Genomic DNA, 123,322 nt, shown 5'->3' with positions numbered 1-123,322 from the left:
CAAGGCGTTACAATTGGTGCACAAAGCACCTAGAATAAACATCTAAAACACTGAGAGTACTTGTTATTTCCTGCAAACTTAATAACATATGATTAGAGAGGTATGCCTTTAGTATATGTTTCAATATGAAATTTTAAAATATAAGATAGGTTCAAAAATTTCTGTCTTCATTGACCAATCACATATTTATTCATCATGGCTATTATTGTAGGAGGTAACGCGGAGCTTACCATATAATTTAGGTGGCAGCACCGGACTTGCCTTGCAATATAGTTGGTAACACCGAGCTTACCATACCATATTATGTAAGTGGCCGTGTGGTGCTTGCCATATTATGCAATTATTCGAATAAATTAACAGTTAGATACATCAACTAGTTAAAATTAATAATACTATAAAAAATATAAAAAAAAAATACTAATACAACGATACTTATCTTCTAGTGCCAGTTAGGATTAACCTACTATGAGGGCAAGGACAACATATAAATGATCAATGACACAAATGGTACATAGAAAATACTACAAAGATTGAATCCCATGACACGAAGGTGAGGTGGTAATCACTATTCATCTTCTCCTCCTCGTATGCGTATGTGTATATATATATATATATACATATATATATATATATAAAGGGAAAATAGGAGTAACTTAACAATGACAATAGCACGGTATTATACATAGGAGATAAAGATGCTACAATATGATCAAAGTTGGCTACGAGATTAAAGATGGAAGAATTGTGTTTCAATGTAATAAATTGAAAAGAGGTTTATGGAAATAATTAATGTATTTTGTTGTTGTGAGATATGAGATGAAGAGCAAATTAAACTTGAGTGTTTAATCAGCTCTCAACAAGAGCACCATTAATGAAAAATTTGATTTCTTCATAGATTAAAAAAATGAATGATATAGAGTGTTTGTTAAGTATGTCACAAAAATATAACGTAGAAATCATAATGGTAAAAATCACAGATGCCAAGATCCACTACGCACATATATATAACGTATAATACATGTAAATAGGTAGCCATTGTCCTGAAGCGGATAGGAAAGAAAAATACTTAAAATAAAAATTATTTGGGACTAAAATGATCGAGTCTCTCATCCTTTGTTTGATTCCTAATCTTTATATAAGGTCATCTCCTTATACTTATTAACTTCTCCTGACCTAACACTAGAATCTTCATATTTTTTGTTGGCTCCATCTTCTTTGACTATCCCATTCTTAATAAATAATGATATATAATATAATGAAATATTATTCCATCAAAACCTATGACCAAACTTTATATTTGAACATATGTATCTTCCTAACTAAATCATAAATTAAATACAATTATCTTACTGTCTATGTGCATGCACATTTGCTCACTCAATTCGATCTACACATGCATTTTTCCGATCCGTACACATATTAATTGAGAAAACCATCATTATTCAATTATTGTACTGTCATACAAATTAGCATGAGGTACAATTATCTACACAACACCATCACGCATGTAAAACTTGTGCATTCTACTAAATTACCAATTACTCCCATTTAACTCATGCCCATTCAAACCTTTAAAAAAAAAAAAAAAAAAAAAAAAAAAAAACACTTGGGACGACTTTCCCATTAATGAGTTTGTTCCCATTTTTAATTTTTAATTTTTTTGCTTCTCTCATGCTCAGCACATTAACCTAACAAAAAATTTAAAATTGAGTTTGAATCATTGTAGTTGCTCTAACTGTGCAGTCGACATGTGAAATATGTAGGGGCATTTACCTTAAGAGTACTTCAATTCATTAATTGTCAATGAAGAAACTTTTAAATTTCTGTACATATTGTGAAAGAAGTGCTGAATCATATCGATCTCTACTTTAAAATCTCGTCAAATATTTGTATAACGAGTTCACAACAAAATTAATTTCATATCTGATAGATATGAATCAAACCTTAATTACATCCTAGGCTAATAATATAATGGTTGAAAGAACGTGATGAAGTGTGTAGGGCATCTACAGCATATAATGCAGGTGTACTAGTTGATTGTCATGGGAAAAAGGTTTTGAAATTGGTATTGTATTGTCAACCCCTGGGTGATGGGTATCCCTTTGAATTTGAGTAATAATTGGCCTGGCCTGGGGCGGGCGTGTCATTATACGCGACAACGTCTCATGATGTCGTGGTCCACAGCTTCTGTTCACCGCCATTCTGCGTACGCCATTGTTTCAGATTAGACCAGCCCACGTTTCAAAACTTATACTGTTTCCGGTCAATTTTCACTCTTCACGGAGCACTGTATATCCTAATTTCGGTATATATATGCAATGCTCTACCACTACCTGAATGCACATTCTTATCATTGTTTTTGGAAGCATTACCAAGCTTGGTTAGCGTGAGTGACTATATATTCCGATTCTTTAAGACAGGTCGGGGGTGGTTAGCCAAAAACCTTATGGTCTAGTGGCACCCAGTGTCCCAGTTTACACTCCCACATGAATGATGAGAGTGGGTTTGAGCCTCAGTGGAGGCAACTGTTGACTCTTTGTGCTTCAGTAGGTTGAGAAAGTAAATTATTATTTTTGTTCATTCATTTTTCTTTACCTAATAAAATGTGTACACGTAGCGGAAGTTATACTATATGGGATGATAGGGATACTAAATAGGGTATAAAAGATATTGAGTAGGGGTATTAGAAAATTGAGCATCATAGGCTTGGCGGTCTAGCAAGGACGGGCGTGGACATGACATGCTAATGGAGTTGTCCAAGTCATATTGGATCACGAGTAAATTTTGGATATAGAGAAATAGAAAAATACTACTTGGACTTTTCAAATTTACTCCTACTTTTTATTTCTTTACAAATTTTTTATTTAGACATCTTTATTGGGACCCACAAGATATAATGAAAATAACATATATATTAATATTTGTCACGTCAAAAAATAAATATGATGAAGTAGAATTTAAGAGTCCATGTAGTAGAGCTCAAGCAAGTAATAGCAGTATCATAAGATTGCATTTTTTGTGATGACGAAATGCATAACTATTATGCAATGATATGCACAGAGTGAACCTGGCTCCAATAGATTATGTTTGATTTCTGTTGTAAACTTGTAATATTATCGGTTTAGGATAAGTTGCATTATTATTATATTATAACAAAATGAGCGATATTAGTTTTACAAAAATTTGCACTATTTAAAAAAAAAATTAGTACTAAAATAATTTTATTTAATTAAGTTGCGATGAAATTAACACATTTGTAAGTAACAAATAAATTTAATTTTATATCTTTTACAGTTCATATCATATGTTCAAATTTTATGTACAAATAAATTCTTTATCATATTGTATAAAGAGAAGATGATATTTAATTTACATTTTATTTTATATATAATTTTATAAATACAATTTTATTTTAGAATCTCTAGAAATATTAACACATAACCTCATATTGTCATTTATTTGTTTTTTTTTTAATCTTTGATATTTCTGAAAATTACTTTAATTTTATTTTGTTTAATTTTTAGTGTGATGAATCGGACCACGTTGTCATGAAATGAATGATAATAAGCGTATCACTTAATCCGAATATGGGCCTAGATCGAATCCCATTTGAACATTTGGGAATGGCCCAATTTGTGAATCTATCATTCTAAATATTAAATTCACCTGAGTGCACACCTAAGGGCAAATTATGCTATGGACTCGGGTTTACCTTGCAAGGTGAACCCGTGTCTATGTTTATAATTTTATCTTTATGTTCACAATTTATATATGTAATTTTGAACTCTATGTTCACACTATAGAGTTATGAAATTGTGAACATGGAGCTATAAAATTGTGAACGTGAAGTTATGAAATTGTGAACATAAAATTATGAAATTGTGAACAGAGAGTTATAAAACTATGAACATGGAGTTATGAAAATGTGAACATAGAGTTATAAATTTATGATCATGGAGTTATGAAATTGTGAACATAGACCCGGTCCACCTTGCAAGGTGGACCCGGATCCATGGCATAACAACTGACACCTAAGTTTTATTAAAAATAAATAAATTATAGCGGCAACTTCATTTAAGTTGGTCAAATTATTTTTTTATTAGAGTCAATCAATTATTAATAACTTAGGCTGATTTACATCTTTATGAATCTTTACTGGCTAGGGCCACACTCTCAGATAATGGTTTTAGATTTCCCTCGTTACTTGAGCGAGTGAGCTATTAATAAGTTTACACGTTCTCATATAGTAACTAGTTCTCATCTAATTTCGATTATATATATAGGGGATGATTCACGTGCGAAGAGTCTCTCAGGTGAAAGATGGGGTGAGATATGAGCAGTTGATCTAATTTAGATCAACGGCTCAAATTAATGAAAAAAAAAAACGCTTCCTTGGAACTGAATGTGAATGATCTCCTCCTACTATTGTTGAACTGATGCATCTTAAGTTTCAAATTGACGTACCTTAAGTGTCGTATTGACGCACCTTAAGTGTCAAAGTGACGCACCTTAAGTGCATAACTTATGCATTTAAGTGTAGAACTGGGTCACCTTAAGTATCAAACTGATGCACCTTAAGTGTCCAATTGATGCACCATAAGTGTCAAATTGACGTACTTTAAGTTTTAAACATACGCACCTTAAGTTATAGATTTACGCACCTTAAGTTATAGATTTACGCACCTTAAGCTATAAACCTACGCACCTTACGCTTTAAACTTAAGCACCTTAAACTTTAAACTTAAACACCTAACACTATAAACTTACGTACCTTAAACTTTGAACTTACGCACCTTAAGCTTTGAACTTAAACACCTTAAACTTTGAATCTACGTAAAATTACCATAATGTCACTGTATTTTTTTAATTTATTTTCATTCTTGACTATCGATTTTATCAAGATCAATTGTTGAGATTTCATCCTATTTTTTACTTGAGATATTTTTTACTTGAGACATATAATCACACCTGGTCTCCTGTCTATATCTATATATATATATAAGTGGATAGAACCGTAATATTCAATATCTTGATTCTTGTATGCGAACAAAGGTATGGGAAGAGCTGCAGTATGGCCATTCTGCTATCTTGCTCGATGTTACCCATTCCATGCCTTATTTTTAGAAAAAAAAAAAAAAAAGAGGAGATGTATTTGCTTTATTAAATTAGTGCACTGTTTAAAATATATTATTATTTTGGTTGTATTCAATTTAATATTAAAATAGTAATTTTGTATACAATGGGTTCTAAAACATCAACGTTATATATGCGTACACGTCTAAATCCATACGAGGAAGAATCGTTCTATTATCCCTCTGTTATCACTGGTTAATTATGACAATGGCTCAATTCTTCTTTATTTTTGGACGAATTGCATTTTTACAAAAAGATGATGTGTATTATTAAAACAACGTTATAAATTCAAACCAAAAATGATTTATTAGTCTCTTTGATTTGAGCTAATCAATAGCTTTCTTATTTTGAACCGATAAGTTATAAATAATCTAAATTAATTTACCTTGTGATCTTTTTGTGATTACAATGTGGAGTTATCATTTACATACTCACACGTATTGGTTACTCGTTTCTTTTGGAACTCAAAAGAAAAATTACTACAAAAAGAATTCAAAAACAAATCATAGTTTTTTTAGTATTATTAACTCTGTTATAATGCAGTATCTGTTCATAACAATCGTAGTTTAATTTAATGTTATATGGTTAAAAAAATTATTATTAATTGGTATGAAAGTCGAATGTTAATATTGTCTTTTAAACAAAATCGTAATTTAATTTTTTATTTTTTAGAGTACTATTAACTCTATTATAGAGGCCAAAGACCTTGTGGTCTAGTAGTACCCGGTGTCCCAGATTACACTTCCACATGGATGATGGGATCGAGTGGGTTCGAGCCTCAATGGAGGTAAATGTTGACTCTTTGGGCTTCAGAAAAAGTAACTATGAACAGATACTACACAAATACTACATTGTAGCAGAGTCAGTAGGACTCAAAAAAAAAAAAAAACTCCATTATAGAAGGGTATTTAATTATTTTAATTCTATAACCTTTTAGAAGAGAGTTATAAAAGTGTCATATCATAAAGGTGTTAGGCCATCGTGATTTAAGTATTCTTAATTGATCAAAAAAAAATCTTGAACTTTTTCTCCAATCTCCGCGCTCCTCTAGTCTTCTGGTACAATATGGTTCACACAAATATTTCGCAGAGTCTTCTGGTGAAGCATTTGAAAGCTATTACACTAACCAGCAGTCTTCTGGTGAAGCCTTTACAAGAAATCAATGGGTTTCATTGTGGGAGTGGGAAATAACTGAAGAAGAGAGAAGTTCAGAGAAAGAAGAAGGCTCACACTCTCTCTCTGTCTCTCTGTCTCTCTTTGTTTCTTCTTTCTCTGCTTTTTCTTCTCTGTTCCATGGCTGATGCACTTGGATTTTCTTTCAAAACCTCATTTTGTTCTGCTGCGAGAATCGCCAAATCGAGGCTTGCTTTTTTATCCAACAGGAGTTTTCGGAAAAGGGTTGGCTTTGCTGCGGATTCTCCTCGTGCTTCCGTTGATTTTGTTTCCAGAATATCCTTCAGACCCACCAAGAAAGTTCCTTCGTTTAAGGTAAAGACTTCAACTTTATTGTGGTTGTTTTCCAATTTTGTAACGGATGCAAATATATTCCATGTTGGCTGATGGAGAATTCATAGGAAGGAGGAAAAAAAAACTTTTTTCCCTTTATTTTTCACTTCAATTTGCTGTGTTCCTTTTTCTTGAAAAAATTGAATAATTATCTCTAGAGTTCTTAGAGCAGGTGATTTCTTATGTATGTTGGTGTTCTTCAATTTCCTGTTTGATTCAATGTTCTATGGACTGAGGTATCTTTTCAGTGTGGATTTTGCCCTTATAGCCTTATAGAATCATTACTTATGATTGGTATGCATGCCCTTGCCCTTTTAGGTGGTCTGTAACTCTTATAAAGCATGAAATCTTTGTGGGGGAAAAAGTATTTTAGATAATGTTTTGTTCCTACTATTAGTATACTACTATGTAAAACTGATATCATAGTTCTAATGAACTTTGCCATTCAATCTCACTTTAAATTTGACTTCTGTAAAGCAAAGGTCTGAAATTTATATAATTTTTCGTTATATGGATTGAACAACAAGTTGTCACCTCTCAGGCTCAGATTTTAGGGAAACGAATGAGTGTTTGATTTATGCTAAATGCATTAACCTATGCATGTTTCATGTCTATGTATTTCCTGAGAAGTACTTACGCATGTTCCGTATCTATGTATTTGCTGAAGATCAATGATCTTCATTGTTTCTTATGACTTTTTTCTGCATATTGCTCAGGTTCACGCAACCATTGATCAAACTGAGGCTCCAAAGTGGTGGGAGAAAAATGCAGGGCCGAACATGATTGATATTCATTCTACAAAAGAATTGTTGGATGCATTAAGTCAAGCTGGAGATACACTAGTTATTGTTGAATTTTATGGAACGTGGTGTGCTTCTTGTAGAGCGTTATTTCCCAAGGTAACTTTTGTCTCTCTGCCAAATATTGAACTTCTTATACTGCTTTCTTTAAAATTTATGTTGGTAAAGTTCATAAAAGGGTATCAAGTCAACGTCCAATGGTTTTGTTTTATTGCGTTTCTTGACATTTAATTTGATATTGGTTTTGTCAGCTTTGTAGAACTGCCACGGAGCACCCTGAAATTTTGTTCCTAAAAGTCAATTTTGATGAAAACAAGCCTATGTGCAAAAGTTTGAATGTAAAAGTCCTCCCGTATTTCCATTTCTATCGCGGAGCTGATGGACAACTGGAGTCCTTCTCTTGCTCACTTGCCAAAGTAAGTAAAAGATCTCAAAATCATAATTCGTTTATCTTTCATTATTGCTGGTGTGAATTGGTTGCTTGCTTGCACCTTTAAAATCCCTCTTAGACCTGAATTGGTAGGAAATGTGTGGTTATAACTTGGGACAGAACTTGTGGAAACTTTTTCTATTGTTCCATTTTGGCATCTAAGAGAAACCTCCCTTCTTCATCAAGAGGTTGCTCGCCATCCTCTACAGGAGGCTGTGCCAGTAGCTCCACAGGCAACTTTGGCTTCAGACAGATATTTCCCCAACATTTTATCCTCATTTAGAACAGTCCTGTATGCCTGTACAATAGTTAGAATATTTCCAAAATTTCGGAAAATCAGAAAACAAAAATAGAAAAATGAAGTTTGTATCCAAGTTCTTTTCTTGTTCTAAACTGAAAAGGGAAAACTATTTTCCAATTTTCTGACTTTCTTTAATAAATTTGGGAAACACAGGTAATAGCCGTGTTTTTCTCTTTAGCTATTTTCTTTTTGGGAAAAGGGTCAAATGGGCCCTTGAACATTGCCTAAGAAGTCAATTAGGCTCCTAAACTTTTTAAAGTTGCAATTAAACTCATTAGCATTGTATTTTGGTGCAATGAAGTCCAAAAACTGGTTAGTGACCTGCTATCACAGGTCACTTGGGTTTTGACGACAAAAACGACCGGCAATTGCCGAACCAACACAACCTTAAAAAAGTTTTTGGGCTTCATTGCACCAAAATGAGATGTTGAAGTTCAGTGCAACCTTAAAAAGTTTAAGTTCCTAATTGACTTTTTAGGTAAAATTCAAAGGCCTATTTGACCATTTTCCCCTTTCTCTTTTATCCCTTTATTTCAATTCTCCAACTTTGGCCTACTTTTTGCTTTCTATTTGGAGAACATAAAAAAGAAAAATGGAAATAGAAAATGTAAAATAATTTTCCCTACAAAACAATCATCGCGCCATCTTAATTTTCTTCCTTATTTTGTGCATGGAGTGCGCATAAGTGGAACTGTCCTGTACAGCAACATCTTACCTACCTAAGATAACACTTGTTCTAGTTGTGACCTTCATAGTCTCTGATGATACTAAGTTGATAATGGCCACTTGTCTTGCTTAACCAATTGCAGTTCCAGAAAATTAAGGATGCTATTGAATTACACAACACGGCTCGTTGCAGCATTGGTCCTCCTAGAGGTTTGGGAGATATCAAACTCGAAACGCTTTTGACTGCCAAGGATGTAGCGGCAGGATCTTCTTCCCCATCGTAGTTTCTTGGTTCAATGATCTCTGCAGCGCGTTTTCGCCCTATCTGAAACCATAATGGTAACCTACCTATTTGTGATGTTTTCAGGGGTAATGAGGCATTAGGAACATTATATGAGCACATTTTTTATTTTCTGTATTATAGAATCAATCATTGAGTGTATAGTTCACTTGAGATGCACATGGTTCAAATTAGTCTATTCTTCTGTAGTTTATTGTTCTTTTGTGTCAGTAATAATTTACATGCACTAAATTAAACAAAATCCTTTCATAGTCACTGGTAGTCCTTTGTCTTTTGCTAGGGTAAACTGGTATCAGAATTTGTCTATTTTAACTTACTATGGAGCAAACCGATTAGATCAGCTCCTGGGCACAATTCAACTGATTGATCAATTTAAAGCAAAGTTATCAGTTTTTAAATCCTATCAAGGATAGAAGGTTTCACATTGTGGTGTACAAGCAAGCAGCCTGAGATGTTGATATTGCAATTTATTCTTCCGCCAAGGTTCCAAGTCGAGGGCCGGTGAGGACTCTTGTCGAATCTTATCAGGGGCAATGGTATGGATATGTCACATTGTTAATACTAGTGTACAAATATTTGTAGATTCCATAAAAAAAAATATAATTTTTTTTATTGAAAAAAATGAGGATCGTTGAAAGTGTGAACACGAAAACACGAGTTTACACATTCTACACGTTGCGAGGAAGAAAGATGAGATCTGATCTGAAAGTGAAAGTTTGGTGGGACCTTAAATAATTTTACCAAACAATGAAAGCAACTCACTTTGACAGCATAAGGAAATGACAGTGGGAGGGACAAAATGCATGAAATTGAAGGGTTAAAACTTAGAACCTGTAGATGGTGTACAGATCATGCATCAAGATTCCATGTCTCTTTCTTTCACCAAATACCCTTAACCAATTGGACCCAAAGTTACTCAAATTAAAAAGGTTAAGTAAATAGCCCTCAAAGAAAGGTAGCCAAGAATATATATATTTATTTATTTATTTAGGTTGATGGTTCGGGTTAAGGAATTGAATTTCAACCATAGATTGGACCATGTAGAGTCAAATCAAGAATCTTGAACCTCGGGTGTAGACCTGTAGTTGATTGAAAGGGACTAATCAAAGGTCAATGGTTTAATATTTGGCTTTGGATATGGAGTAGTCTTAAATTTTCAGGTCACCCGTCCCACCCAATATAGGTACTTACAAATTACAATTCAGTGAGAGAATTAGTCACGGTGTTTGACGATGAAAATCTTGAGCTACACCGCAAAAAAAAAAATTTACAATTCAGTGAGATAATTAGTCACGGTGTCCGACGGTGAAAATCTTGAGCTACACCGCAAAAAAAAAATACAATTCAGTGAGAGAATTAGTCACTGTGTTCGACGGTGAAAATCTTGAGCTACACCGCAAAAAAAAAAAAAAAAAAAAAAAAATCTTGAAGGGCTAATGGATTATTTTAATTGAAGGTTGAGAGAATTGCACGCAACAGAGGAAGTTCCGTAGGATCAATACATTGCATACAAAGTCTATCATGAAGTTCCATGTATCTTCCATTGCTTTTAAGATTCATTAGCATTTAGACGCGATTTTATTAACTATTTTTATGTGATTGGTTCTCTAAGGTGCCAAGGTGTCATTTATAACCCGCAAAATCACTCATGAGCTATGATATCACAATATTATCGTTTTGCACCGTGTATTGTAGAGAGTAGAGACAAGTACTGACGGTTGACGATTAAGGCTGTTAACGAACCGAACATAAACGAACAGAGGTTGTTCGTGTTCGTTTGTTAAGGATTTTGGGGTGTTCGTGTTCGTTTGTTAAGATTTTTGAAAACCCTATTCGTGTTCGTTTGTTAAGCGTTTGTTAACGTTCGCGAACACGTTAATGAACGTGTTTGTTAGCGAACACGTTCACGAACGTATTCGCAAACGTTAACAAACACGTTCACAAACATGTTCATTTACGTTCATGAACACGTTTGTGAACACTTAATAACCAAACACCTGCAGATGTTCGTGAACACAATTTGTTCGTGAACAAGAAATAATCTACTTTCACGAACAATTATATATATATATATATATATATATATATATATATATATATATATATATATATATATATATATGTTTGTAAACACACTACTAAACCAACACAAATAAGCTTGTTCACGAACACTACCAAACAAACACAAACGAGCTTGTTCGCGAACACTTAATAAACGAGCTTACCACTATTCATACTCTGTTCGTTTATTAACCGAGCTCTAAATTTTGTTTGTTAATGTTCGTTTACCTTAATAAACGAACATAAACGAACGCTTACCGAGCTCGAACACGAGTAGTTTGTCGAAAGCTCTGTTCGCTAACAGCCCTATTGACAATACTTGGTGCAATACAAGTAGTATACATGATATAAAAAGACGTTGTGAGAGTAATCCTAGCCAAATTGACTAAAGGTCACGAGTTCGAATCCAAACTTTTTTGGTTTAAGCCAATTAGCTATAGAAAATCTAGGTTAGTTTACATCCTTGTGGTCCTTTACCGACTAGGCTCACAAGACAAGATTTACCCAATGCACACCCTTGGGTAGTGACTGCTGGTTTCCCTAGTCAGAGATTCCCGTTCTACATATTCAAATGTTGATAACGAATTGTTAATTTTATCAAGCATATATGTACAAACAACTTTATAATCAGCTAATAAAAGAAGCTTAGGAGATAATCACCAAACAAGCTCAAAGATATCTTCACACACATTGGCTAAAGCTGAAAAGCAGGATGCAGAAAAGATAAAGCCCCTCAAGCCACAATTTATTTAAAGTTTAACCTCAAATGAGCAATTATTAGCCATATGAAACATTAAAGTACTCAAAAGAGCCACAAAGTAAAGGCAAACCTAAACAGCCATGTGTAAATTGTAATAAACTTAAAAGAGAGGTAATAGGGCAAAGCACTGGGCATTGGTGGAGTAGTGCTTTAGTGGTCCATGAGATTCATAAGACAACAGCTTCTGCAACTCAAGAAAAGCAAAAATGATGGGACTGTCTTTTATAAAGTCTTGATAAGAATTGGAGTTCCATCTCAGAGTGCTCCATCCTTGACCATTTATAGCACAGAAATGCATGAATGCTGTATCAAGAAAGGTGATTATGCTTTTTTCCTCTGCCTTTCTGACTCAAAAAGGTTAGCTATGGAAGACAACAGGAGGAAGAAATGCCAAAAATGAAAAGGAAAAGAAGAATCCAGCAAGTATAACAAAGTAGCAATAGTTGCCCACACGGACAGCTCAGTTGATTCTTGGGTCGTAGATTGTGGGCAAGGAACACATGATCGAACCTTGACAACCTCAGTGTAGGAGTTACGCCCAATGTGGTGAGCTTCTTGTGGGCACGAGTCACTGGTCCTCCCACCTAATGGGCCACTGAAATGAGCAACTAAATCATTATGATTTACCCATCCATTATCATGTTAGACTAGGATGTGGGGCCTTGGGAACGAAGAAATTTCACCTTTGTGAGCAAAGTAACAATAGTTATCCAATTCACATGTGGGCATCAGATACTGGTCCTCCCACCTAATGGAGGACTGTAATGAGCCATTGAGTCACTATGGATTTACCTCTTCATTATCCTGTCAGTCTGAAGTGTGAGAGCCTTGAAGGCAAGGAAATTTCGCCTTTATAGGCAAAGTAGCAGTAGTTATCCAATCCACATCACCCAAAGTGCATGTGCCAACTACAACTCTACAGGCAATAAACTACAAAAGGATGCACAATAAATGTACCTTTCATTCTGAATATAAATTTGGTTCATCCAGAAGATGGCAGAGATCTTAATTAAACAACAAATTAACAGCATGCTTCTTTTCTCCCATACCTTGTTCAACAGCCAGTATGCATGGCCCTGGGAATTTTATATTCATGAATTAGGTGTTGACTCTAATTTAAAACACCATTGCTATTCCAATTCATAGAATCTAATTGATGAAGTGTACCCTATTCTCTTACTAAGGACAACTCAATTCTGAACCGCTTAATCCCAATCTACCTCTTGTCGGCCATATGCCTTATGCAGTACATTTCTCTGTTCAGCTCCTGTCCAGATTCTTGAGCTGGTAAAATATGCACCATATATAAGTGTCAATATAGGACAAAAGTTTAGATATTCACAAGCTTAAATATGGGAAACTTGCCAGTACTGTCAGCTTGCCTATAAAAGACGAAATCCCTAACCTCAGTTGTTCCACAAAATTTGTGAAGGTGATAAATCACGGTGGCTCAGTAATTCATTAGGTGGGAAGATTGGTGCCCAAAAAGAACTCAACCATGAACCACCACATTGAGTGTAACCCCCAATGGTCTCAATCATGAGTTTTTGCACACAATCTGTCACTCAAGAACCAATTGCACTACTGATTTGCATAGGACAGTTGAAATGATTCACATGATTTACCAGACCAATAATTAAGGTCATGCAAATGCAATTATTTAGTGGAATGTAAGACAAACAAAGAGAAACCCAAAGAACAAACTGGATTTATTTGTTTCTTTTAGTCATTGATTCACAATTCTGATTGGTACTTGTACAATGTGAAGTCTAGAATACCAGAACATTGAACAGAGGAAGCTAGTGGCAATCAAACTCACATCAATTTGTAGCCTTTTTACAGAAATTCGCAGTAGAAGAGCAATGAAACACCTTGAGTTCACACTTTGGGGAAACAGCCTTCAACAGCAGCCTGGCAGTGTCTTCTTGCTTCACCTTTGCCTCTTCCTTCTCCACCAGAGCCGCCGCCACAATCTGGTCATAACCCCCTCCCCCTCCGGCCACAAAGGCTATCAATGCCGCCTGAAATGGGCCCAGTGTCGGATTATACGCCGCGGATTCAGCATAAGAGCCCTTGTACACTTTCCCTTCACAGTCCATCAATGCCACCCCTGAAGGGCAATTAGTGTACGGCGCGTGCGATTCATTGGCAGCCTCCATAGCCGCGGCCTTCAAAAGGGCTGAATTGTACACAGAATTGTTGATAACCCCATTGCATAGGTTATGATCGGAGAATCCATTACTCAGATTTTGACGATTCTCTCGATTATCATCGGAAATGGGGCCAGTTAACGACAAGCCATTGTGGTGAGGCTCGAGGAGGAGAGGGGTTTGGTCGTCGAGGAGATCATAGGGCCCGAACTGATTAGGGAGGAATTGAGATAAGGGTTTGAAAGTGACGTCAGAGATTATTTTTTTGTTTTGGGACGCGACGAGGATTTGGATTTCGGATGAGTTCCGGAGCTCTTGGAAGAACTGGCGGCAGTGGCCGCAGGGGGCGGCGGAGACGGCGAGCGCGACGAGGCGGGGACAGCCGTGGGCTTTGAGGCTCGTCACGAGGAACTGCTCGGCGTGGACGGAGTGGTGGAGAGGGAGGCCGGGGAACTCGAGGTTGACGCCGACGAATACGCGGCCGTCGGAGCCCAATCCCACGGCCGCCACGTGGTAATTGGAGATTGGCGGCCGAGCTAGGGCCTGGGCCGGCCCCACCAGGGCCGGGAGGAGGTGGCGCACGGAGGAGAGGGATAGTGATTGGGCCATGGACTCAGCCTCAGCTGCTTCGATCACAAATCTGGGCTCATCCATTTTCGCCTTATCACACAAACTATCAAAGATTGATGTGATTATGAATATATTATTGTAGTGATTAAGATTTAAGAAGAAGAAGAGAATTTCTCAAGAAAAGGAGAAGAAGAAATGAAATGAAGATGGAGCAATGGAGGGAGGTTGCATACATGGAGGGACTGGAGAATATATAGAGTTGGTTGGACATAAAGGAAGCTACTTTTAATTTTCCTGTTACATTATTTAATAATTTTTATTCAATAGGTATTCCTTATTGGATCGGATATTATCTAGTATAATAAAAGATACTGTATATATATAATTAGAAAAATGATTAAACATGTTTTAAAAAAATCTGGTTAGATCTAAGAATCTAACTGTTTTTGTTATGATAGAAAAATGCAGTAATATTTTGATTTATTTCTTCAATTTTAAAAGTAGTATTTTGATTAATTTGAAAAGAGTTTATACGATATGAGTAGTATAGAAGTTTTGCCACGTTTAATTCTAAATTTTTAAATTGATCACTTGGTCGTTTGACTTTCAAGCTGTTATCATCCATGATCCAAGTTAATCACTTATTATCTTTCAACTGTCAAATTTTAATCTTTCCAAAAAGACCATGCCTACACATATATTATTAAAGGGTCACACTTGTGTGAGACCATCTCACGGATCCTTATTCGTGAGACGGGTCGGGTCATGTCAAAGCACCATGCAAATGTCATACTTATATGTGCAAATCTCACACTTATATGCTCAAATATAACACTAATCAAAAATACAATTTTTGTTACTTATAAGAGAAAAAGTAATACATTTTTCATAATAAGTAATGTTGATAAGTGTCTCTCACTTATAAGGGCAAATATAATACTTTTGAAGAAAAATGTAATACTTTTAAATTGAAATGTAAAAGTATTGTATTTTCCCTTAAAAGTATTACATTTACCCTAATAAGTAACAAAAATTGTATTCCTGATTAGTATTACATCTGAGCATATAAGTATGACATTTGTGCATATAAGTGTTACATTTGCATCTTGACCCGATCCGACCCGACTCGTCTCATGGTAAGACGGTGTCACAAGTTTTTGCCATTATTAAAAGTTCTTATTTTATTGGTTTATCAAACAAATTTTAATGTTTTTTTTATTAGGAGTACAATGTACTTGTACTTCTCCAATAATGATGGAAAAATAATAATTGCCTTGTCCTCTAGGCTCCTTCTGAAGCATAATTCTAATTATAGAAATATATCATACAAATTTTCCAGGCTGTCATACATTTTTTATTCTCATTTAAAAATAATGTAAATAAAATAATTTAAAATAAGTTTTTAAAAAAACAATTGAAGTACAACATGACACCATAAAAATGGTGTGTGTATTATACTATTAGTTTTATGTTAACGTGAATTGAATACTTGAATTCCAATATTAGGAGAAACTTTTCTTCTAAACCGTCCAGTGGGATTGCCTTTTTTTTTTTAGTACTATTGATCATGTTATATGTAGTATCTGTCCATATATACTTTCTTAACTTACTAAGTTTAACGAATCAATATCGCCGCACTAAGATGCCCATGACCTCCCATTTGTGAGAATCACTTCATGACACTTGACCACAAGGTCTTTGACATCCAATGGGATTGATTAGATTGAAAGCATATGCATATTTAATAAATTTATCTTTCTTCGCCACAAGTTAATGATTTTCATATGATTTTTTTTAATTAAATAATAACAATATGTTATATAATGAGTAACCATTTTAATTCGAGTTGATGGTTATGAATATTTTTTGAATACATAAAGAAGACTAAAAACTAAAAGTTAAAAATAAATAAAACGATACTTGTAACTTGTCATACCAAGTTGCTGGTAGAACCAATCAAAATTTGACCAAAGGCTAAGAATTCATTGATGGTAATGATAATTTATAATTCAACAACGTGATACAAATAAAATACAAAATCTCGTTCAAACTGTCATATTTGATAAAGGATATAATTTCAAGTATCTTGCCATTCTACTACTCATCACTGCTGGTCAAGGTGCAGGTGTTTAATTAGACTATTAACTTGTCAAATGCTGCCAAGGACCTTGTGGTCCAGTGAAATCAAATCATTCCCTTTATACGGGAGGTGGTGGGTTCGAGGTGGTGGGTTCGAGCTTCAATGGAGGCAATACTGACTCTTGTGCTTCAATTGGTTGAGAAAATAGTTATGGACAGATACTTCATTGTAATAGAGTTAGTAGTATTCAAAAAAAAAAAAAAAAACTTGTCAAATGCTTTAAGGTGGAATGTAATGCTAGGATTGAGAACATTAATAATTTTTAGAATCTCATGTTTTTAACCGTCAACTCAAAGTTATTATTTGAGAATGTATATTATATTAGGTAGATTCACACTATTGTGTAACAATCACGGTTGCAAAAATTCTCCACCTAGGCGCTAGGCGCCCCTAGACCGAGGCGAATTAATCTCTAGGCGTCCGCCTAGCGCTTAACTCGGCCGATTGAGCCGTATTGGCGATCGACTCGGCCGAGTTAACTCGCCCAACTCGACAGAGTTAGTCAAGTTAACCCTAGCGAGTCAGCCTTGTTAATTTTTTATTATATTTATATATATTTAAGTTTATTTATTTATATAAATAAGAGAAGTAAGATATATATATATATATATATATATATATATATATATAATATGACATATACTCACACATATGCATTTTTTTTAGTTCGCCGCCTAGGTACTGCTTAGGTGCTATGCGCTAGTCTACCGCCCGACTAGCGCCTAGCGCCTACTGCAACCATGGTAACAATTAGCTAATAAAAAAAAAGATAAACAACACTAAAAAGACCTCGTGGGACAGACTTTAATTCTAATATTTATATTGTTAGAATTATTTTAGAATAAAAACAAAATGGCGACGTCGCATTGGGCATTGATAAAACGATATAACTAATTTACAATATATATTCAACATAGATGAAAATATTATGCCTATTATCATTGTCTTTTTGGGAATGATGATTTGATTTTGTTTTTGAATGTGCACTGCACTAAAGCACTAAAATTGCAGTGAAGCAGACCAGGAGACTATTCAAATCAAAAATTCATTTCTAGCGAAAGTGAGACAACAAGAGAAAGCATGTATTCAATTAATAGGGTTTTGTGTTGCTTTTTTCTAAAACTATTATTGTACCCGTTAATCTACATTCCTGCCACAAATCATTGTTATGTATTTTTCAAATATTAATTTTTATGAAAAATTTGAAAATCTTGATATATGTAGGATGTTGAATGATATGATAAATTCTAAAACATTAATTTAAAAATATATACACTGGGATTGGACTATTCCTGCGAGGGTGTGGTAACTAGGTTTAGAATAAACAAACAAAATGCCGACGTCGCTCTGCAATGTTTGATGGGAATGAATACTATTACTCGATCTTTCTAGTTCTACTACTCACATTCATTGATTCCCTTTTCACACAGCTGTCCATCGTCTTGTCGATCTATCAATGTTTCTGCGTTTTTTATCGCAATATTTTCTTTCAAACATTTGCACTAAACGACAATCAATTCAGTTTGTAATACACTCAGACAATAGGTTCATCTATGGTGGCAGCCAAGGCAGGTGAATTTGACAAAGATTTTGCCACGTAACGTAAACGCACACCACAAATGAAATGACCCAAAACGGCACACAAGAAATGTTGGCATAAAATCCATATGAATATATTTTCAAAAATAAGAAAATGGCCAACCGATTTGGTCTCAGATTACAAAGCAAGATACCGGATTTGGGCGGCGTTTACCCTTCTTTACCTGCGACAACTGCCATATCAGTTAATTTCGCTTCTGAGAATCATGTTCCTCGGGCATCAGGAGTAGTTGTCGGGAAAAGAAGAGTCTTTGGGTACAAGACTACTCGCAGGGTGGTTTTAGGAACCGGGTTGTCGTTTTGGTCTCAGCTCATGGCTGGAAATCTTGGAGGGAAATCTTTCATGGCTTATGCTAGACAGAACGGCGCAATTGAGCAGGTAAATGGAGCTCTTATTTCTTACACCTTAGGATTGAAAGGGTAGAATTGATTTGCATTGGGTAAACCCCACGCCCTAACGGATAAAGAATCACAACAATAAGGTAAATCAGTCTAGATTGCTTGTAGTTTACCGGCTCAAATTAAGAAGGCTAATAGGCCATTGTTGCTGAGAGTTGAACTTGTAATCTTGTGGTTATTAAGTCATCAGCTTGACTAACTTGGCTGGATTGTCCCGTTCCATCTTCTATTTGTTCAAGCATTGATTTTAACCTTGTTACTTTATAGGTGCTGAAGAATGTGGATTGGCCTGAGCAATTCCCTTTCAAGGAAGAGGATTTCCAGAGATTTGATGAGTAAAGTCCCTCAAAATTTCTTATCTGCAATGCAATTTTTGTCAGTTTGTCTAAAACAAAACCATTGATCAGAAATGTTTGAGTAACAGTGCCTCAAAACCATGTCTTTGATTACAACTTTAGATTAAGAATACCACCCTGAAGTTTGGAGAAGTAATTATGTTAGTTGGGTTAAATTGAAACTTCCAGGTCATCGGATTCGTTATTCTATGAAACGCCACGTTTTGTGACACACATTGATGATCCTGCCATTGCTGCACTTACTAGATATTACTCAGAGGCTTTGCCTCCTGCTAATACCCCAGGAGTAGCCATCCTTGATATTTGTAGCAGTTGGGTAAGATTTTTGTTTTTCTCGCTTGGAGATTGTCTTCGTTAAAACACTCATTTGATCTCAACCTGTTCCGGTTCTTTCGTTTTATCTAGGTCAGTCACTACCCCTGCAGGGTATAAGCAAGAAAAAATAGTTGGAATGGGCATGAATGAAGATGAGCTAAAGCGAAATCCAGTAAGATTATACTTAATTTTTGAAATGGGCGCTGTTTCTTTTCTGGCTAGTAATGTTGTTTAAACTTTTGTTGTTTATGAGTATTGTTTGAAAGATTTATCCCTGGAATATCTTTTTCATAAGATAAAGAGAGTTATCACTTCCATTTGTCAACTCTGCAGGTACTAACAGAATACGTCGTGCAAGATTTGAATGTCAATCCTAAGCTCCCGTTTGAAGATAACACTTTTGATGCCATTACCAATGTGGTATGTTCGTTTGACAAAATATCTATTCAGCTTCAAGTGCATATTTTCCTCTCTGCTATGGAGGGTTTCAAGACGAGACCTCGTTGATTTACATGGCACAAATGAAATAGGATAGTTTTCTCCTTCTGATCTTTCGGTTTTGAGATTGTGCTATTGGGAATTGTATTGCCTAAAATGACTGTTACAGATAATGTTGGTTCATTTTGAAGATAACTGCACATGGATACCTTGCAGGTTAGCGTCGATTATCTAACAAAGCCTATTGATATTTTCAAAGAGATGTCTCGGGTTCTTAAACCTGGAGGAGTTGCGATTATGAGGTAGCAATTTCCCACCTTGTCAGTAGTTCACAAAGAATATATTTTCTCTTTAGACGTAAATTTCAATATACACTTTACCTTGCATTACACTCTAGTGGAAACCCCGTATTTACTTCTGGAAATGTGTACTAGTTTCTCAAACCGATGCTTTTGGACTAAGGCAATATCAATATGGACATCAACCGGAGATGCTGATCATGTTTTGATAGTAGGGTCATATTTCCATTATGCTGGAGGGTTTGAACCTCCCGAGGTAACTACTTCTCATCTTCTCTAATATTTTCACAAAGTTTCACGGTTTGATTAGCATTCTTTGCCTTTAAATGGCTTTTGCAAAATGCCAGTCATCAAGGATGGCCTGATATAGGACAAATTTGAGGTAAAAATAGTCTATACGATTCAGAAGGACGATTTTAGGATTTGTATAAAGCTCCTGAGTCTATAAAGAATCAAAGAACAAAGCAATCCTATCCAGAGGTTAGGTATAGAAATAACAATCTTTTGGGTTTTACGGAAATGATTAGCCTGTTGTTTTTCTGTTAGGCTGTGGATATATCTCCGAACCCCGGGCGTTCAGACCCCATGTACATTGTCTATTCGAGAAAGCTAGCAACAGCCTGAAAAAAACATTAAAAGCCGGCATTCTCCCCGGATGAAGCTGGATCCATTCCGTCTCAGCATTGAGGAGTTTGCCCAGTTGAACAAATGTGCAATTGCGTCTTTTAGTGTCGGAAGTTGATGTTCAATAGTGAGTTTTTGTTCCTGGAGACATGTTTATGTGGTCTATGCATCTGTACAGAGACTGTTTCTGTATTCTTTTTTGTAATGAATTGCCTACAAAAAGAAAATGACATCCTTTTTGACCAAGATGAATAGCTTATTAGCTTCTGTTCTGAAAACCATTCATCTAGAGCAACCTGGTTGAGTTTTTGTTTTTGTTTTTTTTTTTTCCTGCAAGTTTTCGTGGGACCATTTTGCCGAGTTGAATTGTTGCAAACTTTAATAAGAAAAACAATGAAAAGTTGTCGCCAATTGGCAATCAACCCTTTTCGCATGCATTTACTGGGCTATCTTTTACATGTATGCATGAGCTTTTTTTTTTTTTTTTTTTTGGGTTGGTTATATCATATTCTCTTTCTTTTATCACAATATGAAAAATTAAGAATATGAATCAAATAAATTATCAAATTATAGCTAAAAATGCAATTAATTATTCAACTAAAAATTACAATTGCCTCTCAAACAACTCAATTTCCTACCATTCTATCAATTTGTCAGTTTTTTTTTTTTTTTAAATAAATTTCCAGCCATTTACCATTCCAGCTAGTCAGCTAGATGCGCTAGGTGTCATTTTAAAATTGATTTCTTTGTTATTTAACCATCTTCAACACCTCACAACTTTACGTGTGATTTAGCTTTATCAATGGAGTTTTTTTTGCGATTTTTAAGAAAATTTTGTAAATGTAATTAGGAAAGAGAAAATGAGAGCAGATAAAAGAAATTAAAACAAATTAAATTTAAAAATAAATAAATAAATAAAGTGGCCAGGGCGCCTGCATGAGCTCTTGCTATGCGCAAAACGCGCACAGCAACACATGGGTATTCAATAATTTTGTCAGAAATTACTGTTCCATGGACCTTCACTTGCAGATAAACTCTTTTCACTCTCTCTCTTGCTATGGTGGCAACTCACCTTACATAAACCACCAAATATCTATTGGTGGTGATGCTCTAATGCTCTAGCCTAGAGATAGAAGAACATATATTAAATAAATTGTATTTTAAAAAAGTTGACAAAATGTAACGAAATTAAAGGTTGAGGGCATGAAAGTTGGAACTTAACTGTCACATTTACAATCCTTGATTTGAATGGGATTTTTCTAATGGTTGGGTGGATCTCAACTACCACACAAAGTACACAAACAATAGAAAAATTTTCAATAGAAAACTACTTGCAGTCAGAGTCTCCTTGCCCGCACCCCTTTGACCAGACTACCTAATTGATAATCTAACTACCTCAAACCTCCGTATTCCGTACACTTATAGCTGACCATACTTTTTTTTTTTTTTTTTTTTTTGAAAGCAACGTTAATACTAAGTATAGCTGACCATTCTTAGACAGCAACATTAATACACCGTAATACCGTAAAACTCTGTTGCGTGTATCGCGTGGTCGCATCGTTTTCATTATCAATCAATTTATGCGAATCAAAATTTGTTATTAAAGATAAATACTTTTATAAATATAATATTTTCGATTTCACTATCTATTTTATTTTAAAGTGATGATAATAAAATATTATCATCACTTTTTATTTATAAGATTTTTTTTTTTGTAAATTTATATATGATATGATTTTAGGATTTATTTACCCTTTCGGCCATTTATAAGTTAATTGATACATACATAAATACATGTGTGTAATTTTGTATGCATTTAAAATTATTGGTCTCAAATAAAAATAATTATTGTTGTACATATGATAGTACCTTTTTTGACACATGGTTAGTATAATGTAAACGGACATAAAAAGAGATGAATGATTAATCAAGTGGAATGCAAGATGGATAAAAACATGGTGTTAAACTATAAATTATATATACAAATTTTTGTAATAATGTTATAATGAGAGTGTTAATCGGGACACCGGGTGCCACTAGACTACAAGATATTTATTCAATATATTTTCTCTATCCGTTGTAGTTCAAAAAGTCAATACCTTATTACTGTGGGTTTGATCATGTGACATTCCTTCTCCTACAGAGGTGTCAAATGAGTACAAGACGTAACATAAAGATACTTATTTTGTATAGTTGCATTAAATTTTATTTATTTCATAATTAGATATTTATTACAAGTGGTTTCATTTAATTATTTAATAAACATGTGAGAATGCATTTTTTTGATTAAAATCGCTCTATTCATTTAATATGGCATGCCATTTACAAAATTTTATTATAGAAAAAAGTATGATAGACTTATAATAGTGAAATATATATATATATATAAAAACAATAATATAATGAATATTAAGTGTGGCTTTACCCGTTACTCTTCATTTTATAATAATGCTTTTTAATTTTATGTAATTAATGCTGAGTATTAATGTTGTGATTAAATAAAATAATTGCATGAGGGTGAGGCGGTGTTGGACACCACACAAAAGTCGCGCGTTTTGCTTTTGGAGCAACCTGACTGAGATCGCAAGTAGCGTATCGAAATTGGACTTTTTTGTCATTTTACTCAACAACCTGGCACCACCGTCATGCTCCTCCTCCGTCTCTCCGTAAAATCGTGAAGCGTAAAGCCCTCCACGGCGGTTGCTTCGCTGCCTTTAACCGGCTGCTGCACTACGCACACCGCGCACCTACTCCAGGCCAATAACGAATCTCTCCTTTTCTCTCTCTCTCTCTCTCTTAAGCCCTGAAGGCCACAAAATTATTATCCCTCTAAAATATCGCAATGCGAATGCGGAGAGCGCTCCTCGTGCTCCTCACACTCCTTTGCTCTCTCGCTCTCGTCTTCTCCGCCGCAGATTCTGAGTTCCGAGGAGGAAACGACGGCTTTGATGGAAGAGCGGGGTTGAACACTTCGCTGGCAGCGAGATCTAAGGAGGATAGCTTCGCCGACATGCTTGATCGAGCTCTGGAGAAGGAATTCAACGAGACAAATGACCAGACCGATGGTTAGTGAAATTTCCGAAGCTTAATTTTTCTGCATTTCCGTGATCTCTGCGTTTTCCTTGCTTGGGGCTTGTTCAATTCGTATCATTTGCATGCAATGCTCGTTCTCGAATTGCTGAAAATTGGTAATTTGGGTGAACTGCTTTGTTTCGAAAATTCGTCAAATTTAACCTTTTGCTTTGCTGTCGCTGGCTGAGAATGTTCGCAAAAAGTCCTTCATACTTTAGTTGTAGTGTTTAATTTAATTCTGATATGAACTGAAATGTTTCCATAAATAGTTGAACAATTTGTGCCCACAATGTATCTATCTTCTACTTCTTGTTTCTAGTACTTTATTATTGTTATTATTTTAATTTTTTGATTTAAGTCATTTACTCACAGTTCTTTTGATTCAGTAACTGATCATGGGAGTTTCAACAATAGTGTGGCAGAGCAGCAGGTCTGTCGGTTCACTTCATACATTTTTAGCAAATTAGGCTCACTTTATTTTTTTTCTTGAACAAAAGTTTAAGCTTAAAGAATTATATTTATGATTCTTTTGCCTTTTAGTCTGCTGTGTTCAGTAAAATAGGTGTTTCTGAAATGCTCTATCTTTTCAGGCAGTTCTGGAAACCGTTGCTAGGGTCAAGTCCAAAAAGAATGATACAAAAGAAGAAAAGTGTGCACTACTATCCTGCCATTAATCTTTGGATATTACAACTTTCCCTTACTAGAGCATAATTCTGGTTTACTACTATGCTACTATAGAAAATTTGAAGTTCTTGTCTTCTAAGTAAGATAAAAGATAAAAGATCCAACTATCCAAGTATAGCTGATGCCTTTGGAATCTTGTATTAGGTCCTTTCAGTTTCATGATGTTTTCATCTTGGAGGATACTGGAGCAGAAGATACACCTACATTGATAGATCAAAAGGTACTTCCATATTCATTTATATAACATAATTAACATTGTTACTTGTGTTTTTTAATTTTTAATTTTGTGGTTTTTGCTTGTGCAATTGTTCCTGGCAGTAGTGGGTAGAGATGATTATGTACTCTAATATTTTTAAAAGGCATCAAACATGAATCAGTGTTGAAATTTGTTTTCAGGACAATGTCTTTATCATGTCCAATCCGAAGTCAAAATTTCCTGTTTTGCAGCTAGATCTAAGGTTAGTTTCCTCACTTAGCCCTTTTAACCTATCTTGCTGAGGAGTCAAAAGAGGAATGATAACAGTTACTTATTGTATGTAGTAACTTATCTGCTAATCTGTTTTTTTTTTGGTTGCTATTAACAGATTAATATCAGATCTTGTTGTTGTGATTGTTTCTGCAACTTGTGGTGGCATTGCCTTTGCTTGTGCTGGACAACCGGTCTGATCTCTATTATTCTGTGTTATCCAGACCTTTCTTGTTCAATTTTCATTTATGATTTCTTTTTGCATGTTGATGATTGGCTACCTTTTTCAAAAAAAAATCAATAATTACCATCTTAAGTCTAAGAAGTGTGCTTTATGTGCTTTCCTGCAGGTAATCACTGGGTATTTGCTGGCTGGATCCATTATTGGACCTGGAGGGTTTAACTTTGTTAGTGAAATCGTTCAAGTATGTTTTTCGTTTGTTATTTTCTTTTTAACAATTGGTAGAAAAATTTTCTGCAAAACATGATCAATCACATAAAATCATGATATTTTTTGGGTGAATTTGTGAGAATTGAATAAGTACTTTGAATTGAGTTCTCCATTGTCAGATTTTTCTGTGAACCACTTTGCAATATTTGTTTCTTCTTTGGGGTCTATTAGATAGGTATTGTGGTCTGCAAGGACATATAAAACTTCTCTAATGTCTAACTTTTTTCAACTTATCTCCTAATATTCTCTGTTTAAGTTGTTTGCTTCAGTGTGTGTATTACAATATGCTTTACATCCTAGTTCTGTTTCTAGTGCCTAATAGTTTTGTCATTCAGGTAGAAACGGTTGCCCAGTTTGGTGTTATTTTCCTTCTTTTTGCACTGGGATTAGAGTTTTCCACAGCAAAGGTTGGATTTGCTTTTCAAACTGTTAGATTTTGTTGTTATTATACAAATTGAGATAGAATATTAATTTATTGAATTTTGTAAGTGCAGCTTCGTGTTGTTCGAGCTGTTGCTTTGTTAGGTGGCTTACTCCAGATATGTCTCTTCATGTGTTTGTGCGGGATAACGGCCTTGGTATATGCCTTCTTTTTGTCCTGATATCTGTTTGTGCTGAATCTTCATAGTTTCAAATGATGCTAAAATACTATTACTGGTGTTCATCTGTGCTGTTTTACATTCCTGAAAACATTGTTTGAATATTGTTGCTATATTTTGGTTCCTAATTCGTTCAGATATCCTAATGATGTTTTCTGATACTTGCAGTTATGTGGTGGAGAAGCATCTGAGGGTGTTTTTGTTGGTGTCTTCCTGTCAATGTCTTCAACAGCAGTGGCAAGTTCATTGACTTACTATATTTCTTTTCTATTGCCTTTATAAATCTATAGAAGCTTGTAATATCAAATATGGTTTGGTATAATGACCTTGAATGTGGTTTGATAAAAGGAGAGGGCTCAATTTTATTGTGACATAGTGAACCTTTAATTATTGACGATTTTTGAAAAAGATGTATGGCATGTATGATAGTTTTGTTTCAGTGGATTTAGATGTCTGGTATATATTTACAATTTTAACATTTGTTTGAGTCTAAAAGAAACATTAAGATACTTCTGTTTTAAATGCCTCTATGCTTCTTAATTTTCTCAAAGATTCTCAGCTTTGAGACATCTACAAAAGGAAAAAATTTCTCAGCTTTATGATCCCTATAACATTAATACCTGTCTTTGTACAAGTCTGCATGTATTCTTTCTCTTGTTATGCTATAGTTGCTTTTGTTATTAACCTATTGAGGCATTATGTGTCTTTTAATTATAGGTATTGAAATTTTTGATGGAAAGAAAAAATATCGGTACGCTTTACGGACAAGTTACCATTGGAACCCTTGTTCTACAGGTTTGCATCAACCATCATCTTTCCTTATTACTTTTGCTTCTTTATAAGTTACCATTGGAACCCTTATTCTACAGGTTTGCATCAATCATCATCTTTCCTTGCTACTTTTGCTTCTATCTCATTTATTATTATTATTTTTATTTTTTTAACAACTGTTTGTATCTAAAGTTTTACCAACATATACACTAAATTTGAAATGTTTTAGTTATTTTACATTTTACATGCTGACATTTCATTGCTTATAAAAAGTTAAAGTGGATTCTTTCTGTCAGGATTGTACGGTAGGTTTGCTATTTGCACTGCTTCCAATTCTGGGTGGTACTTCTGGTGTTCTTCCTGGATTGGTGTCCATGGGAAAAATGTAAGAACTAAGAAATAGTTGTTGAAGGTTGACTTTGAAAAAAAAAAAACACAGTGAAAACATTAGGTGTTTTGCTGCTCTCAAATTATTTAGGCCTATGATGTCCTTGACTTGACCAATGTCTTTTTGGTTACAGATTGGTCACTTTGGCTGCATTTTTTAGCGTTTTGTCAATATTCTGCCGGACATTTGTACCTAGGTTTCTTAAGCTGATGATAGGCCTATCATCACAGGTAATTCATTATCTACCTAATAATCCTTGGGCTGCAACTACTAGTTTACTTGACCCTTTTACTTAAATATTTGCAGACTCATGAACTATATCAGTTGGCATCTGTTGCTTTCTGCTTGCTTGTTGCCTGGGTTTGTCTCTTTTCCTACTTCTAATCAGTTCATCATCAGATTTTACATCCTCTACATTCTTTTTGTGATTGCCTGTCTCTTTTCACTATTATGTTTAACTTTTAATCCTATTCATCAACATTGTTTGCACATGCTGCTTGAACAGTATGCTGAGCTAGACCTAAATGCTCTTCAATGAATGGTTTTACTCAGATTTCATATGGAATTTCGTAGTGTCTTAAATGGACATGGGTTACATATGTATAAAATGGATTTGTTTATCATGTCAGTGTAGTGATAAGCTGGGTCTTAGCCTTGAATTGGGTTCTTTTGCTGCTGGAGTGATGATATCAACGACGGAACTTGCTCAACATACACTTGATCAGGTGTTGCCTTTATTTTCCAGTTTTTGCTGTTCATTTCTTTATTCAACAACCCATGGAATGGTCAAACTTTTCCAGTGATGACCAAACAGGAAGAGAAAGAGAGATGCAATTCACACAAATATTGTCCAATAGCCCATTCAAAACACTACATTTATTGAAAAGATTCCTGCATTAATACCAAGTCTATATATTTATCTAAGAGCTTCCTGCTACCCTTTTATCTTAATTATGCCATCATTTTGTTGTAGGTTGAGCCAATTCGGAATTTCTTTGCTGCTCTTTTCCTATCCAGTATTGGAATGCTTATCCATGTTCATTTTCTGTGGAATCACATTGATATTTTACTGGCTTCTGTTATTTTGGTAATCGTCTTTAAAACGATTGTGGTTGCACTAGTAGTCAAATGTTTTGGTTACAACAACAAGACTTCACTTCTTGTAAGTGTTTTTATTGACTACTTGATGCCTTATTTTCTTGATCCTCACTAAATATGAAAGCTAAAGTGTTTAAGTGTTTTAGGTGTGTTAAAGAGTATGTTGCTTGACTTATAGGTTGGAATGTCTCTGGCTCAAATTGGGGAGTTTGCATTTGTTCTTCTGAGCCGTGCTTCCAATTGTCATCTGGTTGAGGTACTTCTTTTGGCTGACCTCCTCCAGTCTGTTTGTGGGCTCAAACTAAAGTTTTAAAAAAATGTATGTAATATTGTTGCTATTATTCCTAAGCAGTATCAGGGAGGAATATTCTATGTTAGGCTTGTGCATATTCTGCTAAAATGAACTTTAGATGTGTGGTTAAATTTGGTTACGGTTGCAGGGTAAATTGTACATGCTGCTTCTAGGCACAACAGCACTTAGCCTGGTATATAAACTGTTTTCCTTTCTATTCTTTTATGCATGTTATGAGAATATGAGATATTATGATGTGTAGCTCACAAAACAATTATACAGGTGACAACTCCATTACTGTTCAAACTGATTCCTGCTATTGTGCATCTTGGAGTTCAGCTACGGTGGTTTTCAGCTGATACCCCAAATGAGGTAAAATCTGTTTTAAAGTACCGATTCTCAGTGTTTTCATTATTGTCCCAGAATCATTTGGGTGAGTAAAACGATTTTGGTATCTTGGATATGATTTTTCCATCCAGATTGGATCAAAAGGAGATCTCCTGCATGCTGACAGTGCTAAGCGTATCACAGTCTTGGTCCAAGGCTACCATGATTCGTGATATAATTCAAGTAATAAGAAATAAAAAAAATACTACTGAGTGTAAGCAAATCTCAGATTTTGGCTGATGGCATTGGCATTGTTATGCAATGGTGGGCGTGAGGTGCCCAAGAGTGAACCACACTTTTGTGAATATACGAGCTCCGGAGCTGAGGACACAGTTGACACATCTAAATTCGAACTTAGAAGTGCATAGAAATTGTATACATCTCTAACTCTCTTAGTGTATGCGGTTTGTAGGATTTTGTTTCAGGTGATAGCCTTTATTGACAATGGACAAACTCACTAATCCTCCCTACCCTACCCCATCTAAGTTGCAATTGTCAATATTTTTCCCATTTTCCTTCACTTTGTTTCATTAGTTTCTCCTCTATATCTCTGCGTCTCAAACCTATTGTCAACAATTCCCTATTGATGTAAATAACTGGTGTTTTGTTTTACCATTATGTGGATTCAATTAGTTTCATACGATGAAGACCCCTATCAATTTTTTTTTAATCTTATTTTTGTTTAAAGCTCTATTAATGAAAATTGAAGTTTTTAATTTTTAGTTAGGAGCCTGTGGTGAACAACTTTCATACTTTGTTGACTGCAACACGTGACCTTACAAGAATAATACACAAGTGTACTATTTTCTCCGGACACAATGATTATTCTTTTAATACAGCTCATTGATGGTCACAGTTATTAAACGAGAATTGGAAGTTTGCTGATTCATTAGTCACCATCTCTTGAATACTGTACCATCTAAAAAGGCATCTCTCTCAGAAGGTTGAAAGAAACAAGTGATATTTTAAATTGATTCTCTTCTCCATCAAAATTCAACTCATTAAAAATTAAATACACTGTAATTTGTAAAGGAATAAGGTTCAAATATATCATTGAATTACACGCAAAATTGAATTTTTGTAATTCAACTAAAATAAATTGTTGTAATTGAGTCACAATTCAAAATCACACAATTAAACTAAAATTGATCTGTTATACCAGTTATTGTTGATGTGTCAGTTAATTTATTAAAAACTTAATTTTTAATTTATTTTAATAAATTTAAATAAAATAATAGTATTTAAAAAAAAAAAAATCTCAACCCACTTCCTGAAATCTTTATCTCCAACCTAGAGATGAAGAAATGGCCGTTGTCTTAGTTTTAATCATAATTTTGGATTGTTCAACAAACCAATTGTTTTTTTTTTTTTTTGTATTAGATGATCAAATTATAATTTTGCGTGTAATTCAATAGTCTATTTGAATCTTATTCCAATGGTAAAATATAAGTAAATGCATCAATTCGATCTACACACCAAAAAAAATTCACATTAAACTAATGTAAGTTCAACACCTCTAACCATATACTAAGTACTAACATATACTACACTTCACCGCTGCATGAAAATACCGGATTAACATTTTCTACCAAGAATAAAACAAAAATTAAAGAGCTAGAATAACCTCCATACTAGAATTTACACAACTATACATCAAAGGTATTTGCAAGGAGTGAAATGGATTAAGATTGTTTTTATCCATTCCATTGTCTCATAGGAGAATATTCCTGGCAGGGACATCTTTTGCAGCATAGACAGTGGAGCATCCTGAGTAAAGGTGCTCTTCCTAGCATCCACTTCTTCTTGAATGCCACTAAACGTCACACTCCAGCATCCGAAGTACCTAAATGCGCAAAGGTTAAATGCATCTATCCATCGCTTATTATGTCTTCTGAATGTAAAGTTTAGTTAATGTTCCCTACCTGAGACATCCGAGGCCTTGAAAGAGGGTCTCGTTGAATGCACAATGCTGCACACCGCATCATGGAATAAACCTGTTTCTCTAAATAGCGGTTCCTTAAGAATGGGTCTAGAAGATCAGCAATGGCATGCTTTTCCAGTAAAGGCCGTGCCTGGGTTGGTTCAGGTCGTGCAACAAGTAAAGACGGAATCAATGCTTAATTGCTTTAACAAAAGAATCAGATATGTATGAACATAGCAGAGCTAAGACCATAGCTTTTTCTTACCCACTCGGTCAGGCACTGTTGGCCCTTGGGACGGTTAATATCCATAGCTTTTCTTCCTGTGATGAGTTCCACCAACACCACGCCAAAGGAGTACACATCCGCCTTTTCAGTTATTTGGCCGCTTTGAGCATACTCTGGAGCTAAGTACCTATAAAATGGGGATATTATTGGTAATAGTTTTAACGCGGAGGCTGATTATAGGAATATTATTTATCTTACCCGAATGTTCCAATTATTCTTGTTTCCACGCCCAAGTCTCCATCTGGTTGCCATCGCGCTAGTCCAAAGTCTCCAACCTGCTCATATTTCATAGGAAGAAAATTAACAGCGACACCAAGAATTGATGGGATGAAAGCAAAGATTTATACAAATAGTATTTTCAAGTCACTTTTCACTTTATCAATCTTGATTCAGAATAACTGTAAAAAATGGTCCAACACACAAGAAAAAACGTATAGAAAGAGGAAGAGATACCAATGGCTCAAAATCATGAGTAAGAAGAATGTTGTTAGGCCGCATGTCACGATGAACAATACAGCCCACTCTGCACTCCTCATGAAGGTATCTCAGTCCTCGAGCAGCTCCAACTGCAATTTTTTGTCTTGCGGACCAGCTTAATGGATCTTTGTTACGCCCTGATGGATGCAGAAAATTTATGTATAAATAATCAAAACAACGTGCATTAGAGAAAATGATTGATCCATACTTTACGATTCAACTATTGCTAGTTTCCCAAACTAAATCATAAACTTCACGAAAATTTTAACCTATAGAAGACAGTTTACTTTAGATAGGAGCTATTGGCAGTAAAAATCCCTAGTCATGCATATAGCGTCCCCCAATGACGTATGGAGAAGTACTAGGAACATAACAAATGTTACTCTGTAATTATCAGTAGAAAATGTTCAAGTAGAGAAGGACGTACCATAAAGATGAGAATCCAGGGATCCGTTACAAATGTACTCATAAACAAGCAACCTTCTTCCGTCCTCTATACAAAATCCAATCAACAACACAACATTCCGGTGCTGAGCACAACTCAGGACTTCCACTTCTGAGCAAAATTCTTGGTCACCCTGAGAACTAGCAGATTTGTATTGCTTGACAGCTACAACTTGGCCATCTGGTAAGACTCCACGATGTACAGAACCGTATCCACCTTCAGCCAAAAAATTAGTTCGAGAAAACCCACGGGTAGCAGTTTCAAGCTCAGCAAATGTAAACCACCTTGGGGGCTTTCCAAATACAGGTGCCTTGTGCTGGCATATTGAACATAGTGGAGGAGGCTCTGGAGGAGCATTTTTTGATAACGATACCAGTTTTCTCACATTCTTGCTTAGTTCCATGGCGAGTCTGCCTTTTGCTCCTACTTCAAATTCTTGATCAAGTTTAAAGAATTTCTCTTGTAAATCCTCTTCAACTGTAAAATTTAGAATATTATTTTTGGATCTTTGTGAACCTTTCTTCAAGGACTTTGAATGTTCACTGGGTGAACTGAAAGTATCTGCCGTCCATTGCTTCGAAGATATACTTGTCGAAGGAGAACTCAGATTTTCACTGTCTGTGTCGGAGTCAGATTCATCAAAGAGATAACTAACTCCACAAGGAGAAAAGCCCTCTTTCTTTAGACCCCAATTGATTTCGGAGATAGCAAGTGGAGAGGCTCCCAGGTCTGCACTTGAAATTGAGGATGTCCTAGCATCACTCGTTGTAAACGATATATGCTCCGGGCTGCTAGCTGGAGTCACATTTGGTACCCGAATATCATTGCAGGTACCAGAGCTTTCTGCCAGACTTTTCCTGGATATTTGTGATCCAGGGATAATCTCAGCGTCAGTGCTCGGTGATCCAATGAAATTCAATCGAAGCACCTTTGGACGAGACTTTTTCATCATAACTACATTGCATTCCAGTTCCTGCATACAACTTTTCGCCTCTTTTTTCATTCTCCTGCCAAATCATTTTGGAATATGAAGAGATAAGCTATTAGCTGTCATGATCTAGCATCATTTTCATTCCAGATGCATCAAATAATCAAAATGGTACGAGTATGAAATTAAAAATAAATAGATAAATTCTCGGTATTACTTGTCCAACACCACCCAATGAACTTGAGTTTTTTTGGCTTCAGCAGCTACTACCCCATAGTCTAATCCAGAAACGACTTTAATCTTCATTCGTATCTGTAAATAAAATTGAAGATATGAGTACTCTATGCACTCAAATGCAAGATAAAGTAGAAATTAGGCTGGAAGTACGCACTTTATCTGGATCAAAAAGATTACTAAGTTGAAGCATTATTTGGGTGCACGAATCTGTAATGTAATCCTTCTGATCTAGACGTGTTCCAGAGAATGATTTCCAGTGAGCAGCCGTGCAATCACTTCCAAATCTTTGAAAACCCCAGAGTCTTTTACCTGCAAAGTGTAAATTCTGGAAATCATGAATGCCATCACAGGCACAGTAACTAGACAAATACACATATCAACTTCAATTTAACTCTACATTACTATATTTCAAGCAAGGATATACCCACAACATGTGGGGAACAACCACATCTGTGGAAAAAGAAACAAATAACTATGTTCTTCTGTAAACACAGGAACACTTGAATAGGAAGGCATTTATTGCTACCCAATTTACAACAGAACCTCTAATGATTGTTTCCCAGTAACAGTTCAAATCTAGAAACACTGAAACAGTAATCAAATAGTTTCTCATATGGAGGGATACTGAACAGCTTTAACAGGATTGCTATTAAAAACCATTATGTGTATGATGGTGTTGCATCCACCTTTAAATTTCAAGAACCACTGGGGGAACACACAAGCATTCATTTAATATGGTAACAGATTTTTAGCAAAAGCTAACAACTATATGGGTATAAACATCACAGCCAAGAAAAATATAGCAGTTCTAAGGGCAAGAAAGGATACTTGAACTATGATTTGGAATGACCACCAATAGCTTAACACAATCTCCAGGCTGAACAACATGAGTGAGAGCCCAAATCAGAGCAGCTCTTGGGATATCTTTGGAAACTTTAACAGCAACAAGCACAAGCCTCTTTCCCACATCCAAACTCCTATCTTTCCCACTCTTTTGTCTCATATTCATCTCAACCCACCCAAAGGACAATCTTCCACCTCTCAAATCAGCACTGTGAATTCATCAAACACCTTGTACCCATTTCGCCAAACTTCATTTTATCAACAACAACAACAAAAAAAGTCTTCACCTTTTGACCTCGTTGAAGAAAAACTCAGAAATGTCCAAACAGCTTCAGTGATTGAGAACTAACCATTGATTTCAAAGTAATTTCCACTAAAGGCAGACCAAAAGTCTAAAACATTGCGATCAAGATTGGGATTTGCACAGTTCATAACTGAAAGCTGTTTCCAGGCAAGAAAAACAGTGTGGGAAGTGTGACCCAAACCTGAAAGTGAAGGGACGTGATTTTTTGGCTAAAGGGAAGGACAAATGTCAGCAATGCCTGCAAATTTACAGTCCTTACTCCTGATTGAATTTCAGCTCAGTTTTTTGTTTTGCTTTTATCTTCTTCTGAGGTGTGGGGTTCAGTAAATAGTAATAATTCAAACACATCAACAATCAATAGAGAGGTGCAGTGCCAAACATTGAAAAAGTTACAAGAAATGAGAATAAAGATCGTAACGCCCGGAGGGAATTTTACTTTGGATCGATCTAGTAGCAAAATAATATTTCCACTAATTAACCTGTTTAGTTAACATGAGTGGCCGTACACTCTCGTCCCTTAAGAGATGTTGAGAGTTCGAATCCACTATCTTATGAAAAAATCAATCTGGGCAACACTTTGCCCATTAATTAGATTGATCCGGTGCGAAAGATGATTAATCTGAGTATAGTACACGGGCTTAAAAGTAGCCTGTAAATCAATTTGAGTATAGTACACGGGCTTAAAAGTAGCCTGTAAATCAGTTTGAGTATAGTACACGGGCTTAAAAGTATCTCGCAAATCACACTGGAAATGTTAATCGCACTTAAAAAACCTATACAGTAAGATCGGCTAAGATGATGTTAGCAACAATCATAAGAATCAAATTTGTGACCTGATCTCACATACGAGAATCATCTTTCATCAACTTCACCACTCATTTTTTGTTACTATTTACAACTCTTGAGGGTGGGTCTAAGTGGTATGAAGATAACCTTCTTGTTGGTACTTGGTAGCCTCAAATTTCACTTCAAGAATATACAGACAGTAACTTTTTTTTTTTTAACCTACAGATTTTGTACATATTAGTTTTGAGTTAATTATAGATTGTGCAGTTTATATATACATTCAGTATGATGCTCAATAAGTGAACAGATAAATACTCTAGACATTGACATTTTTAAAAGAAAAAACAAATTAAACAATAACAATCAAATTAAAATATTCCAAGTGAGAAACAACAAAAGTGAGTGTTAACAGAATATATTCCTACAATAACACACACACACACACACACACACACACCAACCAAATCGAATACCAACATATTTTTGGACACTAGTGAGGTTTTTTGTACGATAAAGTTTTTTTTTTTTCTAGTACTCTGTATTTTATTAATTAGTAGTTTATTTTCATACTTCTACCGTGTTTAATTTGCAGAATGTAAAATTACCTAAGCTAATAAGAGTACCTCCTGAGAGGTGATGTAAGATAACGAAGATGTAAGATTACTTCGTGTGTTTAGTTAATATGAGTAATATTATTTTTTTGAAGTTATATAATTACTCAAATTTGTCCAATATATAAACAAGTGTCCATATTTCCCCCCCTGTAGTATCTAATATTTTCATTGTTATAAGATTAATTTGAATTCAACTCAAGTCACGCTCAAAAGATTTGACTTGACTTATATATCTTTAATAATATGCCACACCTGAAATTAGCGAATGATTTCTAAAGAGGTCAAGAATAAAAAGTTTATACCATTTAGCGTACTATCTGATGATCTTTTTAGAATGTTCTGGCTAATACTCGTATGATGTCGAGAATGCGGGTGCAATTTACTCCCCAAAGGTTTTTTTTAGGATAACAAAGAAAATTCATAACTACTATTTAAAAATGTGTATTGAGTAAATTTAAATTTCACTCCTATATAATAGTTCGTGAATTACACATTTAAAAAAAAAAAAAAAAATCAAATTAGGAATACTGGAGATTTTTTAATCATCAAAAGTATAATAAAAAAAAAACGTGTTAATAAAGACATGCTAAGTTAGCTAGGGCCTAGGGGGTGCATTTTCCCTATTAAGATAAGGGCAAGCACTTTAGTAATAATTGAAGAGAGTTTAAATGTTTTACAACCAACAAAAACAAAAAGGGTAACCCACAATTTGGCTTGATCGGACCATGTATGTCGTTTAATTTGTACTTCAAAAAGGAGTTGCCTTTAAGTTGCTTAAATCCACCCAAAGCAAACACACAAAAGGCAACCCCTATCAAACAAGCTTCTACTTTGTGGGACCCTGCCTAAACAATATGTATATATATATTTGTGTGTATGAAAACAATGCATGCATTTGGACTTTAGTAAAAGCTATGAATCATGCAAAACTATGGCCATCTTTGGTAAAGACATGAATTATATAATTTTTCTTTTGGTCCCTTCTTTAGCTTTATGTCATTCATACAAAAAAGTCGAGTGTTTTATATGATCTTCAGCATCTCGGATAATCATATCCTTTACGTGTTATTGCACACGCACTAAAATGTTATATATATATATATATATATATATATATATATATAAAATATTTTTACTTTCTCAATTAAACTTTAATTTTCCATGATATAAAAACTTTGTTCAATAGATTGATGAAGACGTAATAATTCAATTAAAATACAAAAAAACTAACCTAAAACAAAACAATCTCGACTTCAAAATGAGCATATAGTTTGATCGAAATTACAATATAATGCAACACAAAAGAACATGAACTTCATTTTTAAAAAAAAAAAATTTATAAACATTGCAATTTGGGTAATCAGGTATTTTTAGGAACTGGTTCAGTAATCATTGAGTCATTGTTATTTACATCCTTTCAAATGCTCCGTCTAATCAGAGTATGGGGAGCCATTGGGTTAGGAATTTAATCTTTTGGAAGAAAATATACTTAGGAACAATTTATATCTTGGACTAAGGTCCACAATGCAGGTCCACAATATAACAATTGATACTTAGGTGCTCATTGGATATTTTTGGACATGTTCTTGAGGATCAATTTATTTTGGGCCAGTGGCCCGGTATGTAACCCAAGTTGAAATTGCCTGGTCTCAAAATTACAATTTCAGACGGATATTCTTACTTTTACCCCAAGAATTACTGTAGTACGTATCAATATGAAGCCCTATTGCTTTAAAAGGAGTGTGCAAACATTTTAAGAACTTGTAGGTTAAAAATAATCCACATTTTTAAATCTTTTTATTTTTTTGAAAATAAAAAAATCGGTATATTAAATCAAAACAGAAATAGCATTAGGCGGGATAGAGCCCAAAACATAGCGTTAACCTAGGAAAAAGCTAAAGTAACCAGGGTATCAGCTCCTAGATTAGCTGCTTTGGAAACTAGATTGACCGAACAACTATTAAAAATGACATAACAGACCTACATGAATCAATAGGGTAAGCAATATAAGAAAAGAGATGAACATGAGTTGAAGCTAACAGGTACTGCAGATTCGAGCAATCAGTGTGGAGAATCGCAGATAAAACACTACGGTCCTTAACCCACGAGAGCGCCTCCTTGCAAGCCAAAACCTCGGCCATCAGCGGGGATGAACATTCTGGTAGCCTCGCACTGAAAGCTGCCGCAAAATCAGAGTCCGGGCTATTGCGCCTTTGGTGTCGGTGGAGCATAAGTGAATGATAGTTAGGGTGGCCTCTCAAAGAATTTGTCGATCTGTTGGTGATCCAGTCTCCGGATGGAAAATTTATCGATCGTTTCAATTTTATCCGATCCATGCGGGATTTGTCTTGGGGTGTCGGTGCCGGTGTATGTTGGGGTGGCCGGGGACCGGGGTGGATCCAGAATACATGGGTAAAAACGCAAAGAGATTAAAAAAAAACTATTTACACACATATATGTATTTATATTTATTAATTATTGTCAAGCACCTTGTGCTCAGATGGCAGAGTAGTGGCTCTTGAGTTCGAGTCTCAGTAGAGGTGATATTGTAATAGAATTACAAATTAATAATTTAAATCTGAAAGTGTGTACAAATTAAATTTATGTGTTTCTAGTATTTCCTTAATACAAAATATATTCTTCTTTTATTTGTTTAGGTATTGAAGATCTTTCTTTGAAATAATGATTTTGCCCTTAAAATATAAAATCCGGAAACATTTCGCTGTCAATTTGGTCGGAAGGACCAAAATTGATAAAAATAACAAAGTTAGGCACCAAAATTGAAAAAATTTAAAATTGTGCACCAAAATTGATAAAATTCAAAAATCAAGGGACCAAAAGTGATATTAATTCAAAATACAATTAGGCCCTTAAACTTTAAAAAAGTACAATTAAACACTTGAACTCGTTAAATAAGTCTGATTTACGGGTAACTAGCAAGTTATAAGTAAAATTATTGCCGTTGACCATCGTTGACCGTCGCTAACCACTGTTCACCACTATTAAAAAAATAAAATTTCCACCTTTTTCCGATGGAGAAGACGATTGGTCTGATCGCCTTCTCTAATGGAGAAGACCACTTGTTAGTTGCCTTTTCCACTGGAGAAAAGACGATCGGCTAGTTGTCTTCTTCGGTGGAGAACGTTACCTGATTTTTGAAAAAACACAACTTTAGGGTTGCCTGAATTTTTATTTGCCGGAATTATTATTGGGAATGTCGTCAGAATTTTAATTATTGGTTATTCTAGGTGGATGACCGATTATTGGGTTTAGATTTACCAAAATGACAAGTTTAAGTGTTTAATTGCACTTTTTAAAAATTCAATGGCCTGATTACATTTTTGAGTAAAGTTCAAGAGTTTATTTGACGTTTTTTTCTAAAAAAATTAGCAGGTAGAAAGTATTATTGCTTAAGAATAATATAAAAATTTAAATTCTCAAAAAAAAAAAGTTTAAAAAGTAAAATTTCTTCAATTTTAATTTACAAAAGGGAGCCTAAATTCCCAAATAATTTTTACAATGTGTAATCATGTAAACGGGTTCGATTCATAAACGGCGCTTGCAACGGCCAAACGCTCAACAGCTCCCAGGGTCCGCCACGCCAAACCAGATCCACTTCGGCGCGAGAGCGCAGAGCTCCGCTCAATGCCGGTGGACGCCGCCTCTTCCCCCGCACCGGCAGCTGCCCGCTCCGCCGGGGATAGGCTGAAGAGAGAAGACTGCAAACGCACCAAGCATGACTCTGTTTTCTCCGAGTGGAAGGTCCAATCCACCCCCCTGCTAAGAATTTTAGTCTCTTGTTGATTACCCACACTTTGTTTTGGGGTAAAGATTGAATCTTTGGGTGAAAAACAACTGAGAATTCCTAAACAGAACTCTGCATAAACACTGTTTCATTGCTTCTTTTGATCTCTTTGAAAGTTTTCATATTACTGTGTGCTCAGACTAGTTTTCTGTTCTTATTGACAAGTAATTACAACAATTTGTAACTGTTTCTTGCCAGATTTTGGTCGGGCCTTCTGATTGGCAAGACTATATGTTAGGGAATGATGGGGCTGAGAGATACAGAACTCAGAACCTTCCAAATTGTGCTTCTTGCCCTGGAATTTATGAGCTTGGCATTGCAGTATCAAATCCCAGATCCAGGCTAGATACTAACAAAATTGATACTGCTAAGATTGTTCCAGTTTATGTTGGACAAGCTGACAATGTTAGGACTAGATTGCAGCAGTATGGCCGTGATGGATCTCATTTAGAGAATGGTTGCTCAAAAAGTGAATTTTCCTGGGACAAAAATGGCTGTTGCCAGAAGGGACTTGCATTCTTTACAAGTGCATTCTCAAGAGGCTTCTCCATTGTTTATAGATGGGCTCCTGTAAGTATAAATTGCTTCTAATTCTTTGATTTACGGAAAAATCTGCAGCCAAGGAGAAGCCTGCCTTGTGACCGTTAAGGACCACAAGGAGGTAAACCAGCCTAGGTTGTCCAGGACTGACCGACTCAAATTAAGAACGTCAATAGACAGCTTCCACGAGAAGTGGAACTTGGAACCTAGTGGTTATCGAGCTAATGGTCCAACCAACTTGGCCTTCAACTCTGAACTGCATGATTATGCCTGTATTACTCTCTGTATATGAGTCCTAATGCAATTTAACATTTTCCATCGATTTCTTAATTTTTCAACAGATGAAAAGCAAGAAAGATGCTGAGAAGGCTGAAGCTCAGCTGCTTGGTAAATTTGATTATGCTTGGAACACAGATAGTAATGGTGCAAGGCGCCATAATGATGTCTTTTGCAAACTTGAGAGGATCTCAAGAGCTTCCCTTCTTCCTGCTATTATCAGGAGGTTTAAGTTAAAACTTCAAAAACCAAGGGGTGTCAAAATCGAAGTTTGCGAGCCACTGCCCTTGGAGAATGGATCTTATTTCTATGGTAACACCAAGAGAACTCATTCCCTTCCCCAGATTTTTAAATTTGGGAGATCCCAGCCAAGAGTAGTTTCAGTTAACTTTGGCGTAAATGAGAATCCCGGGACTATATGTGGAGTTGCCCTTGGCCATGGATCAGTCTGTATAAGGTCACCAGTTATGGGAAATAAAAGATGTTTTGAACACAGGGGGATGAAGGTTAATGGATTGACTTCAAAGATGATTGCAGAGGGAAATTCACATCTGCCTGCTGAGAGTTTATCTGGGATTTCAAGCTACCTGGATGACACTCTCATTTGTGGCTTTATCCTAGAAGATGGTTCCTCTTGTATGAGTAAACCATTTGGAAAAAATAAAAGGTGCATTGAGCACAAGGGAAGGAGAGTTCCCGGTTCCCATCTTAAGTTATTAACAAATCATAAAGAGCATAATATGTGCAGTCCAATTGCAGAATCTCAAAATGTTTTCAGTTGGTCTGATACTGATTTAGATCAAGAAGGGAATATGAAAGAAGGCTGGAATGAAAGCAGAACTGAGCAAGATGATTCTCAATCAGTTACGCATAGAGATTGCATTATTATTTGTGGAGTAAATCTACATGATGGAAATTTTTGCACGAGGCAACCTTCAGCCGGAAGAAAGAGGTGTGAGGAACATAAAGGTATGAGGATTAAAAATCCTAATAATACTCAGCATCTTAATCTTAAAGGTAATAAGCAATGTTGGCAGCATAGAAGCATTAGCTGAATCAAGGTCAGAGAATGCAAGTTACTATTCAATGTTTTCAAATCTTGTCTTGTAGTTGTGCCTATGGGGAACTCGGGGTTGTAGCACCAACACCTAGTGGTTCCTATAGTGAAAGAATGGTGACAGCACATTGGGGTAAGTAGCTCTGCCACTGAAAACTACTCATCTGCAATTGCTTGTGGGTATAGAAGGCAGCCAAAAATGTGGGCAAGAATGGAGGATTGGGTATAATTCTTTGCCTATATCCAGGTAGCTATCTCCAGAGCTCCATCATAATCTCCATTGACATACCCATATCTACAATGAAATCCAACACCATGATAGATAGACAACATAGGACTTTTGTGGCAGTACAAGGCCACAGTTTTATTTATTTATTTATTTATTTATTTTTATACAAGCAAAATGATGGATTTTTCTGTTTGTCAAATGACTTCAGTAGAACAGATTACTTAAAATATATGGTATCATATTTCTGTAGTCAGGTTTGTTGTGGAGCTAAATTATCCCAGTTGCTTCTGTAATATACAGGTATCAGTGTATCATGTTTTATTGTAAGACCAAAGGATTCTCAAGCTGTAATTCATGTTTTCTTACTGCATAAAATGCATTATTTAAAAGAAAAATCATTTTTTTTTCATGAAATATTTCTGATGTATTCTTGTGTTTATACACAATTGTCTATCCTTTCCAGTTTCCAGTATATACAGTGAGAACCAAGATCCTAATAATTTCCTTGTTATGCCAATTGCCAAGTCAAGAATTCCTATAATAATCAAATCATATGTATGTTATATCATAAATAAATAAATAATGCAATATACATGTACTAGAAATAAAGAATGCAATATACATGCTCGTGGGACTAGCTCAGTTAGTTTGACCGATAATATTAAAGTCTTGCTTCAGCAGTGTAGGGATACCTAAATTCCAAGGGCTAATTCAGTATTTATAGAGAGAAAAAAAAAAGATGGAAAGGTAAAGACAATTTCCAATGGTAGTTTAAACATCAAATTGTATAGGTAAACAAAATATGTCCTTAGATTAACAATGTACAATGTTTTAATAAGGAAAAATAAAAATAATAGCAATAATAAGGGTGCACTTTCTATATCCTCTCTCTGACCCATTCATTTCCAAACTTTATTAGCTAAAAGCCATACCCCATATTGTGTATAAATGTATACTGGGTTCAGAATTTGTAAAGATTATTAACCTTTTCATTTGTCAGCTACTTTTTTTTTTTTCTTTTCTCAGTCCACTGGTACTGAGGATTAGATATTGTTTTCCTTGGAGATTTTGTTGATAAGCTGGAGTAGGATCATTTCTAGTTCTTCACCATTGCTCCATTCATGAACTTCAGCTTTGATAAGCCCTGGGTTGTTAAATATACACTCCCATAAAGGAAATTCCTTTCTCGGCATGATATGATCACCGCTGTCAAGCTTCAAGGTGGGGCAGTAATCGCCTCTGCCATCTCCAAGATAAATGAATCTTGCATACGCCTTCTCTGGAATAGAAGCTTGGATATGCTTCATTACAAGACCCTGCATTTGACAGGATGATTGGAAATGCCAGATTAAATTGACTTGTACTGATATTGAAACTTGAAAATTGACTTAAATGTGGTATCAAATCTACCCGCTACATTCATAGTTCATCAAATATAGAAGCATTACCCAAAATACTTTGTTTTTAAGTTCAATAATTAAGACAAAAGTTTTTTCCTTGTAGTCTCAGGGTACAAACAGACCAAGAATCCAAAGATTTATTAAACACTGACCACTTTGCATCTATATTTCTTTTGACAAGTACCACATTGCATATTTTCATCTATCGTTGAGGATTTCAGAGGACCAACCATAGAGTGCACCTTTCTTCATTGAGCCAGGATATATAGAGAATGACATATAGGATAGGAATCATAGGATAGGAAATAGATGGTTAAGCTGCCACAAATACTTGAACCATTATGGTTCTGATACCAAGGTCCAAGGATAGAACCACTAAGGAGCACAAACACAAAACGAGATGCAAAAAGGGGTGAGAGTAATTGTAGAGTTGGGGGGAAATAATGGTTTTTAATTGGGGAAAAGGACTCTGCTATAAATGTATTACATTATTATTAACAGCAGTTCTAGTGACAAGCAGTTCGGCATTATTATGATGCTTCGTCTTTAACTAATATGTCATTAGCATTTGCAGTAAAATAATGTAGGGTGTCAACTGTCAACAGTACTACCGGTTGATCAGTCCAATTTTACAATACAAAGATCAATATGGAGTATTATTTTAAGCAAATACTAGCAGTCTAACTTATCGGGTAAAACTCTAAGACAAGCTAAAGCAAACAAAGGAAACTTGAACAAGCAACAAATTTCAAAATCACTAATCAAAGTAGTATTATTCATGCATGGAATCAGAAACCTAACAATTTTACAAGTCATAATGACAAAAACTGAGAGCATCAGCATCACTAATGGAGTAATGATATGCTCAATTATCAGCAGTGGTCAGGAAATTGGAATGAATGCAACAATTCAATACTTCAGATGTAATACAGGTATCAGCTTTCTATGCAAAACAAAAAGTTTTTGTACAAATATCCACTTGTTTACTATAAATCCAACGAAAAATACTCAATCTTTATCAAGAAATTCTCAAAGTTAAGATCATTACATGCATCCCAATGCTTTTGAAAGAAAATGTTAAAGATCATATGATGATACGAATGGAAATATAAAACAGGAAACTGAAATGAACATACCTTGCACAAGTTGGGAGGGCAGAGATTGCAACTGTGCGGTGATGCCAAATCATGGTAAGGAAAAATCCGCAGCCTACCTTCTCCATCTATGGTTGTCGGGTTACTTATAATGTCTGAGAAACAATCATATAATCCATGATGCTTCAATATAGTAGCAATGTAATATTGATTTGCATCACTAACTACTTTTAAGTCACATCTGAAACAACCGTTCACTGTCAGCCCAGGAAACAGCTAAAGCTATCAACAGCAATTCACATAAAAAACATTAGACAAACAAAGACGACTGCTGAGATAAACATACCCAAGTGCATGAGCTGACTTAATGGCTGAAATGGTTTGTGGATGCAATGGGACATGCTTCAAACACTCAGCTATATCTTCAACAGTCTTCCCCTGTGAATGTATTTCCTCCACCATTCTATCCTGGATAGAAGTAGCTCCATGTCATGAGTCCAAAAGAAATCGGAGCAGTATGTAAACATCAGTTTTTATAGGAACAAGTGTCAAATACTCAAATAGGCCTCTGAACTTATCATTTTTGTTCAGTTGGGTCACAGAAATTAAAAAGTGTGCAATCAAACCATCTAACAAGCAAAATATGTGCAATTGAGACATTTTTATGATTTCTTTTAGTGCAATTTAAATTGAAAACATTTCAAACTTTCATCTCAACTAGTATAGCAGAGGAAATGATTGATTCTTAGTACATGCCAGTAAGTAATATGATCAGATTCCATCAGGAAAAATTGAAAAAAAGTCCCAATTGTACATATTTTTACTTGTTTATTGATTTAATTGCACACTTTTTAAGTTCAATATCCAAATTGAAGAAGCATAAGTTTAGTGGTCTATTTGACACTTTTTCCTTTTTTTACATAACACTCGGTATAACAACTTTTTTTTTTTTATTAGCAAAGCCTTAATATAAGTTGCCATATGAACACCAGTAAAAAAAATGCATTTCAGACTAGAAATAAAAGTCGAATTCAAGCATAACAATACTCTACTCCGTAAGATATACTTTCAAAAAATAATCTTTCCATGGTTTTCTTTTTTCGTTAAAGAAAAGTCGAAACTTAAAAGATCATAACTTTCTACCAATCGATCAAATCCTAAGCAAAAATACTGGTGCAAAACATAGAAGCGTCAACTAAAGAAACACTAACCATTAGAGAGGTCCAAGGTAATGTGAGCCGCAGCTGGTTGAACAATTGGGTGAGACCCAAATGCTCAATGACCCATCTATCGGAGTCGTCGTTGATTAGCGTCCGATCGAAGTCGAATATTACGACGATTTTGACTGCCATTGCTCTCCCAGCAGTAAAATGAAGACTAACTATGCTGTGTAACGATTGAAGTGACTTGTATGTATTGATCGAAAAGCTAGAAGGCCGACGATGAAGCACGTAACCCTCTTCCTCAATCCTCAACCTTCAAGCTCCTCTAAAGTCTCAAGTCTCGTAATACACACGTCTAAGAGTTAAAGCTTCACTGAAAGTATAAGGCGTATTGGTTACTCTTATAGAGTGAAGCAATTTTTTTAAAGGAAAATTGCATATTTGGTCCCCGAGCTTTAACCAAGTTCCGACTCAGTCCCTGAGTTATGGCCGTATCCGAGTTTAGTCCCTCAGTTATGAACGAAGTGGCGCATTTGGTCCCTGGCCGTTAAAACTAACGGAAAAATTAAAAAATAGTTAAAATTTGAGGGGTAAAATAGGGAATTCACATTTTATTCTCCTTCTTATATCAAAATCACTTTTATAACATTATTTTTCACTTCTTAGCCTCTTATTTTCAATATTTTTCAATTCTAAAAGCATTTCAATAACTTTAGTATGACTTATTAGGAGTCTGACTCTCGTATAACAAACTTAAAACCTAGTACAAACAAAGAAACACTTGATCATTGTGTTTAGGCATCTGAAAACACTATCATAATAATTTTCGATTTTCTTTACTAAGCAACAAAGGTAATCAAACTAGAACTTTTGAGATACAAAACTCTATTTTCTTAAAACCAGAGTAATGAAAGAGGAACCTAAGAATCAGTTATGAAAATTTTAAAAACTTTTGTAACTTAAAAAAAACGACAGCATACAAAATATTATTTACATACTAAAAATCTCAAGTTATTCTTTTGGTGAAATTATCATAAAAGCAACCTGAGAAATTTGAAATTATTTTGTATCTCAAAAGTTCTAGTTTGATACCTTTGTTGCTTAGTAGAGGAAACCAAAAATTATTAGGATAGTGTTTTCAGATGCTTAAACACAATGATCGAGTGTTTATTTGTTTGTACTAGGTCTTAAGTTTGTTATACGAGAGCCAGACTCCTAACAAGTCATACTAAAGTTATTGAAATGCTTTTAGAATTGAAAAATATTGAAAATAAGAGGCTAAGAAGTGAAAAATAATGTTATAAAAGTGATTTTGATATAAGAAGGATAATAAAATGTGAATTTCCTATTTTACCCCTCAAATTTTAACTATTTTTTAAATTTTCTGTTAGTTTTAACAGCCAGGGACCAAATGCGCCACTTCGTTCATAACTTAGGGACTAAACTCGGATACGGCCATAACTCAGAGACTGAGTCGGAATTTGCTTAAAGCTCAGGGACCAAAGATGCAATTTTCCCTTTTTTTAATTTTTAATTGGAGAACCGAATAAGTACTCTCTTTTCCACTCCCAATTTTTACTCCATACTTAAAAAGTAAACATCTACTATACTAATAAGAGCCAAAGAGAGTTAGACCTAAAATGAGTAGAAAAAATGGCGGTCAAATTATTTAATCAAATGGATGGTTCAGATGAATTATTTAACCAAATAGATGGTTAAGATAATTCAAATTAATATTATTTCAAAAATTCTCTAAGGCTTAGGGTAAACCCAAGCCTTAGAGGGGGTTTGGAAATAGTTTTCAACCAGCAATAGACGCGCCTCTGTTAGAACCTCACTAGCTGCGTCATTCAAATTAATATTATTAATAGAGATTACCTAATTTAACCTTACTTTTACGATTATCCGTTAAGTTTTCCGTTAAATATTATCTTCTCCGTTAATATTCTGTTAACTTTTAACCCATTAATTTCTATAAGAAAAGTCTTAGGTTCGAACCTCATCTCAATCAAATTTGACACAATTAAGTTTCTTACTCTATTTTACTCTTATTAAATTAAATAAATTAGAGGCTACAACAAAAAATGATACATATATATTTCTTTAATTTAGAATTATGTGTGATACAGTCTAATACAGAACAGAATATTTGTATTAATATATGGTAGAGTACAGGGTAGAATACTCCAGGTGTGACCGAGCTTCGTGACAGTGGGTCAGGGGTTCCCGGTCTCTTTAGCTACTGTTCTAGGAGAAATAGCCAAAAAAAAAAAGTCCCCCCTCGTCTACATTAAACGCGCCTTTTATAGTGGATTCAGCCAGGCCTATCCCGGTCTGGCCGCATGCAGGACGCGTGGCGGACATGCACCGGTCACGCTATCGGTCCAATGCGCTTACGATAAGTGGATGTGAGACCCCTACTTCGAATCCCGCCAGGGTAGCTGCGGCAGCCCGGAGTGTGGAGTACCAGGCTCGGCAGACCGGGAATAGAATCTAAGGGTCCGGCTGAGTCCTTACTTAGAGCGAGAGATCGGGATACGGAGACCGGATTTTATCCTTATCATCTAGCCCCCCAGCCCGGTCTTTTACGATCACTGAGGAAAATGTCCGGGCTGTACGATCGGATCCGGGTTGCGCCATCCATAGTTGACCACAGAATGGGACAAGGAAAACGTCGTCAGCGGGTGTCGTCAGCCCTAGTGTCCACGTGTCACGTTCACACGAGCCTCGGAACTTGGGCCTAGGCTAGGTCTACGCCGTGGGGAGCCGAACCGTCGGCCCCTTCTTTCTCCCTCTATAAAAGCGCGGTGCGTACGGTGTTTCCGGCTTTCACGAACGAGACAAACTCAGAGCCTCCCGAGCTACCTAAACTTCCCGATCTCAGCGTTGTCGACCTCAGCACGTTTTCGAATTTTCTTTGACAGGTAACTCCCTTTGCTTATACTCGTAGATACATTCGTTTTACGATTTCGGGTGATCTCGAGTCCCGGGCTGACCTTAGTAAGACACCTCCTTGTCCTTGCTAGGTACAACCATGAGCGGATTGGATAGTCAAAACCTATCCCACCACAGCTACGGCGACTCGGTCGAAGTCGGATCGTTCACGGTCTCGACTTATGACTCTGACCTCAACGCCATAGACACTTACTCAGAACCCGAGGGCTCAGTCCGGGCTCATAACCAACCGAGGGCTGAGAATGACGAAGCAGACTCTCGGCCCGTTATGGAGCCTCTTTCCATGGAAGCAGGGCCCTCAGGTCGAGGGAAGCCTGCCCCCATGGCCTATGGTAGGGACTGGTTCGCCGGTCTACCAATCGATTCTACCCCTCCAGTGGCCGCCAGCAGGATCCGACTAGACAGCAGCGGCCTGCGGCGACACACTAGTCTTCTCACCCGCGGGGAGATCGAGGAAGTCTCGGCCCTGTTAACCGGAACTGTTAACTATGAGACCAAACGGTCATTAGGGAGCGTCGTCGACCGAACGAACGGGGACTGGCTCGGGATGCACTTGGATTCCATCAAGGCCCCGTTGACCTTCCCGTTCCACCCCTTTCTGCTGGGTTTCATGAAATACGATGGTGTTTTGCCCGGGCAGATTGCCCCTAATGCCCACCGTACTCTCGCGTGCTTCCCGCAAATATGTAACCGCCACGGTCTCCCGGCGACTCTAGAGCTTTTCCGGTACCTCTTCTCGGTCCGGCCTCTATCTATGAAGCATGGGGGTGGCGTCCTATGCATACAGTCTCGTGAGCACTTCTGCAAAATCTTACACTTGCCCGAAAACAATAGAGGTTGGAAAGATCGGATCCTGTCGGTCCAATACCCGTGGCCGCTTCCCGTTGACAGAGAATGGCCAGAGTTCGCAACGGAGCACAAACGACCTAGGAAAAGCCGGGCTCTAGATGACGCGGCCATAAAAATTTCCGCCGAGGAATACGAGTACGAGGTCTTCCGATCTCCCGAGGAATACCTGGAGGCAAACCTCGAGCCCCCCAGATACGATTTGCCCGAGAAGTACACGCCCAAGAGGGCGGTGGTGACGGTTGCCGTCAGACCTCCCCCTCCGGAGGCTGGGTCACAAGGTTTGTAAGAATTACCGGTCCGAGGTCGGTTTTATGAAGGTCGGTATACCAAATCCATTTTGCCTTCTGGTCGTAGCTTTTAGGTACACGCAAATACCCGGAGTATTCCGGGGTTATCGATCCACAGGGAATGGTTGGTCAAGCACTAACTCGGATTGATTCTTGTGAAGCTAGTTCGATAATAACGGGATTAAGACAACAAAAGTAAATAACAAAAATAAAAGCAACAAATGAAGAGAGATATATTAGATGCAACATATGTAAGGATATGGATCGGGTCAATATCTATCATGTGTCAAACAAATGTAGAAAAGAAGTTTTATCCCTTGTGAATGGAGGAAATGCACTAAAGTCCTTGGTGCCACTCTCGTGATCTACCCGAGTGTGCCAAACCGCAAGTTATCTACTCTCGTAGTCTACAAGCGAGGCTCGTTTTAAAGATCCTAAGCAAATCAACATTCCCAAACCCAAGTTAATCCTACAAGTTGTGAGGAGGTAGCCTAAACTAACCTCTAGATTCCAACACGCTGTCACCCGTGAAGGAACCGTTTTGGCTAACTTCTAAATTCCAACCCGCTCTCGCCAGTGAAGGAACCGAAGATTAGCCGAGAAATCCCCCTACAATTTATCAAGCTCTCGCATTGTATAAATCATAGGTGTGGCAAGAGTGTTCTAGTCATGCCCGATTCTCACCGTGACACAACAACAAACAAGCATGTAATTGGATCCAATAATCACACACTTTTAATAACAAGTCTTGCACACAACAAATCATAGAAGCTAAACTAACAATTCATAATAATTGAAGAATAAACAACAATCTAGACATAAACACGATCCATAATCCAAATATAAATAAATTTAAGAACAAGCATCTTGATACAAGGTTAGCTCAAGGTAAATTAAGGAAAGAAATGGAATAAATTCCCCTCGATCCATCGGTTGAAGCTCGTAACCTTGTATCATCCCTCTTCTTATTACAAAATAAAATCCTATTCTACTCCTACACTACTAAACAAGCCTCACTTGGAGGTCTACATTTTTAAGGAGAAGAAAAGGATTAAAGAGAGAAAAGGGACTAATCTAATCTCAAAATTGGATTGAAGAATGGAGAAATGAGGGGTATTTATAGTTGGGCAAAGGCAGGGGCAAAATTGGAATTTTTAGACTGCAGAATTTTTGCCTGGGCAATTTTCTCGCCGCGGCGAAAGTGCTGAAATTTGGGCAGTGTGTAAATTGACAATAGGCGTCTGTTTCAGGACGCAGACAGACGCCTATTGTCCTCCAGAAATTCTGCACTTTCTTTTTGCTTTTGGCCAAATATGCTCCATGTTTCCTTCCATGATTTCATGCCTTTTGTCTTCCACTTTTACTTTCCACCAAGTTGTTTTGTCATCTTCCCTTTTGTCCACATGCTCATCACACTATTACCACTTTGCATATTTTTTTGTCTTCAAAGAATTCCATCCTCACCACTTTGCCTAATTAACAATAAGATTAGGATTAAATCATCTAATTAACAACAATTATGACACAAAGTTCCTAATATTAATATTATGTTCAATTATATATGATTTTCATCAATTATGATCCATTATGAACATAATATTAATATTAAGTGGTAAAATAGATTTAAATATGGATAAATATATGATCAAATATGAGAGCGCATCGCTCGCGACCTCATCCAGGTATCGCGAAGTGATTAATCGTGTTCTTGTTAGCGTCTACCGGTCTTCTCACCACCTTTCTCTTTTAGATGGCGCACTCGGTCACCGATCTGTATGCCCGGGCCAAGGACGGGGACGAGATCCATCGTCGGGACGTGGCCCCGCTCAAGAGGTCCCTCGCTAAGAGGGAACAGCGAATTAAAGAGCTCGAGGGGAAATTGAAGACGACCGAAGAGACCGGGCGGAGGATCCTGGAGCGGGCGGATTTCGGCGAGAAGGTTTTAATGGATCCCGTCCTCCTGGCTAAGCATATCTGCCGAGGGCAGGAGACTGGGAGGCCGTTGTTGCGGCCATCTCGCGTACGCCGGTCGGGGAGGACTTAATGTACGAGTTCGGGACATGGGCGTTCAACAGTGGTCGTCGAGCCATGCAGAACGACGTTCGAGCTGCCTTAGAAGTCTCGATCGACGACGACGACCTCCACAGGGTTTTGGCCGTGCTTCCCGAAGAGGTGCCTGACCCTGGTCCGACGCCGTTCTCAACCGCCCCTAAGGGACAAGTACTACCGGTCCCTTTCACCGACGCTTCCGCTGGACCACAAGTACTACCGGTCCCTTTCACCGACGCTTCCGCTGGACCAAAAGTACTACCGGTCCCTTTCACCGACGCTTCCGCTGGACCAACGGCACTACCGGTCCCTTTCACCGACGCTTCCGCTGGACCAACGGCGGAGGATGCGGAAGCCCCCGATGCTGGACCAACGGCAGAGGGTGCGACGGAGCCTAGGGTCGAGCAGTCGGCCGAACGCCCTAAGTAAACGCGGGAGCCCGGCCTCGTTGTGCCGGGTATTATTTCATTTTGACGACCTTCGAGTCGTTTCGTTTCGAGAGCCCGGCCTCGTTGTGTCGGGCAATACTCTTATTCTAACGGCCTTGGAGCCGCTTTCACTCATGACAACCTTTGCTTTACTTATCTCTTTTGACCGCTTACTTTTGCATTAGGGTCCGAAGACCGGTAACCGGGCACCTTACTCCCGGGGTGAGCACCTTGCTCTCACCATTAAGGTCCGAAGACCAGTAACCGGGCACATTTAACAGGAAAAATCGACTTGACCGGGCGATACTACATTTCAAACAGAACAGCCTCGCAGGGCGAAAATAAATTGGGGCACGCAGGCTCCCGAACCTATTACAACCTACTGATAAAAATGGACCAAATGCTGGGAATTCCAAATGCGGTCGACCGGTTTGCCAGTGGTGGTTTCGAGCCGGTAGGTCCCCGGTCTCACTACGGCCGAAACGACGTAGGGACCTTCCCAGCTCTGGGCCAATTTCCCGTTCTCTAGCGGTTTGCTGGCCTGTCTCTCTCTCAGCACGTAATCCCCTACTTGAAAGTAGCGGGGACGCACTTTAGGGTCGCGGTACGCTTTCAATTTCTTTTGATATTCTTCGACCCTCCGGGCTGCGACCTCTCTCCTCTCTTCCACAGAATCCAACCCGGTGATTATTAAGGAGTCATTGCCGTTCTCATCATAGCTCCGCTCTCTAGAGGTCGGTATCCACGCTTCCACTGGCAGGCGGGCTTCGGCGCCATAAACTAGTGCGAAAGGCGTTTCCTTCGTGGCCTCTCGAGGCGTAGTCCGGTACGACCACAAGATGTACGGGAGCTCGTCTGCCCAGCTTCGTCCGGCCGAGTGCAACTTCTTTTTCAGTCCTTCCAGGATGGTTCGGTTCGCATTCTCTACTTGACCGTTCCCTTGAGGATATGCTACGGAAGAACGGAGCGACCTGGTGCCCACCGTTGCTAAGAAATTTTGGAAATACTCGCTCTCGAACTGTCTTCCGTTGTCGGTCACCAACTGAACTGGAACTCCAAAGCGGGAGATCACGTTTCGCCATATAAACCGAGCGCACTGCTGAGATGTAATCGTCGCTAGTGGTTCGGCCTCTACCCATTTCGAAAAGTAGTCCACAGCAACGATTATGAAGCGGCGTCGACCGGTCAACTGCGGGAAAGGTCCCAAGATGTCTACTCCCCATTTGGCGAATGGTATTGCAGAACTGACCGGGTGATAAAAGGTGGCCGGCCTGCCTGGGACTCGAGCGTAAAGTTGACAGGGTTCACACGACTTTGCTAGTGCCTCACAGTCTAATTGGATCGATGGCCAATAGTAGCCGATCAGCATTATTCTTCTTGCCAAGGCCCGGCCCCCCTGATGGGCAGAGCAAAGTCCGGAATGCAGCTCGGCCATCACGAGTTTGGCCTCAAATCGGGTTAGACATCTCATCAGCGGCCCTCCATAAGACCGCCGGTAAAGGCGATTGTCAACCATCTGGAAACGGGGAGCTCGCAGCTTTACTTTCCTGGCCTTCTGCTCATTCTCTGGTAAGGTCCTGGTTTCCAAATATGAACGGAGGTCGGTGATCCAATCATCCGTTTCTGCATCAACCGATATCACGGGAAGCGCATCCACGCAAGCAGTCTGCAGCTCCTCCACCCGGGCGATCTTCGATATATATTCCGGAGCCTCGTGTGATAGTCGGGATAACATGTCTGCATCCGCGTTCTCGGCCCGTGGAATGTGCTCGGCTATGCAAGCGTCGAACGATCCCATAATGGATAAAGCGTGGTCGCGGTACCGGGCTAACCGTTCTCCTTTTGCTTCGAAAGCGCCGGTAACCTGTCCGACGACTAGGGCTGAGTCAGTCCGGATCCTCACATGCCGAGCCCCTAGATAGCGGGCAAGTCGCAAGCCGGCTATGAAGGCCTNTTAAGGTCCGAAGACCGGTAACCGGGCACCTTACTCCCGGGGTGAGCACCTTGCTCTCACCGTTAAGGTCCGAAGACCGGTAACCGGGCACCTTACTCCCGGGGTGAGCACCTTGCTCTCACCGTTAAGGTCCGAAGACCGGTAACCGGGCACCTTACTCCCGGGGTGAGCATTTAACTAAAATACATTTAACAGAAAAGCCGACTTGACTGGTCGGTGCTACATTTCAAACGGAACAGCCTCGCAGGGCGAAAGTAAATTGGGGCACGCAGGCTCCCGAACCTATTACAAACTACTGATAAAAATGGACCAAATGCTGGGAATTCCAAATGCGGTCGACCAGTTTGCCAGTGGTGGTTTCGAGCCGGTGGGTCCCCGGTTTCACCACGGCCGAAACGACGTATGGTCCTTCCCAGCTCTGGGCCAATTTCCCGCTCTCTAGCGGTTTTCTGGCCTGTCTCTCTCTCAGCACGTAATCCCCGACCTGAAAATACCGGGGGCGCATTTTAGGGTCGCGGTATGCTTTCAATTTCTTCTGATATTCCTCGACCCTCCGGGCTGCGGCCTCTCTCCTCTCTTCTACAGAATCCAACCCGGTGATTATCAAGGAGTCATTGCCGTTCTCATCATAGCTCCGCTCTCTAGAGGTCGGTATCCATGCTTCCACTGGTAGACGGGCTTCGGCGCCATAGACTAGCGCGAAAGGCGTTTCCTTTGTGGCCTCCCGGGGCGTAGTCCGGTACGACCACAAGATGTACGGGAGCTCGTCTGCCCAGCTTCGTCCGGCCGAGTGCAACTTCTTTTTCAGCCCTTCCAGGATGGTTCGGTTCGCATTCTCCACTTGACCGTTCCCTTGAGGATATGCTACGGAAGAACGGAGCGACCTGGTGCCAACCGTTGCTAAGAAATTTTGGAAATACTCGCTCTCGAACTGCTTTCCGTTATCGGTCACCAGCTGAACTGGAACTCCAAAGCGGGAGATCACATTTCGCCATATAAACCGAGCGCACTGCTGAGATGTAATCGTCGCTAATGGTTCGGCCTCGACCCATTTCGAAAAGTAGTCCACAGCGACGATTATGAAGCGACGTCGACCGGTCAACTGCGGGAAAGGTCCCAAGATGTCTACCCCCCATTTGGCGAACGGTATTGCAGAACTGACCGGATGATAAAAGGTGGCCGGCCTGCCTGGGACTCGGGCGTAAAGTTGATAGGACTCGCACGACTTTGCTAGTGCCTCGCAGTCTAATTGGATCGACGACCAATAGTAGCCGATCAGCATTATTCTTCTTGCCAAGGCCCGGCCCCCCTGATGGGCAGAGCAAAGTCCGGAATGCAGCTCGGCCATCACGAGTTTGGCCTCAAATCGGGTTAGACATCTCATCAGCGGCCCTCCATAAGACCGCCGGTAAAGGCGATTGTCAACCATCTGGAAACGGGGAGCTCGCAGCTTTACTTTCCTGGCCTTCTGCTCATTCTCTGGTAAGGTCCTGGTTTCCAAATATGAACGGAGGTCGGTGATCCAATCATCCGTTTCTGCATCAACCGATATCACGGGAAGCGCATCCACGCAAGCAGTCTGCAGCTCCTCCACCCGGGCGATCTTCGATATATATTCCGGAGCCTCGTGTGATAGTCGGGATAACATGTCTGCATCCGCGTTCTCGGCCCGTGGAATGTGCTCGGCTATGCAAGCGTCGAACGATCCCATAATGGATAAAGCGTGGTCGCGGTACCGGGCTAACCGTTCTCCTTTTGCTTCGAAAGCGCCGGTAACCTGTCCGACGACTAGGGCTGAGTCAGTCCGGATCCTCACATGCCGAGCCCCTAGATAGCGGGCAAGTCGCAAGCCGGCTATGAAGGCCTCGTACTCCGCTTCATTGTTGGTCGGCGAGAAAGCAAGTGACAGGGCGTAATAAACTTTGAATCCCTCCGGGCTGGTGAGAACTATACCAGCGCCGGCACCCTGCTTGCAACTTGACCCATCTGTTGCAATTTCCCATTCCACCGGGGCGGTGTCGGAGGTCACCGGGGTGGTGCCATCACGTGCTGAACATTCTACGACGAAATCTGCTACGGCTTGTCCTTTGATTGCCGGTCTCGGCGTGTATTCGATTGCGGTGGGTCAACATCATTGCCCACTTAATCAACCGGCCGGAGGAGGTGGCCGTCCGGAGTATGGTACCTATCGGTTGATCGGTGAGCACCCGGATCACCCGGCCTTGAAAGTATGGCGTTAACTTCTTCGCGGTCGTGTACAACGCGAACACGACCTTCTCCAGCCGGGTATACCGCAGTTCGGGGCCCTGGAGAGCGTGGCTGATGTAATAAACCGGGCGTTGCACCCCTTCAGGGTCGGTTCGGCAGAGCACTGCGCTGATAGCGCGGTCTGATGCGGAGAGATAAATCTGCAACTCTTCACCAGGTTCCGGCCTGGACAACACAATCGGCGAGGCCAAATACTCTTTCAAACTTTCGAAAGCCCGCTGACACTCATCAGTCCACATGAAGGCAGATGTCTTCTTCAGTGTCTGGAAGAACGGGTGTGCCCGCTCAGCAAGTTTCGAGAGGAAGCGACTCAGGGCGGCCAACCGACCAGTTAGCTGTTGAACTTCTCTAACCGTGGCCGGCGGCCTCATGTTGATTATCGCCTTCACCTTCGCGGGGTTCGGCTCGATTCCTCTCCTTGTCATCATAAACCCGAGAAACTTCCCGGTCTGGACCGCGAAAGTACATTTGGCTGGATTGAGTCTGAGCCGGTTATATCTCATGATCTCGAAGCTCCGTCTCAGGTCGGACGCGTGGTCATACTTGTCTTTACTCTTTACCAGCATGTCATCGATGTAGGCCTCCATCGTTTTACCGATCAGTTCTCCGAACAAGGTGTTCACCATTCTCTGGTAAGTTGCGCCGGTATTTCGGAGACCGAACGGCATAACTCGGTAGCAGTATAGACCGTCTGGAGTAATGAACGCTGTCTTGGCTTCGTCCTCTTCGGCCATCATCACCTGGTGATAGCCCTTGAAAGCGTCCATAAAACTTAAGAGCTCGGCGCCTGCGGTCTCGTCGACCATCTGGTGGATACTCGGGAAAGGGAATGGGTCTAGTGGGCACGCCTTGTTGAGGTCCGTATAATCCACGCACATCCTCCAGGCTGGAGGCTTAGGGACGAGAACCACGTTTGCTAACCACTCGGGGTAGTGAACCTCCCGTATGTGTCCGGCCGCTACCAAAGATTTTGTTTCGGAGCGGACGAACTCTCGTCGGTCGGACGCCAAGTGCCTCTGCTTCTGCTTGACCGGTCGGGAGCCCGGGCGGACGGCTAACCTATGGCATATTATCTGGCGGTCGATCCCAGGTATATCTTCCGGTCCCTAGGCCAGGATGTCGGCGTATTCCTGAAGGACGGCGATGATTGCGGTCCGTAAATCAGGCGATAAGGCCGAGCCGATCTTCACGGTACGTTCTGGTTTAGAATCCGACAGCGGTACCAACTCGACCTCTTCCGACGGTTCGGGACGTTCGACCCGGGCGTCTCCCTTCTTATTGATAGTGTTCACCCGGGACGAGCTGGTATCTTGTTTCTGTACAGCCCGGACATAGCATCGCCTCGCCGATTGGGGGTCTCCTCTGACCGTGCCTACACCTTCCGGAGTCTGGAATTTCATACATAGGTGCGGCATTGATATTATTGCACCGAGCTGTGATATCCCCGGCCTGCCTAAGATGGCGTTATGAACGCACGCCAAGTCAACGACGACAAACTCCATGGTCACCCGGAGCACTCTCGGAACGGTCCCGACCTCAACGGGCAGACGGACGACTCCTTCCGGATGGACCATTGCTCCTGTAAAACCCGAGAGCGGTGTTCTGACCGGCGTTAACTGGGACCGATCTAACTGGAGCTTTCGGAAGACGCCTAGGTACATAACATTCACACTCGACCCCGTATCCACCATGACTCTCTGTACGTCGACGCCGTTGATGTCTATGGTTACCACCAACGCTTCGGTCGCGCAGTTGGGGCTGCTCGGAAAGTCCCGATCAGTGAACACGATTGGCTCCACCTTCATCCTTTTCTCCGGATTTGACTCCTCGACTAGGGCCACGTGTAGATCTCGAGCCCAGTTACGCCGGTCTCCAGCAGTGTCGCCACCTTCCGATCCTCCGAATATCACGTGAATAACCTGCTTTCGAGCGGCTGCCGGAGGTTCCCTATCGAGGTCGGGGTCTTTGTCTTTCTCGTCCTTATCTTTTTTGAAATCTTTCCTCCATCCACGCCGGTTCTTCTTTTTCTTTTCGGCGAACTGGGCCAATTCCCCGGTTTGCAGCAGGTCTTCGATTAGACCTTTGAGCATGTGACACTCTTCGGTGTCGTGTCCCCGATTGCGGTGATACGCATAGTACTTCTCCTTATCCGGTCCATCTCTCGCCGGGGCGGGCAACTGGATCAGATGACAACTTTGAGCAAATTGCAAGACCTCTGCAACCGGCCTGGTCAGCGGGGTGTAAATCGGGTTTCCATCGCGATCTTTTTGTCGCGGATTGTTCGGGCGTCGGTCTCTCTGGCCTTGATCCCTCCTTGACCCCCCGGTCTCCATCAACCTCTTGGCTGAGTTCGCCTCCGTGGCAGTAGCGTAAGCCACTACTCTGCGCACAGCGTCTTCGTAGCAGGTCGGCGGCCGGAGTATAAGGTCCTGGTACAGGTTTCCCGCTCTCAGTGAGTTCAACAACAGGTTGGTGGCAGTTACGTCATCCACGGGTTCTATTTCCGATATTTCCTTGTTCCATCGCTCGATAAAGACAGAGAGCGGCTCCCCGTCTAACTGCTTGGCGTTCTCCAAATGGGAGAAATGTTTCTTCACGGTCTTGGCCATGGCGAAGCGATCGACGAACTTCTTGGCCAGGTCTCGGAAATTCGAAATGGACCCTGGTTCCAGGGTGCGGAACCACTCTGCAGCTCTCCCGGTGAGCGTGGAGTAGAACGCCCGACACATGACGGCCTCGGATACCCCCATCATGAGCATGTTACCATAGTAGAGGTTGACATGCTGTTCGGGGTCCGACCTGCCAGCGTACTCTTTGTCCCCAGGAACGCGCAGGTCTATCGGATAAGGCTCGCTCATGAGCTCGTGTGTAAAGGGCGTTCGGAGCAGGTTGCTAGATCGGCTAGTGGGTCGGTCAGTTCCTTCCTCACGCTTCCATCTGTTGAACTCCGCCCGGACTTGATCGAGCATTCCACGCGAAAGACCAGACGGACGGGTTGGTTTACGGCGTCTAAGGTTACGAGAATCTGAAGAACTTGCTTCGCTCGAATCAGCTTCGGTCGCGGTCGGGACGTGTAATGGTCGATGCCCTCTCCCCATCGGCGGGTCGATTCGGTCCAGAACACTGACTCTCAGCGCCTCTTCCCGGGCTGGAGGTGGCCTGGAACTTGAGGCGCTCAAACGCGACAGAGCAGGTCGACGCGCCGATGTCGGTTCTTGCAATCTAGAGGAGATCGGTCGCCTCTCAGACTGCGCCCTCCTAGCGGGCGAGTGGGTGGCGGCAGCCTCGATCGTCGTAGTATCCGGATGAGGGGCCGGCGGCTGAGCGTGCGGCTGAGTGGGCGGCGCCGGTTGGAACGGGAAAGGAGGGGCATAAGGTGTCGGATAGAAACGAGGGGAAGTGGTCCACCAATGAGCGGTCGGGTCAAGCGGGTATGGTGGGTACTGGTACGGTATTGGTCCGACCGGTACAGGGAATGCCTGGGGAGGGTGAATCATGTTGACAGGATCGGCCGCCGGCGGATATACGGTATTGCTCGGATCGCCTCTAGAGCTAAGGCGGGAACGTAGATCGGAAGGTGCCTCCTGCTCTGGATCCGCAGCGGCAAAATAATCCATATATGGGTACATGATTGGAGATCGAAATTGGGTAGAACGGAACTCGGCTTGTTACTTCGGTCCCCACGGACGGCGCCAAAATGATACAGTCTAATACAGAACAGAATATTTGTATTAATATATGGTAGAGTACAGGGTAGAATACTCCAGGTGTGTCTGAGCTTCGTGACAGTGGGTCAGGGGTTCCCGGTCTCTTTAGCTACTGTTCTAGGAGAAATAGCCAAAAAAAAAAGTCCCCCCTCGTCTACATTAAACGCGCCTTTTATAGTGGATTCAGCCAGGCCTATCCCGGTCTGGCCGCATGCAGGACGTGTGGCGGACATGCACCGGTCACGCTATCGGTCCAATGCGCTTACGATAAGTGGATGTGAGACCCCTACTTCGAATCCCGCCAGGGTAGCTGCGGCAGCCCGGAGTGTGGAGTACCAGGCTCGGCAGACCGGGAATAGAATCTAAGGGTCCGGCTGAGTCCTTACTTAGAGCGAGAGATCGGGATACGGAGACCGGATTTTATCCTTATCAATGTGTTTACAATACCTTTATTTGAAAAAATTATTCATTATCAAAAAATTAAATTAAATAAGAGAAATAATTTCATTAGTTATATTGTCTTTATTTTCTCTCATGCAAAGATTCTTTACATTCAAATTTATCAATTGATATTCATTACGTTGTCTATTATCTTATTTTTACAATATCTTGTATTTAAATATCAAAGTTATAGTACAAAATAATGTTATATATTTATTTACCAAGTATTTTATTAATATTATGAGAAAAAAATTTAAAATAATTTGGAGCTAATTATATTAACTACTTGGGGATTGGTTGACAAAGAGAGTACTCAAATAACCTAACAAATTGAAGCGGAATCACTGTATTTTACTCTTATTGAATTAAATAAATTAGTAGTTACACAAAAAAAATAATACATATGTATTTCTTTAATACCATGAAAAAAAATAAAAAAGAATAGTTTGAAACCAATCATATTAACTAATTGGGGAATTTGTTCACAATGGAAATACTCAAATAACCCATTACCCAGCAAATTCAAGCGAGAAACTACCCTTTAATATCTTTGGAATACATAATATTTTAAATTTTCAAATTTTTATTAATTCATTTAATCTTTTTTCTTAAATTAGGGATTTCTTTATCCACAATAACTCATTCAATAATAATGCTTGAACCAAATGAACCCCAAGCAGAACACTAAAGGAAAGTCCATAACTCCTATATCATAATCTCATTGCATGACGTTGTCATCTATGCTACCAACAATAACCGAATTGCAAATAACACACTACTAACAAAAAGGAAGAGAACAAATAGTAAAGATGAAGACAATGACAATGTTACTAAAAAGAGAATTAAGAACACTTAGAAAAATTCAAATTAAAAGTAATATTTATTTAGACTATCATTTTTAGACCAAATATTTAAACTATCGATTTTACAAGGTTGCAAACATTTATTTTAGTAATAATTATAATGAATTTTCTATATTATCTTGGATTCATATACTTTGAGTTAGATATTTAAATAAAAAAAAATTCGACATTCAATTACCCATGTATAAACTTCTCCTATATAATCTTGCATTGATATACTTTCAAATATTTATTTAAATATAAAGGGCATTGGGCATTAACTCATTCGCGTAATGCACGTATAAAACTAGTTTTAATATAAACATAAAAGTCCACGAGGGTATTGTCAATTTGCCATTTACAGATGGATTATCGGTAAATGGTTGAAGAAAGAGAAAGTCCATCATAAATTATCTTGCTATCTCGCACGAAAATCCCGTAAAGGTAACATTTCTTTTCGAAAATGGTTTATGTCCGATCCGAAGAGTACTTTTTTGGGGTACATATGAAGAACATGAATTTAAAATGTGTTTATGCTACACTACGAAATGTCTTGGACAATATAAGCCTAAGAAATGAGCAGCCCATATAATTGCTACAACCTCAAACAAACAAAAAAAAGGTTGGCTTTAATGCTAAACAGTAAGGATCATCACATCTCAATACAGAACCAGATTCAAGGCATTCGAAAAACACCAGCTTCACTCTGCTCCCTATCATCAATCATCATCCGAGGATGGGTTCTCGACCTCACTCCCGCTCTCTGAATCGTCTTTCTGTACGATTGTAGACTTACCACCCGACAATTGGGAGTCGTTGTAGAGGTTGTGCTTCAGAAACTTCACTTTCTTCCTCTCTGCTTCTCTCCCTTTCCGCTTTTTCTGTTTGGGTTCTGCGCTCTGCATTGTGCGGGCAGCAGCAACAAAGGCGGCGCTCATGGATTCCTTCATCTCTTCATCATCATCGTCATTCTTGTTGTCCTCTTCATCGCTCTTGTCTTCTTCTCCCTTGTTATCGATGTAAAAGAGAAGATCTTCATCCGAGTTTTTACTGCTACTCTTACGAACAGGTTGCTTGGTGTCTTCATTAGCATCGTCTATCACAAGTTTGGCACAGATTTTTGACATATTCTCATCGAAAATTCTTGCCCCGTGGCTTTCTATATTAAGGATCCACCCTGGATATGTGAGAAAACAGACATTTTAACACTCTACATATGTTTATTAAACTAGTAGAATAACGAGTTTGCCAAAACTAGGGGCGTTACTGCACTAACACTCATCAATCCTAATAATAAACGCAAAATCTATATTCTTAATAACAAATTTATGTAAGCTATTTTCCATTATTGTCATCCACATTATATCATTGTGCACCACACAGCATTCAATCTAGTAGCTTATACTCAACTAGAAACAACAATTATGCATCAGAAATACTTACTCAACAGTGCAGCTGGGGATGAACTGTTGGGTTCATTAGTGTTGCCCTCCTTGTCTATCTCATTTCGGACCAATTTAATTATTTGAGAAGGTAAACTAGAAGAAGAAAAGGCACTAGAATACGAGACTGCCTTCTTATGGTTCCCTCGTTTCCTGCAGCCATCCAAGAAACCAGAAAATTCAGCAATGCGCATTATGCAAAAATTTTAGAGATAAGAAATCTGAATATTCATACCTATACAACTGTATCGCTTCAGTGGTGACAATCAATCTTGCCATGGAAATACCTCGAACGAACATGTCTGGTAGCTCTGTCATTCGCTTAGGCTCGAGGAAAGAATAATCCACTAATATCAAGGCATCAAATAAAAGTTCCCTAAGAAGCATCTCGCCCTCGGAAGTCTGTTTGAGACAAAATATATGGTGTTAAAGATCAGAAGTCCTTCGAATTTTATTTTAAGAGAAGTAAACTTGGGTCGTCGTCTTCCAAAATATCTTTAAATAGTTATTCCCATGACTAACTAGCAACTTTAACAGGTGGATTAAGACACAACAAACTGAACTATCATAATGGCAATACTCAACTAGGAAAACAAAATAAGAGACATCAGAACATAGAATTTCCGCATTTAAAATAAAAAGTTGAAAATCTAATTCATTTGAAGGAGAGAAGTAGAAAAACTTGGAATTGAAAAGAACATCTTACCAGTAGTGAGGCAGTTGGTAAAGATGGCTCCAGCAGCATCATTAGAAGCGTCCCTGAACACGTGTGTAAAAGAACTTAAAGACTTAAAGTTCATCTTACAACCAGCATAAAATGTAGTGCTAGATCACATCAACTTACAAACAGAAAATTTATAGAAATGTGACTGATAAATGAATGAATTGTGCTTGTGTAGCTTACAGCAAAATAATGCAAAATGAGATTTCACGGGGGCATTGACTGCAGACAATCTATGAAAACATAAATATTGCTGACCCACACAATTAGATGATTACCGTTTCCAATCAAATAAACCAAACTAACTGAAACTATAAATGAATTGAGTAAGTTTATCCATTCTAACATAAACGGCTGGCACTTATTCCGAATTTCAACAAATATTCAGCCACAAGGAAAAGATCCAAATGTCATTGAACTATAAACAATGTGAATATCAATACTAACCATAAAAGAAGGGATTCTGAAGCCTGCTAATAGAACATACAATCCAGGACCTCATCTCACTTTGCAACTCCTTTTTCGAACCACCTTCATTAAATTTGAAGCACAACTTCAACAAAAACGCTTCTGCAATCACAAAACCAGCCAACTCACTCAATTCTAACTCTCCACCACTAATCCTTCCAACAGCTTGATGGCTCAAAAGTGGAAAAAATTCTCTCAAACTAGCATTCCCATCTCCCTTCCCCTTCCCCTTATCCCCAATCCAAACATCAACTAAATCCCCTACCGGCTTAATAAGACCCTCCATATCATCAAAGTTACTGCCCAGCCCCTCACAGCATACATTAACATACCCAAGAATTGAACCAACCAAATCCCTAACCTCTTCTACCAGTTTCTTCTTCTTTTTCGGTTTCATCTCAAGACCCTTGAAATCAACCATAAACCGAAACAATTCATATATAACTGGCGCAATCAACACAATGTTTTTCCATGAATTAAATGAAGCGGAACGAGCAACAATAAGCTGAAACAAATCTTTTATGGATGCAAACCAATTCGAAGGCCGAACATTTTCCGTTGAACTCGAGCTCCGAAAATCTAAACCCGAATAGAACCAGATTGTCTCTAGAGGGGGGTTGGGTTTAGACAGCAGTAATTCTCGAAAGTTTGAGCTCAAAGATGAAAACTTTTCGGAATTGGGATCACAGGGACAGTCCAAAACTTCTTGGATTAATCTGTTCAGCGCAGTTTGATACTTTTCTCCAAGAAAGCAGTCAAATTTGTGGCATTCAATCAGTGTTGAAGCCATGGTTGCCCCAAAGTCAGAACTCCGGGATGAGGCTAAATCCCTAGGGTTTTAGAAGATAGTGTTTCAGCTGAGCTGTCTACGCAATTCTATACGTGCCATTATGTGCTACGTGGTAGATTCTTATTGGCAGATAAAGTGGGGTCCTCGACACGTGGATCAAGCCTGGCCAATCAGACACTGCAAAACACGCACGTAGAAATAGAAGCAGTAGAACCTTCGGAACGACGTCGAATTGGCACAGTTTTTTCCACCAGATGCTTCATAGTAGAACATGAAGACTGATCAATATAAATGGTGATTCGTTTCTAATTGAGATCTCTGAAATTTCGGTAGAGAGAGAGAAAGAGAGAGAAATTTTTTATTACACAAAAAATGCTTAAATTCGATAATTTGGTATTGTTAGCATTCTTGTCTTTGGTAGTGGTGTCATCATGGCTACCAATTTCACAGTGTGCAAAGAAGCCAGTTGGTGTGGCAAGAAAAGAAGATATTCCATATATTAAATGCCAGGTCTGTGAGAAGCTGGCATATCAGCTATACCACCAAGTTCAGAGCAAACAAGCTGAGATCTCACCCAAGAAGGTAACTTTCTTATCTGGGTCTCCATCCTTTTGCTCATGGTTTACTCCCCAATATATTAATCATGGCTAAAAGGGCTTTTTCATTTTCAATTGGACATCTCAAGATATAGGTTGGGTTTTTTTCCTAATGAAATATTGATTTTTTATGATAATATGCTGTATCATTAGCTCTGCTTTCTATAATGTAATTCTAGTTCCTATATGTTTAGCAAAGGCTTTATTTAATCCAATTATCCATATGTTGCTTGGGGTTGATTCTATCAGAGTACATAGTCACAGTGCATGATCATAAGCTTTACCAGACAGGGCCAGTGTGTATTTTGATTTATATTGGTTTGGTTTGTTTATGGACTATGGTTCTAGGAAGATGTTTTCTTGAAGGATAAGGATTGGTGCATTTGTTTAGTTATTTAGCTTTCCCCTGGGTATGTAATGCTATGTATGATGATTAGGATAAAATGATTGGTTGCAGATCTCAGAGTATCAGATAATAGAGATTTCAGAGAATCTTTGTAATCTAAAGAAGCAGGAAGCTGATTGGATTCTCAAAATTGATATTGTAGAACAAGGAGATAAATTGGAGGTAAGGTTCATGTTTGGCTTTCCTTTCTAATCATATTATTTCCTGTTGGTTTTGGTGTATGAAAATTGTAGTTCTGGTTTCTGTTCAAATCTTTTGTGTTCTCTATTCATTAAGGAAAATTCAGATTGATTGCAATTTATCTATTGTTTCCTTAGAGGTAGAATCGGTACTGTACTACTGTCGGGTGCGGGGGAGTCATTTTTTAAGTACAATGTAATTCGTTACAAGTTATTTGTTTTCAATTTTATTTGTTCAGCTTGTGGATCAAGATGCAGAAGGACAATGTAATTCAGAATGCAAAACTATTGAAAAAGCTTGCCAAGAGGTAGATTTCTTGCCAATTTCTGTTCTTTGGTCTTATCATTGTGCTTATTTGTTGAAACTTGAAAGTAAGAAATATGTCCAGATAATTGTATAAATATGTGCATGCATGCTGTAAAATCTAAACCTTTTAGAACTGAGATATTGTCCAATGTGGCAATCTTGTTTTTTCTGCAGTAGTTTTTAGTATTGGCTTTTCCTTCTGGATTTAGAACTTAAACTCCCTGAAACGACTAGTTATAATTTTGACCATTTCTTCTCTTGAAATAAACAGATATCAAACTTGATGTTGAATTTTGCAGGTTATGGGCTTCTCTGACACTGATGTGGCAGAATATTTGTACACACACAAGCCCAAGCTTGATTCTCTGGCTAATTTCCTTTGCAAAGACATTACCAACGTATGTAGTAGGAAACCACCACCAGTCCCCAAGGTAATCCGGCATATAAAAGCCTATTGTGTTTCTTTAATTGCTATTCCGTCGTTACTTTCTCACATGTGGATTACTCTTATAGTTTTGCCCATTCGTAACTCTTTCCTCTTCTTCTATACAGGATAGAACACCGGGGGAACCATTTGTTCCAAAATCCTCAAAAGAGGCAGAAATGGAGAAGCTATTGAGATCCATGGAGGTAATTGTTGTTGCCTAACTTGTATCACGTTCTTCATTGCTCCATTAAGCCTATGAATGCCCTATATCAATATGTTATCCTGTTGTTCCTTCAGGGTATGCCGGGAGCACCTGGCATGAAAATGTACTCCAGGGAAGATCTGATGAACCAAAACTTCGGGGGGGATGAAGATGCAGACGAAGATGATGAGGATGAGGCTGACTTCCCAAAAAATTTGGTAAATACAAATCTCTTTTATTCTTATTAATCAACACTTTGAAGAAGAAGAACAAAAAATGACAGTTCAGAATTTTGTTGCAGGGTAAAGTTCTTAAAGGAAAAGAAACTACGGAGACGGATTGGAAGCAGAGGATTACCAAAGGAATTAAAGATGCAACCAAGACTGTGAAGGAACATAGTACCAGATTGTCTTACAGATTAAGGAAGTGGTTGAAATCAAAGAAGGAACAATTACAGAAGCCCAAGTCCAGCAAAGCTGAACTCTAGTGGCCAACAATTGATGATGGAATGTGTGAGATTGGTAGTAGTTAGTGAAGGCTTTTCTCATTTCTCCTTTCCTATTTGTAACTTTTGATTTTGATAGCAATTCAATTAACACTGCCCATATAGGAACTGCATGTTTTTTTTGGCTCAACACGAAAATATATAAAGTGGGAGCACCCTTAGCTTTTTACATTTCTTGGACCAATCTACAGTTGAATGTTTTTCATTTCATCAAATTACTTCAGTGGTCAGAAAACCAAATTCATTGGTGTGCCAATTAAGAGCAATTTAGGTTTTGAAATGTGAAAACTGAGAAAACCAAGCTGGGAACCAAAACAAAATTGACACAACTGATTGATCAATGAAAGTAATATAAAGAATGCTACTGAGGAATTTGAAAACAAACTATATATATTCTCTATTGCCTTTTCAAAGCATCAACTGGTGTCAAACCCAGAGGTCCTTCCTGTGTATAACAGTTCATATACAACTTTTGCCTTTACACCTAAAAGGATTGCTAGTCTTACAAGGCATTTGCAAAATGATATTCTATTCTCTTCAGTAAAATGATAAAGTAGTTTCCATTATACCACATAGGGCTGTCTTGAAAACAAACTGAATTTACAAACACATTTGCATATTCCTTAATTACAAATTTTGAAAAAAAGAATATGAATGACTGCAAATTGCACCAGCAAATATCATGTAATCCTTGATCATTGTTAAGAGACCAGAGACAGTTGTTCGTTCAACATTGTATAGAGAGGAAAAGAATTGTTGTTGCACCAACAAATATATACCATGTGTTTTCAAAAAAAAAAAAAATACCATGTAATCCTTAAGATCTATCAACCAATCAACTTGTCTTAATATCAAGCCATCGCATCACATACTGTCACCACATTCTGTAATATTGAGTTGTGGACACAATGCAATGACAACCGCCATTTAACTAGTATGTAGTTTAGCAGTAATTAAATCCAAGTGAGGATGATTCTTGTTGCTATGTGAAACAGTGATGCCCCCTACTATGGCCTCCCCTCGGCAAATGGTTAGAACGTCTTCCAAGTAGAGAGCCGTTTGTTTCCAATGTGGTAACAGGCAGGCAGGCAGGCATGGATGTATCCGCAACAAGCTTCAAAGGAGCAGTGAAGGATGCATCTCTTGCACCACCCATCTTACAGTTAGCTGTACACTGTCTGTAAATGCAAAAATGTTATCAGTGAAAATATGAAAAATTATATATAGACATGCAAGAGATGAGCAAAAACTCGATCATAACTCAAGATATAGCTAATATAAGATTAGGTTTTATAATCAACATGAATATAATGGGTCTTACCACCTTGATTCATTGCATTTCATAACAATTTGTTCACAACAAGAGGTTCCACTGCACATTGCCTACTTCCTTGTTCCAAACTGCAATTTCCAGTAAATGCACATAGTTTTAGATGAAAGCAAACAATGTAGAAAGCTAAGCCCCATATATAACTTAAATATATAGATGCTAGTCAAGGACTCTTTGCACACGCCAGCTCACATTCATTCTTGTCCTTCATAGTCAGCATCTTCAATCACTGTCGAGTAAAGAAAAGCTTTATCTGGAAGCTAGCACGACTCCATCTTATACCTTCAATACAAACCAACAAGTTAAGATAGCAGTACACGAATCTTTAAATGCGTGTGTGTGTTGGTAAATTTAAGAAGAGTAGAAATGAAGACTTCAATCCAAAACCTGATCCCGAACACAGTAGTTTTTGTTTTCCACCAAATACAAATCATCATTTGCCCAATTGCCCTAACAATTCATTAGAAGAGTACTTACTGACCACTTGCCACTACCGTAAAGGACTATTTATTTTCACAATTTCTTGTGCCATATCAGCCAATCTTTGAGCTCTCAACCTAAAAATGCGAAAATATTTGGTCATGTATATTTGTCAAGAAAGACCATCCTACGTCTCCTGTAGAATCATAGCTCACTACAATAACTGTTGTGGAATTACATGTAGTAACTTAGGTTTGAAATACTCACTACAAATAGATAGGGGGATAAAATGATAGTTTAGTATGAACTTACCTTGAATATGTAAAAATTTATGAATTCCGAAATTCAAGACCAAACAACTCGCTTAAAGTGATCTCAGGAAAAAAATTCGGGAAATCTCTTTCCTTGGATAACATCACAGAAACTTGTTGCATAGTTGGGCGACATTGAGGATTGGAATTCATACAAGAGACTGCTATCTCTGCAACCAACACAAGTTGTTTTGCTTCGTGTCTTTGTGGAGTGGAGAGTTGACGGTCCAACATATACTTCAAAAGAATTCCATTGGTTGCTGAGAGAGAGGATGAAGAAATGCATGTAACAAGGTCACTAGGATGTTTCCCCATAATCACTTCTAGTGTTACTACTCCGAAGCTATATACATCACATTTGCAGTTTACCTCCGCAGTGTAAGCTAACTCTGCAAATAAATGCCTACAATATTAGAGCACATATATGGTGAAAAGGTAAGAAAAGAGAATGACAAGAAATAGTAGTGTAGACCTGGAGCTGTGTATCCCATGGTTCCAGCAATTGAAGTCCAATTTCATGAATCAGGGCTCAAAAATCTTACTGTCCCAAAATTTGATACATGAACTTCATGCTCAGAATCGAACAGAATATTGTTGCTTGATATGTCTCGATGAATAACAGGAGGTAAACAATCATGGTGCATGTACGATAAAGCTTTAGCCAGAGCTTTGACCACATTTATCCTTTCCAACCATCCCAACTGGAGTGCTTTCTCATCATCACTCAAAATTTGTGCTAGACTCCCCCCTTGTAAATACTCATAAGTCAAGAATGAATGTCTATTGTGAGCACAAAAGCCATAGAGTTTCACAATATTTCGATGCCTCAAATTTGTTAATGTGCTTATCTCATTTGAAAAACTTCTGAGATCATGCCAGCTTTCATCATCTTGTAGGCCTAACATATGAAACTTCTTTACGGCAACAATCTGACCACTAGGTAACTCAAGTCCTAAACACGCTTCCATGCCCTCCTACACCAATGCAATAACGATGTGGGTAATCCACCAGGTTGAAACATGAGCCTCTGCAGTAAAAAAGGTCAGTTTGTTAAGAGAATGTAGAGTACAGCCATTTGAGTAGACCAATTACATTTTTTAATAGGTAACAAGAGGAAATTGCAACTTGTAACATGGAAATAAAAATTGACCTGAAATGCTATTTGCTGTTGTAATGCACCCTGGCTAGCACGTCTAACAGTAAGAGTTTTATCACCCATCTTAATCCCATTAAGAGCTGCACAAGCAATATCAGTAACTGAAACATCCTGATAAACACAGAAGGCATAGCCTTTTGAATTTCCGGTTTCCCCATCTTTAACAAGATTAAACCCTCTAAGTGGCCCAAAAGACTCAAGCAGCTCCCGAATCTGATTTTCAGTGAAATAATAGGGAAGACCTCCCACAAAGACGCAGTCAGGACCCTCAAGTCCACCAGAAGACCCTGGAGCTAACCCAACAGCTGCAAGATTCAGGTTTGGACCAAGAGTAGCAGCCAGAGAAGGATTATAATCAGTAGACCCATAGTTTGGACATGGCTAACCCAAGATGCACGCCTGCCTGCCCATAGTAAAAGCTAAGCCCCATTTAGAAGATCTCAAATAGATGTTAGTCAAAGAGATATGCACATGAATGAGATGACTTGATATAAAATGTTGAAGCTGAAGCCATATGATAGATGAAACAAACTTCCAAGTTGGCAATTTTAATCACTACTAAAAGATGCAATTTGTTCCCACTATAAACCAAACCAAAACAAGCTCACCAGCAGAGCAGCAGGAACAATCCAAAACAGCAAAAACAAAGGCAAATAAATTTATCATTCTTTTCTTTTTCTTTTGTGTTTGGACTTCATGTGAGAGGGATCGGATATATAAAACAAAATTTACGTACCAGAGTGGAGTAGGAGTCGAAGGAGTAGTTAGCACTGCTCATATCAGTCCCTATGAAGGAGGGAAGGGTCACACATGGTGGTATCTTCCTTGAGCTCGACATATCAGGTGTGTCAAGAGGATCTGTGCTAATTAACATGTTGAAGCTTGAAAGACACAGAAGCAACCAGAGAAACAATATATCTTCTCGCATTAATTTGCGATCCCTACTGATCTGAAGAAAGCACATGCACAAGGGTAAAGCAAGCTTCATTTTCAATTCACATATATTTTCAATAACCAGGTATATATGATATGAGGGTAATGAAGTTGTCCAGTACCCATATACGGATTTGCAGGCAGATTTTTTTTCCCATGATTTATATAAACTTTGACTAATTCATCACCTGAAAATCAAGCAGCTAAAGATTAAGCTACTAAATTGGGTATTGAAGATAATTATACAAATAAAATACCATAATACAACCAAACTAGTCCAGCAGATCAACAACATTTTGCGTTTTGTTTATTCAAAACTAATAACCATAATCACAATTCATAGCATTCACATATCACAAATAGCATAGATAATGAAAAAACTTGTTTAAGATAACTTACTTTCAATGGTGTAAAATTCATGGAGTATAGTAGGAAATTTCAGATGAAGCAATTCAACTGCCTGCATTATTTTGATCTCTTTCCTTGGATATAGAAGCGACAGAGAAACTTGAAAACAGCAGTGCAGTGAATGATGCATCTCCTGCATCCATCTTAGAGATATCCATTGTCAATCTGTAAAAGCAAATATGTTATAGACATGCAAGAGATGAGCAAAAACTCAGAAATCAAGAAATAGCTAATATTATTAGATTTTATAATCAACATGAGAGGGCATTGCGAATTGAATGCGACCTTGTTTGACTGGCAGTTTGTTACTATTTGTTTCTGATCGATCTACGTACTGGTTCCAAGATTGCCTACTTCCTTATGCATCCTCATGTTAAAACCACAAATACATTGTTCCGAACTGCAATGTCCAGTAAATAGCCATAGTTTTAGACAAAAGTAACAAATGTAGGAAGCTAAGCCCTATATATATCTCAAATAGATGCTAGTCAAATAGATAGGGATAAAATGACACTTTAGTATGAACTTACCTTGAATAGTGTAAAAATTTATGGATTTGGAAATTCAAGACCAAACAACTGACTTAAGGTGATATCAGGGGAAAAATTGGGAAAATCCCTTTCCTTGGATAGCAACATAGAAACTTGTTGCATAGTTGGTCGATATTGTGGATTGGAATTCATACAAGATACTGCTATCTTTGCAACCAACACGAGTTGTTGTGTGACATTTCTTTTTGGAGAAGGTAGTCGAGGATCTAACAGATCCTTAAAAATCATGCCATCAATTGCTGAAAATGAGGATGTAGAAAGGCATGTAATGAGGTCTCCAGGATGCTTCCCCATAATCACTTCAAGTGTTACCACTCCAAAGCTATACACATCACATTTGCAGTTTACCTCTGCAGTGTAAGCAAACTCTGCAAATAAATACCAAATATATTAGAGCATATCTAAGGTCAAAAGGGAAAGAGAATAACAGGAAAAAAATATAATGGTGCAGACCTGGAGCTGTATATCCCATGGTTCCAGCAATTGAAGTCCAATTTGATGAATCAATGCTCAAAAATCTTGCTGTCCCGAAATCGGATACATGAGCTTCATGCTCAGAATCGAACAGAACATTCTTGCTTGATATGTCCCGATGAACAATAGGAGGTAAACAATCATGGTGCATGTATGATAAAGCTTTAGCCACAACTTTGACCACATTAATCCTTTCCAACCATCCCAATAGCAACGCTTTCTCATCATCACTCAAAACTTGTGCTAGGCTTCCTCCTTGTAAATACTCATAAATCAAGAATGAATGTCTATTGTGAGCACAAAAGCCATAGAGCTTCACAATATTTCGATGCCTCAAATTTGTTAATGTGCTTATCTCATTTGAAAAACTTCTGAGATCATGCCAGCTTTCATCATCTTGCATGCCTAATGTATGAAACTTCTTCACAGCAAATATCTGACCACTAGGAAGCTCAGCCCTAAACACACTTCCATGCCCTCCTACACCAATGCAATAACTAGAGTCGAAGTTCCCTGTTGCTTCAATTATGCTTTCATATGTCATCTTTCCATCAAAGCTCCATATTGTGAACAAATCTTTAGTAAAATCTCTTTCCTCCTCCACTGTATTTCTCTTCTGTCGTGGAAAAATAACAAAAATGATAATAACCACCGTCAATAGAAAGAAACTTCCCAAGACTACTGATATGATTACAACCAAATTTCTGTTTTTGCCGTCACTTTGGCTGAGCGAGGAGCAAGGCTTTAAGCCGGAATGATTGCCACATAAACCTTTGTTATTGCTTAAGGCGGAATATAGTGCTTGTAAAAATGCTTTGTTGTTAGGGATAGGACCTTCCAAGTGATTGTAAGATATATCAACAGAAACTAATGCTGCACATTGAGCAATGCTTGATGGGATGGAGCCTGACAAATTATTGTGTGATAAGTTCAATGTCTGTAAGTTTGTTAATCCTCCAACTTGTGGTGGTATCTGAGCAGAGAGCATGTTGTAACTGAGATCAAGATTTTCAAGGGATTTCAAGCTTAGTATATCAAGAGGAATCTTGCCCACAAGCATATTTCTGCTCAAATTCAATGTAATTAGGCGTTGACATCTTCCAATTTGTGGGGGAATTGAGTTAACAAACTTATTAGAAGCTAAGTTTAGCTCCGAAAGCAAAGATAGTTGTCCAACTTCTAGTGATATGTTGCCAGTAAGTTTGTTATTATCTAACTTCAGCACATATAACTTGCTCAACTTTCCCAAACTTGTTGGAATCCTTCCAACCAACTGATTTGACGAGAGATCAAGATACTGCAGTAGAGGTGCATTGCCGAGATCAAGTGGGATATTTCCAATAACTTTATTGCCCGCCATCTTCAATGCCGTAAGATTTGGACAAAGAGCCCAATTTGAAGACAGTTGGCCATAAAAGTTATTGTAACTCAAATCTATATAATTTAAAGTTGGATATATCCCAAAAGCTTCTGATACATCTCCAGAAAAGTCATTACTATCAAGCCTAACTCTATAAAGTGTTGTACAGTTCTTTAAGCTTTTGGGAATATTTCCACTAAATTTGTTGTGATCAATAGTTATAAATTTTAGTGATTGGCCTACACACAAATTCTCTGGCAAAGAACCCGTGAGATGATTATAGCCAAGATTAAATTCCCTTAAATGAGTGATGTTATCAAACTCAGATGGAATTTCGCCATTGAGATTATTATAACCTAGTCCAAAACTCTGAAGAGATTTTAATTTCCCCAACTCCTTAGGGACAAATCCATGTAGTTGATTCTCCCCCAGGGATAAATCTATCAATTTTGACAAGTTTCCTATTTCTAAAGGGATTTGACCACTAAGGTAATTTGAATACAACCATAGCCCTTGAAGAGATGTCAATTTCCCTAACTCCTTAGGAATGGATCCATAGAGTTGATTACCCCATAGAGATAAATTTACCAACATTGACAAGTTCCCTATTTCCAGAGGGATTTTATTTACCAACATTGACAAGTTCCCTATTTCCAGAGGGATTTTGTCCATGAGAGCATTTGATGAAAGATCACACACTACCAGAGATTTTAACAATCCAATTTCTTGAGGGATATGGCCTGATAGATTGTTGGTGTAAAGAGACAAGAATTTTAAATTTTGCGATAGATTGTTGGTGTAAAGAGACAAGAATTTTAAATTTTGCAATAGATTGTTGGTGTAAAGAGACAAGAATTTTAAATTTTGCAAGTTCCCAAGTGAGATAGGAATTTGACCATTAAGGTTATTTGAATACAAAAATAAACCTTGAAGAGATGTCAATTTTCCTAACTCCTTAGGAATGGATCCATAGAGTTGATTACCCCATAGAGATAGATTTACCAACATTGACAAGTTCCCTATTTCCAGAGGGATTTTGTCCATGAGAGCATTTGATGAAAGATCACACACTACCAGAGATTTTAACAATCCAATTTCTTGAGGGATATGGCCTGATAGATTGTTGGTGTAAAGAGACAAGAATTTTAAATTTTGCAAGTTCCCAAGTGAGATAGGAATTTGACCATTAAGGTTATTTGAATACAAAAATAAACCTTGAAGAGATGTCAATTTTCCTAACTCCTTAGGAATGGATCCATAGAGTTGATTACCCCATAGAGATAGATTTACCAACATTGACAAGTTCCCTATTTCCAGAGGGATTTTGTCCATGAGAGCATTTGATGAAAGATCACACACTACCAGAGATTTTAACAATCCAATTTCTTGAGGGATATGGCCTGATAGATTGTTGGTGTAAAGAGACAAGAATTTTAAATTTTGCAAGTTCCCAAGTGAGATAGGAATTTGACCATTAAGGTTATTTGAATACAAAAATAAACCTTGAAGAGATGTCAATTTTCCTAACTCCTTAGGAATGGATCCATAGAGTTGATTACCCCATAGAGATAGATTTACCAACATTGACAAGTTCCCTATTTCCGGAGGAATTTGGCCCGTGAGAGTGTTTGATGAAAGAGAACACACTACAAGAGATTTTAACAATCCAAGTTCTTGAGGGATATGGCCTGATAGATTGTTGGTGTAAAGGGACAAGATTTTTAAATTTTGCAAGTTCCCAAGTGAGATAGGAATTTGGCCATTAAGATTATTTGAATACAACAATAACCTTTGAAGAGATGTCAATTTTCCTAACTCCCTAGGAATGGACCCATAGAGTCGATTTTCAGCTAGAGATAAATGTACCAACATTGACAAGTTCCCTATTTCTGGAGGGATCTTACTTGAAAGATTGTTGACGCCAAGATACAACCATTTTAAGTTTTTCAAGTTCCCAATTGAAGTAGGAATTGGACCAATAAGAGAGTTATCATACAATCCCAACTCCACAATTGATACTAACAATCCAATTTCTTGAGGGATATGACCCAATAATTGATTACTGCCGAGATCCAAGGTCGTTAAATTTTGCAAATTGGACATTTCTTCAATAAAAGAAATGTTACCATGGAAAGCGTTGACAGACAAATCAATGATTTCTAAATAGGACATGGATGAAAAGTTTAGGCCCCTGAGCGTACCTCGTAAACCATAGCCAGTAAGGTTCAAGGATGTAATGCTTCCATCAACGTTGCAGTTAATTCCAGTCCAATTGCAGTGGCTGCCACCAACAACCCATGATGACAATAGTTTTTGACTTGTGAGGTCAAGGCTGGACTTCCATGTCAACAAAGAAGCCACTTCCAATTCATTTGCTTCTCGCAAATTCTTTGCAAGCAATAATGAATGGGTGTTTGTAGTGTTGAAATGGGAAGCAGAAATTGGATGAAAGGCAAAAAGGTTTATAATAAATAGGAGGAGGAGTGTTATATTTTTGGGATTTGGCATTGTGAAAGGATTGATGACACACGTTACACGTACAGTACAAATGGTGCAAATAGTTAAATGAAGAAGGGTAGTGTATTGGGTGCGTGGAAAAGGAACAAACATATGGGAGTATATATAGATTTTGTTTGTATATACCTATACTGGATCGGATTGGATTTATGATGCAAGACTAATGACTAATTTTTTTGAAAAGAATATCAAATAGGCCGTTGAACTTTTACACAATAACATTGTGCAATTAAATCATCAAACAAAAATAGTGCGCAATTAAATTATTAAAAAATAAAAAATTGTGTAAATAACATTTTTTACAGATTATTTTCAAGTATTTCCCAAATTATATTTTAATTATTATTTTTTTAAATGAGTTAATTTCATTTTTGGTCATAGATTTAAAGGTGGTAGTCCACTTTTAGTCCCTTTTTATTAAAACATCCACATTTTGTCCTAGTATTATTGTGGCATGACCGTTTTTGGTCCTCCTTCAACAAAATCGTTAGAATGACGTTAAATGCAAGGACATTTTGATCTTTTTTTTACAAAGTAAGTTGACCCACTATATTTTTATTTTTACTTTTTTGAAAAAAATTCCTATTTGAAGACCGAAATGCCCTTGCATTTATGAGAATTTTAACAATTTTGTTGATAAAGGATCAAAAATGATCATGCCACAATAATACTAGGACCAAAATGAGATGTTTTGAAAAAATTGAGTAAAAGTGGAATGACGCCTATAAATCAAGCACCAAAAATGGAATTAACTCTTTTGAAAAGTGAAAGAATTTTTTTTTGGGAAAATGACATTTTTTCCCCCTGTGTTATGTGCCTATAGCACTTTTCCCCCCTGTGTTATTAAAGTGGTAGTTTTCCCCCTTCAGTTATTTTAAAAGTGGTAGTTTTTCTCCCTGTAATGTTAAATTGACATTTTTACCCTTAAATAATTATTTCATTTATTTTTATCTCTCCAACCAAGTATTACTAATATGTATGGAAGATCGCAGTTTGATACGAACCTAATCGAACACTGTAGCAATTGAACTTAAATAGTATAGACGGTTACGGTTACAATTCAGAACCGAAAAAATAAAATAAAATAATTGTTGAATTTAGACTATTTTTAAATAAGAAATAAAATTAAAAAATAAATAAATAAATAAGTTTTGATTGGCGGTTCAAAATCGAAATTGGAATCGAACCGTACCGATTTATCAAAATAAGTGTTTGATCATTTTCACTATATATGACTGTGGTTCAGTTTCAGTTCACGGTTCAACAATTATTTAATTTTATTTTTTTCGGTTCTGAATCGTAACTAGAACCATCCATACTATTTCGGTATGATTGCTACAGTGTTTGGTTAGGTTCGAACCGAATCGTGACCATCCATACATATAAGTAATAATTTGTTGGAGAAGAAAATAAATGAAATAATTATTTTTAAGGGTAAAAATGCCAATTTAACATTTAAGGCAAAAAATAGCCACTTTAATAAGTAATAACACAGGGGGAAAAAGTGCTATATGCACATAACACAAATTTTCCCTCTTTTTTTTTTTAAATTCCAAAGAAGATGGAGGCATCTTGGTTAAAGCTGATGAACGGTTTCTCGACTCCTGTGCAAATGGCGTATTTAATTTGTAGAACACCATACAAAATTAAAATGAGAGCGACCATACTTAGCTTAAAGATGTGTAATATGATAATCCAGACTCATGATGGAGATTTTGACATATTTTTTTAACGAGATTTTCTCCTCCAGCCTAGGTTACTCATAGCGGGATCGAACCTCCAACCTCTCGATTGTAGGTAGAGCACTCTTACCATCTGAGCTGTCCTTACGGACGAGATTTTGACATATTGCCACCGCCTGAAGATGCCCATTGCCATAATTGATCAGCTCAATTAAGAATGCAAATCGACTGCCTCCAAATTCTTCTGATTTTTTAAAAAATAATTTAATTTTTTAAAATAATAATTAAATAATTTTATATATATAACTTGACATTATAATATCATATTTAAAGGAAATTTGGGAGTAACCTGTCAAAAATGCTATTTGCATAATTTTTGAGTTTTTAATGGTTCAATTGCACAATATGTAAAAGTTCAATGGCTTATTTGACACTTTTTTCCTTTTTAAAAAAAAAATTATTTTTATTTGAAAAATGTATTGAATTTAAAATGTATGTTTTGGGTGATAAGGGAAACTCATTGTTAGAATTATTAAAATAAAAAAAAAAAGTTTGGCTCTCCAAATTTATTGTAATTCTTCATTAATTATAAATAGGACCATTTGTATAGGACAAGATGGGACTTTGATTACCTGCCCTATTGAGTACCATTTCAGCAGATCTTAGATACAAGATTCCAGTTTGCTGTAGAAAAGAACTCATCTTCCAAAGAATCCGGGCATATCAACAAATCTTGCAAATAAGCCCGCTGAATCATTCCAGCAGAAAAAATTAGAAGATCTCAAGTGTTCTATAACTAAGCAATGATAAACCAGTTTTCAAGAAAAAAAGAAAAAAAAGCAATGATAAACCATTATCATTCCTGAGTTAAGGTCTAATGCTAAATGTTTTTGAATAGCATTCAAACAATGATTATCTCAGTTCAGATACCGTAGATTCAAAATCTTCCAATAATAAGTATAATTGGCAGATGATCATAATAGTTTTACATTATTTAAATGAACAAGTATCAAATTAATTGTTGAATAACATACGAAAATGTAATTGAACAACTCAACTAAAAAAAATACCATGACTCACTGAATAAGTCAAACTCGTGCAATTAGATTTAAAAAAAAAAAGAAAAAAAGAAAGTGAAATGTACTCCAAGTTAACTGTTGTTGATGTGGTGATTAAAACTAAATTTTAAAAAATTTATCAATTTTAAATATAAAAGTATAAATTTTTTTAAAAAATAAAGGAAGAAAATACCCAACCTTCTTCCGTTCGTCTTTGGTCAGAGATGAACAGGGAAGGGAGTTTTTTTTTATTAATAATTTTAATATTTAAAATTATTAAAATTAATTTAATTTTTTTAATATATTAACCGCCATGTTAGTACGTAATAATTAACTTAGAGTTCAGGTCACTTTTAATCCAATTACATGAATTTGAATTGTTTAGAGAGTTAATTGTATTTTTTTAAATTGATTTATCTAATTATAATGTCATGTGTAATTAAGTGACTAATTTAACCCTTATAAATTTAAATGAATCAAATTGTGGATATAATAATTTGTCATCAAGTGGTGTTAGAAGGCTCACAAAGTCTTTGGCAGCAGCATGCATGTTGCAATTGGTGCTGTTGTGGGGTATATATAAGAAGACTTAAAGTCTTTGGCCTTTTAAGTCTTTTGCATCTTGTGTTTCACCGTCAAAGGGGTTATAAGAACTAATAACTGTATAATTGGGAGGTTCAGAAAAGTTATGCACAATACATTTGAAAGCAATTTATATATAGACGTGAGTTTTACGTTGGAGTGTATAACACTTTGATTCTCAGCCTATTTGTTGATGTTAATGTTTAGATTTTGGTGCAACATTTACTCTGATCTCTCCACTTACCTTCTAAATAATATAAGACTGATTTCTATTAGGAAAATGAGTACAAAAAATAAAGATATTGTTGGAATCAAAATTATCTTTAAAAGTATTTGTACGAATCACTTTTCCATAAGTCTTTAATCACCCGCACTTAACCAATATTAAAATTTATGATGAATAAAAAAAATACAAAATATCTTAGCTTGTGCATTCAAAAAATGGATTGAGATTAAATAATCTAAATCTAGTTCCTATGTGCTTAGCAAAGGTTAGAGATTTCCAAAGATCAGATGTTTTAGCGTATTAAACCCAGTTATCCATAAGTTTCTAGCAGTAGTTGATCGATTTTATGATAGTGCATGATCATAATTAAGCTTTAATTTACCAAACAAGGCCATTGTGTATTTTAATTTATATGGTTCTTTGAAGATGTTTTATTGAAGGGTAAGGATTGGTGCATTTATCTTGCTATTTCTCCTTTTCTTTTTTTCCTGTATGTAATGCAATGCATATTGACCTTTTGGATCAATAGAATGAATATTCTCGCATCAATTATTGAAGGGTTATATATTGTATATATATGGTATACTGAGATTATAAAAATTTTCTTAGGGGTTTTTTAATTTTATTTTTTATTATATATATAACAAAGGAAAGTTTAAACTGCACCGTCAAGGAAGGTAAGAAGACTCACAAAGTCTCTAGCTGCTGTAATTTGGACTTCTAAAAAACAAATTTATAAGATTATCATGGAGGGGATTACTTAAGACGTGAGCTTTACTTCAGAGACTACAATATTGATTTTCAGCCTAGCAAATATAAAAGATAGTGGCACTGTTTGGTAAATGGTTGTTGGCTGATTGGGTTAGAATGAATGATTTGTTGATAATATTAGTTGATTGTAGAAAGTTGTTTGATAAATTAGTTATTAGTTGATAGCTGTTTGGTATAATTTATTTTCTCAAAAAGCTAATTGAAAAGGCTGCTTTGAGTAGCCTTTTGAATTTTAGCATTTTGGAGTTACAAAAAGCTTATTAACCAAACAACTAATAGTGGTCAAATAAGTCAAAATTAGCTGATAGGCTGATTATTTACCAAACAGGACCAGTAATATTTTTAACCTTTAGTACACCGTAATACTGGGTTAGAAGAAGACTTAGGCCGTGTTTGATTCAAACATAGGAATCATAATATATAGTGATGAGAATCAAATACTTGGTAATGGTAATTATGAATTTGAGTAGAATGAGTCACTTTATTTAATTTGTTAGTAAATAAGAATTAAAATCAAAATAAATAAATAATCAATTAATAAAAATAAATAAATATATAAAAATTTATAGGGTCACACTTGTGTGAGACCGTCTCACGAATCCTTACTCGTGAGACGAGTCGGGACGGGTCGAAATAACATGCAAATGTCATACTTATATGTGCAAATGTCATACTTATATGCTCAAATATAATACTAATCATGAATGCAATTTTTATTACTTATAAGAGAAAAAATATTACATTTTTCATAATAAGTAATGTTGACAAGTGTTCCTTACTTATAAGGAAAAATATAATATTTTTAAGGAAAAATGTAATACTTTTAAATCGAAATGTAAAAGTATTGTATTTTCCCTTAACAGGACGTTTGGTTGGAAGGAACTTAAATTCCATTCACACTTAATTCCGAAGGTAACTAAATTCCTTCTTTGGTTGGAGAGAATTGCAATTCAGTGGAATTGCAATTCCCTCATTTTCATGGAATTAGAATCCCATGCCCCCCTTGGAATTTTAACTCCATGGATTTTAGGAATAAAAAAATACTCCTGAGACAAAATTACTCATCACTTTTTTAACCTAAAATTGATGTCTAACTTTCTCTTTTAGCTAATACCGTGTATTACCTTTGACAACTATCAACAAGAAAGACGTTCCTGAGCAAGCAAATTCTAAGTCAACCTTAATCAAGTATGTTTTCTCAAAACTCTCAAATATTTTTTACAATATGTCTAGTTCAAGAGATACAGTATATGAGTGGTATTTGAATTTAATATGCTATATTTTTTGTGTACTTGTCATTTAATAATAATTATAATAACAATTGGCATTTTAGACTTTATACTACTTATTCATTTTCAATTCCCATGTATACCAAACATTGGAATTGAAATTTCTAGTAATTTTATTCCTTCCAACCAAACACTGGAATTTAAACTTCCACTTTATTCCCACGTTATTTCTCATGGAATTGCAATTCCTTTCCCGCTTAATTCATTCCCTCCAACCAAACGCCCAGTAAAAGTATTATATTTACCCTTATAAGTAAAAAAGATTTTATTTTTGATTAGTATTACATTTGAACATATAAATATGACATTTGTGCGTATAAGTATTACATCCCGAAAAACAAATGACTTCTTATAAATGGCATTTTGGTAAGTCTTACTTCTAACTATATCAATCCTTCAACATTTCCTGCAATGCATATAATGTACATTAAGAGAGGCTCAATATGCCAGAATCGCAAGAAAGAGTTCTGCCAAACTGCCAACTATCTAAAAGAATCAAAGTTCATTGAACATCACCATCCGAGAATGGGATTATTTTCATTGGAGCACTATCAGTTATGCTAGATTTGGGAATCCTACTTTTGTAGACTATATACTATACATAGACTCCTGCCAATGAGTTGGAAACAAATATATCAGCAGCCAAGTCACAACAGGAATCCTGTGGTAAGTGAATTTAGAATTACATGCAGTAAAGTAGGATTGAAATACTTGTTACAAATAGATAGGGATAAAACTGATACATTAGGATAAACTTGCTTTCAATAGTGTAAAAACTCATGGAGTAGCAAATTCAAGAACTGACTTATTGTGATCTCTGGTAAAATATTTGGAAAATCCCTTCCACGGATAGCAACAGTGAAACTTCTTGCCTAGTTGGACGACATTGTGGATTGGAATTCAGACAAGATATTGCTATCATTGCAACCAACACCAATTGTTGTGCATCGTGTCCTTTTTGGATCGTGTCCTTTTTGGAGTTAAGAGTCGAGGGTCTCAAAGATCCTTCAAAAGCATTCCATCAGTTGCTGAGGATGAGGATGAGGATGAAGAAATGCATGTAATGAGGTCACCAGGATGTTTCGCCATAATCACTTCTAGTGTTTTCACTCCAAAGCTATACACATCACATTTGCGGTATATCCAATGGTTCCAGCAATTGCAGTCCAATTTGATGAATCAAGGCTCAGAATCAAACAGAACATTGTTGCTTGATATGTCCTGGTAAACAATAGAAGGTAAACAATCATGGTACAGGTATATATGATAAAGCTTTGGGCACAGCTTTGACCACATTTATCCTTCTCAACCATCCCAATCGCAGTGCTTTCTCATCATCACTCAAAATTTGTGCTAAACTCCCTTGTAAATACACATAAATCAAGAATGAATGTTTATTGTGAACAATTTCACTGTCAGATTCACACACGTACCAAAAGAGCTAACACGTCTTTGAGGAAATGAACTGCCTACAAACTGCAATCAATCATTTAGGCGAATGGATTAACTGATGACCTGGCATTATATGAATTCGATCTGCAACGAAATAAATTTTATATGGCAATTATAATTTAAAAATTGTGTGGAACATTAAAGTCCCATTTTATATTTCTTTGAGGAACAAATATGGTACCAGGCGGGAATGGATATATCCGCAACAAGCTTGAAATTAAGGAGCCCACAGTGAAGGATGCATACATCTTACAACTGTACATTCTGTAAATGCATAAATGTTATTAGTGAAAATATAAAAAATTATTGACATGTAAGAGATGAGCAAAAACTCGATCAGAACTCAAGATATAGCTAATCTAAGAATAGGTTTTATAATCAACTTAACATTAGCGGGTGGGGTCTTACCACCTTCATTAACTGCACTTCATAACAATTTGTTCGCAACAAGACGTTCCAAGATTTTCTACTTGTTCCAAACTGCAAGTTCCAGTAAATGCCCATAGGTTTAGACCAAATAAACAATGTAGAAAGCTAAGCCCCATATATAACTTAAATTGATGCTAGCTAGTCAAGGACTTTTGGAGATGCTTATCATGAATACTAAATATATAAAATGTTAAATAAGCTTTAAATAAGTGCAAACCTCTAGAATTTGTGGCACTTTGACAATGATATACATGCATCATAATATGCTACAAGGCCATGGATGTAATTAATGTCACCTTCTGCAACAAGTAGCTTGAAAAGCATCTCGTGCATCCATCTTAGGAATGTCCATTATCTGTTAAGGAAGATATGCTATCATGAGAAATATTGTAGAGATTAGCAAAAAAATCACAACTAAAGAAATATCTAATATGGCAACTCGTTACCATTTGTCTCTCATGTACTGTATGTATCAGCATGCTTGCCAATTCAACTTCCAAACATCTGCATCTCAAGCTAAATCCAACACATTCTTCCAAACTGCAATTTCTATAGTTTTACACAAATGCAAACTTAGAAAGAGCAGAGCACAAGACTTGATTCCAACACCTGATCGAATCCCTAACAGAGTAGGTTTTTTTTTTTTTTTTTTTTTGCTTTTCACTGAACACCAATAATTTGTCCAAAAATTCATAAAAAAGATACTTACCAGCCACTTGTCACGAGCATAAAGCTATGTTAATTTGTGATCTCTACAAAACAGAACACATAGATAAGGGCAAGGCTTCGTCTCCAGTTCACATATATTTGCAATCAGCAACCAACATTTAATTTGTAGATTACTTAAACCCCTGCCAAAGAGTAGGAAAAAAACATATCAGCAACCAAGTTACAATAAGTATCCGCTAGAGTGAATTTAGAATTTCATGTAGTAAAGTGGATTGTAATACTCACAAACTACAAATATATATATATATATAAAGGTAAAAAAAAAATGATGGTTTAGTACGAACTTACCTTGAATAGCATAAAAATTCATGAAGTCTGAAACTCAAGACCAAACAACTGGCTTAATGTGATCTCAGGGGAAAATTTGGGAAAGTCCCTTTCCTTGGATAGTAGCATAGAAACTTGTTCCATACTTGGCCTACAATGTGGATTGGGATTTATACAAGAAACTGCTATCTTTGCAACCAACACGAGTTGTTTTGCGTTATATCTTTTTTGAGTTGGCAGTCGAGGATCTAATAGATCACTAAAAAGCATGCCATCCATTGTTGAGATTGAGGACGAAGAAAGGCATGTAATGAGGTCACCAGGATGTTTTCCCATAATCATTTCAAGTGTTACCACTCCAAAGCTATACACATCACATTTGCAATTTATCTCCACAGTGTAAGCAAACTCTACAATTAAATACCAATATATATTAGAGCATATCTAAGATAAAAAAGAAAAGAGAATAACAAGAAAATATAATATAAATGCAGACCTGGAGCTGTATATCCCATGGTTCCAGCAATTGTACTCCAACTTGTTGAATCAGAACTCAAAAATCTTGCTGTCCCAAAATCAGATACATGAGCTTCGTGTTCAGAATCAAATAGAATATTGTTGCTTGATATGTCCCGGTGAACAATAGGAGATGAACAGTCATGGTGCATATATGATAAAGCTTTAGATACAGCTTTGACCACATTTATCCTTTCCAACCATCCAAAATGAGACGCTTTCTCATCATCACACAAAATTTGTGCCAAACTCCCCCCTTGTAAATACTCATAAATCAAGAATGAATGCTTACTATGAGCACAATAGCCATAAAGCTTTACAATATTTCGATGTCTCAAATTTGTTAATGTTTTTATCTCATTTGAAAAGCTTCTCAGATCACGCCTTCCATCATCTTGTGGGTCTAATGTATGAAACTTCTTCACTGCAACAATTTGACCACTAGGTAACTCAGCCCTAAACACACTTCCATGCCCTCCTACACCAATGCAATATTTGGAGTCAAAGTTCTCTGTAACTTCAATTATGTTTTCATATGTCATTTTTCCATCAAAACTCCATATTGTGAACAAATCATTACTAAAATCTCTTTGCTCCAAAATTTCCTCCCCTCTACTTCTTGTTGGTCGTCCAAAAATTACAAAAATGACAATAACCACCATCAATAGAAATAAACTTCCCAATGCTACTAATATGATTACAGCCAAATTTCTATTCGTGCTATCACTTTGACTATGCCGGAAGCAAGGCTTTAAGTCGGAATGATTGCCACATAAACCTTTATTATTACTCAAGGCAGAATATGGTGCTTGTAAAAATGCTTTAGTGTTCGGGATTGGACCTTCCAACTGATTGTATGATATATCAATCGAAACTAAAGCTACACATTGAGCAATGCTTGATGGGATGGAGCCTGACAGATTATTGTGAGATAAATCCATTGTCTGTAAGTTTGTTAATCCTCCAACCTGTGGTGGTATCTGATCAGAGAGCATGTTGTGACTGAGACTGAGATTTTCAAGGGATTTTAGGCTTAGCATATCAAGAGGAATCCTGCCCACTAGCATATTTTTGCTTAGATTCAATGTAATTAGGCGCTGGCATCTTCCAATTTGTGGGGGGATTGAATCAACAAACATATTTGAAGCTAAGTTTAGCTCTGAAAGCCAAGATAGTTTCCCAACTTCTAGTGGTATGTTGCCAGTAAGTTTGTTATTATCTAAATTTAGGACATATAACTTGCTTAGCTTTCCCAAACTTCCGGGAATCCCTCCAACCAACTGATTTGATGAGAGATCAAGATACTCTAGTTGAGATGCATTGCCGAGATCATGTGGGATATTTCCAGAAATTCTATTGCTCGCCATCTTCAAAGCCGTGAGTCTAGGACAAAGAGCCCAATTTGAAGATAGTTGGCCATGTAAGTTATTATAACTCAAATCTATATAATTTAAGTTTGGATATATCCCAAAATCTTTTGATACATCTCCATAAATCTCATTTCTGTCAAGCCTGACTCTATAAAGGCTTGTACAATTCTTCAAACTTTTAGGAACCTTTCCACTAAATTCGTTGTATGCAATAGATACATTTTCAAGTGACGGGCCAAAACATATATTCTCAGGCAAAGATCCGGTGAGATGATTATTGCCAATTTGAAAACTCCTCAAATTAGTGAGATTGTTGAAGTCAAATGGAATTTGACCAACAAGGTTATTTAAATGCAACCTTAGCCCTTGAAGAGATTTCAACTTTCCTAACTCCTTTGGTATGGATCCATAGAGCTGATTTATCTGTAGGTTTAAGTTTACCAACATTGACAAGTTCCCTATTTCAGGAGGAATTTGACCAAAGAGAGCATTTGATGCAAGATCTAAATGCACAAGGTATTTTAGCAACCCAATTTCATGAGGGATCTGCCCTGATAGATTGTTGTTGCTTAGGGACAACACTTTTAAGTTCTGCAAGTTCCCTATTTCTCTAGGAATTTGACACTTCAGAGCATTTGATGAAAGATCTAACTCTACAAGTGATCTTAACAACCCAATTTGTTGAGGGATTTGGCCACTAAGATTATTTGAGTACAACCATAACCCTTGAAGAGCTGTCAATTTTCCTAACTCCATAGGAATCAATCCATAGAGCTTATTCCCAAGTAAAGATAAATATACCAATTTTGACAAGCTCCCTATTTCTTGAGGGATATTGCCAAAAAATTGATTCTCATCAAGATAAAAGATAGTCAAATTCCTCAAGTTTTCAATTGAAGTAGGAATATGACCTGTGAGAGCGTTTGATCGGAAATCCATCTCTACAAGTGAAATTAACAACCAAATTTCTCGAGGAATATGACCTGATAGATTGTTGTGTTTAAGACTCAACCATTTCAACCTTTTTAAATTTCCAATTGTGGTGGGAATTTGGCCACTAAGGTTATTTGAGTCCAACCTTAAACTTTGAAGAGATCTCAATTTTCCTATCTCTTTAGGGATAGATCCATAGAGTTGATTTTGCAATAGGGATAAATTTACCAACATTGACAAGTTCCCTAATTCTAGAGGAATTTGACCCGTGAGAGCATTTGATGAAAGATCTAACTCTACAAGTGATTTTAACAACCCAATTTCTTGAGGGATTTGACCACTAAAGTTATTTGAGTACAACCATAACCCTTGAAGAGATGCCAATTTTCCTAACTCCTTAGGGATCGATCCATAGAGTTTATTTCCAAGTAAAGATAAATATACCAATTGTGACAAGTTCCCTATTTCTTGAGGAATATTGCCAGAAAATTGATTCTCATCAAGATAAAATATAGTCAAATTCCTCAAGTTTTCAATTGAAGTAGGAATATGACCTGTGAGAGCATTTGATCGGAAATCCATCTCTACAAGTGAAATTAACAACCAAATTTCTCCAGGAATATGACCTGATAGATTGTTGTGTTTAAGATTCAACCATTTCAACCTTTTTAAATTTCCAATTGTGGTGGGAATTTTGCCACTAAGGTTATTTGAGTCCAACCTTAAGCTTTGAAGAGATCTCAATTTCCCTATCTCTTTAGGGATGGGTCCATAGAGTTGATTTTGAAATAGGGATAAATTTGTCAACATTGACAAATTCCCTATTTCGGGAGGAATTTTACCCGTCAGAGCATTTGATGAAAGATCCAATTCTATAAGTGATTTTAACAACCCAATTTGTGGTGGGATTTGTCTTGAAAGATTGTTGTTGGAAATATCTAACAATTTTAAGTTTTGCAAGTTCCCAATCGAAGTGGGAATTTGGCCCGTGAGAGTGTTTTGATACAACACCAACTCTACAAGTGATACTAACAACCCAATTTCTTGAGGGATGTAGTCTAAAAATTGATTTTTGCAAAGATAAAGGGTTTTTAAATTTTGTAAATTTGCCATTTCTTTAATAAAAGAAATGTAACCATGGAAAGAGTTGTTAGAAAGATCAATTATTTCTAAAAAGCTCAAGGACGAAAAGTTTAAATCCTTAAGCGTACCTCGTAAGCCGTAACCAGTAAGGTTCAAGCCTGTAATGCTTTCATCTGCACTACAGTGAATTCCATTCCAATTGCAGTGGCTACCACCAACCACCCACGATGACAATAGTTTTTGGCTTTTGAGGTCAAGGCTGGACTTCCATGTCAACAGAGAAGCCACTTCATTTGCTTTTTGCAAATATTTTGTAGGCAACAATGAATGGGTGTTTGTGGCATTGAAATGGGAAGCAGAAACTGGAAGAAAGGGAAAGAGGTGCGTAATAAGAAGTAGGAGTATTATATAATGGGGATTTGTCATTGGGAAAGGATTGATGACACAAAAGTACAAATTACGGTGAAATGAAGATTAGTTAATGTATTGGACTATTGGGTGCGTGGGAGATCGAGGAGCGAAAGTGAGGGGGATATATATAGATGTTTCTGTACCTTATATTCCATCATTGTTACCTAGATTATGGTCCAAGCAATTATGTGAATCATAAAAAAAAGTGCATTTTTAATATATTAAAAGTATATTATTTTTGTATATAAAGTTGAAAGTTCATTATTAATGAAAGTATATTATTTTATATATTATCAAATAATGTACATTTAGTACACAAATAATAATACACTTTTAGCGCTATTGTAAAAATCGGTCTAGGCGGCCGCCTAGGCACTAGGCGCAATCGTTATACCCTGCACCACGGTGCACATAGCAATGTACACCACGTACGTAAAACGACGTCGTTTTGGTGTTAGTAGACGCGGACACGAATGACTCAGGGAATTCATTATTTATAATACACATAATCATTATCTATAATACACAGAACGTTTGCCTAGAATACACAGAATGTTTGCCCAGAATACACAGAATATTGACACAAAATACACAGATGTTAGTGGACGCGAATGACTCCAAGGAATTCATTATCTATAATACACATAATCATTATATAGAATACACAGAACGTTTGCCTAGAATACACAGAATGTTTGCCCATAATACACAAAATATTGACGCAAAATACACAGAACTCATCCTCCTAACATTCGAATGCACAAACACATCACAACTTGTGTTAATAACATGAATACACATAATATTTACACAAAATACACAGAACTCATCCTCCTAAACATTCGAATGCACAAACACATCACAACATGTGTTACTAACATGAATACACATAACGGTTGCCTATAATACACAGAACAGTTGCCTAGAATACATAGAATGATTGCCTGGAATACACAGAATATTAACATAAATACAGAGACCGGCCGAAACGGGAAACGTGATTTCCAAACAAAAACGAACGATTAGTTTACAATGCTCAAAACGACGTCGTTTAGGTACGTGGTGTACATTGCTATGTGCACCGTGGTGCACAGTATAATTAGGCGCCCCTAGGTTGAGGCGAATTAGCCCCTATGCGGCTGACTAGGTGCCTAGTCCTAGCGCATACTACAACCATGACTTTTAATATATTAAAAATATATTTTATATTCGTGATTCACACAATAATTTACCGTGGATATTGGATTTATACTGAAACTAATGACTATTTACACTTTTTTTTAAAGGTTGAATCTCCTATGATTCGTGAGACGGTCGGGTCAAGATGGTAATGTAATATTTATGACAAATATGTGATATTTTTAAAGAAAATGTAATACTTTTAAGTATTAAATCAAAATATAATATTTAGGGGTCGGAAAATTCTCATGGGAGAAAAATATAATACTTATAAGAAAAAGGAGTTAATTCCAGCAATGGTCCTCCGACTATGTTGATTTTTCAAAATTAGTCCCCGACTTTTAATTTGGACAATTTAGGTCCCTTGACTTTCAAATTCTTTCCAATGTTGGTCCTTTCGTCAAATTTTGATCAAATTGAGGTCAAATGAAGGGGTAAAATTGTCCGTTCACATGTTTAGTGTATTATTACTCGTATTTCTCCTATCCTATACGATGTATATATGAATATAATCTTAGTCGAAGTCTCAATCAAAGCCATATAATCTCATTCGATGTCTCTTCAACTGATATTATATTCATATATATAGCATATAAGACAGAAGAAGTACGAGTATACAAGTGAACGGACAATTTTACCCCTTCATTTGATCTCAATTTAACCAAAATTTGATGAAAGGACCAACATTGGAAAGAATTTGAAAGTCAAGGGACCTAAATTGTCCAAATTAAAAGTCGGGGACTAATTTTGGAAAATCAACATAGTCGGAGGACCATTGTTGGAATTAACTCTAAGAAAAAGTATGATACTTTTGATGAAAATGTAATAATTTTAAATCAAAATATAATATTTAGGGTTGAATAGTCAGTTATACGAAAAAGTGTAATATTAATCAGAAATAAATTAGTTAATTGTTACTTATGACTGAAAGTGTACTACTAATTAGAAATAAATTGATTAATTATTACTTACAATGGAAAATGTAATACTTATGAGAAAAGCTATAATATTAATCATAGATAAATCGATTGTAACTTATGCGTGAAAATGTAATATCAATGAGAAAAAATATAATACTTTTGTGGGAAAATGTAATATACTTTTAAATCAAAATGTAATATTTAAGGATTAAAAAATTACTTATGATGAAAATTGTAATAATTATGAGGAATAGACCCATCTCACGTATGAGGAACCGACCCGTCTCACGGATCCTGGTCTCATATAGGGGTAGGAATAGGACAGGCCCCTGGTAAGGGCCTATGTCCAGGCCTAATTAAAGCCTAGTTAGGCCTAGCTCGTTTAGTAGCAATCATTATTGCATGGACCATGGTCTACATAGCTGTGTGGACCATAAATAAAAAGTATATTTTTAATATATTAAAAGTATATTATTTTTGTACATAAAGTACATTATTTTAGAGTACATTATTTAAGTACTGAAATTACATTATTTTATATATACTATGAGATAATGTACCTTCAGTACAAACATAATGTACTTTTAGTATAATACAAATGTACTTTATATTTATGGTCCACAGAGCTATGTGGACCATGGTCCACACAATAATTTGCCGGGTGAAAGGCTAGGCTTGAGCTAATTTCAAAAGCCTATTAATGTAAACATGCCAGACTTATGTATACTAGGCTCGGCCTTCAGGCCTACAGCTTGGCCAATATATATATAGGATGGATGACGATGATTTATTCTCATTCCCCATATAGAACACCATTATGACGAGATCACAAACACAAACACAAACACAAGCACATGACACATCTAACAACTTTCATTAATTTAAATGAGTCAACTTTTGATATAACATACTCCGTAATTGATTTACACGGTCAAGGGGTAAGAAGACTCCAAAATTAAAGGAGTCCTCTGTTGCGGCAATTGGGATGCAAAAAAAAAAAACTTCGTATATTATTATTGTGGGAAAGGATGACTTTAGACGCTAGTTTTATTTCAATCCAGTAAACTAAAGTGCGTATATGAGAAGAAATGTTCTTTATTAAAGCCACTTTTATAAAGTTGTCTTTAAGCTAGCCTTAGCTTTCTTTTTATTTTGTCAATTAAGTGGCATCATTTCCAAGTAATCGGGTCCTAATCATGTTGGCATCCGAAGACTACGGGTCTTGTGAGTCTTTTTGGTCTTTGGGTTGCCTTAGGGGTATTACTAATGGGGTCCTAATCAAGTTTGCATCAGAAGACTACTATACGGGTCTTGCGAGTCTTTTTGGTCTTTGGGTGGCTTTAGGGATGTTAGCGAACATAGTTTTCGATAAATTACTCGTGTTTGTGTTAGGTATAAGCGTTGGGTTATGTTTGTTTATTAAGGTAAAATAATATAAATGAACAAAATTTAGAGCTCAATTAATAAACGAACAAAATCAGAATATTTGTAAGCTCGTTTGCTAAGAGCTCGTAAATAAGCTCGTTTGTGTTCATTCAATAATGTTCATGAACAAGCTCATTTAGTGCTCTTTTAATAATGTTTATCATGAACAAGCTCATTTAGTGCTCCTCTAATAATATTTATATATGCTTAAATGCTCGTTCATGATAAACATTATTAAAGGAACATGTACTAAATGAGTTTCTCTGCTAACATTATTAATATATGAGTAAACAATTTGTGTGTGCGCGCGCGCAATAGTTATACCTTGTAACCGGATCCACCTTGCAAGGTAGGTAGACCCGAGCCCACATAATAATTTGCTCTGTGTGTGTGTGTGTTTTTTTTTTTTAAGACTTGGTATTTTTTTATACTTAATTGTATTATTTTTATAGTCGTTATGTTTGATTACTGTACTTGAACATAAACTATTTATTGTTTACGAACGAACTATGATCATTAACATGTGCATGCGTTTATTTATTTAGCTTGCATGAACGTGTACACAAACTTAACGTGCGTTAACGTAAATGTTCACAAACGTTAACAAACATGTTCATGAACGTGTTCATTAATGTTAACGAATATGTTCGCAAAAGTTAACAAACATGTTTATATATGAATGTGCTCGTTAACATTAACAAACACTAATGAGCGTGCGCTGCTTAACAAATGAACATAAACATGATTTTCAAAAACCTTAACAAACGAACATGATGAACAACATTTGTTCGTTCATGTTCATTTTGTTAACTGCCCTTGTTAGCCTTATCATTTCAATGTGAAGATTCTGATATGCAAATCTCTTTATGGACACTAGGAATTGATTTTTCCGCGTAAGATCAATTTTGAAGAGTTATTATGATTTACTCATTCACGATCTTGTACAATGACAAAAATATCAATATCTAGTGCACTTGCCTTCAATTATATTCATCAAATCTCACCTCATCATACTCACTATTGCAAAAATAATAATGATAAATAAATAAATAAATAAAAATGAAGAAATACCGAAAGCTATATTTTATAGTTTAAGGCTACTATTTAATTCACAAGTTATGTGAAATAAATTATATAGAAGAGTTTGTACGTAAACTCAAGAAAACTTGGTGAAAGATCCTTACAGTGAAACAATTGAATAACTGAATAACGAACACAATTGCTGGGTGAAATAGTTGTTGAAGGATTATCATTATTGGAGTTAAGCAAGTAGCAAATGATCGGACTAGTGACTAATCTTTGTGAAAGACTTTCACTTGTATTTTGTACAAATAATATTACTATTATTTGTACCAAATACAATTGAAAGTCTGGAAAATCTCCTACCTTATAGTAGTTAGATCGAGTTTTTATACTAGTTTAGAAAATTCCTTACCTACGACACCTTTATCGCATTCTCCTGATGAAATATACAGTAAATTTTATCACGAGAACACGACAAGTGTGGAGTAGGTAGGGAATTTTCCAAACTATATAAAAACTCGATCATAGAAACTCTTAATCTACTATCATTTACTTTATATTCTATAAATTGTAACTAATCACATGCACTATATCACATTTATTTTTTAAAAAAACATTTCTAAAGCTACTGACTCTGTTACAATGCAATATCTGTTCATAACTACTTTCTCAACCTACTGAAGCACAAAGAGTCAATAATCATCTCTACTGAGGCTCGAACACATCCCATTCTACATGGGAATGTAACTAGGTGTCACTAGCTTTAACAACATTATTTTCAATGACCCAACATCCCTAGCGGTCTCACACACACACACTCTCTCTCTCTCTCTCTCACTCACATATATCATGTTTTTACTTTTTAATAAGTTGTCTTTTTTTAATTATTTATTTTTCTTTTGAAATACTACAATAATATTTCAATTAAATTTTGGTTAATTAATCAAATTAATTGATTGTGCACCCCTAATAATATGTGTAAACAATTGATTATTAAAATGATAATATAAGGTATTTATAAATCATGTTTTTTTTTGAAAAAAAAACATGATTTATAAATACCTCATATAATACTTTAGTTCTTTTCGACGTATACGGTATATCAAAAATCTTGATTCTAGATGAGACATGCGTATTATGATATTAAATATCTAGTTCACAATTTAAAAAAAAAAAAAATCATAACAAGTTAAACATTAAGTATTGTAATAAAAAAAAAAATCATAACAAGTTAAACATTAAGTATTGTAATTATTTCAATAGTAGACATCTAAATCTAATCTAAAAACTATTAAGTGCGTGCAAATGAAAGTTGTATCATTCATTAAAACTATTAAGTGCGTGCAAATGAAAGTTGTATCATTCATTTATGTATGTTTTTCGTTACTTTTTTGTTTTATACATTATACTATAATAATTGTACCATACAATATTTTGGTAAAAAAATACTCATATCGTTATAATTTCCATTATCTTTTCTAACTAATGTTCTCATGCACATGAATTCACTATATATTTTCTTATCTTCTTCAACAGTAGTAATATATATACATTACATATTCGAGTACTACATAAGTTATTTCCTAAAATATAAACATCAAATTTATAAAATTGATTTAAATTATTATTATTATACAATAATATAAATAAGTCTAAAATTTTAAAATAGAGTACTAATATTAGACATTAATTTTTACGCCTCGTGCATACAAAAATACTAGTCCATCTAATATAACTCATCAATTAAAATGAGTCAACTTGGAATGTTATTTATTTGCACCGTCAAGAGGTGTAAGAAGACCCCAAAAGCAGTCTTCTGTTGCTGCAATTGGGACACGCACAAAACAAGTTTTGAAGATGAAAAGTGTGTAAAGGAGAATATGAAAAAGTGTGTAGCTTAACTAGTAAGATTAATTTAGGTGGGAGGGAGGCAAAAATTTTGAAAGGTAATTTTTTTTTTTAGTATTATATAAAATTATTTTTAGAAAATTGGGGTAGGATGGAGAGGGGCAGGCCCCCACTGTATACGTGTGCCTCCACCCTTGAATATATTGGTCCTGTTTGGTAAATAATTAGCTTATCATCCAATTTTAACTTTTTTTTTTTGAAGGTAAACGTAGCTATTCCATTAATTCATAACATAAAATGTTTACATCAATGATCAATGAAATGGTAAACTATTCTTTACAGTCAGACATAGAAACAACTTTTCTAACTATGCTATAGAAAACTTGAATCGCAAACTGTTTCATAACTATGAAGCTATGTTCCTTCGGGGAGCTTAAAGCCTCATCAAAGATGTCTTCGTCATCATTCTTTTTTGCTCACCCAGGATAAGATCAACACTTATCGAAACCAAACTAAACGATTTATGCTAATTAAAATGAAAAGCTCGTGAAAGCAACGAGAGGAAAAATGCTCGTGAAACTAACGAGAGGAAAACACAATAATAGAGAAATAAAAAGTGGGTAAAGTCAAAGTAGTGTTAGGAGTTCAAGACTACCAACACAAACCCCAATACCTACCTACTATTATTTTATTCAAAGGGAGAGAAAACGGAAGAAGAAGATCTATGGCGGTGGTCGGAGGCGGACGGAGCTGCGACGGTGGTCGGGGCGAAAGAAGAGCGAGAGCAAACATAGAAGGTGACCAAAACCGCTGGCTCAAAGGTCGCCAATTTTGACTTATTTGACCGCTATTAGTTGGTTGATTTGATAAAAAATTCAATATATGCGTTTGGTTAATAAGCATTTTGTAACTCTAAAATACTAAAATTCAGAAGGTTACTCTAAGCCGCTTTTTCAATTAGCTTTTTATGAAAAGAAATTATATCAAACAGCTAATTTACCAAACACCTTTTTACAATCAGCTAATGTTATCTAACTAACCATACATTTGTGTGATATCAAACAGCTAATTGAAATGTAGAGCAGTAAAAGACACAAAGAACAACATATTTTTTTACGCAATTTGGAGTAATCACTCCTACATCTGCAAAGTTCCGAACTCGATAAAGGTCTAATCCAATCCACTATCACTCTTCCAAGCACATATTACAAAATGGTGGGTTAAAGATAGTACCAAGAATCCACCAAATTCATGTAAGACCCATTCTGATGAAACCTTGACTGGCTGAATTGGCGTCGCTCAACTCCACCATTGACTTGAGGCTCCCTCCCCTCTTGTGAGTTGTCACAGTGCCCCACAATCGTCTTGAATTAAGATGAAAATCACAAGTCTTTAATTACAAATTCAAACTCCAAAATTTAGACAAAACTAGTGAGTAGTGATATAAGTTGAAGATATGGGTTTCAAAAAAAAAAAGTTAAAGATATGTTTAGATTGAATGTATGCATTCCCTTTTTCTCTCACTGGAAATCCTGTAACCGCCTAGTTAGCATAATTCTGTTAATAGAATGTCTTTTTCTATTATTGAGACTTTTTCTAAAACCTTTATGTGGGAATTCTTCAATGCCACACTCATGTAATGCGGAGTAATATTTATTCATGAAACTGATTGAATAGTCATAATAAACTAGGTTAAGATCGATGACAATTTGATGAGCATGTTATTTTTTTTTTGAGAATGCGAAATTACGATACAATATTAATCGAATAATGAGTTTAAACCATCCATGTAAGAGCAACTTAGTTATCTTAAACTTGACCTAGTCAAGACAACAACACAAATGCACAATATTCGACAATAAGAAAGACTTTCATATCTAAATATTATTCAATAAATTTGTTTTATTCCCTCACTTTCCTTTGTATTTTTTGTTGTATTGCGGAAACATTTTCTTCAGCACCATGTAAATATAAACTACCAAATACCAACAATATTTCATTTCATCTTGGCCAAAAGGGTCAGTTGTTATGACTTATTTAGCACACAAGCCATCATCACCAATTTCTAATCCACAACAAATATTCTAATTATTACGTACTAGGTAATTAAGAAGTTGGCATGCCTACAATTTTACACAGAAAAATCCAACATTACAACAATCTAACACTTTCAAACAAGATTAGATTCTTCTGCACTTCTACTCAACATGCCAAACAAACTTAATAATCCAACTATATATGAGCCCTCGTAGGAGGCAGCTGAAAGAGAAAGTGTGTAGTAGGCGAAGTTGATAATACTAGCCATCATACTCCCCCTGAGAGAACACTGGAACCACTTCATTTCCACCAAATTTTCTTCCATTCAATTTTTGCTGAGCTTAATTAGTAGAACCTTCAATATCTGTGTACTCCAAAATGAAATCACTTATTAGTTTAACTCAGACTCAGAAGGGGAGGGAGGAGGGGGGAGAATGCAATCCAACCAAAATGAAAAAAAAAAACAATACACCTTTTAATGTTTAGGCATCACGAAGAGACAAACTACACTAGGAGCTTATACAAACCTTTCCAACGTACTCTAGGTGTAGGTTCACCATCAGGCCGTGGACTTAAAAAATTGCAGAATACTCCAATTTGTAGTTGTAACCCAAAAACACAAAGATTGAGAGAGAGAGAGAGAGAAACTGGCATAACAGGGAGAGCTCCCCAGCTGGAATAAACAAGAATATCAAAAACTTCATTGCATAACTGTATTACAATTTAGAAAATTGCAGATAGAATACCTGTCCAGGTGCCAAAGTCAACATGTTCGGAAATATTCCAGGAATGGTTGGTGCAGTCTCGGGAATTTGACCTATATACAACATCTCAGAAGAATAAAAATGAGGATACCTTACTACATTCCTTGATGATAATAACCATCTAACACATTAGCTATGTTTCCATTTTCCATTGAAAGGTGATAGTGTCAGAAATTTTGTACTTCCTTATTAACATCCGAAAAATTATTAACAGTCCCGGCAATCTGACTTATATAGGACATCTCAGAAGAATAAAAAATGAGGATACCTTACTAAATTCCTTGATGATAATGAACATCTAACACATTAGCTATGTTTCCAGTTTCCATTGAAAGGTGATAGCGTCAGAAATTTTGTACTTCTTATTGACATCTGAAAAATTAATTCTGACAACTAAAATTTCAAAGTGAATAGTTCATAATTATGCAAAATATATACGTATTCGGAAAAATAATTGAAATGCTACCAAACAAGCAATTTCTGGTTGAAGATGACGAGACCTTTATTGTCTTCCTTGTACAAAAAGCCTACAGAGGTCAGCTCACGCCCCAGTGTAAGCAGAATGGGGCTACTAGCCCAAAATTGCCTTCTTAGAACATAAGATATTGACATACAAAAAAGACAACAAAGCAAAAACCCCAAACCCTCTCAGTTCAGAATTATTTCACCGAGTAAACAATCAAATTAAAAACTAACAGCTGATCTAGGGACAAACACTCTGTTTTGGTGCCAAGCTGCCAATTAAAGAACCAAGGACTCTTACTGAAACCAAACCATGAATTTTTATAAGAATTTTCCACAGTACGTCCAAAGATGAAGAACAATAGCAGCTATAAAAATTATTTATTGCTATTACAATGATAAATTAAAAAGTTGCAATTAACACTAGGAATTGGTGAATTTCTATACATATAGGTGTTCGTATGATAAGTACCAATTGTACCATATATGAATAATCTCTATTCCCTCAGCATTGTGACAAGCATAGAAAACAGATTTTGATCAAATTTCTCACATGTAATATGGATATCCATTATTATTTCAACTACCTCCATCCCATCATGTACACATTCAAGTACAAATAATTGAATAAATCATTGCTTCCATACTTCATGCTTAAAAAAAAAATTCCAAAGCATATATTCAACATTGCTTACATGTACCTAACTTCAAAATGATTCTTAGCATAATATTCAAGAGTTTTTTTTTTTTTTTTGCCAATTTGATGGCATAGCCATCTAAATAAATACACAAAACTTTAACTTCAGGAATAAAAAGTTAAGTACCTTTGAACTAGACCTTCTTTTCCTGGAGCCATTATCCCCATCATCAAAGCCAGCTACATCATTCTCACCACTCAGCTGGGTATGTAGTGCAAGCTGGGTCACATCACTTCCACTAGCTAGGGTCCATCGACACTATAAATATAAACGTGTTCAAGACTTTTGTCATAATAGACGAAGCAGTGATATGCATACACGTATTCAAGACTTTTGTCAAGCACTTAATTAAGCCCCATATATAACTTAAACAGATGCTAGTCAAGGACTTGTGCCCCATGCTTATCACGAATACTAAATATATAAAATGTTCAAGCTCAAGCCATATCGTGGTGCACCAACTAACATTCATTCTTGTCCTCCGTTTAGTCAGAACCGCTGTCAAGTAAAGAAAAGCTTTATCTGGAAGAACACAAACCCATCTTATAACTTCAATACAAGCCAATTAACAAGTTAAGATAGAAGGACAGGAATCTTTAAATGCATGTGCATGGATGTGTGTGTAGGTAAATTAAGAAGAGTAGAAATGAAGACTTCAATCCAAATCCTGATCTCAAACATAGTAGTTTTTGCTTTCCACCAAATAGAAATAATCAGTTCTACTAACAATCCATTAGAAGAATACTTACTGACCACTTGCCACTACCATAAGGACTATAGTTAACATCACCATCTGAGCACTCAACCCTAAACCCAATATAGAAGAATATTTTCACGATTTCTTGTGCCATATCAGCCCATGTTTGAGCACTCAACCCTAAACATGCAAAAATATCATGTCATGTATACTTGTCAAGAAAGATCATCCTACATCTGTATATTAGTTAGGTAATCCAATAAGTGTTGTGGAATTACATTTAGTAACGTAGGTTTGAAATACAAAATGATGGTTTAGTATGAACTTACCTTGAATAGTGTAAAAATTTATGGATTCCGAAATTCAAGACCAAACAACTGGCATAAAGTGATCTCAGGGGAAAAATTAGGGAAATCCCTTTCTTTGGATAGCATCACAGAAACTTGTTGCATAGTTGGCCGACATTGAGGATTGGAATTCATACAAGAGACTCCTATCTTTGCAAGCAACACAAGTTGTTGTGCATCGTGTCTTTTTGGAGTTGAGAGTCGAGGGTCCAACAAATCCATCAGAAGCATTCCAGCAGTTGCTGAGAGTGAGGATGAAGAAATGTATGTAACAAGGTCACCAGGATGTTTCCCCATAAGCACTTCTAGTGTTACCACACCAAAGCTATACACATCACATTTGCAGTTTACCTCTGCAGTGTAAGCAAACTCTGCAAATAAATTCCTAATATATTAGATCATATATAAAGTCAAAAGGAAAAGATCATAGAAAAACAAGAAAGAATATAATAGTGTGGACCTGGAGCTATGTATCCCATTGTTCCAGCAAATGCAGTCCAATTTGACGAATCAGGACTCAAAAATCTCGCTGTCCCGAAATTAGACACATGAGCTTCATGCTCAGAATCAAACAAAATATTGTTGCTTGATATGTCCGATGAATAATAGGAGGTAAACAATCATGGTGCATGTATGATAAAGCTTTAGCCACAGCTTTAACAACGTTTATCCTTTCCAACCATCCCAACTCCAGTGCTTTCTCATCATCACTCAAACTTTGTGCTAGACTCCCCCCTTGTAAATACTCATAAATCAAGAATGAATGTCTATTATGTGCACAAAAGCCGTAGAACTTCACAATATTCCGATGCCTCAAATTTGTTAATGTGCTTATCTCATTTGAAAAACTTCTAAGATCATGCCAGCTAATTTCATCATCTTCCAGGCCTTACATATGAAACTTCTTTATGGCAACAATCTGACCACTAGGTAACTCAAGCCCTAAACACGCTTCCATGCCCTCCTACACCAATGCAATAACTATGTGGGTAATCCATCAGGTTGAAACATGAGCCTCTGCAGTAAAAAAGGTCAGTTTGTTAAGAGAATGTACAGTATAGCCATTTGAGTATGACCAATTTGTGATCTTCTCGCATTAATTTGTGATCCCTACTGATCTGAAGAAAGCACATGCATAAGGGTAAAGCAAGCTTCATTTTCAATCACCAGGTATATATGATAGGAGAGTAAAGAAGTTGACCAGTACCCATATATGGATTTGCTACCATTTGTTTCTGATCGATCTACGTACTGGTTCCAAGATTTCCTACTTCCTTATGCATCCTCATGTTAAAACCACATACACTGTTTCGAACTGCAATGTCCAGTAAATAGCCATAGTTTTAGACAAAAGCAACAAATGTAGGAAGCTAAGCCCTATATATAACTCAAATAGATGCTAGTCAAATAGATAGGGATAAAATGACAGTTTAGTATGAACTTACCTTGAATAGTGTAAAAATTATGGATTTGGAAATTCAAGATCAAACAACTGGCTTAAGGTGATATCAGGGGAGAAATTGGGAAAATCCCTTTCCTTGGATAGCAACATAGAAACTTGTTGCATAGTTGGCCGATATTGTGGATTGGAATTCATACAAGATACTGCTATCTTTGCTACCAACACGAGTTGTTGTGTGACATTTCTTTTTGGAGTAGGTAGTCGAGGATCTAACAGATCCTTAAAAAGCATGCCATCAATTGCTGAAAATGAGGATGAAGAAAGGCATGTAATGAGGTCTCCAGGATGTTTCCCCATAATCACTTCAAGTGTTACCACACCAAAGCTATACACATCACATTTGCAGTTTACCTCTGCAGTGTAAGCAAACTCTGCAAATAAATACCAAATATATTAGAGCATATCTAAGGTCAAAAGGGAAAGAGAATAACAAGAGAAAAAAATATAAATGGTGCAGACCTGGAGCTGTATATCCCATGGTTCCAGCAATTGAAGTCCAATTTGATGAATCAAAGCTCAAAAATCTTGCTGCCCCGAAATCGGATACATGAGCTTCATGCTCAGAATCGAACAGAATATTGTTGCTTGATATGTCCCGATGAATGATAGGAGGTAAACAATCATGGTGCATGTACGATAAAGCTTTAGCCACAGCTTTGACCACATTTATCCTTTCCAACCATCCCACCTGCAGTGCTTTCTCATCATCACTCAAAATTTGTGCTAGACTCCCCCCTTGTAAATACTCATAAATCAAGAATGAATGTCTATTGTGAGCACAAAAGCCATAGAGCTTCACAATATTTCGATGCCTCAAATTTGTTAATGTGCTTATCTCATTTGAAAAACTTCTGAGATCATGCCAGCTTTCATCATCTTGCACGCCTAATGTATGAAACTTCTTCACGGCAACTATCTGACCACAAGGAAGCTCAGCCCTAAACACACTCCCATGCCCTCCTACACCAATGCAATAACTAGAGTCGAAGTTCCCTGTTGCTTCAATTATGCTTTCATATGTCATCTTTCCATCAAAGCTCCATATTGTGAACAAATCTTTATTAGTAAAATCTCTTTGCTCCTCCCTTGTATTTCTCATCTTTCGTTGAAAAATAACAAAAATGATAATAACCATGGTAAATAGAAACAGACTTCCCAAGACTATTGACATGATCACCACCAAATTTATATTTAAGCCATCATCACTTTGACTTTGCAGGGAGCAAGGCATTAAGCCAGAATGATTGCCACATAAACCTATATTATTACTCAAGGCAGAATATGGAGCTTGTAAAAATGCTTTGGTGTTAGGAATAGGACCTTCCAACCGATTGTAAGATATATCAACAGAAACTAAAGCTACACATTGAACAATGCTTGATGGGATGGAGCCTGACAGATTATTGTGTGATAAGTCCAATGTCTGTAAGTTTGTTAATCCTCCAACTTGTGGTGGTATCTGAGTAGAGAGCATGTTGTGATTGAGATCAAGATTTTCAAGGGATTTCAAGCTTAGTATATCAAGAGGAATCTTGCCCACAAGCATATTTATGCTCAAATTCAGTGTAATTAGGCGTTGACATCTTCCAATTTGTGGGGGAATTGAGTCAACAAACTTATTAGAAGCTAAGTTTAGCTCTGAAAGCAAAGATAGTTGTCCAAGTTCTAGTGGTATGTTGCCAGTAAGTTTGTTATTATCTAACTTCAGCACATATAACTTGCTCAACTTTCCCAAACTTGTGGGAATCTTTCCAACCAATTGATTTGACGAGAGATCAAGATACTGCAGTAGAGGTGCATTGCCGAGATCAAGTGGGATATTTCCAAGAATTTTATTGCCAGCTATCTTCAATGCAGTAAGATTTGGACAAAGAGCCCATTTTGATGACAATCGACCGTAAAAGTTATTGTAACTCAAATCTATATAATCTAGGTTCGGATATATCCCAAAATCTTTTGATATGTCTCCGTAAAGCTCATTACTTTCTAGCCTGAGCCTGTAAAGGGTTGTACAATACTTCAGGCTTTTAGGAATCTTTCCACTAAATTCGTTGTATGCAACAGATACATTTTCAAGTGACTGGCCAAGACACAAATTCTCTGGCAAAGAACCAGTGAGATGATTATCGAAAACTTGAAATGTGATTAAATGAGTGAAATTATCAAAACTGCGTGGAATTTGGCCATTGAGATTATTTGAATACAACCATAATTTTTGAAGAGATTTCAATTTTCCAAACTCCTCAGGGATGGATCCATAGAGTTTATTTTCAGATAAACCTAAGTTTGTCAACTTTGACAAGTTTCCCATTTCTAAAGGGATATTGCCAAAAATTTGATTTTGGTCAAGATAAATGATTGTCAAATTCCTCAAGTTTCCAATTGAGGTCGGAATTTGACCAATGAGTTTGTCTGACCGGAAATTTATCTCGGTAAGTGAAATTAATGACCCAATTTCCAGTGGAATTTGACCCATGAGAGCATTTGATGATAGATCACACACAACAAGAGATTTTAACAATCCAAGTTCTTGTGAGATATGGCCTGAGATATGGCCTGATAGATTGTTGGTGTAGAGAAACAAGAATTTTAAATTTTGCAAGTTCCCAAGTGAGATAGGAATTTGACCATTAAGGCTATTTGAACTCAAAAATAACCCTTGAAGAGATGTCAATTTTCCTAACTCCTTAGGAATGGATCCATATAGTTGATTTCCCCATAATGATAAATTTACCAACATTGACAAGTTCCCTATTTCTGGAGGGATGTGGCCCATGAGAGCATTTGATGAAAGAGAACACACTACAAGAGATTTTAACAATCCAAGTTCTTGAGGGATATGGCCCGATAGATTGTTGGTGTAAAGAGACAAGAATTTTAAATTTTGCAAGTTCCCAAGTGAGATAGGAATTTGACCATTAAGGTTATTTGAATACAAAAATAACCCTTGAAGAGATGCCAATTTTCCTAACTCCTTAGGAATGGATCCATAGAGTTGATTTCCCCATAGAGATAAATTTACCAACATTGACAAGTTCCCTATTTCCGGAGGAATTTGGCCCGTGAGAGTGTTTGATGAAAGAGAACACACTACAAGAGATTTTAACAATCCAAGTTCTTGAGGGATATGACCTGATAGATTGTTGGTGTAAAGGGACAAGATTTTTAAATTTTGCAAGTTCCCAAGTGAGATAGGAATTTGGCCATTAAGATTATTTGAATACAACCATAACCTTTGAAGAGATGTCAATTTTCCTAACTCCCTAGGAATGGACCCATAGAGTCGATTTTCAGCTAGAGATAAATGTACCAACATTGACAAGGTCCCTATTTCTGGAGGGATCTTACTTGAAAGATTGTTGACGCCAAGATACAACCATTTTAAGTTTTTCAAGTTCCCAATTGAAGTAGGAATTGGACCAATAAGAGAGTTATCATACAATCCCAACTCCACAATTGATACTAACAATCCAATTTCTTGAGGGATATGACCGAATAATTGATTACTGCCGAGATCCAAGGTCGTTAAATTTTGCAAATTGGACATTTCTTCAATAAAAGAAATGTTACCATGGAAAGCGTTGACAGACAAATCAATAATTTCTAAAGAGGACATGGATGAAAAGTTTAGGCCCCTGAGCGTACCTCGTAAACCATAGCCAGTAAGGTTCAAGGATGTAATGCTTCCATCAACGTTGCAGTTAATTCCAGTCCAATTGCAGTGGCTGCCACCAACAACCCATGATGACAATAGTTTTTGACTTGTGAGGTCAAGGCTGGACTTCCATGTCAACAAAGAAGCCACTTCCAATTCATTTGCTTCTCGCAAATTCTTTGGAAGCAATAATGAATGGGTGTTTGTAGTGTTGAAATGGGAAGCTGAAATTGGATGAAAGGCAAAAAGGTATATAATAAGCAAGAGAAGTGTTATATTTTCGGGATTTGCCATAAAGGATTGATGACACAAAGTACAAATGGTGCAAATAGTTGTATTGGGTGCGTGGAAATGGAGCAAACATATGGGAGTATATATAGATTTTGTTTTTATATACTGTATCGGATTGGATTTATGATGCAACACTAATGACAATTCTCTATTTTATTTTATTTTATTTTTTATTGGAAAAATGTATGTTTTGGGGCGATAAGAGAAACTTATAACCGGAGGAAACTAAGGTTCATACAACAACAATCAAGCATTACAACATGTACAAAAATACATTTTTTCAGGATAAATTTCTTACTCACACATATATTTTGGGACTAATTTTGGGGTTTGATTTGAAACCCAATCCTCTTCTATGCATGGGAGAGAGACTTTATATTGTATAATTCAAATTTCTTAAATAGTTTAATGGTATATATACTAGTGCAAACCCACGTTCATTTTTCGATGTAGGTCAAAGATTACTCAAAGCTAGCCTTCACAATTCCATTTTTTTCAACTCAAATGTACATTTTGAAAATCATTTATTTGATTCATCCATTATCAATTTCAAGCGAGTAATATGTCAAATTACAATGGTTAAAATTTATGCTTATTTATACCAAAACAAAGTGTGTTTAGACTTCATAATTTAACAATAATGCATATTTAGTCTAGAAAAATGTAAATTTTTTCCAAAGTGGTGTAGATTTCCCCAAAGTGATGTGAGAAAAAATAGGTATATTTTCAAAAATGTTATTATATATTTATTAGAACTTCTACATAATATAAGTTAAGAAGTTTTTTTTTTCTTTCCAAAAAGATGTTATTTCATCCAGGACGGTGTTGTTTATTTTCAAACTATTGTTTAATTTTTCTCCTAATAATGTAATAAAAATTAGACTTATTTATAAAAATATCATTGCATCTTTCACTTAAATATAAATGTCATTTATTATTATTATTATTATTATTATTATATTATTTTAGGATGAATGATAGAGATTTATTCTCTTCTTTATTTTTTAGAAAGCACACTATTTTGATGAGATCACAGACACATTCATCAATTTTTGACATAATATAATTGATTTACGTACACCGTCAAGGGGTTTAAGAAGACTCCAAAAGCAGTCTTCTGCTGCTGCAAATGGGATGTTAAAAATAAAAAATAAAATAAATTTGTATATTATTATCGTGGGGAAAGATGACATTAGACCTGAGTTTTGTTTCAATCCAGTACGTACAATAGTGTAAACTAATGTAGGGAATAGGGATACGAGAAATGTTCTTTAATTTATTAAAGCCACTTTTAGTAAAGTTGTGTTCAAACTAGCTTTTCTTTTTACGTTGTCAATTAAGAGGCATCATTTTCAACTAATAGGGTCCTAATCAAGTTGGCGTCAAAAGACTATTGGTCGTGTGAGTCTTTTTGGTCTTTGGTTGCCTTATCGTTTCAGTGAAAAGATTCTGCAAACACAGGATAAAAAAAAATCCAATATCCACTGCACTTTGTCTTCAATTCATCAAACTTCAGCTCATCCTCAATATTGCCAAACAAAACAAAACAAAACAAAAAAAAATTACATGGCTAGGCTTATGACAAAAAATTTATGTCCTTTATGACAATGGTCTATCTTACAAAGTAGAATATGGTCCATGGTATAATTTATCCTCATCATCCCTACTCATCATGTGTTCTCGTAGAAGGCCACCTTCACTAGCTAATAGCCTTTCCACTTCAATTGTTAGACCATAGACTAGGCTTCATCTTTCATTATGGATCATCGCAAATTATATCGTAGACCGCGCATCAAAACGATGTCGTTTTGATTAATGAAAACAGACAGATGAAACCACCTCCGTTCCGCGCCATTCACTTTCAGTTCATATACACTGTAGTTACATTTTAACACAACTGCAGTTACATTTCAACACAACTGCAGTTACATTTCGATATAACTACAGTTTCATTCGATAATATAAAACACGTGAAACTGTTATTCAGTATCAGTTCATATACACTACAGTTACATTTCAACGCAACTACAGTTACATTTCGATATAACTATAGTTTCATTCGATAATATAAAAACAAATGTAAGGCACTATCTTTTGAGATGACCTGTAGTATCAGTGACCGCAGTCCACGGTATAACGACTGATGAATCATGGTCCAAAACGACACTGATATTGACCCTGTTTGGTAAAGTAGTTAACCTGGCCTATTATTCATTTTTTACTTATTTGACCACTATTAGTTGTTTGTCTTGTTTAAAAAAATTAATATAAGTGTTTGGTTAAACAGATTTTTGTAACTCCAAAATGCTAAAATTCAAAAAGTTGTTCAAAACAACTTTTTCAATTAGCTTCTAGAGAAAAGAAATTATACCAAACAGCTATAAGCTAACAACCATTTATCGAACATGGCCATTATGTATCTGTAGTTAATATAGTATGTACCTTTTTTTTTTTGGATTGCAAAAGAGGGAATACATAATATATTATCTACCTTTGGTTAATAAATTATGTACTTACTACAATTAATATATTATGTACTTACAAATTACATATTATGTACATGTATTTAATAAATTATGCATATATATATATATATATATATATATATATATATATATTACAGTACTACAATTAACATATACTTACAGTTAATAAATTATGTATATTTAGTTAACATATTATTATTTGGTCATGCGAATAGCTTTATGACAGAACTGTGGGGTCTTCGGGAAGGTTTCATTATTACAAAAAATAGAGGCCTCACCAATCTCATTGTCGAAACGGACTCAAAAGCCATGGTGCAAGCACTGGAGGACCAAACGGGTGGTTTGAATGCTACCAATACTCTTATCCTAGACTTTAAAGCTCTCATGGAGAACTTCCACTATTTCAAGATCATCCACGTCTTTCGGAAAGATAATCAATGTACCAATCTCTTAGCTAACCTGGGTCAAGGTGCATCCCGTGGAACATCCATCCTTGACCATCCTCTGAAAGATCTTAGAGAGTTCCTGATGATCCGTGACTCTCAGAGTGTTGCTTCTGGTAGACGTAGTTAATCATCGGGACTCCTGGGTCTCTCCATTCCATAAAAGAAAAATTATTATGTAACTTGTTGGATATTTATATAGTAATGGAATTAATGGATAGTAATGGAATTAATGGATCAGATGTATACCATGCAAGTTTAAATAATATTTTGGTGTTGTGGAGTAATGAATATTATTTAGTCTGGTATAGCTGGTTTTGGGTTGTTCGAGAGATCGCGAGAGATGCCTCGAGAGGTCAGTTCGCACGAGAGATCGGTTCACGGAGAAACGATGTCTCGAACTGAGTTTTGCGTGAATCGTTTTGTCGATGTCTCGCAGGTCCGCAAGGAAACGATGTCTCAAAGGCATTTTGAGCACTGCTTCTTACCTCTCGTATACGCGCAAGGCATGAACATATAAGGCCTTTTATGTCTCGAACGTGTACCTCTCGAACATGCTTGAACATTTCACTTTGCATTCTTTCTTTTTCTATGCATGCACTTGTGTATTTTAATATGTCCTGTTTTGCATGTTCACATGCATGTGAGATATTAAAATATGAAGATAATAGTTTGAACTATATTTGCATGCATTGTTTTGGAATGTGTTACGTGAGAGACTTTTACCTCTCGAATGAGGCAGTGAGTTTACTAGTCTGCATGTGTTTTTCACTTTGACTATTTCATAATGGCATGTACTCATGCTTTGAAATATTAAAAGTATTTATATAATTATTTGAATTACATATTACATGCACACTAAGATTATCCTACGTACACTAATCCAAAATCAGTTATATCTTTGGAGATATTAACATGTGAATATAATTTAAAATTATATTTCACATGTGTGTACGTAACTGCCTGAACCAGAATGGTGAAATCCAAAAGAATATATTTTATATATATTTTTTGAAAGTTTTAAACTGGTATAAACTTCCAGTAACTGCTCCTAACAGTTAGAATTTATTTCTATAAATTCTAGGAGTGTCATCTAATCAAACAAGCAATTTTTTTGCATGATATCTTGATAAATCACAGTTCAATAACTCTACAGTAAGTTCTTATCAAAGCAACCTAAGAACTTTGTTATCATTTTCTTGTATCCCATAAGATTTAATCTTGATACCTCGTTGCTTTCATAGAGGAAAGATTAAAAGCTTATAGGAAAGTGATATCACGCCTGAAGATCTCATTTCCTCTCCTGTTTTCTCCTCTTACCCGAAATATTTCCAACATAACTTCAATTTATTTATAGGTACATGTTAACTGTAGATACATAATTTGAATATTGTTTTGGACCAATTACAAGGTCAACAATGTAATGTAAGGTGAATCATAATCTTTAGGCGGTATAATTTGTCATTCCATTTCTCGCTTTCATGCCTCTATCAAATGCGTTCAACTTCATGTCTTTTTTTTTTTTTGTTGGAATACTAAAATATTTCAGTTAACCAAATAAACTGATTGCACACCCCGACTAATATGTATAGGGTCACACTTGTGTGAGACCGTCTTACGGATCCTTATTCGTGAGACGGGTCAGGTCGGGTCAAAGCACCATGCAAATGTCGTACTTATATGCTCAAATATAATACTAATAAAAAATACAATTTTTGTTACTTATAAGATAAAAAGTAATACATTTTTCATAATAAGTAATGTTGACAAGTGCCTCTCACTTATAAGGGCAAATATAATACTTTTGAGGAAAAATGTAATACTTTTAAATCGAAATGTAAAAGTATTGTATTTTTCCTTAAAAGTATTACATTTACCCTAATAAGTAACATAAATTTTATTCCTGATTAGTATTACATTTGAGCATATAAGTATGGCATTTGTGCATATAAGTGTTACATTTTCATATTGACCCGACCCGACCCGACCTGTCTCATGGTGAGACGGTCTCACATAAGTTTTTGTCATATGTAAAACAAATGATTATGAAAATGATAATAATTAACATAATTTATAAGTACCATATATTAGATTTTAGTCTTTTAGATCTTTTATATGTCACTCAGTGTCTTTAAGTAGTTGGACACTGGAAGAATGAACAGTGAATCCCTAAAAACGCTCCATCAATAGTGCTTTCTCCTTCACGGCTATGGCGGCGGCGCCGGGGGCCGACAAGCCCCCTTCTCGCTCCTTCGCTGACATCCTCTCTAAATCCTCTGTTGTCTCCAACCTCAAACCTCCAAGCAAATTCAAAGGAATGCCAGCTGTTGCTTTTTCAGATCAAGAAATTCATCGTTTCTCTCAAAAATTTAAATTTGCTCTTATCGGCAAGTTCAATAAAGGGCGCCCAACAATGGCAGATCTACGAAAAACGTTCGATCTTATCGGATTTGGTGGAGCCTTTTCCCTTGGCTTGATTGATCAACGACATGTCCTCATCAACTTCGATCTTGAAGACGACTTTCAGCGCTGCTGGCTCCGAAAATCTTGGTCGATTCAAGGTTACTTCATGAATATCTTCAAATGGACGCCAGATTTTCGTCCAGACATCGAATCGCCAATTGTCCCTATTTGGATAGCATTTGAAGGCTTGCCAACACATCTACAGGACAAAGAAGCTCTTTGTTCAATTGCCAATCTCATAGGAACTCCTTTAAAAGTTGACTCCTCCACTTTGCTGCAAAACCGACCATCCATAGCGCGTGTCTGTGTGGAACTCAATGTTAGCATTGAAAAACCAGATCAAGTTTGGATCACCAACGGTTCTTTTGGAGGTTTTGCCCAACCGGTTATCTATGAGTATATACCGCCCTACTGTCTTAACTGTCAAAAGTTTGGTCACCTTGTCTCAGATTGCAAAATCACTCGAGCTGCCAAGATCCCCCAAGAGTCAAGCCAAGAACAACACAAAGAATACCGCCAAGAAACCTTTCCCCTCCCTCAACATTCTGCACCGACCATTGTTCCCCCAAGAAAAAGATGGCGTCCAGTCATAAATCAACAACCTAAGGAGCAGCAAGGAGAAGGATCCTCTCTTCCGCCACCTGAACCAGAAAAGCCACAAGAACCAGAATCATCAAATGGAGAAGGAGCCTCTCTTCCACCACCTGAACCAGAAAAGCAAAAAGAACCAGAATCATCAAATGCAGCTCATGATTCAATCCCAGATAACAACGCTAATTTGGGGTTGACCCTTATCGATGATCATGGCATCCAATCTGAAAACCATTCTGACTCCCATCCTGGCCACCAATCAGACGGAGATGTACCTCAAAACGCACAGAATAGCTCTTTACCTCCACTGGAATCATGGAAAACATCAAGTCATCTCATCACCTCCAGAATTGAAAAATCCACACCGAATGATTTTATTGCCGCCACAAAGAAAAAATCTCGGCCAAGAAAGGACTACTCTGAGTCTGCTCCATCTGTCACTACTCGCTTATCAGTGGGTAAAATCGCTCGGGTGTCTTTCTCCCACCGTTTAAAATGAATTTGTTAAGTTGGAATGTCAGAGGTCTGCTTTCCTCACGTCGCAGACTCTCTCGACTTCTTCGACGTGAGCGTGTGCATTTCCTTTCTATTATTGAGCCTTTCATTAGTTCAATTCGCATTGATAGTTTCGTTCGAGAATTCAACTTTGCAGGTGGATTTGCATCAGAGAAAACGAAAGTTTGGCTTTTCTGGTCGGACTCCTTCGAAGTTGATATTGAGATCGACAATGAGCAATTTATATTTTGTAATGTTAGCTTTGTCCCTTGGCAATTCAACTTCAGTTTTATTGCTGTTTATGCAAAACATACTAGAGCAGACAGAGCTCATCTATGGAGGCAACTTAATGAGCTAATTGATGATACCAAACCTATCCTTCTGGGAGGAGACTTCAACGTCATATCAAGCATTGCAGAATATAGAGGAAACGCATCCCCCGATCTTGGGAGCATCTCCGATTTTTCAGAATTCATCAACGACAGTTCCTTAATTGATTTGGCTACTTTGGGAAATCAGTACACATGGCATGGAGTTAGAAACACTGGAGATGTTTGGAAGAGATTGGACAGATTTTTAATGACTCCAGCATGGAGAGATTACCTATCGGAGATCAGAATCATTGTCCACGCTCGAACGACCTCTGACCACTCCCCTATCCTTTTATGCGGGGATAATGCAAACGTCTCATGCCCAAAGCAATTTCGATTCCAAAGCATGTGGACCACTCACCATGGTTTTCTTGAAGAAGTAAGATCAAACTGGTATTTACCAGCAGATGGAGGAGGTATGCGTGCTCTGGCCTTTAAACTTAAACGGTTGAAACAAGCTCTTCGCTCTTGGAACCGAGACATCTTTGGCAATGTTTTTGATCGCATTAAAAATCATGAGAACTTAGTAGCTGACATAGAGAAACAATATGACAATTGCCCTTCTCCAGAAAATCGTGCTCTGTTGCACAAACATCATGCAGATCTTCTTTTAGCTCTTAAACAAGAAGAGATATTCTGGAGACAAAAGGTCAGGGTAAAATGGCTAAAGGAAGGAGACGCCAACACTAGATTTTTTCATGCCACGGTCAAGGACAGACATCGCAGACAAAGAATTTGTGCCATCAAAAATGATTCGGGTAATCTACTTACCACACAACCTGCGATCCAAGAAGAAGCCATCTCTTTTTACACCAAGTTATTCAAGGCCGAGGATTGCTTTGAGATGGAATCTATTCTGCAAAACCTCCCAATTAGCTTGGAAGTTTCTGACAATTTTTCTTTGACAAAGCCACTCACTCGTGAAGAGATTAAAGAGGCAGTATGGAAACTAGACCCCGATAGCGCGGCCGGCCCAGATGGTTTTTCTGGCACTTTCTTTAGACACTGCTGGGAAATTGTTCACGAAGACGTCTATCTTGCAGCGCTTGATTTTTTTGCAGGAGTGCCCATCCCATGTGCTATTGCAAGTGCGCAACTAGTTTTGATCCCAAAGGTTATCAATCCAGACACTTTTGCTGACTTCAGGCCTATCAGTTTATGCACTTTTATCAGCAAGGTCTTCACAAGAATTCTAGCTACTCGCCTGAGTAAACTTTTGCCCAAATTGATTTCTAAAGAACAGACAGGTTTTGTTGAAGGAAGAAACATTCAAGACAATATTCTGCTGGCACAAGAATTGCTTCAATATATCGACAAAAAGTGTCGTGGAAATAATGTTATGGTTAAACTGGATATGATGAAAGCTTTTGACAGAGTATCTTGGCCTTTCTTGAAGGCAGTACTCCACAAGTTTGGCTTCTCAATCAAATTCATTAACCTTATCATGAATAATCTTGCAGCGACTAGACTTTCTGTCTTGATCAATGGAGTCAGCAGCGGTTTCTTCCAACCAACTAGAGGTGTTAAGCAAGGCGACCCCCTATCACCTCTTTTGTTCATCCTTGTTTCGGAGGCATTATCACGCTCCCTCATTCTTAAAATGGGCACAGGTATGATTTCGCCTTACTCGACAAGAGTTCAATGCCCAACCATTTCACATTTAGCCTTTGCAGATGACATCATAATATTTATAAATGGATCATCAAACTCCCTCAAGGCCTTGACGGAATCATTAAGACAATATCAAGCAGGTTCAGGGCAACTGATCAATTATAATAAAAGTTTCTTTGTCACTTCCAAACATTGCTCAGCGCAGAGAACGGCCACAATGTCACGAATCTTAGGCATGCAACGTTCAATTATGCCTTTTCGCTATCTGGGAGTGAACTTATTCCACGGTAGAAATAGGCTCATATATTATCAAAGTCTGCTGGAAAAAGTGGATGGAAAACTTCAAAGTTGGACCAGAAGATTACTTTCCCCGGGTGGGCGTCTCACACTTATCAAACACGTGCTATCAATGATTCCCATCTACACAATGGCTACTATAGCGCTGCCGCGCCAAATTGTGAAGACTCTTGAATCTAAGTTTGCCAACTTTCTCTGGGGCACTAGTGAGGGAAGACCGAAACGTCACTGGGCATCCTGGAAAAAATTATGCTTACCTCAGAAAGAAGGGGGTTTGGGTGTTCGCTGCTTCTCATCATTGCAACATACCTTCACTGCTAAACTCTACTTCAACTTCATGCAAGGGAGATCACTATGGAGCACCTTCATGCAAACTCGATATTCAGAGGATACTCCCAAGATTTCTGACTCTACAACTTGGCGGCGCATGCAGGAGATGGCAGAATTTGTTTGAGAAAATACATTTAAAACACCCGATGCTCTTATTTGGAAGCCTTCAACATATGGAAATTTTTCCTTCTCTTCGGCTTATGACTCTCTTCGACCAAAAGCAGGATTAACACTATCTTCAGAGTGTATCTGGGGAGGGGGAATTCCCACCAAAATTTCGGTTTTCATGTGGAAACTCTTGAGAAGACTTCTTCCATTCCCAGATGTGGTAGAACGCTTTGGTTTTTGTCTCCCATCAATCTGCCCTTTTTGTCTTGGAGCAAGTGCAAGCTTAGACCATTGTTTACTTCTCTGCAACCGTGTTCAAAATGTTTGGAACTACTTCAGTGGTGTTTTCGGACTCCCCTTACTCAACACTTCCTCTGTTAGATCAAAATGTCACGCATGGTGGTTATCATCATCCCCAAACTCGGCAGTTGGCTACATTACGCGCCTCATGCCTAGTCTGGTGCTATGGTTTTTATGGGTTGCTTACAATGAATCCATCTTTGAAGGATCAGCCTTCTCTGCCACAAGAACCATTAAAAGAATCAAACGAGAATCTCTATTAATTTCCCTCTCTCGGTCAGTTCGTAAGCAACACTCGTCGGATTCCTTTTTACTATCTGAAGGTTTCATTGCAAATTTTGTTGAATCTCCTCGAAGAGCAATCACTTGGGTTCAATGGCTCGCGCCGCCTCTTGGCTGTTTAAAACTCAACACAGATGCATTCTACTCTGCCAATGGCGCAGCGGGAGGGGCCTGCCTTAGAAACGCAAATGGAAGTCTCATTATTGCACTTCGTTTCCCTTTGGTGGCTTCTTCTGCTCTGGAGGCAGAAGCATTGGCCTTGCGCTTTGCCCTCCAATGGTGTGAGCTTACAGCCACAATTCCATTCATAATTGAAGTGGATTCTCTCTCTTGCTCTCACTGCATCCTCCCAAACAGTAAAGATTCCTTGGAAGATAATGGAAGCAGTTCAGTACATCCGTTCTTACCTTTCTTTGTGGGGTTCAACCCTGACACATATCTATAGGGAGGCCAACCAGGTGGCTGACGCACTTGCTTCAGAAGGACTTAACAGTAGCTCGCCCGCTCTTTTTCACTCTTGTACTTCTTTACCTATAAAGGTCAAACTGGCTCTTTTGTATGATCAGCGGGGATTTTCATCCCCTAGGTTTTAATTATCAATAAAATTCTCTTTGTTAAAAAAAAAAAAAGATCTTTTATATGTATATCAATATGCGTACTATGATCAGGGCCGTTCCAATAAAAATTGGGCCCTGTGCGATATCTTAATTTGGACCCATTTTTTTTCGAGTAATTTATATATATATAAATAATAGTTGTTCAAAAAGTTGTATCAAAATACAAAATATTGTATAAAAAAATACATATAAAATTATATTTAAAAAGTAACATGGGTCGTGCAACTTTTGATATCAATTTCTTCCAAAAGCTCATTTTCAATCGCTGTACACACTATCATTTAAATTTTTTTCAATATCACAATCATCTTGATCTTCTATATGAAGATTAACATTTAGCATCTAACAATTTTTCCTTGGCATCATCTTTTTGCTCATTTATTTAAGTTTGTTTTGTAATGAATTTTTCAAGAGCTCATTTTTGAGATTGAGTTAGTTGCTTAATTCTTCTTTTCTTTTTACGCTTCTTAGACCCAGATGTATATTTTCTAGAAGACATAGTTATAAAATCTTAAGGGAAAAAAGAATTTATTCAGAAACTCTATGAATAAATAATTAATCAAGAAACAAATTCTTAAAACAATGAACAAAAATTATGAAAAATACGTAATTTCAATTACCTGTTAAGAGAGTTGAAGAACTTGAGACTTGAGAGTTTGTGTGATCAAGAAGAATTGAAGAATCAATTGAGTTGCAGTCTGCGATCGAAGAAATTACCAAATTGTGAATTGAGAATTTTCGAATTTTGTTACGGTATTGCCGTATTTTATAGAGCTGGGAATTGAAAATTTGCTAATTGTCTAATTGAGATGTGGTCATGTGAGATTATGATTTATGAAATATAATTGTCGAACGGAATTGACAATGTTTTTGGGTTAGGAAATATATATATATTGAAATTGGCAATATATATAAAAGCAATTGTCAATTGGACTCAATTTCATCTTGTCACAAATTGGTCTAATCTTCATACATTTAGCCTAAATTTTTGTAAACTATATATACATATAATTTTTTAAAAAATATGGGGCCCCCAAAAATTGGAGGCCCTGTGCGGTCGCATATGTTAGACATGCTCAGATACGGCCCTGACTATGATATTAAATGAGTTAATTCCATTTTTGGTCCTAGATTTATAGGTGGTAGTGCACTTTTAGTCCTTTTTTTTCAAAACATCCTCTTTTGGTCCTACTATTATTATGACATGACCATTTTTGGTCCTCTATCAACAAAATAGGTTAAATATCGTTAAATATAAAGATATTTTGGTCTTCAATTATGAATTTTTTTAAAAAGATAAACATAAAAAATATAACGAGTCAACTTACTTTGTGTTAAAAAGATCAAAATGTCATTATATTTAATAGCATTTCAACGATTTTGTTGATGGAGGACCAAAAATGGTCATGCCACAATAATATTAGGATCAAAATGGGATATTTTGATTAAAAAAAAAAAAGAATTAAAAGTGAACAATCACCTATAAATCTAAGACCAAAAATGGAATTAACTCGATATTAAATATTTAGTTCCAAATTTAGGGTCGGTTTGGAAAGCAGGTAAATGACTTCCGAAAAATGAGTCCTTTCCCGTGTTTGATTGCATTATGTAAAATTGTCTTAGTGTGTTTGGTTAATTTTGGCCTAGAACATGCGAAACGGCCATTTTGACCATTCCGAAAAATGACTTACGGAATTTTATTCCGTAAGTCATTTTTCCGGAAAAATGGACTAATTTTCTTTGGTCAACGGAAAATATTTTCCGTTGACCGCATTTTCCGAACGTTGCCAAACACTTAAAACTTGAAAAACATTTTTCGAAAGTCATTTTTTGGATTACCAGGCACACCCTTAAAGGAAAATCATAAGAAGTTAAACATTAAATATTATGATTATTTTGATAGACGGAGATCTAATAACACTCATCAATTTAAATGAATAAATTTGGAATGTAATTAATTTGCACCGTCAATGGGTGTAAGAAGACTCCAAAAGCAATCTCCTGTTACTAAAATAATGTAAACTAAATTTGGCATATTAGAGGAAATCTTTTTTACTTAAGTAACTTTTTTTTTTTTAAGAAAATACTAAAGTAACTTTTAGTAAAGTAATTATCTTGAGTTTTTTTTTTGAAACAAATCTTTTGAGTTCTACTACATAAATTCATAATCTGCTCTATTATTTTTACTCATTGATATGACAAGTAATGATAACTTATCTTCATTCTAAGGTATTAAGAAAAATATTTACATCAAAAAGTTGAATGAGGAAGTAAAATTTGAGAGTTCAGGTAGTATTTTCCTTTATCTTTTATTCCTTTCTTTTTCATTGTCAAGTGTGTTCTTTAACTAATTAGCTCCTAATCAAGTTGGCATCAAAAGACTATGGGTCTTGTGAGTTATTTTTAGTTGTTAGGCATAATATATACTTCATATATAAATAATAAATGCATCATCTAATCTTTTAATAAAGCCATTAGGCCTCGTTTTATTCTCTTATAATCTACTCTCATGAGTATCAACCTTTAAGGCATTATGGATCGGAGAAGCAAACTCCTTATATGTATGTTCAAGTGTTCAACAATTGTGATATTACAAAGTAGTATCTGGAATGATAACAGTGGTACCATCAGACCACAAGATACTTGACATTAAAAGTTATTCTTAGAAATTAAAAATAAAAATTTAAAATTGAGGAAAATGAATTCATTGCTCTCTTTTGGAGTTTTGGTATTTAATTTCCACACCTTTTGAGAGAAAGAGAAAACCTACAACATGAATTCTTAAATTACCCTCACATATATTTATTATGTAGGAACAATTAAATATTTATTCTAATGGTTTCAAAAAAAAATATTTATTCTAATTATTTTCAACAATTTATTTTTCACAAACCAAATTATGAAATCAATATTTCAAGTAATTTATTTTTCTAAGAAATTTGAATGAGTCAAGTAGTCAACAATGGATATAATTAATTAATTTGAACTGTAAAGGGTGTAGGAAGACTCCAAAAGCAGTCTTCTATTGTTGCCGACTAATCACAATTGGAACATATATTGAAAAAAAAAAAGGTAACATATTAATTATTATTGTTAGACGACTTAAGACTTGCTAATGTACGTATACATAAGAATCTTCTTTATGAAAGTTAGTTACTTCCGGAGTTGTCAAATTGTTGACTTGACAATCACATAATTTGAAATTCGACTTTTGTAAACAACGTAACACAAACTCCAGCCAGTGAGTATGAAAAACGTATATCATCAACCAAATTACAATAACATACACAAGGGAATGAATTTAGAATTACAATATAAAAGTAATAAGATTGAAATGCTCACTACAAATAGATAGATAGGGATAAAACTGAAAGTTTAGCATAAACTTACTTTATATGGCAGGTCTCCTCCCTCAAAGCATCATTCTCATCCCAACAAATAATATATTTTTGGACTCACAAATTCAAGACCAAACCCTATAACTGTGGGCCTTAAGGTGATCTTAGTGAAAAACTCCCTTTCCTTGGATAGCGCAGCATCACACAAACTTGTAGCATAGTTTATTGGCCGACATTAATGTGGATTTTGGAATTCATACAAGCTAGCTAAGACACTGCTATCTTTGCAATCATATCAACACAAGTTTTTGCGCTTCCTAGCCTTCTGGAATTGAGAGTCGAGGTCCAACAGATCCTTCAAAAGCATTCCATCCACGTTGAGACCGAGCTGAGGACGAAGAAATGCATGCATGTAATATGGTCACCAGGATGTTATCCCATAATCACTTCAGTTGTTACCAATCCAAAGGTATACACATCACATTTACAATTAACTTCAGTAGTGCAAGTAAATTCTGCAAATAAATACCTAATATTTTAGAGCATGCAATTATAAGGTCATCAAAAGGTAGGAAAAGAGAATAACAAGAAATATAATAGTACATAGTGTAGACCTGGAGCTGTGTATCCCATTGTTCCGGCAAATGCAGTCCAATTTGATAAATCATATATGTCTTAAATTCTTGTTGTCCCAAAATCATATACATGAGCTAGCTTCATGCTCAGAATCGAACAGATATATCCCAATGAATTATATTATAAGAGGTGAACAATCATTATGCATGTGTGATAAAGCTTTAGCCACAGCTTTGATGACCGCATTTATCCACTGAAAATCTTAGTACGTGCTCCGAGAAGTACATCTTATCATTTATTAAGTGGATTCATGGAGAGTCTTCTATTTTTAAAACTGAGAAAACCAAGCTAGGAATCAGAACAAAATTGACAGAAGAGATTGATGAATAAGAGTTAACACCAAACTCTCCTATTCTATAAGCTACATCTAATTGACTAAACTATAGCCACTCACATAGATACTATATAATATAAACTAATAACAATATTATTACTAACAGAACCTTCAATATCTAAAATAAAGCCAAAGAAACATAAAAGCGATTATCCATCAAATTACCTGTTCAATAGCACTTGAAGGAAGTCCACCAACATAAACTCGCCGTGCATGTCTAAGTAGCCTATAAACAATTTTAGCAAATTCAATAAATAACCAGAAAGGTATATAAATCCTTGAATATACTTATGCATCTAAACCAAACTGCAAGGTTTAGCTTTAGAAATACTAAGATGAAAATGGCATCAAACTTCTAAAGAAACATTATTCAAAAGAAAGCCCCAACTAATGATATGATATCTCAGAAATCATGATTGTAATGTCCAAGGGGCTAAATCTATACTCCAATTTGTAGTTGTGATACAAACACAGAGAGAGAGAGAGAAACCTGCTGAGTCATCGCCTGAACTTCATAACAGGGAGAGCTTCTAACTGCAATACACAAGAATTTCAAAAATAATTCAAAAACTTCATTGCATAATTATGCAAAATATATACGTATTCGGAAAAATAACTGAAATGCTACCAAACAAGCAATTTCTGGTTGAAGATGACGAGACCTTTATTGTCTTCCTTGTACAAAAAGCCTACAGATGTCGGCTCACGCCCAGTGTCAGCAGAGTGGAGGGGCACTATTCAGTTCAAACTCTTTCTCTCACAGGGTCACAGAAGAGATTCTGAAAGCTTTAAATCAGTGTCTCCGACGAAGACAAAATTTATATTTGATAAAGGAACAAGACTCAGAGAAGCAAGAAGTTGCAATTAACACTAGGCATTGGTGAATTTCTATCCATATAGTTGCTGGTATGATAAGTACCAATTGTACCATATATGAAAACTCTATCTTCCCTTGCATTGTGACAAGCATAGAAAACAGATTTTGATCAAGTTCCTTACATGTAATATGGATATCCATTGTTATTTCAACCACCTCCATCCCATTATGTACACATTATATTCAAGTACAAATAATTGAATAAATCATTGGTTCCATACTTGCATGCTTCAAAAAAATTCCAAAGCATATATTCAACATTGCTTACATGTACCTAACTTCAAAATGACTCTGTAGCAGCACTATGCAGCACTTCTGGATATTAATTTTACACTAGTCTCCTCAGTTCGATCTGCTTGCCATGTCTGGTGGTTAGCAGATCCACCGACAAGATCTGAAACAGGCTGGAGCAATGTTACAGCTACATTCCGAGATTTAATGCCCTGTTTCATTCTATGGATCTTATGGAAGAAATATAATACTTTGATTCATGATGGGGGACGTTTCTCCCATGATAGAATTATTCAAGAAGTGAAAAAAGAATGTTTTGATCTCTCCATTGCTCATCCCTTTCAGTCCACTAAATCCTCTGACCGAAGACTTATTGACGTTGGCTTGGTAGCTTTTTTCACTGCACCAAAACCAAAGAGGACTCTCTGGATTAAATGGCATCACCCTCCCTCTGGCAGATTGAAGCTCAACTCCGATGCCGCCTTCTCCTCGGTCTCATGTGGAGGTGGCGCTGTCCTTCGCAACTCTAATGGTGCCATTGTTGCTGCTTTATCCTTTCCCCTTTCAGCTACTTCTGCGCTGGAAGCCGAAGCACTTGCTCTCGACTTCGCCATGAGATGGTGTGATTTGGTTGCACGAAAACCAACTCTCATTGAGATTGATTCATCGGTTCTAGTCCATCTTATCCTTCATAATGATGCTCCGATTCCATGGAAGGTCCGTCAATCTGTTACCAATATCCGTCAATTGCTCTCTTCTTGGTCAGCTTCAGTCGCTCACTCCTATCGAGAAACAAACATGGTTGCAGACTCTTTAGCTAACTTTGGTTGCTCTCTGCTAGCTCCCTCTCTTTTTTTCACNGCCAAAGAAACATAAAAGCGATTATCCATCAAATTACCTGTTCAATAGCACTTGAAGGAAGTCCACCAACATAAACTCGCCGTGCATGTCTAAGTAGCCTATAAACAATTTTAGCAAATTCAATAAATAACCAGAAAGGTATATAAATCCTTGAATATACTTATGCATCTAAACCAAACTGCAAGGTTTAGCTTTAGAAATACTAAGATGAAAATGGCATCAAACTTCTAAAGAAACATTATTCAAAAGAAAGCCCCAACTAATGATATGATATCTCAGAAATCATGATTGTAATGTCCAA

The 123,322-nt window shown here is 36.7% G+C and overlaps 13 protein-coding genes and 1 pseudogene across 25 annotated transcripts; 6 read left to right on the top strand and 8 right to left on the bottom strand.

Moving 5' to 3' along the window:
- The first annotated feature begins 6,174 nt into the window (after window positions 1-6,174).
- On the top strand, window positions 6,175-9,392 carry LOC115998226 (thioredoxin-like 2, chloroplastic). Its single transcript, XM_031237724.1, has 4 exons — window positions 6,175-6,621; window positions 7,356-7,538; window positions 7,691-7,855; window positions 8,980-9,392. Exons 1-4 carry the CDS (start codon window positions 6,427-6,429, stop codon window positions 9,118-9,120), a joined length of 684 nt encoding a protein of 227 aa, XP_031093584.1. The 5' UTR covers window positions 6,175-6,426; the 3' UTR covers window positions 9,121-9,392.
- A 4,252-nt stretch (window positions 9,393-13,644) lies between these two features.
- On the bottom strand, window positions 13,645-14,908 carry LOC115998122 (cytidine deaminase 1-like). Its single transcript, XM_031237602.1, has one exon. It carries the CDS (start codon window positions 14,760-14,762, stop codon window positions 13,779-13,781), a length of 984 nt encoding a protein of 327 aa, XP_031093462.1. The 5' UTR covers window positions 14,763-14,908; the 3' UTR covers window positions 13,645-13,778.
- Window positions 14,909-18,235: 3,327 nt separating this feature from the next.
- On the top strand, window positions 18,236-21,265 carry LOC115998498. Its single transcript, XM_031238081.1, is given in 9 exon segments — window positions 18,236-18,796; window positions 19,084-19,151; window positions 19,341-19,488; window positions 19,578-19,589; window positions 19,591-19,659; window positions 19,821-19,907; window positions 20,142-20,227; window positions 20,360-20,480; window positions 20,771-21,265. Coding segments are annotated over 9 exon segments (954 nt in total). The 5' UTR covers window positions 18,236-18,511; the 3' UTR covers window positions 20,849-21,265.
- A 2,178-nt stretch (window positions 21,266-23,443) lies between these two features.
- LOC115998756 (K(+) efflux antiporter 4-like) lies at window positions 23,444-29,699 on the top strand. 2 transcript variants are annotated; one of them, XM_031238409.1, is made up of 20 exons: window positions 23,444-23,913; window positions 24,307-24,350; window positions 24,511-24,569; window positions 24,749-24,824; window positions 25,001-25,062; window positions 25,189-25,264; window positions 25,421-25,495; window positions 25,857-25,928; window positions 26,016-26,099; window positions 26,289-26,357; window positions 26,838-26,915; window positions 27,188-27,276; window positions 27,413-27,509; window positions 27,586-27,639; window positions 27,909-28,004; window positions 28,253-28,441; window positions 28,556-28,633; window positions 28,818-28,862; window positions 28,952-29,041; window positions 29,149-29,699. In XM_031238409.1, exons 1-20 carry the CDS (start codon window positions 23,691-23,693, stop codon window positions 29,227-29,229), a joined length of 1,737 nt encoding a protein of 578 aa, XP_031094269.1. In that variant the 5' UTR covers window positions 23,444-23,690; the 3' UTR covers window positions 29,230-29,699. The 2 variants fall into 2 exon arrangements, 1 of the variants encoding a protein (XP_031094269.1); XR_004093961.1 differs by lacking the exon at window positions 29,149-29,699 and having other exon boundaries at window positions 28,556-28,696; window positions 28,952-29,038.
- An 824-nt stretch (window positions 29,700-30,523) lies between these two features.
- Window positions 30,524-34,767, bottom strand: LOC115998755 (inactive protein kinase SELMODRAFT_444075). Its single transcript, XM_031238408.1, has 9 exons — window positions 34,179-34,767; window positions 33,505-33,659; window positions 33,331-33,425; window positions 32,168-33,192; window positions 31,717-31,877; window positions 31,462-31,538; window positions 31,243-31,390; window positions 30,979-31,128; window positions 30,524-30,899 (listed from the first exon to the last, which is right to left on the bottom strand). The coding sequence occupies exons 1-9, from the start codon at window positions 34,357-34,359 to the stop codon at window positions 30,870-30,872; spliced, it is 2,022 nt and encodes a 673-aa protein (XP_031094268.1). The 5' UTR covers window positions 34,360-34,767; the 3' UTR covers window positions 30,524-30,869.
- A 4,673-nt stretch (window positions 34,768-39,440) lies between these two features.
- LOC115998162 (protein EFFECTOR OF TRANSCRIPTION 2) lies at window positions 39,441-42,193 on the top strand. Its single transcript, XM_031237653.1, has 3 exons — window positions 39,441-39,659; window positions 39,901-40,272; window positions 40,584-42,193. The coding sequence occupies exons 1-3, from the start codon at window positions 39,543-39,545 to the stop codon at window positions 41,571-41,573; spliced, it is 1,479 nt and encodes a 492-aa protein (XP_031093513.1). The 5' UTR covers window positions 39,441-39,542; the 3' UTR covers window positions 41,574-42,193.
- Window positions 42,194-42,552: 359 nt separating this feature from the next.
- Window positions 42,553-45,834, bottom strand: LOC115998544 (thiamine phosphate phosphatase-like protein). Its single transcript, XM_031238135.1, has 4 exons — window positions 45,510-45,834; window positions 44,645-44,766; window positions 44,341-44,539; window positions 42,553-43,120 (listed from the first exon to the last, which is right to left on the bottom strand). Exons 1-4 carry the CDS (start codon window positions 45,648-45,650, stop codon window positions 42,848-42,850), a joined length of 735 nt encoding a protein of 244 aa, XP_031093995.1. The 5' UTR covers window positions 45,651-45,834; the 3' UTR covers window positions 42,553-42,847.
- A 1,353-nt stretch (window positions 45,835-47,187) lies between these two features.
- Window positions 47,188-47,321, bottom strand: LOC116000554 (annotated as a pseudogene).
- A 14,343-nt stretch (window positions 47,322-61,664) lies between these two features.
- Window positions 61,665-64,698, bottom strand: LOC116000464. The gene is made up of 5 exons (XM_031240554.1): window positions 63,852-64,698; window positions 63,390-63,442; window positions 62,919-63,085; window positions 62,685-62,836; window positions 61,665-62,418 (listed from the first exon to the last, which is right to left on the bottom strand). Exons 1-5 carry the CDS (start codon window positions 64,660-64,662, stop codon window positions 61,961-61,963), a joined length of 1,641 nt encoding a protein of 546 aa, XP_031096414.1. The 5' UTR covers window positions 64,663-64,698; the 3' UTR covers window positions 61,665-61,960.
- Window positions 64,699-64,980: 282 nt separating this feature from the next.
- LOC115998519 lies at window positions 64,981-67,455 on the top strand. Its single transcript, XM_031238102.1, has 7 exons — window positions 64,981-65,244; window positions 65,716-65,826; window positions 66,083-66,151; window positions 66,450-66,581; window positions 66,703-66,780; window positions 66,875-66,997; window positions 67,081-67,455. The coding sequence occupies exons 1-7, from the start codon at window positions 65,035-65,037 to the stop codon at window positions 67,264-67,266; spliced, it is 909 nt and encodes a 302-aa protein (XP_031093962.1). The 5' UTR covers window positions 64,981-65,034; the 3' UTR covers window positions 67,267-67,455.
- A 509-nt stretch (window positions 67,456-67,964) lies between these two features.
- On the bottom strand, window positions 67,965-76,757 carry LOC115999110 (MDIS1-interacting receptor like kinase 2-like). Its single transcript, XM_031238878.1, has 13 exons — window positions 76,429-76,757; window positions 72,847-73,483; window positions 72,373-72,761; window positions 72,128-72,242; window positions 71,834-72,007; window positions 71,557-71,622; window positions 71,238-71,450; window positions 70,496-70,904; window positions 69,818-70,372; window positions 69,347-69,734; window positions 68,807-69,171; window positions 68,609-68,685; window positions 67,965-68,462 (listed from the first exon to the last, which is right to left on the bottom strand). Exons 1-3 carry the CDS (start codon window positions 76,438-76,440, stop codon window positions 72,391-72,393), a joined length of 1,020 nt encoding a protein of 339 aa, XP_031094738.1. The 5' UTR covers window positions 76,441-76,757; the 3' UTR covers window positions 67,965-68,462; window positions 68,609-68,685; window positions 68,807-69,171; window positions 69,347-69,734; window positions 69,818-70,372; window positions 70,496-70,904; window positions 71,238-71,450; window positions 71,557-71,622; window positions 71,834-72,007; window positions 72,128-72,242; window positions 72,373-72,390.
- A 6,082-nt stretch (window positions 76,758-82,839) lies between these two features.
- On the bottom strand, window positions 82,840-89,616 carry LOC116000434 (probable leucine-rich repeat receptor-like protein kinase At1g35710). 4 transcript variants are annotated; one of them, XM_031240520.1, is made up of 9 exons: window positions 85,726-89,616; window positions 85,251-85,639; window positions 84,943-85,084; window positions 84,680-84,854; window positions 84,451-84,588; window positions 84,213-84,284; window positions 83,986-84,068; window positions 83,786-83,888; window positions 82,840-83,573 (listed from the first exon to the last, which is right to left on the bottom strand). In XM_031240520.1, exons 1-2 carry the CDS (start codon window positions 89,555-89,557, stop codon window positions 85,269-85,271), a joined length of 4,203 nt encoding a protein of 1,400 aa, XP_031096380.1. In that variant the 5' UTR covers window positions 89,558-89,616; the 3' UTR covers window positions 82,840-83,573; window positions 83,786-83,888; window positions 83,986-84,068; window positions 84,213-84,284; window positions 84,451-84,588; window positions 84,680-84,854; window positions 84,943-85,084; window positions 85,251-85,268. The 4 variants fall into 4 exon arrangements, with proteins under 4 accessions (XP_031096380.1, XP_031096378.1, XP_031096379.1 ...); XM_031240518.1 differs by having other exon boundaries at window positions 84,680-84,782; XM_031240519.1 differs by having other exon boundaries at window positions 84,216-84,284; window positions 84,680-84,782.
- Window positions 89,617-97,908: 8,292 nt separating this feature from the next.
- Window positions 97,909-106,391, bottom strand: LOC115999694 (probable leucine-rich repeat receptor-like protein kinase At1g35710). Of its 9 annotated transcripts, none has more exons than XM_031239571.1 (12): window positions 102,864-106,391; window positions 102,388-102,775; window positions 102,150-102,257; window positions 101,403-101,959; window positions 100,925-101,313; window positions 100,648-100,775; window positions 100,025-100,156; window positions 99,239-99,327; window positions 99,007-99,110; window positions 98,721-98,791; window positions 98,502-98,647; window positions 97,909-98,338 (listed from the first exon to the last, which is right to left on the bottom strand). In XM_031239571.1, exons 1-2 carry the CDS (start codon window positions 106,351-106,353, stop codon window positions 102,405-102,407), a joined length of 3,861 nt encoding a protein of 1,286 aa, XP_031095431.1. In that variant the 5' UTR covers window positions 106,354-106,391; the 3' UTR covers window positions 97,909-98,338; window positions 98,502-98,647; window positions 98,721-98,791; window positions 99,007-99,110; window positions 99,239-99,327; window positions 100,025-100,156; window positions 100,648-100,775; window positions 100,925-101,313; window positions 101,403-101,959; window positions 102,150-102,257; window positions 102,388-102,404. The 9 variants fall into 9 exon arrangements, with proteins under 9 accessions (XP_031095431.1, XP_031095432.1, XP_031095435.1 ...); XM_031239572.1 differs by having other exon boundaries at window positions 100,652-100,775; XM_031239575.1 differs by having other exon boundaries at window positions 100,025-100,775; window positions 102,864-104,504; window positions 106,050-106,391.
- A 5,097-nt stretch (window positions 106,392-111,488) lies between these two features.
- LOC115999543 lies at window positions 111,489-116,572 on the top strand. The gene is made up of 3 exons (XM_031239386.1): window positions 111,489-112,791; window positions 112,986-115,555; window positions 115,601-116,572. Exons 1-3 carry the CDS (start codon window positions 111,489-111,491, stop codon window positions 116,570-116,572), a joined length of 4,845 nt encoding a protein of 1,614 aa, XP_031095246.1.
- The last annotated feature ends 6,750 nt before the right edge of the window (window positions 116,573-123,322 follow it).

The sequence above is a fragment of the Ipomoea triloba genome, chromosome 12, assembly GCF_003576645.1.
Source record: "Ipomoea triloba cultivar NCNSP0323 chromosome 12, ASM357664v1".
Classification (NCBI taxonomy): Eukaryota; Viridiplantae; Streptophyta; class Magnoliopsida; order Solanales; family Convolvulaceae; genus Ipomoea; species Ipomoea triloba.
The sequence above is the reverse complement of the archived record's forward strand: the minus strand, read 5'-3'. Positions and strand labels throughout refer to the sequence as shown.

Coding starts and splice junctions, on each gene's coding strand:
- LOC115998122 (XM_031237602.1), bottom strand. CDS start 14,762: ATGGATGAGCCCAGATTTGTGATCGAAGCAGCTGAGGCTGAGTCCATG.
- LOC116000464 (XM_031240554.1), bottom strand. CDS start 64,662: ATGGCTTCAACACTGATTGAATGCCACAAATTTGACTGCTTTCTTGGA. Junction 63,086..63,389: donor TACCAACTGCCTCACTACTG/GTAAGATGTTCT, acceptor TGTCTCAAACAG/ACTTCCGAGGGCGAGATGCT. Junction 62,419..62,684: donor ATCCCCAGCTGCACTGTTGA/GTAAGTATTTCT, acceptor TCACATATCCAG/GGTGGATCCTTAATATAGAA.
- LOC115998226 (XM_031237724.1), top strand. CDS start 6,427: ATGGCTGATGCACTTGGATTTTCTTTCAAAACCTCATTTTGTTCTGCT. Junction 7,539..7,690: donor GTAGAGCGTTATTTCCCAAG/GTAACTTTTGTC, acceptor TGGTTTTGTCAG/CTTTGTAGAACTGCCACGGA. Junction 7,856..8,979: donor TCTCTTGCTCACTTGCCAAA/GTAAGTAAAAGA, acceptor AACCAATTGCAG/TTCCAGAAAATTAAGGATGC.
- LOC115999694 (XM_031239569.1), bottom strand. CDS start 106,353: ATGGCAAATCCCGAAAATATAACACTTCTCTTGCTTATTATATACCTT. Junction 102,776..102,863: donor CATGGGATATACAGCTCCAG/GTCTGCACCATT, acceptor ATTTATTTGCAG/AGTTTGCTTACACTGCAGAG.
- LOC115998519 (XM_031238102.1), top strand. CDS start 65,035: ATGCTTAAATTCGATAATTTGGTATTGTTAGCATTCTTGTCTTTGGTA. Junction 66,582..66,702: donor AACCACCACCAGTCCCCAAG/GTAATCCGGCAT, acceptor TCTTCTATACAG/GATAGAACACCGGGGGAACC. Junction 66,781..66,874: donor AGCTATTGAGATCCATGGAG/GTAATTGTTGTT, acceptor TTGTTCCTTCAG/GGTATGCCGGGAGCACCTGG.
- LOC115998162 (XM_031237653.1), top strand. CDS start 39,543: ATGCCGGTGGACGCCGCCTCTTCCCCCGCACCGGCAGCTGCCCGCTCC. Junction 39,660..39,900: donor CTGTTTTCTCCGAGTGGAAG/GTCCAATCCACC, acceptor GTTTCTTGCCAG/ATTTTGGTCGGGCCTTCTGA. Junction 40,273..40,583: donor TTGTTTATAGATGGGCTCCT/GTAAGTATAAAT, acceptor ATTTTTCAACAG/ATGAAAAGCAAGAAAGATGC.
- LOC115998755 (XM_031238408.1), bottom strand. CDS start 34,359: ATGAATATGAGACAAAAGAGTGGGAAAGATAGGAGTTTGGATGTGGGA. Junction 33,426..33,504: donor ATCTTTTTGATCCAGATAAA/GTGCGTACTTCC, acceptor TTTTATTTACAG/ATACGAATGAAGATTAAAGT. Junction 31,539..31,716: donor CTCATGATTTTGAGCCATTG/GTATCTCTTCCT, acceptor AAATATGAGCAG/GTTGGAGACTTTGGACTAGC.
- LOC115998756 (XM_031238409.1), top strand. CDS start 23,691: ATGCGAATGCGGAGAGCGCTCCTCGTGCTCCTCACACTCCTTTGCTCT. Junction 26,100..26,288: donor TGTGCGGGATAACGGCCTTG/GTATATGCCTTC, acceptor TGATACTTGCAG/TTATGTGGTGGAGAAGCATC. Junction 28,863..28,951: donor GCACAACAGCACTTAGCCTG/GTATATAAACTG, acceptor ACAATTATACAG/GTGACAACTCCATTACTGTT.
- LOC116000434 (XM_031240520.1), bottom strand. CDS start 89,557: ATGACAAATCCCCATTATATAATACTCCTACTTCTTATTACGCACCTC. Junction 85,640..85,725: donor CATGGGATATACAGCTCCAG/GTCTGCATTTAT, acceptor ATTTAATTGTAG/AGTTTGCTTACACTGTGGAG.
- LOC115998544 (XM_031238135.1), bottom strand. CDS start 45,650: ATGGCAGTCAAAATCGTCGTAATATTCGACTTCGATCGGACGCTAATC. Junction 44,767..45,509: donor TACCTTGGACCTCTCTAATG/GTTAGTGTTTCT, acceptor ACTTCTATCCAG/GATAGAATGGTGGAGGAAAT. Junction 43,121..44,340: donor GCCCTCCCAACTTGTGCAAG/GTATGTTCATTT, acceptor TGTCAAATGCAG/GGTCTTGTAATGAAGCATAT.
- LOC115999543 (XM_031239386.1), top strand. CDS start 111,489: ATGGCGGCGGCGCCGGGGGCCGACAAGCCCCCTTCTCGCTCCTTCGCT. Junction 112,792..112,985: donor CACTACTCGCTTATCAGTGG/GTAAAATCGCTC, acceptor TCAACTTTGCAG/GTGGATTTGCATCAGAGAAA. Junction 115,556..115,600: donor TGCAGGAGATGGCAGAATTT/GTTTGAGAAAAT, acceptor CTTATTTGGAAG/CCTTCAACATATGGAAATTT.
- LOC115999110 (XM_031238878.1), bottom strand. Junction 72,762..72,846: donor CATGGGATATACAGCTCCAG/GTCTGCACCATT, acceptor ATTTATTTGCAG/AGTTTGCTTACACTGCAGAG.